We start from the raw sequence: 121,896 nt of genomic DNA on the forward strand, positions 1-121,896 counted from the left end.
CGAGTTGTAAAGCATGATCCAATATTTGACTGCCTGGCTCATCAACAAGAAACAAGATAGAAGTTACCGCTTCATTATTCATATTTCAAATGTGTGTTTTCACTTTTAATGAATGTTTTATGAATGAAATGCTAATAAGAGTAAATTTTGCACACATTTGAACATTTAACTTTAACATGACAGAACACAGTACCTTGATCCTCATGGAAAATCCTCAGGAAATGCACTTTAAACTTTAAACTCTGTTACAGTGGAGTCAAGGGACATTAAATCTTCTGCACAACTCCAGCAGGTGAAAACAGTTTTTCTAACCAGCCGCGGCCTGCGATGGTTTATTTCAGCCGGTGGCTAAAGGTGGAGACGTCTTAACACAGTATTGATTCCTGCTGAAATGAGGCAGTCGGTCCACGCAGTCATGAAAACCACTCGTTACTAATGAACAGCTCAACGGCTGCTGAACTTAAAGAGCTGCGACACCGGCTTTAGATTCCAAACGCATCACGTGAATGAAAGTCTTAATTAAATTAGTGTGTGTGGTGTTGGGATCATATTCTCTTTATTCAATGTGAAGGAAAGGAAGATACACAAAAGTGAGTAGAAAGAAAGAAAGGAAAGGAGCACTGGAAAAAAGGTAGAAGAGTTAAAGGAAAATTCAATAACAGAAAAAGTGGAAGAGAGGGTCGTCCACTAACCAGAAGCTCGGTGGTTCAATCCCAGGCTCCTTCATTCTGGGTGCCTAAGTGTCCTTTAGCAAGACGCTGAATCCGACATGTCACCCGACGTCTGTGCTGTAATTCAGATTATTTGACTCACTCGTATTTATAAGTTCTGCAAAGGAAGTCAATATATTTCTACTCATGGTGTCGTGCAGGGTTTGTTCGAGCAATTTATGGTTTTAAAATAGTCTTTTAAAAAATATGTTTTCTAATAACACTTTCACTTAATGTATTTTCTTGCCGTATGAATGACTCCTCATCGTCGGAGCCTAGACATTTAAATTCTGCAGAATAAACTCGCAGCGCTCCTTGTTCCCTGTGTATTTAAACCTCGTCTGATCCAGAGCTGCTCGTCTGTGATGCTCAGTTCCACTTCCTGCTTCTGAAGTCAGCACGAGCAGCCGAACTCGTTTCTCCACCGATTCCCAGCGAGTGAAGCACATGATCCATAATGGATCTCGAGGCCCAATGAGCCCGAGAGATCCAATATATCCTTAAACTCTGAGATGTTTTATTGATCGGGGGCGAGTCAATGTTCACCTTGGCTACGCTAATGGGATCACAATTACACTTTATGGCGACACAATTTGTGGCACGGCAATAACAGCGAATTTCTCCACATAAACTTTTATGGGCACACGACTATTCTTTAGTTTTTTTTAAAAGGAGGAGAAGAAGATGTCAGAGGGAGAGGAATCGTAAAAAAGCACATGTGGAGTGAATCTTTGCCGTCGCTCTAATCGACCTTTCAACGTGGCGGGGGGGGGGGGGGGGGGGGGGGGTATTGAGAGGGGGATGAAACGTGTCAAGTGAGGGAGAGAGAATATGCAAGATGGGACAGAATGCTTTTATCAGGAGGTTTGGGTATCCTAACACCTCAGAGGAAGGAGCGGCTGTGCCCGTTTCATAATTGCATTGTTTCGGCTCATTACGTGTTTTATGGTGATTCCGTGAAGAGAGATTAGAGGAGAGAAAACGAGTGGAACAAAACCCCACGAAGCTTTTGTCTGTGATTGGGCGGCCGAGCGTGCGGCTCCATTACGCCCTTTGGAAGACATTTGCAACGTGGTCGCTCTGGAAATCGCTCTGCAACAGCTTTGGCAGAATTGTGATCCCCCTTCTCATTTCAAGGGATCACTATGTAGCCACTGAGCCATTTCCCAAAAAGCCATTATCGCTTTAATCAGCGTGCAGGTTTTTTTTCTATATGGACTTAAACCATCTGTTGAAGTGATCGTGAATTCATAAGAGGAGATTATCGAGATCATTTTAATGTACAGTCGACATTTTACAGTAATTAAATCCCCTGGGTCTTAATGTCCCACATGTTTTACATGAGAGAAAGTTTTGTCTGTCACAGTGAGAGAAGTTATTCATTGACAATATTAGAGAGAAAGTCACCAGGTCCCTGAACATGTTGGCAATTGTGGAGAGAAACTGGGAGGGGGCGGGGGGGGGGGGGTGTAGAGAATGAAGAGTATATATACATCGTGGTCTGTATTTATTCCCATAGCTTCAAATGAGCATTTAAACTCTCTATATAGCAGCTAGAAGGCAGCATGGAGGGATTTCCTGTATCAAAATGTGTAATTTCATTAATGTTTTTATGGACTTTAATAATGTTTAATCAGAAAAGGGAACAAAGACGAAGTTGGGCTCTCAAATGTGATGCAGCTCCTTCTCATCTCATAACAGTGGACGTGTTAAACCCAAATGTCAAAGGAGATTTGTCACAGATCCATGTGCTGGATCGACCCGATGCTCCTCGGATCAATTCTGGCCTCGATGACTCTGTTGGTTTGTGTCACACACGACAGAGTTCTGGGAAAACTCTACTCAAGTAAAAGTACTGTTACTTAAAGGAAATTTCACTCAACTTTGATAATAATGTGAGATTTTAAAGAGAGAGAGAGACGTTTTCGTGGACTTACTCCGAGTTGTTTTCCGACAACACATGAGTTCTCTGTGAATCCCAGTGCTCTGCTGGTTCGATCTCACTGTAAAATACAACCAGTCCACTCGCTGACGGCGTAGGGGTCACAGTGGAGGGACCAGTTTTTCAGCCTTGCTCACATGGCTGACTCTTGTAACCTCCGGTGTGTTTGATTTTGGGCTCCTGCCGTGGTGAAGCCTTGAATCAGTGGATATTTAAGGTGGATGCAACCTTTTTGTTGACCTCTGCTGAGGTAACGCTACAACTTAAACCACGGCTGCATAATGACACCGTCCTGTTGACCTCTGACCCTGCTTCCTCCTGACCCCCGGCACATTTTACAAGATACTCCGACCTCAAAGCAACATCCTGCAACTACCTCACCCCAAAATAAAAGCTTCAAATGAATCCTGCTCTCACAATGAAACCTAATCCTGAAGTAAATGTAACTCTTAAAAGCCGAAAGCAGCTTCTGCAGCGTGTGGTGCTCACTTCCTGTTCCCACAGGTGGTGTCGCTCCGATTTACGTCCCCACCAGGACATAGAGACGAGCGCACACACGCTTTTAATCTTTTAATCTCTGAAGGCGAAAATGATATTTGCATGATATCATTAATCCCTTCAACTCAGCTGGAGACATCTGACACATCTCACATGCAGTGTAAACACATGTACGCACACACACAGACACACACAGACACACACACACACGGCCGTTCATCAGGGGCTCCACTGAGAATGGCAGCTCCAACCTTTCTCCCGGCTTAGTGCTGCCACTTTACAGTAATTGCTCGTGCGATTCATGACAGGAGCCACGAGGTATCGCTAGAGAACATCCACTTTGGACGCCCCCCTCCCACAATCCTCCTTCTACCTCCACTATTCCGCTAATTAATTTCCTCCCTCGGCTCCTGAGTGTGTGTGTGTGTGTGTGTGTGTGTATAAATTACCAAGCATTTCAGTGTGTGCTAATCCCCGTTCTCTGGTGCGTCTGCCCCGTAAACCTCGCTTGTGATTTTTGAATTCAAAAGAGGATATTTCTCAGGCAGCCTCGGCTTCCTCAAGGTCACAGGGACCTTCAGGACAGACAGTCCCCCGTGACATGTCTTCTTTACGGGGCAAGAGAGGAGGCTGAGACAGAAACAAGAGAGACATGGTCCATGTGGCTGCTAGAGAGAGATGTGCAGCTGCAGAGGGGACGTTAAACATCTGTTAAAAGAGATTTGAAACATCCCACTGTGTCTGTGATTCCTCAGAGAATTAGCAACTCATCGATTCAAAGGGATTTCACCTACAGACCCACGAGTGTTTGGAAGACTCAGGATCATTCAAGCTGCAGTAATGTGCCATCATCATCTTTAACTTCTGTAAAATCGCAGATAAAACCTAATGAACGTTGACGTAACTCTTCCTGCAGCCGATTTACAGTAGAAGACATAATCTGCCATTTTCCCAGAAACACTTTCACACTAAATTAGTTTCTAAGAACAGTTGTTTGTCCTCGTTGAACCTTTGAAGAAACTCCGATAGATTAAAGAGGAAAATGCTTTGCCTCTGATTTACAAAGGCTCAGTAAGCTGCTGGTTGATGGAGGTCTGGCCCGTTCAAGGTTCTCAACGTTATGTATTTCAAGAGAAGCTGTTTATGTAGATAATTAAACAATATGTGTTTTGATGGGGACTTTTCATGTGGAAGGATTTTTTTTAAATCCTATTTGAGATGTCTCCTTGTTCGGCTGTGAGGAGGCAGCGAGGTCGTGGTTTGGAGGAGTCCCCTCACTGGCTCAGCAGGTTAAATGTCATTTGATAGCAGCTCTGAATGTTTATCTGTTTACCTTCATATTCTGAATACGTTCCTGCATATTATCAATAAAGCAGCTCTATCACCCATTTTCAGCTTTTTTCCGAGCAAACCACTTCCTCCTTTTATCCAATTTCTCTCTTGATCTTCTTCTTATTTTCAATTTGCCTCCTCTTCCTTCTCTCCCCCTCCCTACGCCTCCAGGTGGATTTTGCCTTTATCGTGTGGCAAAGTTTCCCGGAGCGCATCGTGGGTTATCCGGCGAGGAGCCACTACTGGGACGGCTCCCGGTCCCGCTGGGGCTACACCTCCAAGTGGACCAACGACTACTCCATGGTGCTCACAGGAGCTGCTTTCTTCCACCGGTTAGTTTACTTTTAATATTTAATATTTAACTTTAATTTAGCAATCGGTTAATTTATTAAAAACCCTGTCACCTCTCCATGTGCCCTTGTTAACTATATCTTTATCTGCCTTCTAGGAAACTAACCTCTTAAGAAATCCTTATTCCTCCTCTTACAGACCCCATTAAAACTCTGTAGAACAGGAAATGAGATATGATCGTACTCCACATCTCTACTAGCTCATACAATGATTGTCGAGAACACACAAAGCCAGACCTGAAAGAGAGAGGGGAAGAAACAGAGAGAGTATGAAGCAGAGCGGTAAATTGAAGGAAGAGAAGTGGGATCTGAACCATCCTGTCACGCAGATAAACAGCTCCCTCATTGTTCTATTGTGAGGATGCTCAGTGCATCTCCTTAGGCCTTTTGTTATTGAGAAACTCAAATGGCAGCCCAGTGTGTGTGTGTTTTTGTGTGTGTGTGTGTCTGTGTGTGTGTGTGTGTGTGTGGGGGGGGGAGAGGGACGGCAGGCGTTGGCAGGGAGGTAACAGAGTTGACGGTAATCTGGTGCTGCCATGTTGCTGAGAGTGCATCTTCCAATCAGAACACTGGGGAATAGAAGTGAAGCTTTTTAAAAAACTGAATACACACAAATATCCTTGTGTGTATATATATATATATATATATATATCTCTGTGTATCCGTCAGGTATTACCAGTACCTGTTCACCCCACCACGTCCCTGCCAGCCTGCTGACCATGGTGGACCGCATGGCGAACTGCGAGGACATCCTGATGAACTTCCTGGTGTCGGCCGTCACCAAGCAGCCGCCAATCAAAGTCACACAGAAGAAGCAGTACAAGGAAACCATGATGTCACAGGTGAGGCTTGTGATTCGCTGTCTTCACACCTCACACATGAACACGGGGGTTTAAATTCTGCTTTTTGCAACGATGCAGCTGTTTACATGAGCAGGAGACGACGCCTGGTGTCACGTGACCTCTGTTCTCAGGTGTGTTGGCTCTGAGAAGTATGCACAGGGATTAAAACTGACACAGGTTCAAACAGTCATGTGGATTGAGGTGGTTTTAGTTTGAAAAGACCGATTGTTTCACGAATTAAATCCTGTCCCCTGTGATCAGATCTAACTGTCATTTCTCTCTCACTGTAGAAAGATGGTTTTTACCTGGTTTACAGACGTGTCCGTTGTCACTTTGTGTGTCTGTGTGTGTGTGTGTGTGTGTTTGTGAGTGTGTGTGTGTGTGTTTGTCTGTGGTGTAGTGGCACATTGTTATCTTCCGGTTCATCACCTCCTCTGCTGATTCCTGACGTACATATACGATGATGAAAATCCGGCTCCTTCACGTTTATTTCACTCTTGAGAGAGTTTGGCGATAGAGAGTGAAAAGGTTTCATGTTCTGGAGAAACCAGATGAAGCGTCTGATTTATTTTCTTATTAATATAAAGGAAGTGTCTCTTTTTGTTCGATACGCGACCGTGGAGGAAGCTTCAGGCTGCAGCCTCGACCTTCTCTTTGGGATATTTAGTGTGAGTGTGTGTGTGTGTGTTTGTGTGCGTGTGTGTGTGTGTGTGCTTCTTGTGGCCTGCCCTATGTCAGGCTCTGATTGATGACCTGACCACAGGCAGTACGATGACGCTGCAGTATGGACTCAATGATTAATGTCTTAATTGTGAAGGCAGCATGGCAAACCAAGATTTACACGCTGCTTCCCTCGCTCTTTCTCTCTCTTTTCTCTTTTTGTGTGTGTGTGTGTGTGTGTGTGTGTGTGTCTTTTTCCTGCTCCCTCCCTCCCTCACTCTCACCTCTGATTTGTTGCTTTGCTGCAAGCTACAGCAGATACGAGGCTTTCAACACGGGAGCTGACAGGAAACTTTGACGAGTGAAGTAAAGCTTCACAAAGCAGCAGAAGTCTGTCACGGCTCCGAAACTGAGACGGAAATCGTGAAACAAATGTCCACGAACGTTAAAACACATGTAAATCCCAATTTATTCATTTCTATTCCTGTGTAACTGAAGGAAAACTTCTTATTTTGTAAATATCGAGGGGCACAGAGCTTCTGATTTACGAGCTCAGGCTCCGAGGGAGAAGAAATACGACCGGCTGAGTCAGTGGCTTCCAATGAATCAAAGCTTGAAACGTGCTTATATCATATCGCCGTCACAGATTTTACCTAAATCTCACTTTTACTGCTGCAGTAAGTGAAACCGCTTCAATTTGAGTGGTTTTATTATTTTATTTATTATTTTTACGACTGTTTTTTATTTGTTTTATGTTCTTTTGGGGTTTTTTACTCGTGTGTCTTATTTGTGAAGCTCGTTGTTATTGTGTCTAGAGAAGTGCTTTATAAACAAAAGTAACTGAATAATAATAAAAACAGATATTTAGTTTCACGAAATCAGAATCATTATCCTAAATCCTGAAAACACACAAACACACAAGAAACCAAACTGTGTCTCAAACCGAAGAGCGGATTCGAGGAACAACCCTTTCTCTCGACTTCTATCTTACACAGGTTTCCTTATTTAAGCCTTCATTTCCCATCTAAGAGCTTCTGGTTTCATTCAGTGTGTCGGAACCGTTTCTTTGTAGTTTCATTATATTCTGGCCTGACCCCCCCCCCCCCCCCCCCCCGTGCCCCCCCCCGCTGCCACCCTCCTGCAGCACACAGGATGAATCTGCTCCGACTCCACTCCTCATGCTACATTTAACAAAGAGGTCTCCAGCCCTCCACCCTGCCCTCGCATGCCCCCCTCCACCAATTCATCTCCCAGCAGCCGCCCAGGGGCCCAACCCTCATCTCCCCTCCCCCCCTCCCCCCCACCTGTCGTGCATCTCAGGGAACCTGACGTGGACGCCAAGCAGCAGGAGATTCTAGTTTCCCAGCAGCTCTGAGAGGAGCTCAGACCCGTAGTTCTGTTCAAAACTTCACATTTATCTTCTATTCATATGAAACCGCTTTTCTGAGGTTTGTTTATTTGTGTTTGCCGCGTGTTACCTCCCCCCCCCCCCCCCCCCCCCCCCCCCCCCCCGCCACTCGCTTGCTGTGAAACATGTGGAGGATTTGGAGGTTGTGTTCTGGCATTGGCTCCTTCACTGGGATCTTACTGGGGAGCTGGCTGAAGGAAAAGGTCCGCCTCTCATTCAGGCAGAGCGCTGCAGCTGGTCAGGTTCGCCCCGGCTCCATCACTACTATAGATTCTCTGAAGGATCAGCCTGTGAAAACAAACAGTGACAAATGGTTTCACTGTGAGCAGCACTTCCTGTGTGAGTCCTGACGAGCTGTCCCCCATCGGGAGGGGCTTCAACCGGCTCGGACCGTTAAACTGATCTCAGCTCAGCTTCGCCATCTGGGATAATGAGAATTACCGGACGTGTCAGTGGCTGATTCGTGTGCGTGTGTCGGTAAATGAGTCGATCGATCATAATTCATTATTTCAGAGGGATGAGCAGAGATGATTCAGTCGTTTGTAATCAATACATCATTTATCAGGACTCATGTGGAGGAACTGATCACACAGTGGGTTCAGGTGCTTCTGCCCTGACCTCCTGTTTCTGTGCCATAGGATCGAGATCCTTGTTTTACCTTAAACTAGCAGCTGCAGTGAGTTTGAAGGTTGAAAGAAGTTTCAGTTCTTAAAAACACTTAGAAGTTATTAAAATCCAGAGTTTATCTCCACATATTAAAAGTTTCCTGCTGAAGGATGAAGAGCTCTAAACAGAGTTCGGTGGATTGTTGACTGTTTCCTCACTCGCTCTGAAACCTTCTCCCTCTCCCTGTGTGTTTTTCTCTGCTCCTCCAAACGAAGGGCTCCAAGGCGTCTCGCTGGGCCGACCCCGACCACTTCGCCCAGCGGCAGACCTGCATGAACGCCTACAGCCAGTGGCTGGGCTTCATGCCCCTGGTGCACTCCCAGATGAGGCTGGACCCCGTGCTGTTCAGGGACCAGGTTTCCATCCTGAGGAAGAAATACAGAGACATCGAGAGGCTGTGAACTCACGAGGACACAAATCACTGACACTTGGTAACGTGTGTGTGTGTCTGAACAAACTCACACGTGCACTGGACATAAACGTGATGAAGCACCGACGCAAGCAGAACCCATCTAACATGTGCGTTTCTATGTGGACGTGTGGTTTCCAGCCACCTGTGAACAATACACAACATTCTGACTGCATGGAAACACATGCAGCAAAGACCTTGAAGGCAGTCGTGACCACAGACGAGTACGTGTTGCATGGTTTGAAAAAGACAGGACCTGAAAATATCATGTCATGTTTTAATATTTTTTTAAGAGAGATGTTTATTGTGGATATTCACCTGAACAGATGAGGGTTCAAGAGAGTGAGACGTTATAGGTTTTATTCATGAAGTCAAAAGAAGCACTGTCTGGGTTGTGTGTGTACATTGAGGACATTGAGGACATTTTATGGACCAACGGGACAAACTGTTGCTTCTGGGTCTGGGTCTGTCCCCCCCCCCCCCCCCTCCCAAAAAAAACACCCGGAGACATCGTCCCGCTTGTATTCTACTGTAGATTCTCAGCAGAGGTTCCTGTCTGTATGAAGCAAATACAAAATAAAATAATGTTATGTAATAAGAGACGAGGACCAGAGCTCGCCGGCTCCTTTCTTACTTCTCAACATCCACCATTTAATCAAATTACTCATAGAATAAAACTAACCCTCTGCATACCTTGATGAGCCATCCCATAATATCCAGGCTGTTAATTAGCTGCTGTTGATAACTGCTCAGCAATGTTTTTACCAGTATGCACCAGTGTGAGTTGCTAATGCAGGTTTTAGGTCCTTGGATGATGGGTGAGTGCTATTACTTCTGAGTTTTTAATTTGATTTTTGTGTAGTTTTTCTCACTCTCAGGATCAGACAGAGGATTTTGCACCTTTTTAAAACCCTGTGAGGCAAATTCAGATTTGTTGATATTGTCCGTACAGATCAATTTTGAGCAGCAGAGGTGCAACCAAACCAGTTCAATCCCAAAATTAGACTGGTGCTACTCTGCAGTCACACGGCAGCTGGAGAAGTTTGTGTGTTTCAGTCAATCATGATGCGTAGAAACCATTAATATACTGTATATTACACACACACACACATACACACACACACACACACACACACACACACAGATGCGTAGAAACCATAAACACACACACACACGTTTAACCCTTTCTCCCTCGGGGCTCCCTCATCACATCTGTCTCTCCTCATTCATCTTTCCCTTCATCTGCCTTTCATTGATTCCCCCCCTCTCACCTTTCCTCTCCTCCCTCCTCTCAACGACAATTATTCTAATAACCTGATCCCACGTTCTGGTTTTCCCCGGACGCCGTTATTCCATCTCACCTCCTCTCTTTCCTCCGCAGGTTTTCTCCCCTGCGTTTCCCTCTCGTCTCTCACAACCAATAACCCGGATCTCTTCATCCCGGGTGTGAGTGTCTTCAAAGCAGGATCCACACTCTCATAAGAATAAACACACATACAGAGATGTTGGACATTTTACACTCTGCCTGTTGAATCTCAGCACATGAGCTGTCGTCTGTCCAGATTTAAGAGCGACCTGTCAAAATAAAGTGATGCCTTTTAAAGTGAGAGAGCAGAATGGTCCTTTCTCTCCTCCCCTGGTCACTTTCTTTTTCTACAATCTGGCAACTAGCAGAGCCAACAGATGATTCAGTGTGAGGTACAATGGGTTTCATTTCAGTTTGCTTTAGGGAACACACCTTTTGCTCCTGTGATGCATTATTATTATTGTGTGTGTGTGTGTGTGTGTGTGTGTCTTCCTGTGTGTGTCTGTGTGTGTCTGTGTCTGTGTGTGTGTGTCTTCCTGTGGTTGTGTGAACAGATTTTGGTTTGAAACTGTCGCCGATTTTTTCCCTCTTCAGGTGATTTAGTATATTTCAGGGTTTCTTGTCACTTTATTGAATATTGTGACATAGGATGTGTTTATTTTTTTTTTGTGAATCAGGGGTCAGATTCAGGATTCATTAATTTTGTAAAGGTTTTCAAAATCTACTTTAATATCTCGGAGAAATAAGTCCTGGATCTTGATGAAAAACTCAAACGTATTAAGAGGAAGATCCATTAAATGTACTTTCGTGAGGGGACTGTTGGACTTTGGTGGAGCTGTGAGTCTCTCTCTCTCTCTCTCTCTCTCTCTCTCTCTCTCTCTCTCTCTCTCTCTCTCTCTCTCGTTTGCATATGCTTCCATTCTCTCATTTTGATTTGCATTGAAATGGATAAAGGCCTAATGCCGGTCTCTGTCTCATCTGCAGTGATTCTCAAAGTTTTGTGTGGGTTTCTCTCCAGGACAGAATCTCACTGCAGGTAAGTCACCGCAATATAAAATCTGCACAAGCTCCCGTTCCTCTGACTTCTAACAGAAAACCTTCTTAAAAACCCACAATAGTAGATTTAACAAATATAGTGGGATGATGTGATATTTAGTTAATCTAGCACCCATCGAAAAATGGGTAATGAGCCATTAAATGAGCACAAATCAGGCACAAGTAACTCCTGCACGTTCAAACCTCCTATTAACCCCCTGTTGTGTGTTTTTGTTCCATGTGAATAAAACAGAGTCAGTGAAGCGCTGTCGATAGAGAGTCCATACCATAACCATATCTCACAGAGTCTCTCTCTCTCTGCAGAGGTTTTATCTTTGCACACACAGAGCCGTCCTCTCTGCGAGAGCCCGTTTAAGGGCCTTGTCTCCTCTGTGATCAATTACAGGTCAGTGTTAGTCATTGGATGTGATCATCCATGGGTTCCCTCAGGAGGAAACTGAACCGCTCCACTTCTCCTCCTCCGCTCGTTCTCACTGGACAGCGAGCGTATGGATCCCTGTCCCTGCTGATGTCAGTGGAGGCGGCGTAAAGAAATGTACAAAAATAAATCTGACAAGAGGGAGAGAGGGAAAAAGGAGCTTTAAGGCTTTTTTAAGTGACGTAGAATCCAGATACCCCCCCACCCCCCCCCCCCCCTCCACCCCAACCCACCCCCCAGGGATCCATGAAGACGTAGGAATGATCGGTGGTTTTGTTTCACTATTGGTTGAAAGTGAATTTACAGGGCAATGAATTCACATCATTTAAAAAAATAAACTGCAAAAAAGCAGATTTTATTCAGCCATTCATTACACATAACCAGCCACTAGGGGGCGATCAAGAGGTTTGGGTTTCACTTTTGGGAGCTGTCATGTCGTCCACCCTTGTCATTAACTTTCGAAATAAAAGAAGGTTGAAAAGAGGTATATGTTATGGTTTATGGTTTCAAATATCGAAATCAGTCCCTAAATATGCTTGATTTTTATGTATTTATATTTGTGTCATTAAGATCGAATGGGGATCTTCAACTGTTGACATGTCACCCCCTCCCAAGTGACTCTATCAGGTCCAGTTGTTTTACTTTCTTTTCATTTCTCTCCAGTCACTTTCTTTCTTCCTGACTATTCAGAAATAAACAAACATCAGAAAGTCGATAAACGATAAACGAGTTTCCAGAGCGACTCCATCATGTGTCTGTCGTGCGGAGAACAGAACATCCATCCGTCCCCATCAGCCCATCGGACTCCATCAGTGCTGACAGGCGGCCTCTCCTCCTCCTTTCATCTCTCCCTCACTCTCCTTTATTTATTTTTAAGCCGTCAGCATCCATCTCATTCGTTACGGCTCTATTATGCAGCGCTGCCTCAATAAAATAACAAACGCATGAATAAATCAGACCCGGGCCTCCGTCTCTCTGATTCATAGGGTTTGGATAATTATTCAGTTTTTCATGAGAGAGCACTCATTGATTCGCCGTGACCCTAAACAGTTTCCAAGGTTATGGATTGGGAAATTGATTGGCGGCGGCGGCGGCGGCGGCGAGCGGAGATGGAGAATATCCAAATATTCAGATCTCCTCCACTCTCTCTTCCACTCCTCCACTCCTCCTCTCTTCCTCTCTTCCTCTCTCCCTCTCGCTCCACAAATATCCATGACCAAATGGACTTATAATTGGAAGTCAGGGGGCCCAGAAATACTCCTCACCTTCTCCGGGAGTCGTGGAGATATTAGTTCTGGTGAGTTAGAGGGTTGATATGAGCACATGGGGAGAAGATGATGAAAAGAGAAAGTGATTAGGAGGAAGCTTGTCGCTGGTAAATTTGAGGGACTCTCAGTCCCTCCGGTAATTTTTTTCATTTTTTCATTTCTTCTGTTTTTCTCACTTGTACTTTTCCCCTTCTTTTTTTTCCACACAAACACATTCTGTCGTTTCCTCTTCTCCGACAGTGTTTCTCATTATAGCCTGTCTCCACACATTTGTCACATTGGCCAGTCACCCATGATGATATCATAGGGTACTGGGGCATTGTGTGTGTGTGTGTGTGTGTGTAGTGTGTAGTCCGCAGCATTGACTTGGCTTTTCAGAACCCCCCTGTGAGATTCCACACACACACACACACACACACACACACACACACACACACACACACACACACACACTGACAGGGAGTCACAAAGACCTATTTGCTCCTGAGTCCTTATGTCTTCCTGGTGGGAGTCGAGAGTCCCCCATTGTCTGAGTTGAATAGGACATGTCTCTGGATCTATGAATCCCATTATGACGGAAGAGGGGAGACGGGCAGATGGATTTTAAATGGAGCTGTGCAGCGATGACACATGTTCAGACTCGCACCAGACAAACGACAGCTCCGCTCATTTGTTCTAATGATAAAGAATCTCTCAGGTCTGAAATCCCTGACAACTGGTGACTGGTTGAAGGATTATTGTCTCCGCTCATTGGTTAAATAACATCATGTTATAATGCCACATAAAAATAAAGGAGGACGTTGGGGTTGGATACACAACATGTTTATTATTTTCTATTATTATTGGGATAAACAAGAGGTTAGACGCGATTGGTCGACCACGTGTATCGGCCGGACGTCAATATCACGTCTCCATCTCCCGACTGATTGTTTCCTTGTTGGATTTGCAGATATTTATTTTTCCAAAAGCCAAAAAGTCCACTCTCTTAGGTTTTGTGTCTCTGCTGAGCTCAGATAAACATCCCATCCGTCTGTCTGTCAGGAGCGAGACCTCTGTGCATTGTGTTGCTATGGTCTCTCACACACACACACACACACACACAGACACACAAACAGACATGTGTGCACAGGGATCCTGGGGGGTTAAGAGTCAGGAAATGAGATCTGGATCAGGAGGAGAGGAAGTTGAATTCTAAAATAAGAAGAACAAATCAACACCACTGAAACAATCTGGCCTCTGTGTGTCTGTGTGTGTGTATGTGTGTGTGTGTGTGTGTGTGTGTGTGTGTGTGTGTGTGTGTGTGTGTGTGTGTGTTTGTGTGTGTGTGTTTGTGTGTTAAACTAGTGTAAATTAAATGATCCGCACACTTTGTAATTGCTTTCTGCCGATGCTCATGATTGAGGGAGAGGATGAGACACAGACAAAAAGACATAGAGACAAACGAGGAAACTTAATAATTACATTTTATTATCTTATATAGATATTAATATCTAAAATAAGATACTTCCTAAAATACTAGAAGCTCAAATATACGGATGTTTCATAAAAAACAAACTTATCAGAAACGTGAAGAAGCTTCAGAATGATGAACTCTACCTCATTCAACAGAAAACATCTTTGGAATTATTTTGATGTGTACTCAGAATTATTAGTCTGACCCGTGTCCCATCCGCCAACATGGAGGAGGCAGGGTGTATGGATCGAGGGGAGCTGTCATGTCGTCCATCTTTATAAACTGTTTGTGTTAAAGTTGTTATTTTGAAGTTTGATCTCATCCTTTACGTGTTGACGACGATCAGATGATTTTCTCTTCTCTCTGTGTTGGAAGCTGCTCGGTTGTTTTCCTCACTGCCCTCATGACCAGGCCCTGTTTGCCCTCATGCTTGTAAACATTTAAACCTCTAAAGCTGAGTTTAACAGTTTTTAGAGGAAGCAAATCTCTTCCAAAAAAAAAAAAAAACACGCTTTAAAGATGTTGTGAAATTGCCGACCAAGGTCAGAGAGAGTGATGAGGAGGAGGGAATCAGAGGTGAAGAGATAAAGAGAGTCAAAGAGAACGGACTTAGCTTTTCAACCTTTCACTTTCTCCTCAGAGGAGAATCTGTGAACAGGTGACATTTACCTTGTTTCTTGTCCAACAAAGAACCCTCCACTCCCTCGTAGGCACTGACCCACACACAGACTCACACTCGCACACAAAGAGACACACACTGACGCACATTACAGCAGGGGGCTTCGAACTTTTCAGCCCCATTCCTACAAAATAAAGGAGCCAGATCTTCTGATATTCCCCCCTCCCCTGAAATCACATGTAGCCTGAAATTATGACTTCATTCTTTCTTTTTCCCTTTAACAGGCTCAAAAGGTCAATCGCACTAAAATACACCTTTTCTAATTCCTCCTGCCAGCTTCGCCCTTGTGTCTGGTGACCACTGTTCCCACTAAGCCCGGAGCTGGTGCTGTGTTGATCAGATGAAATCTTGTGATGAAAACTTGCTTGAATGAGTTTTCCTGACCCGAGCTTCAGCGCTGGTTAAAACATGAAGAGCTGCTACTTCAGATTTCTTTAATCCAGACTTTACCTCGTGTTCCTCCTCCAGGATATTGAGTCTTTTTCCCCGAGGACAGTTTGACACGTCGCAGCAGGAGACACACACTCTGCCGTGTCTCTACTAGGAACTCTAATTAGAACAGATCTGCTGTTAAAAAGACCTTTTCATGGCCACACTCTGTTTCATCACATGATATTACCAGTCTGGATATTCTTTCACTTAGTCTGACTGGTGGCTCTCCAGTGACAGTCGCTGTCCAAATTAACTGGATTTTTATTTTTACTTTAAATACCCTCAGACATTTTGTTCCTTCATATTGTGAATGTGAAGTTTGGCCTCTAAAATAATGAAGTTAAAAGTTGTCTCAGGGTAGAAGAAGCTTTTATAGTATAATACTAGGGAATGAGTCAACATGGATATATACAAAGATCTGCTTTTGTTATTATATTATATTCGGTTTCATTTGATAAATGAACAAACAACAAACAAACTATTTCATTTTCAATTATTAATTTATGATAACAACACAGATCTAAGAACAAAGAGGATTTACAGCTCACACCAAAAAGCTTGAAGAAGAATAGAAACATCTGTATTTAGATAAGATAAGATAAGATAAGATGAGATAAGATAAGATAAGATAAGATAATCCTTTTACACAATGGGTAAATTTGGAATGTTACAGCAGCACGAGTCAAAAATAGGCCTCAGTTAGTAATAATTACTAATATTTATTAGGTCTGGATGAACATATTTCTATTTTTATTTATGTTTCTAGAAAATATTGATGTTATGATGAGCTTCCAGGTGAATAATTTACATCAAGGAACTTTGTCAGGTTATGTTTCTGCCTTCCTTCCTCGTGTCCTCCCTCCCTCCATCCCTCCCTCCCTCACATCCCTCGTTCATTTATTTCCATTTGTGTTCTACCTCCGTTTAATTTTTCATCCGCGGTCCCTGGGCAGCCGAACAGGAAACAATCTCAGATTTACAGCAGGATAGCAGGGAGCGATTACTCCAGTGGCTTCTGTGTAGTTCAGTCAAATCGAAGCTGCAAACGATGACTCATTAACATCAGTGAGGCTGAAGGGCATTTTCAAAGCACATGAAATACTGCGATTTAAAACAGGGCAGGTACAGTAATTAAATAGTCTTATCTGTGCTGTAAACGCACACAAACACACACAGGTACACAAGATATGCGTTGGGCGACCACAAAAAGCAACAGGGGAATTTAATCAGTATTTAAATTGAAAGGAATTGGACTGTCATCACAGGATGATGTGGATTGTAAACTGTGCCTCAGCGTGTGAGTTTTCTCTGTCTGTCGTCCCGCTGTCTTCAATCTGAGGGTCATTTGTTTGCATTATCCAGTCTATGACAGGCGGGGGGGAGGGAAGGGGGGGGGGGGGGCCACCGTTCTATCTGATTCTAATTATTTAGCAGCTGTAAAAACACTTGTCGCCTCCTCTCCTGTTCGCCTCCAACTCATTTGTCTCCCATTGTCTTGTCTTCTCCTTCTTCTGTGACTCACAACTTGTTTTCTCACCAGCGGCTCATAGTATCAGTGCCAAGTCTTTTTAATATGTTCTTACATTTAGATGAAGGGATCGATATTGATATTGATGTGTTTAGTTCACCTGAATATTAGTCTTCTATGGTTTAACTTCTCATTTTGCTGCAGTGAGGTGTATCTACAGCACTGTTTTAGTAAGGTGAAGCTAAATGAAGATTAACGACTCGCCAGGTTATGAAAAGTGAGGCCATAACATCTGGAGCGACCCCTGGTGGCAGCTGCTGTTAAGGCCACGAACGCACCTCCTCCATGTTAGCAGATGGGACTTATCTTTTCCAAAGATGGTTTCTATTTGCACATGTTTTCTAAAGTTGCGGTGCATTGAGCTCTCTCTCGGCCACCATGGATTTTGAATTGGAGCTGCATAGCCTTTGTTTTGCGAGGAACCAGTTCAGGTAGATCTCCAGGGGAAGTTTCCCAGACACATCCAACTGGGAGAAGACCCCTCCGACAGACGGAGGATTTACTACAGGAAGCATCGTGTCGCTCATTTGGCCGGGGACGACTCTGGGATTCCCCCAGAGGGAGCAGGAGGATGTCAGGGTAGAAGCTTGTCCTGATTACCGTGCTCACCCTGGTGGCTCCTCTGGGGGTTACAGCTCTGCAGTCGGCCCAGGGTCCGGTTCTGCCGCCTCGCTCCTTCTAGAAGACACCCACAGTCGCTTAATGCCACAGAAACACCTCCGAGGACAGATGCCACCTCTCTCCATCTCCCGTCTCTCTGCTCCCCCCCCCCCCCCCCCCCCCTTTTCAGAAATTAATCAGGCGACGTGTACTTGGGAAATGAGGTGACATTTTCCTATAATGAGAGCGATGGGTGGAAGGGAAGGAATCACCGTGTTTCCAGGGGCCTGCCATCGACGGAGATTGACACTTTCCATTACAGAGTCAAAATGTACATGTGTTCCCCCAGCCGAGTGTGTGTGGGTTAAGGTTCGATTTGGCAGCAGACGGCGAGGAGGTCATCCATCTTGTTACAGCCGTATCCCAAAGTCCATGTGGGTACACGTTTGTGCGTGTGTGTGTGGGTGTGTGTGCACGTGTGTGACACCTGTGTGTGTGTGTGTGTGTAGTGGTGGTACGGTGGAAAAGCATGATTTATGGACGGGAGTGGTGCTGGAAAGCTCTGGGTACAGCAACTCCTGTAAATCCTGATAAAAAAAAGCTGGATAGGAGCAATTTAATGCCATCAATCTTCCTACCTAGGGGCTGTGATATATTGGCAGGTAGAAGGGAGTGTGTGTGTGTGTGTTTCCACGTGTGTGTTCTCTTGTGTGTGTGTGTGTGTGTCGAGGAGCTAAACTCATTCCTCAGGTAGACAAACAGGCTTTTAATCAGTTCAGATGTGGCTGTTTTGTGGATTCCACACGGAGCCGGGCCATTTGAATACACACCTTCAAATCCAGTTTCATGGATTTGCCTCGATTGGACAAGGACAAGTTCCCCTGAAAGAAACAGGTCTGATCCCTCCTGTTGGATTACACACGTGCAATAGATGATCACAATAGAGCGACAAAGTAGATCTGCAGCACGGACAATCAGGATGACAACATTTATAGGTTGTAAACATTTATGAAGATGTATGAATTTAATTACTAATCTGTGTATTTTGGAGATAAACACTCGTCTTAATTCATTAATATTGATTTAAATATAATACAATTTGATCTCAAAGTTCCGATATGAGGCTGAATATTGAGCCTGAGACAAATTAACACCTTAGAGATTAAAATAATAAAGTGTAAAATTCAATAAACCTCTAAAGTGTGTGGGCTTATGAATCAACAATCAAGGACACAACTAAATTATTTATTTCAGCCATTTAAACAAGAACCATTGTCCTCCAGATTGTTTTCACATTGTTATTGTTTTGAAAATTTGGCAGATAACATAAACAGCCTAGATTAAAATAGAAAAGGTTCATATTTATAAACAAAAACATTCATTTATACACAAACTCACTGTAGGTCTGCTCACTGACTCTGTCCACGGTGGCAGACTGAAGGCTGAAGGAAAACACCCAGAGCGTAAACAGCCTCGTGCTGCAGGCTCCCCTGAGGCCGATGGGACTTTACATTAACTCGCCCGCGGGTTAATAAGAGGAAGATTTATAGCAGGACAGGGTTCCATCCATCTCACCACAGCCGGTGTCAGCGCTTTGCTGCCGACGCCTCAGCAGCAGCTTCTCAAATGAAAAGCCTTATGTTAGTGTCGGAGAGCAACAGCACACATTCACTCTTATTACTCATTTCTTTTAATTCTTGATACCTCGAAGAAAAAGAAACATAAATCATGGGAAGATTTTCAATGTTTAACGTCCATGGTGAATTCATTTCCTCTCTTTTACATGCCAGAAACAGGCTTTTTCTTTTGTGCTGAAGATTCACTTATTTTGCATTTAATTCACATTTCCATAAATCGTAATGTTTTAATTTTGAGTTGATAGATTCCTCATGAGAAGAATCTTGTTTTCCAATAAAGCAGTTATAAATAAATATGAATTTCTTTGGAAACGAAGCTTAAAATGCTTAAAAAATATTTACGAATAAAATGTACTTTTGTCATTTCTTTCTCAAACTTTAGAGCCAGTCTGCGATTAATATAATTCTATTGATCGACCATAACTTCAACAGGAGATTGTTGATTCATCCCGTGGAAATCTGAGGCGTTTCTAAAAACTACATGTAATCAGAGTCTATATATCTATTTATATCATATTTGTGCTCATTATTATTTGATGCTCCATCGGCCCAATTACCATATTAGAAATATTAAAAGTTTAAACGCGTCATATCTATATTCAGAGGTCCCTCCAGCACATTAACAGACACATCATCAGCCTCCTGAGAGAAGCTGAGGAGGACAAACTGTCGGCTGAAAGTGTCTCGTGATGGACAGCGGCTGTCGAGACGCCACCGGTCCAACAACCAGACAACTCTAAACCCAGCGTCCACACACCTCAGGACAGACAGATTAAGATTCTGACAGCTCTAAACCCTCACAGCTCAAACCTGGACACCTTCTTCTTTCAACTTTTACTTTGCTGATCTCTCTCTCTCACTCTCTCTCTCTCACTCTCTCTCTCTCTCTCTCTCTCTTGCTCTCTCTCTCTCTCCCAATGACACGACACATGTCTCAGTCTTTAAACACACAATCACGCACATGTCAAATAAGTAAAAATGATTCAAATTACAGACATTATAGTTTCATAATTGAATTTCCTGCTGACATTTAAATCGTTTTTTTTTATTCCATGTTTGATTAGTTGCTTTTTTTAATTGACCAGTTGACAGTTTCAAGATGATAATCTGTGGGTATTTATGTTTTAATAAAATTCATGTCAATCTTCTGATCACAAACAAATCCCAAACGTCATATGAATTCATGTGTAAATGTGGTAAATGGAGTTTATTTCCAATTCCAATTTAAAGTTGGATCACATTTCATCTATTTATTTGCACTTTTACTTAAATTAAAGATTTCAGAACTTCCTCCACCGATGTCAACATCAAGTGTGTCCACCACTCAAATACTCAAAATATTCAAAATACTTTAAATACTTTCAAGTATTTCCTTTATACTGAAATACACATTGCAGGGAATTCCTTTATTTGCCTTTTGTCAACTCAGATACTTCAGTCAGTTCACTTACTGACACACAGAACTTCAATTCAACTGAGGATTATTGTCCATATTCAAACAGCCTGTGGATGACGTGTTGGTTCTCCTCCACCTTCTGCTCCGTGTCAAAGATGGCCGCCTCCGAGTGAACCTCCCTGCAGGTTACATTACAGTCAGCGTGAGAAAGTTAATAAACTGAGACGCATGAGTTGTTTTTAAATCTCAGGTCCCTTCTTCCTGCTTTAGAGGAGAAAGAGCTCTTCACCGCCTCCACCTCACTTCAACAGACAGCTCTGACACTTATCTGCAGCACTACACACACACACACACACACACACACACACACACACACACACACACACACACACACACACACACACCTCATTGCATCACCTCTCACCCATCATCAGCTTGTCTTGACTCCAGACGCAGTCACACACACACACACACACACCCTAACTACATGTACACAATTATAGCTGAGCTTAAATTAACTTCACATATTGCTGATCACACTCATGTTAAACCAGATGTTCACATATTCACTCGTGTTTCATGAAGAGTTTACTTGAAGATTAATTCTACATGTTTCTGATCTCACCAGCATGAAGTTCTCCTGTCATCTTCTACTTGTCTCATAGGGTCGATGTTACCTCCTCCTCTGGTCTCCTCATCCTCTTTTCCTGATTTTCCTCTTCCTCCTCTCCTCTCATCTCTTTTCCTCATCTCCCTCTCTTCGTCTTCCTCTCCTCTCCTCCTCTTTCTCCCCTTCCTTTTCCCCTTTTATCTCCTCTTCTCATAATCTTGCTTTCCTCTCTTCCTACTCTCCTCCTCTCCTCCATCCCTCCTCTCCTCCTCCTCCTCCTCCTCCTCCTTCTCCTCTCCTCCTCTCCTCCTCCTCCTCCTCCTTCTCCTCCCCTCCCCTCCTCTCCTCCCCTCCTCCCCTCCTCTCCTCCTCTCCTCCTCCTCCTCTCCTCCTCCTCCTCCTCTCCTCTCCTCTTTTCCTGATTTTCCTCTTCCTCCTCTCCTCTCATCTCTTTTCCTCATCTCCCTCTCTTCGTCTTCCTCTCCTCTCCTCCTCTTTCTCCCCTTCCTTTTACCCTTTTATCTCCTCTTCTCATAATCTTGCTTTCCTCTCTTCCTACTCTCCTCCTCTCCTCCCCCCCCTCCTCTCCTCCTCCTCCTCCTCCTCCCCTCCTCTCCTCCTCTCCTCCTCCTCCTCTCCTCCTCTCCTCCTCCTCCTCCTTCTCCTCCCCTCCTCCCCTCCCCTCCTCCTCCTCCTCCCCTCCTCTCCTCCTCCCCTCCTCCTCCTCCTCTCCTCCTCTGCAGTAGGGAGGCCAGGCAGCTTTGTGATAACCTTGCCCTGTCATTGCGCTCTTAGAACAAATCTGCTCTTATCAGGATCTTGTAGCAGGCAGCAAATGCAATTTCCCGGCTGCCCTGGCGGGCGCCTGCCTGGAATCCTCCGCGGGCAATCTGCCTGTGTGATCTGACGTCTTTAAGAGGGACTTGAACTGAGGTAGCATTAGCCCGTCTGACAACCAGCTCTGCCTCTGACAAAGTGTCAGCCTCGCCCCACGCGCTCCCTCACTCTTCCTCCTCCGTTGTCACGCTGATTGCTTTCCATCTCTTTCATCCTTCCTGAGTATCAGCGTCGCCTCCTCTCTCTCTCTCTCTCTCTCTCTCTTGTGCCGTCTCTTATTTGTTCTGAGATCTCATGAACTCCTCGTGTTCTTCTTCCTCTCCACTCTCCTGAGGTCGTGGGTCACTTCTCAATCCTCCATCCGTCCACGTTACAGCTCATCTGTTCAGACTCGCTGCTGAGGTGAGAGAGGGTTTCACTGTGTGAGCGTCACACCTCAAATAAACTGTACAAGCTCTAATTCATAAACTGTACATGACGATGGGCGACATGACAGGCTGACTGCAGTATAGCTACAAAATCCTGCTTCCTCCATGTCAGTGGATGGGACATGGGCCAAAGTAGAAGGTCAACGTAATTGTCAAATATGTTTTTCTCCAAGGTTTGTTACATTAATGGTGTAAATCAGTTATCCTATGAAAACATTATCTGTAACTTAGTTTCTAATGTCTCTGAATTTGGAAAATAAGAAGAAGGTAAGAAAAAGGTGGAGAGAAAGTCTCAAAAGAGGCTGAATCACTTTACAAAGAAAATATTTTTCTTTCTTTTATAACATTGCAATGGTTTTAGCAAATGATTTTCTACCACTGGAGGTAGAAAACTGCCGACAGCCGAGCAACAAGATCCCCATTGTGTTATTTCCTCCATAGCCTGAACAAAGATTATTCACTCCCTACATTGTTTGAATACCAGGTTCTGATTCTGGTGGAGAAAAACTAAATCAGGTATATCTGTGTTTAAGAATGGGATCATCCTAGTTAGAAATTCAAAGACAGCTCTGCATTACTATTTTAGATCAGATATGTATGTGCAAAGCTCTGAGCGTTGATGGAAAACACACGTGATTAAGTCCATAGGAACAAAAGGCAAACTAATCATCTGTCAGCTCTGTGGCTCCGGCACTGGAATCACTGCAGGAGTCTGACAGCCGCCAGATAAAAGCGTGTGTGACTGAGAGTCGCACAAACCTCAGAGAGATCACGCCGCGCTATTGATGAGGCTCCACTACGTCACTCTACTCCCTCGGTGGAGGCGTGTTATACCCTGATATGGATCCGAGGAAGAAAACTGGAAAATATAAGTATATCTATAGAAGTGTTTTTCTGCTTTTCCTCCAAACAACCTACTTTTTTTAATTTCAAATAATGAATTAAGACCTGCACAACAGACAATTAAAGGACTGGTTCCATATTTGTCTTTAATAGCTGTTAGATGATATTATATCTATATCTCTCTCACATCTGTGCAACAGCTGGCACATGATTAGCCTAGCTTAGCACAAAGACTGGAAGCAGGGGTGGACAATTAGCACAGAATGAATGGCCCGACAGTCCCTTTAAATCCAATCAACTACACACACTCGTAGATATCGGCTCAGTAAATGTGCCTGATTGTTATTTTTCATCTTGATCTGTGAATTATTCCCTATAAATCCATTAAAATGTGAATAAAACCTCCTGCATCTGGCCCCTGATCCAAATCTATCTCATCTTTCTACGTTTGTATATTTCTTTAATCGTATATATTGTGTTTCTATGTAGTGTTTTGTTATTTTTGTATCATTTTCTTAAATCTGAGTGAGCACCATTTCAATTCTCTTGTTGTTTCCTGCAGCAGAACGACAACATGAGCGAAACTTGAATCCTCTGCATCACGTTTTTTCCTCGTTTTTTTAATCTGAACACCGAGTTATTTGTTTCCATCATCAGCGATTTCTTTCTGAACTTTGGAGAGAAGTTCATTGAGCTGCTGAGGGCCATGAAGCAGCCAATCAAACCCAACTGATTAATTGTTTAATTGATTAATTGTCGCTGATTTAAATTGACTTCTACTGTTCTGCTGTGGCCGCAGCTTCGGAGGAGAGCGTGTCTCTGCACAGAGCTAATTGGTACAAATATCTGCTGATTGGCTGAAGTGATGAAGTGTCGGGTCGCTCGTCACATTTCAGCTGCAGTCGTGACCTCCTGCTGTGAAACAAGCTCATTATGAGGAGGAGAGCGAATTATTACAATTTGTGCAAAATCCAATCCGAGGTTCTGACACATGTGGACAGCTCCCGTCGACAGGTGCACAGCGCTGGCAGACACGAGAGCTCCGGCTCCGCTAAGTGCCGTCTCCAACCTTCAAGTGAGATTTCAGGAGAAATGTGGAAAATCCAAACGCCTCCTCCTCAAGTCGCTGTGTGTGGTGAAGTGGAACAGTAAACGCTGTTGGTGCAGCCAGCGGATACGTTTCTGTCAACATTACAACGGATCCCTTCTGTGCTGCTATTTACACAAAGATCTTTAATTGGGTTTTTGGATTGTGAGACACGCAACTCTTTTCTAAGATATTTCTAAGACCAAGAACCAGTTTTATATCGACAAGATGTCCTGAGACCTAAACTTTTGTGGACCAACATTATCATATATTTGTATAAGTTGCGTTACTGTCAACAAGATGAAAAGTCTTTAGCTGCTAAATATGAGTTCCCTAGTCTCTGTCTGTAGTTGTTTGGTGGTATTAATTATTAGGGCCCGATCACTGACAGGCACTGACAGACAGTGAGGCCCAATTTAAATTGTAAGGATTATATATTTTGTTTTTTTTCCTGGGGAATGAATTAGCTTTTTGAGGGCTTTAACATGCTCAAATTGATGTTAATGTACGCATTCTGGAGTTATTTTAAATTGACGAGGCAAAACAGCTCAACTGTCCCCCCGGAACTTCACAAAAATCGATACACAGGTGTATCATGACCAGACAAACAAAAAAGTCTTCGGTGCAATTGGAAAAACGCATCAGGAAGCCCGCCATTTTGGCCATATTCCACATTTTTACTTTTAGGTACTTGTTCCAGGGCTTACATCAGATCAACTTCAAATTGAGATGAGTGTCGTGGATACATTTTTCTGGTTTTATTATTGTAATGTGTTGTCTTGCTTCAATTTCTGTCATATTTAAGATCTTTGTCCACTCTGCAGTCTGACTTTTAAACCAGCTGTAGCACTGGTGTATGGCACACACACATTTTAATTAGAGCTGTGAAAAATAACGCGTTAACGCGTTATGATTAAATTACAGGATTAATTCGTTTTTTTTTAACGCATTTAACGCATGCGCAGAAGGACCTTCCAATTCCGCCGCCTCTGCACTAGTCGCGCTCTAATGCAGTCAGACGGCAGCTGCCATTCAAACAAACAAACAACATCAGAGCTGCCAACTCTCACGCTTCCGCCGTGTGACACACGCTTTTGCATGTTTTCACACGCACTCACGCCACACATCCAATTTCTCACGCCAAAAAAAACCTGGATCTTTGAAGTGAAGCGCATGACTAAATCTATTTTAACTTGTTGACGAGACGAGACGAAAATGTTGGTGGTTGACTAAGTCACGATCATTTTTTAAAACATCATCGTATCAGGCCGTCATGAAGTACCAGGAGCGGGCGAGTGTGTGTGTGTGTGTGTGTGTGCCCCAGATAGCGCACCGGTCCCGAGGCTCCGCCCCCCGCCCCGCGCACTCGCTCAGAGACACAAGACCAGAGCTCGTTCACGTGAAGGAGCTGGTCACTGACTCACCGGCTGCTCAGTGGAAACAGTGAAAACACGGAGTTTCTCTGGTCTCAGCTGATCAGAGCTCAGCGTCTTGATCAGAGCAGAAGCTGCAGTTGGTTTCTACCGAGCTGCAGTTTCTGTGTCCGCCTCCAGCCTGACCTGCTCTCACTTTTCGTTTAAATATTTCGCCAACTAAAATATATATTTTTAAGCTATTAGGCTGCAGCTATATGTTTTTATTTATTTAAAAATAGGGTACTTCTTATTTCATACATTTTCCACAAATACGGGGAGGACTCAAATAACCCTACAAAGGTCTGTGTTTAATTTATTTCAAAGTAGGCCGACACTTGCCTGTGTATTTTCTTCTCTTCATAAGCGTTTGGTTTTTCCTTTGTTGTAACAGGTAAAAATATCAATCAAATGTCAACAGTTTTCTTTATTGTTGTTCGATAATTTCATAAATGCAACAAACCATAGTTTAGTATAATATAACTTTATATAAAACTTTATTAGCTTTGTTATCAAATATGTTTTGCGGCTCCAGACAAATTTTATTTTGGGGAAGAGGGTCCATTGTGTTGCTTAAAAAGGCTACTGTTTAAGCACTTTATTTGTTGCACTTTTTTGTCTGATGGAAAGTGTGGTGGGAGGCGAACATAAATCATTAACTGCTCTTAAGAATACAATTATTTAAAATATAGGTTAGGTTTCAGTTCAGAATTAGTTGAAAACCATTGTAATCAAAGTGTCAATCAACCTACCTTGGTCAAATCTTAAACAAAGGTCTATTAATTAGGCTATATTGTGGTCATTGAGGCACAACAATAGTTTTCTGGTTGAATGTTCAGCTCAAGGCTAGAAGGCCCTACAAGTCATGATCAGAGGAACATGAATCAGAAGAAGTTCAGGTATTGCACATCTTTAGCATACCACCCAAAAATCCACTAGAATGCAGGAAACAACATCTACTTAAACCAACATTTCCTGGGGGTGGACCTTCAGCTATGTCTTTGCGTCACAGAATGTAACCAATGTTGTCCATCTCCAGTCGGCCGCTCCTATCAACGACTTCGGGCCCCAAAGGCCACCAGAATGCAGCGAACAACATGGATACAACGCCAAATTCCAACAATTCCCTGATATTTGAGCCACCAACGTGTGTGGCTGTGTGCGCGGCAAAATGTTGGTCACCCCCGACAAAATCTCACTCCAAGGTTTTTTGAAAAGTTGGCAGCTCTGCAACATGGATAATTCTGATGAACCTGAGGACCTTCTGGACGGGAAGATCGTGTTCCAAAAAAACAAAGATCGAACATTCAGTAAAACCAAGGTGATATGCACACTCTGCGAGAAGACGTTATCGTTTCACCGTAGCAATACCCGCCTAACCACCGCAACGCGAAGCATGTGTTGGTCGGCGAGGGGCGTTCAAGTGGAATGCGCCAAACCAGACTCACTCGCCGGACACATTGTGCAAAAGAAGCGGTCAGCTTTACTGTCAGAGAATTTGAACAAGTTAGTTTGCCTCACCAACTGGCTAAAGACCGAGTAGCTAAGATGGCCTTTAGAGGCATTAGATTGTATCATGGTGTGGTTAATGGTTGTGTGACAAAAAATATAAAAAATGTCAACCATCCTATGGCTAAGAAGCTCAAATAATTTCTGTTTAATTAAAAAAAAAAAGTTTTATTCAACCACACAATGGCTAAGGAACCCGAATTCTGTTTAGGATGAAGATTATATTAATGTTCCATATGGAAAAGCAATGATAACTGCTGAAGAACTGCTGAGTTGCAGCACAAAAGAAAAGTTAAATGTCATAAATCTTGTTTTCACAAAAATATTCCGAAAAAATCGGTAATGTGATTAATCATGATTAATCCATAGAAACCTGTGATTAATTTGATTAAAAATTTTAATCATTTCACAGCCCTAATTTTAATATATTTTAGTATTTTAACAAAGGACTAATGGATGTTTAACGCTCTTTTTATGTATTGTTATGATGTGTATGGATTGTGTGTGACTACTGTTTACAAAACAAATCGCCACTCGGGGGCAATAAAGACGACCTTAACCTTAACTAAACCTTTATTCTACTTTTTTCTATGAGTAAGTTTGAATTTGTTACGAGTTATTCTTTATTTGTTCTGAGATGTGCTTGATAGATAAAGATGTGATTTATTATTATTAAAAGCATCTATTTCAATTGACTTTAATTGTTACTGTATGTTGTGAATGAAAGAAACACATACTCTGTCTCTCACTGAATCTGCTCTTAACACCAGGTGAGATCAGGCCGCTGTGAAATGCAGTAAATCCTGAAACACCAACAACTTCTTCCTCAAACACAACCAGCTCCTCCCAGTCAGGATATGTCTGTGTCTCCTCCCTTCACAGGTGTGTCAGTGTGAGAACCAGTGAACAACAAGCTGTGAACTGTGGGAGATGAGTCACTGCAGGGAGTGAACGAGAGAGGGAGGAGCAGAGATCTGTTCTGTTCAGAGGAAGTGAACCTGTTCTTCAGTCTCTGGCAGCAGCTGAAATGGCGCAGAAAGAAATTCAACTAGACATGGAAAGATTCTGCTGTCCGATCTGTCTGGATCTACTGAAGGATCCGGTGACTACTGGCTGTGGACACAGCTTCTGTAAGAGCTGTATTAACACCCACTGGGACAAAGGGGAGGAGAGAGGAAGCTACAGCTGTCCTCAGTGTAGACAGACCTTCACACCGAGGCCTGTCCTGGTGAGAAACACCATGTTAGCTGATTTAGTGGAGGAGCTGAAGAAGACTGGACTCCAAGCTGCTCCTGCTGATCACTGCTATACTGGACCTGAAGATGTGGCCTGTGATGTCTGCACTGGGAGAAAACTGAAAGCTCTGAAGTCCTGTTCGAATTGTAAGGCCTCTTATTGTGAAAAACACCTCCAGCCTCATCTTCAGTCAGCTGCATTTAAGAAGCACAAGCTGGTGGAGCCCTCGGAGAAGCTCCAGGAGAACATCTGCTCTCGTCACGACGAGGTGATGAAGATGTTCTGCCGCACTGATCAGCAGTGTATCTGTTATCTCTGCTCTGTGGATGAACATAAAGACCACGACACAGTGTCAGCTGCAGCAGAAAGGACTGAGAGGCAGAGAGAGCTCGGGCTGAGGAGACAAACCATCCAGCAGAGAGTCCAGGACACAGAGAAAGACCTGAAGCTGCTTCAACAGGAGGAGGAGGCCATCAATGGCTCTGCAGATAAAGCAGTGAAGGACAGTGAGAAGATCTTCACTGAGATGATCCGTCTGCTGCAGAAAAGAAGCTCTGATGTGAAGCAGCAGATCAGATCCCAGCAGCAAACTGAAGTGAGTCGAGTCAGAGAGCTTCAGGAGAGACTGGAGCAGGAAATCACTGAGCTGAAGAGGAAAGACCATGAACTGAAGCAGCTCTCAGACACAGAGGATCACAACCAGTTTCTACACAACTACCCCTCACTGTCACCACTCAGTGGATCTACACACTCATCCAGCATCAGGATCCGTCCTCTGAGGAACTTTGAGGACGTGACAGCAGCTGTGTCAAAGGTCAGAGGTCGACTACAGGACATTCTGAGTGAGACAGAGACAAAGATTTTACAGATTGTGTCTCAAGTGGATGTTTTACTGCCACAACCAGAGCCAGAGACCAGAGCTGACTTCTTAAGTTATTCACAGGAAATCACACTGGATCCAAACACAGCACACAGACGTCTGTTATTATCTGAAGGAAACAGAAAAGTAACATGTATGAGAGAAGATCAGTCTTATTCTAATCATCCAGACGGATTCACTCATTGGGAACAGGTCCTGAGTAGAGAGAGTCTGACTGGACGTTGTTACTGGGAGGTGGAGGTGGAGGTGAGAGGAGGAGTTGGTGTAGCAGTCACATACAAGAATATCCGCAGAGCAGGAGACTTAACTGAATGTGGATTTGGATTCAATGATAAATCTTGGTCATTATATTGTTATGGAAACAGATATATCTTTTTTTACAACAGCATCCAGACTCCAGTGTCAGGTCCTGTGTCCTCCAGAGTAGGAGTGTACCTGGATCACAGTGCAGGTGTTCTGTCCTTCTACAGCGTCTCTGACACCATGACTCTCCTCCACAGAGTCCAGACCACATTCACTCAGCCTCTCTATGGTGGAGTTAGGGTTTGTTATGAGAGAGACACAGCTGAGTTCTGTCAACTCAAATAGACTCGAGTCATTAAAAGCAGTGATTTAGATTCTGTGTGTAAATCTTTAACTTCTTTTGTCTCCATGTTTGTTGATCAAAGTTCATCATAGTGACGTTTCTGCTCCGCACAGAGATCAGCTGTCAATCAAACACTGACCTTCCTTTATCACACATATTCAGTTCTCACTTTGTAAAGACAGAAATCTATAATTACACTGACATGAATGTGTTAAGAACTATTGTTGCTGTTGTTTTCTAAATCAAAGTAGAAATCAAGTTGTGTAATGTTTTTTAGAACCTGTGTTGATCCTGATCCTCATCAATGAGCTGATTATTTGTTCTTTTCTTTTCCACATGTGAGATGGAGGTGAAACAAACTGATTGTGTGTCCATGAAATCACTGCATAGGTTTCTGTTCTTTTTGATTTTCCTGATCTGAACCAACAATTCCACTGGAGAGTGTCCTGATCGAGTCCCTCTGAGGGTTTGATCTGCAGCTCTCATCACATGTGTTTCTTATACATACATTTAAATCTCTTATATATGTATAAAGCCATAAAAATGAAATGTGTAAAGACGCTGAAAGTTGAAATAAAGAATAAATCCAGTCGGTTCTTTTGTCTTCATTCAAAGCTGATGGAGACAAAGTGAAACTCCTGTGAGAGAAGAACTGAGGCAGTTTCCTCCTGAAACTCCACAAACCTCAGTGTTCATGTTCAGTCTCTGTCTTTTCAGGGCAGATCATGAAAATACTCAAGTTTTAATAAAAGTGCTCTGTGAAACAAATTTCTAATTTTCAGTTAAATTGGCATTTAAATTGTGTTAAAACTGAAATGTGAACGTCTACAATTTCAGGACAGCTGACCAAACATCTGCAAAGAGATATTATCATGAAAATAAATAAAATACAAGTTTTAAATGCTGACATCTGTAAAGTCATTCCATGAACTAAACCAAGACACATTTTACTTTTACAAACTTACATACATTTACATTTTAAAGCTATTGAGCGTTATAGATAAAGATGTGATTTATTATTATTGAATGCATCTATTTGATTTGACTTTAATTGTTACTGTATGTTGTGAATGAAAGAAACACACACTCTGCCTCTCACTGAATCTGCTCTTATCACCAGGTGAGAACAGGCCGCTGTGAAATGCAGTAAATCCTGAAACACAAACAACTTCTTCCTCAAACACAACCAGCTCCTCCCAGTCAGGATATGTCTGTGTCTCCTCCCTTCACAGGTGTGTCAGTGTGAGAACCAGTGAACAACAATCTGGGAACTGTGGGAGATGAGTCACTGCAGGGAGTGAACGAGAGAGGGAGGAGCAGAGATCTGATTGTGTTCAGAGGAAGTGAACCTGTTCTTCAGTCTCTGGCAGCAGCTGAAATGGCGCAGAAAGAAAATCAACTGGAGAGAGAAAGATTCTGCTGTTCGATCTGTCTGGATCTACTGAAGGATCCGGTGGCTACTGTCTGTGGACACAGCTTCTGTAAGAGCTGTATTAACACCCACTGGGACAAAGGGGAGGAGAGAGGAAGCTACAGCTGTCCTCAGTGTAGACAGACCTTCACACCGAGGCCTGTTCTGGTGAGAAACACCATGTTAGCTAATTTAGTGGAGGAGCTGAAGAAGACTGGACTCCAAGCTGCTCCTGCTGATCACTGCTATGCTGGACCTGAAGATGTGGCCTGTGATGTCTGCACTGGGAGAAAACTGAAAGCTCTGAAGTCCTGTTTGAATTGTTTGGCCTCTTATTGTGAAAAACACCTCCAGCCTCATCTTCTGTCAGCTGCATTGAAGAAGCACAAGCTGGTGGAGCCCTCGGAGAAGCTCCAGGAGAACATCTGCTCTCGTCACGACGAGGTGATGAAGATGTTCTGCCGCACTGATCAGCAGTGTATCTGTTATCTCTGCTCTGTGGATGAACATAAAGACCACGACACAGTGTCAGCTGCAGCAGAAAGGACTGAGAGGCAGAGAGAGCTCGGGCTGAGGAGACAAACCATCCAGCAGAGAGTCCAGGACACAGAGAAAGACGTGAAGCTGCTTCAACAGGAGGAGGAGGCCCTCAATGGCTCTGCTGATAAAGCAGTGGAGGACAGTGAGGAGATCTTCACTGGGATGATCCGTCTGCTGGAGAAAAGAAGCTCTGATGTGAAGCAGCAGATCAGATCCCAGCAGGAAACTGAAGTGAGTCGAGTCAGAGAGCTTCAGGAGAGACTGGAGCAGGAGATCACTGAGCTGAAGAGGAAAGACCATGAACTGAAGCAGCTCTCAGACACAGAGGACCACAACCAGTTTCTACACAACTACCCCTCACTGTCACCACTCAGTGGATCTACACACTCATCCAGCATCAGGATCCGTCCTCTGAGGAACTTTGAAGACGTGACAGCAGCTGTGTCCCAGGTCAGAGGTCGACTACAGGACATACTGAGTGAGACAGAGACAGAGATTTTACAGATTGTGTCTCAAGTGGATGTTTTACTGCCACAACCAGAGCCAGAGACCAGAGCTGACTTCTTAAGATATTCACAGGAAATCACACTGGATCCAAACACAGCAAACAAACTTCTGTTATTATCTGAAGGAAACAGAAAAGTAACATATATGAGAGAAGATCAGTCTTATTCTAATCACCCAGACAGATTCACTCATAGGCCTCAGGTCCTGAGTAGAGAGAGTCTGACTGGACGTGGTTACTGGGAGGTGGAGTTGGAGGTGGGGGTGAGAGGAGGAGTTGTTGTAGCAGTCACATACAAGAATATCCGCAGAGCAGGAAACTCACGTGAATGTATATTTGGATTAAATGATAAATCTTGGTCATTATATTGTTATGGAACCAGTTATAGCTTTTATCACAACAGCATCCAGACTCCAGTGTCAGGTCCTGTGTCCTCCAGAGTAGGAGTGTACCTGGATCACAGTGCAGGTGTTCTGTCCTTCTACAGAGTCTCTGACACCATGACTCTCCTCCACAGAGTCCAGACCACATTCACTCAGCCTCTCTATTCTGGAGTTAAGGTTCATAATGATGGAGACACAGCTGAGTTGTGTAAACTCAAATAGACTCGAGTCATTAAAGCAGTGATTTAGATTCTGTGTGTAAATCTTTAACTTCTTTTGTCTCCATGTTTGTTGATCAAAGTTCTTCGTGGTGACGTTTCTGCTCCGCACAGATCAGCTGTCACTCAAACACTGACCTTCCTTTATCACACATATTCAGTTCTCACTGTGTAAAGACAGAAATCTATAATTACACTGACATGAATGTGTTAAGAACTATTGTTGCTGTTGTTTTCTAAATCAAAGTAGAAATCAGGTTGTGTAATTTTTTTTAGAACCTGTGTTGATCCTGATCCTCATCAATGAGCTGATTATTTGTTCTTTTCTTTTCCACATGTGAGATGGAGCTGAAACAAACTGATTGTGCGTCCATGAAATCACTGCATAGGTTTCTGTTCTTTTTGATTTTCCTGATCTGAACCAGCAGTTCCACTGGAGAGTGTCCTGATCGAGTCCCTCTGAGGGTTTGTTCTGCAGCTCTCATCACATGGGTTTCTTATTCATTTAAATCTCTTATATATGTATAAAGCCATAAAAATGTAATGTGTGAAACGATGAAAGTTGAAATAAAGTATAAATCCAGTCGGTTCTTTTGTCTTGATTCAAAGCTGATGGAGACAGAGTGAAACTCCTGTGAGAGAAGAACTGAGGCAGTTTCCTCCTGAAACTCCACAAACCTCAGTGTTCATGTTCAGTCTCTGTCTTTTCAGGAAAGATCACGAAAATACTCAATTTCTAATAAAAGTGCTCTGTTAAATTGACACACTTCTCATTTTCAGTTAAATTTGTATTTAAATTGTGTTAAAACTGAAATTTGAACGTCTACAATTTCTGGACAGCTGACCAAACATCTGCAAAGAGATATTATCATGAAAATAAGTCAAATATAAGTTTTAAAATGCTGACATCTGTAAAGTCATTCCATGAATTTAACCAAGACACATTTTACTTTTACAAACTTACATATACTTACATTTCAAAGCTATTGAGCTTTATAGATAAAGATGTGATTTATTATTATTGAATGCATCTATTTGATTTGACTTTAATTGTTACAGTATGTTGTGAATGAAAGAAACAAACACTCTGCCTCTCACTGAATCTGCTCTTATCACCAGGTGAGAACAGGCCGCTGTGAAATGCAGTAAATCCTGAAACACCAACAACTTCTTCCTCAAACACAACCAGCTCCTCCCAGTCAGGATATGTCTGTGTCTCCTCCCTTCACAGGTGTGTCAGTGTGAGAACCAGTGAGCAACAAGCTGTGAACTGTGGGAGATGAGTCACTGCTGGGAGTGAACGAGAGAGGGAGGAGCAGAGATCTGATTGTGTTCAAAGGAAGTGAATCTGTTCTTCAGTCTCTGGCAGCAGCTGAAATGGCGCAGAAAGAAATTCAACTAGACATGGAAAGATTCTGCTGTTCGATCTGTTTGGATCTACTGAAGGATCCGGTGACGACTGGCTGTGGACACAGCTACTGTAAGAGCTGTATTAACACCCACTGGGACAAAGGGGAGGAGAGAGGAAGCTACAGCTGTCCTCAGTGTAGACAGACCTTCACACCGAGGCCTGTCCTGGTGAGAAACACCATGTTAGCTGATTTAGTGGAGGAGCTGAAGAAGACTGGACTCCAAGCTGCTCCTGCTGATCACTGCTATGCTGGACCTGGAGATGTGGCCTGTGATGTCTGCACTGGGAGAAAACTGAAAGCTCTGAAGTCCTGTTTGAATTGTTTGGCCTCTTATTGTGAAAAACATCTCCAGCTTCATCTTCAGTCAGCTGCATTGAAGAAGCACAAGCTGGTGGAGCCCTCGGAGAAGCTCCAGGAGAACATCTGCTCTCGTCACGACGAGGTGATGAAGATGTTCTGCCGCACTGATCAGCAGTGTATCTGTTATCTCTGCTCTGTGGATGAACATAAAGACCACGACACAGTGTCAGCTGCAGCAGAAAGGACTGAGAGGCAGAGAGAGCTCGGGCTGAGGAGACAAACCATCCAGCAGAGAGTCCAGGACACAGAGAAAGACGTGAAGCTGCTTCAACAGGAGGAGGAGGCCCTCAATGGCTCTGCTGATAAAGCAGTGGAGGACAGTGAGGAGATCTTCACTGGGATGATCCGTCTGCTGGAGAAAAGAAGCTCTGATGTGAAGCAGCAGATCAGATCCCAGCAGGAAACTGAAGTGAGTCGAGTCAGAGAGCTTCAGGAGAGACTGGAGCAGGAGATCACTGAGCTGAAGAGGAAAGACCAGGAACTGAAGCAGCTCTCAGACACAGAGGACCACAACCAGTTTCTACACAACTACCCCTCACTGTCACCACTCAGTGGATCTACACACTCATCCAGCTTCAGGATCCGTCCTCTGAGGAACTTTGAGGACGTGACAGCAGCTGTGTCCCAGGTCAGAGGTCGGCTACAGGACATTCTGAGTGAGACAGAGACAGAGATTTTACAGATTGTGTCTCAAGTGGATGTTTTACTGCCACAACCAGAGCCAGAGACCAGAGCTGACTTCTTAAGATATTCACAGGAAATCACACTGGATCCAAACACAGTAAACAAACGTCTGTTATTATCTGAGGGAAACAGAAAAGTAACATGGATGAGTTTAGAACAGTGTTATTCTGATCACCCAGACAGATTCACTGTTTGGGAACAGGTCCTGAGTAGAGAGAGACTGACTGGACGTTGTTACTGGGAGGTGGAGGTGAAGGTGGGGGTGGGAGGAGGAGTTGGTGTAGCAGTCGCATACAAGAATATCAGCAGAGCAGGAAACTCACGTGAATGTGGATTTGGATTAAATGATAAATCTTGGTCATTATATTGTTATGGAACCAGTTATAGCTTTTATCACAACAGCATCCAGACTCCAGTGTCAGGTCCTGTGTCCTCCAGAGTAGGAGTGTACCTGGATCACAGTGCAGGTGTTCTGTCCTTCTACAGAGTCTCTGACACCATGACTCTCCTCCACAGAGTCCAGACCACATTCACTCAGCCTCTCTGTGCTGGAGTTAGGATTATTTATGCTGGAGACACAGCTGAGTTCTGTAAACTCAAATAGACTCCAGTCATTAAAAGCAGTGATTTAGATTCTGTGTGTAAATCTTTAACTTCTTTTGTCTCCATGTTTGTTGATCAAAGTTCGTCGTGGTGACGTTTCTGCTCCGCACAGAGATCAGCTGTCAATCAAACACTGACCTTCCTTTATCACACATATTCAGTTCTCACTTTGTAAAAACAGAAATCTATAATTACACTGACATGAATGTATTAAGAACTATTGTTGCTGTTGTTTTATTAATCAAAGTAGAAATCAGGTGTTGTGATGTTTTAGAACCTGTGTTGATCCTGATCCTCATCAATGAGCTGATTATTTGTTCTTTTCTTTTCCACATGTGAGATGGAGGTGAAACAAACTGATTGTGTGTCCATGAAATCACTGCGTAGGTTTCTGTTCTTTCTGATTTTCCTGATCTGAACCTGAAGTTCCACTGGAGAGTGTCCTGATCGAGTCCCTCTGAGGGTTTGTTCTGCAGCTCTCATCACATGGGTTTCTTATTCATTTAAATCTCTTATATATGTATAAAGCCATAAAAATGTAATGTGTGAAGACACTGAAAGTTGAAATAAAGTATAAATCCAGTCGGTTCTTTTGTCTTGATTCAAAGCTGATGGAGACCAAGTGAAACTCCTGTGAGAGAAGAACTGAGGCAGTTTCCTCCTGAAACTCCACAAACCTCAGTGTTCATGTTCAGTCTCTGTCTTTTCAGGAAAGATCACGAAAATACTCAAGTTTTAATAAAAGTGATCTGTTAAAATGACACACTTCTCATTTTCAGTTAAATTTGCATTTAAATTGTGTTAAAACTGAAATTTAAAGGTCTATAATTTCAGGACAGCAGGCCAAACATCTGCAAAGAGATATTATCATGACAATAAATCAAATACAAGTTTTAAAATGCTGACATCTGGGAAGTTATTTCATGAACTTAACCAAGACAGATTTTACTTTTACAAACTTACATTTACTTACATTTTAAAGCTTTTGAGCTTTATAGATAAAGATGTGATTTATTAATATTGAATGCATCTATTTGATTTGACTTTAATTGTTACTGTATGTTGTGAATGAAAGAAACACACACTCTGCCTCTCACTGAATCTCCTCTTATCACCAAGTGAGAACAGGCCGCTGTGAAATACAGTAAATCCTGAAACACCAACAACTTCTTCCTCAAACACAACCAGCTCCTCCCAGTCAGGATATGTCTGTGTCTCCTCCCTTCACAGGTGTGTCAGTGTGAGAACCAGTGAACAACAAGCTGGGAACTGTGGGAGCTGGGTCACTACTGGGAGTGAACGAGAGAGGGAGGAGCAGAGATCTGTTTCTGTTCAGAGGAAGTGAATCTGTTCTTCAGTCTCTGGTAGCAGCTGAAATGGCGCAGAAAGAAATTCAACTGACTATGGAAAGATTCTACTGTTCGATCTGTCTGGATCTACTGAAGGATCCGGTGGTTACTGGCTGTGGACACAGCTTCTGTAAGAGCTGTATTAACACCCACTGGGACAAAGGGGAGGAGAGAGGAAGCTACAGCTGTCCTCAGTGTAGACAGACCTTCACACCGAGGCCTGTCCTGGTGAGAAACACCATGTTAGCTGATTTAGTGGAGGAGCTGAAGAAGACTGGACTCCAAGCTGCTCCTGCTGATCACTGCTATGCTGGACCTGAAGATGTGGCCTGTGATGTCTGCACTGGGAGAAAACTGAAAGCTCTGAAGTCCTGTTTGAATTGTTTGGCCTCTTATTGTGAAAAACATCTCCAGCGTCATCTTGAATCAGCTGCATTGAAGAAGCACAAGCTGGTGGAGCCCTCGGAGAAGCTCCAGGAGAACATCTGCTCTCGTCACGACGAGGTGATGAAGATGTTCTGCCGCACTGATCAGCAGTGTATCTGTTATCTCTGCTCTGTGGATGAACATAAAGACCACGACACAGTGTCAGCTGCAGCAGAAAGGACTGAGAGGCAGAGAGAGCTCGGGCTGAGGAGACAAACCATCCAGCAGAGAGTCCAGGACACAGAGAAAGATGTGAAGCTGCTTCAACAGGAGGAGAAGGCCCTCAATGGCTCTGCTGATAAAGCAGTGGAGGAGAGTGAGGAGATCTTCACTGAGATGATCCGTCTGCTGGAGAAAAGAAGCTCTGATGTGAAGCAGCAGATCAGATCCCAGCAGGAAACTGAAGTGAGTCGAGTCAGAGAGCTTCAGGAGAGACTGGAGCAGGAGATCACTGAGCTGAAGAGGAAAGACCAGGAACTGAAGCAGCTCTCAGACACAGAGGACCACAACCAGTTTCTACACAACTACCCCTCACTGTCACCACTCAGTGGATCTACACACTCATCCAGCATCAGGATCCGTCCTCTGAGGAACTTTGAGGACGTGACAGCAGCTGTGTCCCAGGTCAGAGGTCGACTACAGGACATTCTGAGTGAGACAGAGACAGAGATTTTACAGATTGTGTCTCAAGTGGATGTTTTACTGCCACAACCAGAACCAGAGACCAGAGCTGACTTCTTAAGATATTCACAGGAAATCACACTGGATCAAAACACAACAAACAAACATCTGTTATTATCTGAAGGAAACAGAAAAGTAAAATGGATGAGTAAAGATCAGTCTTATTCTAATCACCCAGACAGATTCACTGATTATCTTCAGGTCCTGAGTAGAGAGAGTCTGACTGGACGTTGTTACTGGGAGGTGGAGGTGAAGGTGAGAGGAGCAGTTGCTGTAGCAGTCACATACAAGAATATCCGCAGAGCAGGAAACTCAGATGAATGTAGATTTGGATTCAATGATAAATCTTGGTCATTATATTGTTATAGAAACAGTTATGACTTTTATTACAACAGCATCATGACTCCAGTGTCAGGTCCTGTGTCCTCCAGAGTAGGAGTGTACCTGGATCACAGTGCAGGTGTTCTGTCCTTCTACAGAGTCTCTGACACCATGACTCTCCTCCACAGAGTCCAGACCACATTCACTCAGCCTCTCTATGCTGGAGTTAGGGTTGATTGGTCTGGACACACAGCTGAGTTCTGTAAACTCAAATAGACTCGAGTCATTAAAAGCAGTGATTTAGATTCTGTGTGTTAATCTTTAACTTCTTTTGTCTCCATGTTTGTTGATCAAAGTTCGTCGTGGTGACGTTTCTGCTCCGCACAGAGATCAGCTGTCAATCAAACACTGACCTTCCTTTATCACACATATTCAGTTCTCACTTTGTAAAGACAGAAATCTATAATAACACTGACATGAATGTGTTAAAAACTATTGTTGCTGTTGTTTTCTAAATCAAAGTAGAAATCAGGTTGTGTAATTTTGAGATGATTATTTGTTCTTTTCTTTTTCACATGTGAGATGGAGGTGAAACAAACTGATTGTGTGTCCATGAAATCACTGCGTAGGTTTCTGTTCTTTCTGATTTTCCTGATCTGAACCAGCAGTTCCACTGGAGAGTGTCCTGATCGAGTCCCTCTGAGGGTTTGTCCTGCAGCTCTCATCACATGTGTTTCTTATCCATTTAAATCTCTTATATATGTATAAAGCCATAAAAATGTAATGTGTGAAGACGCTGAAAGTTGAAATAAAGAATAAATCCAGTCGGTTCTTTTGTCTTCATTCAAAGCTGATGGAGACAAAGTGAAACTCCTGTGAGAGAAGAACTGAGGCAGTTTCCTCCTGAAACTCCACAAACCTCAGTGTTCATGTTCAGTCTCTGTCTTTTCAGGGCAGATCATGAAAATACTCAAGTTCTAATAAAAGTGCTCTGTTAAACAAACTTCTAATTTTCAGTTAAATTTGCATTTAAATTGTGTTCAATCTACAATTTCAGGACAGCTGACCCTAACCCTAACCCTAACCCTAACCCAACATCTGCAAAGAGATATTATCATGAAAATAAATCAAATACAAGTTTTAAAATGCTGATGTCTGGGAAGTCATTCCATGAACTTAACCAAGACACATTTTAGTTTTACATACTTACATATACTTAGATTTGAAAGCTATTGAGCAGATGCAAATATCCCCAAATTAACCAATATCCCACAAATATCCAGTTCCACTTGTGTCTTTTTAAAGGTCACCAGTGGAACTAATGTCGACTTCAAGTAAATTTTCCTTCACTTCTCTGTCATGTGTGCTTTTGCATTTCTAGACAAAAGGCTCAATACGTTCACAAGTGGCTCTGCTCTGTCGTCCTAATTATGAAAGTTGCTTCGGCCCCGGGGAGCCCTCGGACTGAGAGGAGAGCGAGGACATTTACCCGTCCTGTCATTTTAATTAGATCCAGATTTACCTTGCACCATCTTCAAGGGCCCCACGGAGGACGGCAGAAGTTCAACTGGCTTCGGTTTCTGTGTCTGAGCCTCAGTTTGCTCAGAGAGCGGATGTTCAACAAGCTGCACGAGAGGGTTTCTACTCACTTTACCCCCCCATGCCTGGAAGCTGCCAGGCTCAATGAATTATCAACTGCACTCCTCCTGTTAAATCTGAATTTCTTCATTGTTATTACACCAGGCAGAGGTTGTTTTTATATCTGACTTAGCTCATCTTGGCCTTTAGTTTTCAACCAAGCAGAATTATGAATGAGTCCACGTGTCAGCAAAGGTCTTCCCTGATGTATGGAGTTTAATAGAAGCAGCGTCCTCCTCGATGATTCACATGTCTGAGGATATTGTTGAAATTGAAACAAAACCCATTTCATATATCAATTAACTCTGGGCTACGAGTTAGGCCTGATTGTGAAAACTAGTTATTTACAATAATTTACACAAGTTAGCTTAGCACCGAAATGCAGGCACACAAACAAACAGAAACAAGTTATTTTTTACTTTTCTGCCTTCATATGAAATAAATAAAACTAAATATAAGGTATTTTAAGGTAAATCTAAGGTGTAAGTGTATAGTGTTTCCTAAAAGGTCAAACTCTTTGTTAAATTCTTAAAATGAACAGTAACAAAGATGTGTGTGTGTATAAAGAGCTTTAGTGAACACACGGGTCTTCCATTGAACGTCAAATGATTTGAAGAGTATTTTGTATAACAGACACAGACAGAGGAGACAACAGACGTCTGTCAGTTGTGTTCACTGAACCTGCTCCTCTCTGTGAAGGGAAATCTCCTGTTCCCAGATCTTGATCCAAATAATCTTTGATCTACAAAGGAAGTTCCACTGCAAACAACCCCCCCCCCCCCCCCCCCACACACACACATCACTTAGATTCTATTGGATTTGATTAAATCTTCCTTGAGCTTTCACTTCACAGCAGCATCCATCAGAGGTTTATTATTTATCTTGTTGTCAAGAACTGGCAGCTCGTGGAATCCCGCAAGACTGAGAGTAATCGTTGTGTGTATACATATATGTGTGTGTGTGTGTGTGTGTGTGTGTATGATTATTTGTACTGCATATAGACATACTCCTGTGTATAGATGTATGCAAACTGTGTGTGTGTCTCTCTTGTGTTAAATTTAAAGCAAATGCTTTGCTCACAATGGGAAATCACATTCTGTCTAATTGCAGACATTAACTCACTTTATTAGATCCATGCATTTCTGCATTATGCTAATATAGTTAAAAATGCAAATGTGCTCAGCCGGCACTAATCACTGATCTCAGCAGAGCGACTCTTTGATGCATGATAGAAGCAGAAAGAAGAATACATTAACAATAATTGCTGTAAACCAATATTGTGATTATGTGTGTTAATGTTTGCTCTCCCTGTCTCATGTGTGACCGGAGCTTCACTCAGACAAAAGGCTGAGCACATCACGGAGGCACATGACCACGCTGCAGCACAGATGTTGTCATCAGATGTGTTTTAATGTGACTAATCATTTTAAGGTGTAAAATCAAAGCAGTAAAAAGTTTTGGAACGTTTTTTTCTGAACCCACTGAATAAAATATCCTCCTGTTCTAAAGCACAGCATGAAGATACAGCAGCGTGTGTGTGTGTGTGTGTTTGTGTGTGTGTGTGTGTGTGTGTGTGTGTGTGTGTGTATGTGTGTGTGTGTGTGTAGATGAACCGACTCTTAACAACCACTCAAAGTGTTTAGCAGTAGAAGTTGTGTTCACTGCAGCACTTTTTCTATCACACATCATTTACAGGCTTAGAGGCAACTCTGGTGTCAGTGTCTTGCCCATGGACACTTCGGCAAGGAGAGGTGAAGAAGTACTGATATTCATAAACAAAATTAATTCAAAAGCAACTAAATATGGGAATCAGCAGGTTTGAATAAAACATGAACATTTGCATTTTTAACACAATGAGAACCTTGTACAGATTGTTTTCAATGTGAGGCCATTTGTGATTGATTGATTGATTGAAAGCAGAAGGAAATTACTCAATGACAGCAAAACTAAAAATGTGAATAAAATTACATATTAAAAGGATGTAAACTACTTGATATATTCACACAATCATTACTGTTGGAACTTGTGTGTATGAAATGTCTGTGTCTGTCCTGAATTGTATATTTGTACACAGGGTCTCTTGATTTCCAATGAGAAAACACCTCTACAGGAGCAGTAGATTGAAGTATTAGTAGCAGGTGGAGTTTAAAGTACAAGTTGTTATTCCATCCAAAGCAATGCTGAAAATATCAAGATTCATTTAGAGTCAGAAGATAAATCATCAAATCATTGATTGAATAAAGAACTTTTATCTAATCTCAGATCTCAAACAGTGAATCTGTTTAACTTTGAACTAAGCACTGGATTTTAAAAGTTTAGGATATTTTTACTGTCAGAAGTTAATGTAAAAAACTACTGACAGCTTTTAAAGAAAAAAATATGTGCATTTCCCCCTTGAAACTCGTAGGAGCAAGCAAAACCCTCGGAGTACAAGTACTTCAAAAACTGTCCTTAGGTGCAGTACTTGAGTATCTGCACCACTTTCCTGCCTTTCACAACATAAAGTCCCTCTCTGCAGACGCACTGAGATGATAACCGCTGCACTCTCCCTACAAAAATATCCATTACATATAATAACAGTCATCTTATAAAACATTTTGCATTTTGCCCGGCCATTACTCGGCGTGAGACGTGGAGTGGTTACACGGGGGATTAACGATACGAGGACTTCAGTGACCGGTGGGGAAACGAGCAGAGGAGAAGAAAAAAACAAACGCTGAGTGGTTCGAGTCCATTTCTCTTTCCAACGCGCTCCTCCGGGACTTTCTTAAAAAGGCCTTTCAGTCAGGAGAGTGTAATTTGCCTCAAACCGCTGGAAATCGCTGCTGAATTGTTTGTGTGCCTTGTGGATCATATTGGATTCCTGAGGCTTGGGAAAGTCCCTTTTTCCTTTTTTAACACTGTGCGAGCTCCTTTTCTTCTGTGGCTCGTCAGGGAGGAATGAAAAGATCCGGAGCCGAGATGTGCTTCACCACGAGAATCCTCAAAACACTGCAGCTCAGCCTGTAGCCTGCTCGCCGGGGATCTCGTGGAGGAGGACGCTCCTCAGGGAAACCCCCCGACTGTCCCCACATTTCTTTTTCCTCTTACAAAATGTAAAAGTCCCAGCTTCCATTGCAAAGCCCTGATAAAACAGGATCTGCTGGAGGAAAAGCGATGAATCCATCAGGGCCACCATTACCGAGGGTTAGCTGCTGACACATTATACACCAGGGTCCCTCTTTCTTTCAATCAATCCCCTGCACATAGACCAGCACGAGCCCCTGAGGGCACAACACCCGGCCTGTGGTGCACACATGCACGTGCACATTAATGCCTTGATAAGAAATAACCAAATAACAGAGTAGAGAGCAAACGCACCTAAAGACACTGGTTTGGTTTCCCGGCGGCTGCCACAGGTCAGAGACCAGTTTATAAAGGTGTTGCCTTCCTATGGGTGTGTGTATGTACGTGCATATACCCCCCCCCCCCCCCCCCCCCCGCCCTCAAACCAGCTCGTCATAATGTAGCAGATAAAGTGCTGATACGGCTGCAGCTGACACTATTATACACCCCCCACCAGGGAGACGGGTATGGATGGAGAGAGAGAGAGGAGAGAACAAGTGGGTGGAGGGATGGATGGGAGGATGGACTTGTGTGTGTGTGTATGTGTGTGTGTGTTTGTGTGTGTGTGTATAAGCAATTTGGTGTGGCAACTTTAGATGAACCTATTATTTGTCAGCGGCTGAGTGAGAGTGAGAGAAAGGGCAATATGGAGGGAAAGTGGCGGATTTGCTGGCAGCAGTCTCTTACTCAGCAGAGGAGCCACAAAGCATGATGAAAAATGCCTCTGAGTGTGTGTGTCTGTGTGTGTGAACAACTTGCCATGAACTGAGAGCTCAGAGAGGCAAGTCTGACACCTAGAGGATGTTTTTTAAAGTGAGGAGGTTGAAAATGTATATTTAAGCATCTTAGCAGCTTCAGACCGACCTGGGACTAAAACTTTAATGACCATAGAATTAGTTATTTTAAAGAAAGACTTGTAAATGGTCTTTATTTAGCACTTTTCTAGCCTTGATGACGTGTGCAGGTTAAATTTAAAGTTTCGATCTTGCCAGTTGTCTCTGTTGGTGTAAACAAGATGATTAAACACCATCACTTCATGTTTTAAACTAATTAACATCAGACAGTTTCTCCCGGTTTTCTCCCAAGAACCTCGACCATCACACAAAGAGGACGATGGAGGGAATCTGAATCAGTCTGATCATCGTGTCGTCAACACAAAACAACAAACAATTCGTATTTCAAAACCTTTTATTAATTTGCTCTTTAACTCATCAGCCTGTACTGAAAGGCTTCACCCAACACACACACACACACACACAGTAACATGGTTACATGCATCAAAGCACACACACACACACACACACAAAGACACAAAGGAGAGAATTATTGACACGTCATATAAAAGTTGTTTGAAAACCTTTTTGAACCACAAACACAGTTAAAGTGTCGACTCACACTCTGGGTGACGTGTTAACAAGCAGATTAATGTTGTTCAAGATTCTTTTTAATGCTGAGTTGTTTTTTCTTTTTGACTCTTTGAACGTAAACAAACGAGCTTCGTGCAAATTTGTCAAACGAAGAAGCCGGAGGTAGCGCTTTATAAAAGAAGTGGTGATTTATGATTTGACACTCGAGTCCTTACAGGAGAATTTGGCTCGTTGGGATAATTTCCTCCACGACCAAGAGCTTATACTCCTCTGCATTGCTGCTTATAGCCACAAAAAATAAATAGCTTTAATATAAGGATTTTTAAACTCCTCTAGTTTTAATTTAGATGTGTTACTAACAAGAAACTACACACTTAAAATAAGAAGCACCCACCGGCCCACTTGTACTTGTTTAACTCCGTCTACACAAAGTCCTGACGTGTTGTTCTTCTGCTTTTATGAGCTTTGTTCCTCTGAGTTCCGGTGTCACAGCTCCTGCTCCTGCTCTCATTTATTCTGTCTCATCTTCTCTCCCTCGTAACAAGCTTATACGAGGCCTGTAGAGTTTCTGTGAGTATAAATAAAGGTTCAGCGTCGAGCAACTTCTAAACTTATTGTGAAAAACAACTCAGTACGCGAGTTCAGTAACAAGAACGTGAGAAAACGGATAAAGAAAACCCAGAATTCATATTCAACACAAAAACATATTCCTTTGGTGGAGCTGGTAGTGCTGCAGTATAAATTAACGCTCTGTCCTCTGGAGTTTGGCGACAATACACGACATTAGACTCACAGCATCGTCTCTGCAGAGTAAACAGAGACGGACGAGCTGCTGCTGGCAAAACGCCTGCAACAAGCAAAAGGCCTCGAGTTTGAAGTTCAACTCAAAGATATGAATTAAAATGTTGGTATTCATCCATTTTAGCACCTTTTGTTTCACACACACACACACCAAAAAAAAAATGAGTGCAAAAAGAAGAAAACAATAGCAAAAGACATTTAGGATCGAAAGCTCCACACCACAATTCATTAAAGTGCTCAAAATAAAGACAGACGGTGATTAACAGACAAACTGGAGCTGAGGGAGAAGAGGGAGAACACCACCGAGGGAAAAGCCACGCTGATTATTACGAGGATACATAATCAAATGCATTAATGGAAACCGTCCACGATCCTGAGAGGAGCCCGTCACACGATCAGAAGCTTATCACGAGGCTCCAAAGGCTGGTTAGTTATTCAGAATGAGCCGAAAGCAAAGAACCCTCACAGGCCTGGCTCATCCTCTGGTTTAACGTACACGTTTAAAAAGACTTTCAATAGAAGAGTCTAAGGAAGAGAAGGAGAGGTGAGGAGAAGAGAGAGAAAATAAAGATTAAAAGCGGTTGTGCCGTCTCCACATGGCTTTTGTTCGAAGCCGAGGCGTCGGGGGGGGGGGGGGAGAAGACCTTTGACCTTCTGAATCTCCTTTGGCTGACGAGGTCGCTGGACTACAGGCGAGCGACGGCGGCTTTCTGAGTCGGAAGTTTCCCTCCTGGACAAACAGATGAGTTTGAGATGTTGTGTTTAAAAGACCTTGAGGGAGGATCCTGAACTCTTTGTGTTCCTGTCGGTTTGTTCAGGCGCCATCACACAGCGGGTTCCTTACCTAGAGTGTCTTCCAGTGAGTTCACCATCACCTTGTTGACCTTGAGAGTTCCCGGCTCCGCCCTGGAGGAGAAACATTGAAGTCACTTTGAGAACCAAACACTCTCTGCAGATCCAAAGCTTAAGACTTTAAAAAAAAATCACTCATTTAGCTTCTTAATATCTCAACATCATTACTCAACATATGAAGGATTATCCTGCATCAAACCGACCGGGGACAGAAGGATGATTAAAACCAACGCACCCTTTGATTTTCCGTACGGCTCCGAGTCTCATCAAAGCTGCCAGAGAGTTCTTCTGGAGGTCGGAGGACAACACCTCAGTGTATCTTAGTCTACCTGGAGAACACACACACACACACAAACACACACACAGACACACAAAACTGTTTTCATCTAGTCGACAGCTGAGGTGAAAACACAGACCAGAGGCGATAAAACGTGAGAAACCTGCGAGGAGAAGTTTGAGGATGAACGTCCGGACGGCAGGAACAAACTGTTTCTCTGTCAGAGCCTCTGTGGCCTCTTCACACAGGAACCTGCACACCACCTGAGACACACACACACACACACACACACAGACACACACACACAAATAGAAACAGCTGTACAGTTAATGCTGAGTTAACAGCACCCTCTAGAGGACATCAGCAGTCAGCACACACACACAAACCTTCACTAACGAGAGTTCTTATGCGATTACGTGATGCACAAAACAAACTGATGGATTTACATTTAAGGGTTTTTGGTTCACAAATAATATGTAGACTCCAGCAAGTTAAATTCCAACTCCACTGGAGAGTCATCAACCCTGATAAACTTTTAAATAGAAGAAATAGTTTGCTCTTGTCAAGCTTTAGGATCGTATCACTGTGTAAAACCACTGTGTGTGTCTCCCTCACCTGGTATCCCTGTAGGAAGGGGTCCAGCATACTGGTGAGGAAGGCCAGTGTTCTGTGTCCTGTTTCCGTCACCACCACCTCCTGCTGGGAAACCTGCAGAGCTCCAGTCTTCACCAGAAGGAAACAGGCGTCCTCGAAGTCCTGCAGGACAAACAGCAACTTATTGCACCGGCCGCGATAAAAGGGCCAAAGATTAATTCAGTGTATAGATGGAGTTCATCACCTGCACGGTGGCTCCAGGACAGAGGATGAACTCGTTGGAAAACATGTTTCTGAGGAAGCTGAAGCTGTTGAAAACCTCCTCTGAAAAACACACAAAGGTTCACATGCAGCAGAAGAAACCAACATGTTCTGTGTCTTAAATATTTAACAACCTGCTGCCGGCACATGTGAGCAGGTAGTCAGTCAGTCTTACGCTTGTTGTTGGATGAGGCGGTGTGGAGAGCCGAGGCGAGCAGCGCCGGTCGGAGGAAGATGTGCAGAGCCTGGTTCCTGTAGGAGGCGCAGGAGAGGACGGTGACTGCCTGGCTCAAGAGCTCCTCTTCTGGGGTAACGGCTCTGGGAGGCTCCCCCGGGTCTGATTGTTCTGCTGCAGGCAGGAGGTGGAAAACAGTTTTTATCTGTTCCTGCATTTTTGTAGAGTGGCAGCAATGTAGGATTGTGCAGATGCGACAAGGAACATTAACAAACATAAGTAAACACAAACCTTGATCCAACGCCAGCTGAACTCTTCCCTCAGAGATTTTCACCAGACCCCGATGCAAGGAGAGACTTGAGGAGACGACTTCTGAAGGAAGCACGTGGTCTGAACGGGAGAAGTGGATGAAGAAGAGATGAAGAAAAGGAAACAGAAGCTTTAACTGGATCCAACACCACAGAATAACGTCTTCTGTAAATCAGAACAGAGTCTCAGTGTCGCTGAGAACACAAAGAATCTGTCTAATGGGGGGAGGGGGGGACGGGGGGGTCGGACTCATACTGTACCAGGCCAGTGCAGGAAGGCTCCATACTGTCGTGAAAGATCCCTGAGCCACACGGCTTGTTCAGTCAGCTCGTCCAGTGCGGTCACCTGGTTCTGATGGTGGCTCTGGAGCAGCAGGGAGGCCAGAAGGACCCAGGGCATCAGGACCATGTTCTCCTCCTGAGCCCGAACCAGCCTGTAGGCCGAGTCGTTCACCAGGTTGGAGATCTCCTCACTGGGCCTCCTGGGGATGTGTCTGAAAGTGAACAGGTCACGGTCAAGAGCATGTTTCTTCATTTACATCTGCGTCAGATTCTTGTTGTTTAGTGTCTGACTGTCGGACCTTGGCAGGAGGTTGAACTGGCTGCGGTCGATTTTGCCCTGGGACAAACTCCTGACCGACACGGGTTCACCGAAGTACACGTGGATACTGCCGTAGTCTTCACTGAGGACCTTCCTGGCTTTAATCAGACCCTACAGAGCACAGAGAGGGGAATCGGTATGAAATATAACTTCTGATGACTGCAGGGTTACTGTAAACAAACACAAATGTGTAAGGGACTCACTGAAGTGGACTCTTTCGGTTTGGGAACACCCAGCAGTTCTCTGGCATAGAGCGACTCCTCTAGGATCCTCTCATAGCTGATGCTGACTGGGACCAAGTTCAGGTCAAACACTTCCCCCTTAAAGAACGGATCCATCACTATATTCAACAGACCTGGAGGAAGACGAGGATTCAAATCACTGTCAAAAAACACAACTGAATTTGACTCTACTAACAACAAATTTACCTCAAAGGGTTTTACAATCTTAAGAATACAAGCTTTAATATATGTACAACTCTCCAACTTTATATCCTTGATATAAACTGTATGTTTTAATAAGAACCTATGAGAAATTGTATATAATAACAAAACAAAGAGTAAATAGGTGAGAGATAACTGTTGCTTGTTTGTTCCTTACCTAACTTTGGAGTCAAAGATTTGCTCGTTCGACTTCTGGTTCCTTCCAGGAAAAACTCAACGGGTGCAAATCCATTCTGGAGACAAGAACCTCGTTAAGACCATAATGAATGAAATTAAAGACGTTTACTTAAACTTCTCCATAATCAGAGATAAGGTGAAATGGCAGAGAACAGAAAAACTGTGTGTAGCTGTGTAATAATTACAGAAGAGTGCTTTGAAAAACCCTACACACTCCATCTGAACCACAGCTAAATGTTTTCAAACGGTTTCCTCACCTTAACTATCGTCTTGACATATTCTGAGAAGATGGCCCAGTACAGCTTGTCAGCACCGAAGGATCGTCGGATGAAGAAGGCTCCAGACATCCGCAGCATCTCCCCGACAAACTTCATTCCCATGAAATCTGCAGGGGAAAAATCCTGTTTATTCCATGTGCAAATAGTTGTGGTGTTGGATTGAATCAACTTATAATCTTTGTGTTTACCCATTCCAGCAGCGATGACAGGTAGAGCCACGTCATAGGTGTACATGATGTATGACATCAGCAGGAAGTCCATGTAGCTCCGGTGACTGGGCAGCAGGACGACCGGGTGCTCCTGAATCGCCTGTTGGAGCTGAAGACAATTCAAACACAGGTTGTGTGTCAGTCAACCTTAACGATGTGTGTGACCTCTCTCTGACACGTTGTCGTTGTGTGTCTCGGTTGTGTGTGTCTGTGTGTGTGTGCGCTCACCCTCTGGATCCCCTCCTCGTTGACACAGATGCTCCTGAACAGGGTTTTGAAGACTTTGCAGAGTGTGAAGGCGAAGAAGCGAACGGTGCTGAGCTGCAGGTTGTGAGCCATCTCCTCCAAGATGGCCGACGCCTCCTCCTGGATGTCGACGACAGCTCGGCCCGTCTCCTGGCAAACCTTTACAAAACAAAACATAAATATAACACTATAATAATAGAATAATATAGTTTTAAAGCTTTTTTTACTTTACATTTGACAAAGGCCTATTTCTCCAACCCTCTCGTTCATAATATAACACTATGAAACCTAGAGAGGAAAACTTTAAAGATTGTCAAGTGTGTATTTCAATTTATTTGTGTACTTTTAAAGAAATTAATGTATATTTATCTCCACCAAGGAGGTTGTGTTTTCTTTGCCGCAGCTTGTTAATTGTGTGTCTATTTGTGTAAGTCCACTGAGCGCCAGTACACCGGAGTCCAAGTATGTGTACTTAATAAACCTGATTCTGTGCTAACCTGCCATGTTTACAGTGTAAAATCACAACCAAGCGTCAGTCGGGTCACAACCAGAAACACAAACTTGTGTCTCACCCCCTCTGTGTGTTACCTGGCTCATGACAAAGCGCAGCTGATCGGACCGCAGCACCATGATCTTCAGCGAGGAGGCCGTGCAGGGAGAGAGAGCTTTGTACAGAACCGGGCTGTAGCACCTGAAGGCGTATCTCAGGTCACTGGAGTTCCTCCTCTCCTCCAGAAGGTCCTCGAACTCGTCCCTCTTCTTCAGCATGGGGTCTCTGTGCTGCAGAGCAGGACACACAACCCAGAGTCAGACACATGCATGAACCCACTACAACCACAACACACTTTAATACACCTTTACCTGCAGAGAATAAACATGCAAAGCAGATCTAACAGTAACTGGAGGTGTTTACATGTCCTTCACTTTAGTTTGTCACTTTACATCTGATCAAATAACGTGTTTCTGATGAATCATTGAATCACAGATATATAAATATGTGACCTGTGAGTTTGTCAACGTGTTGTTACACCAGTGTCCACCTGTCAATCAGCTGTTTGAAGGAAATGTCAAATGCAACGTGTGGAACCAGCCACAGCCCCAGTTAGCTTGGAGTTAGCTTAGCCGCCTGCAGCAAAGGCAAACATACCGAATAACCAGATGTGGACGCCATGTTTTATCCCACTTTATCAGCACATTGACGTCGTGTCCGGTGAAGTGGTCCGGACTCGAACGTGTGAACAGTTCCGACTTCTTTAAAACAAAACACTTCAGGCGTGTTCCTTAGCATTTCCGCACGTACGGTGGGCGGGGAGGTCCAACCCGGAAGTCGAGCCGCATGTGCCTGCCCCGGTTTGTTGTCACGTTGAGCTGTGAACGTCTGAACTGGTCCTGTCGTCCTGTCGTCGTGAAACTGGGATTTACACGTAGTTTAAAATGAACTCCAAGTCAAATGGGGAAAAGGACGAAGATCAATTGTTTCTCGAACAGTTGTTGGACAAGTTTTACGAGTTTGGTGAGTGGGACGTGAGTTAGCGACGTGGCTAACGGGGGCTAACCGAGCTTATGATCTATGAATGATGTGTTAGCTTATTTAAAACAGCTGGATTTAACAATACCTCAAGTTAGCACGTTACAAATATTAGCTGGTTCTATTTCCCTCAATGTGAAACACCTGTTACGTACACATGTGCAATAACTATATCAACACATGTGCAATAAACATTGGTAGACGTGTGGAATAACTATACACACACATGTGTTGATTGCTTAGATTTGTGTATATTCGATTATGTCTAAATGCAGAGATCAATACTGACATCTGACACCGCTGCTTGCAGATAATGGACCTGCATCAAAAAAGAAGCTCAAGAAGAAGAAGAAGAGAAACCGGCCTGAGGAAGAAGAGGAGGAGGAGGAAGATCAGGTCACTGCAGTGAAGGATGTTTGCGTTGACACTAAAGATGAGCAAGCAACAAATACTGTCACTGAACAGCAGCAACAACAACAACAACCACAGACAGGTGAGAAGCCTGGGAAATTCATTTTAATATTCTCCTCTTTTGATTTCAAGGATCATACCACGAGTTCTCAGATGATTTAATAACTCATTCCTCCACTTCCCCTGTTGTGTTTCTAATTGTTTTATCGTGTCACGCAGGTGCAGCCGTCCGGCAGGTGAGTCAGGTCGAGGTCGTGACTTATCAAGATTACAGAAAGAAACTGAAGACCAATCAGACGCCGGCTTCAAACAAAACACCTGTGAGTCAAAGAGTCTTTTCTCTGTGTTCTTCATAATAAAAGTACAGATGAGGCTTAAAAACGTAGAATTAATCAGAGGATGTGATGAACTTTTGTTTTTTTCCAGTTGATATCTTTAAAACCTTCTTGTCGTCACTCACCCACTGTTCCCACTTCAAGGCTCCTCAGATCCCAGAGAAGACACAAAGCGACCCGATGGACGAAATCAATTTAGAAAAGGTACAATTTTACTCTTTAGTTGAAATATTAAGTGTGAGATTTATTTCGACAAACGAGCAGGAGCTAATTTATGATAACAGGTTTATTAATAAACAGTGTTTGTGACTGTGCACATCAGGCTCGGCTGGAGGTCCATCGGTTCGGAATCACCGGATATAAGAAGGAGCAGCAGCGTGTCTTTGAGAAGGACAGAGCCATCATGCTCGGAGCCCGGGTAAGGACCCTTCATTACTCTTACTCTGAAGTTCTGTCCTCGGTATCAGAACTGTCTGAGTGACAGTTTGATTTATTGTTTCATCTTCAGCCTCCGAAGAAAGACTACGTCAACTACAAGCTGATGCAGCGACAGATTCAAGAGAAGAAGCAGAAAGCCAAAGAGGACGTTCAGCCGGTAAGACGTGAAAGTGTGTGAATCAAACAGATGCATCACTGTTATTAACCCCTTGTAGACGAATGTCGCAAATTTGCCTCAAAAACCCATTCCAATGCCTCCGAGGTGATGATTGTGCCTGATGGTGCAAATACTACACATACCAAGGAAGGTATTGGAAGCACTCTGCCTCCATCTAGTGGTCGGAGTGGAAAATACATACTAGCCCCTTGGGACTGTGCAGCAAAATTGTTTGAGGTATTAAGCTGTATTTGAAATACTGTGATTTTGGAACAGCAATGATTGTACAGAAAACATATGTTGTTATTCAATTTTAAGCAAAAGCAGCATCAATATAATAATCTACATGCCAAAATTAGTTAAATTAAGGTTATGCCCCATTATGCCTAATGTCGCTAATTTGCCTCATGCCTAAATTGATATCTATTGTATATGCTATATTGAAATAAAAAATCTCCAATTAATTTAGCATCTGTATGACAGGCCAAAAACACCAAAAATATTTTTTTTTATATAATTGGAAATTAATTCAGTCAATAAGGGGTTAATAGTCTGGACCAAATAACAGAAACAACAGGTTCAAGTAATATTATGATCATGTAAATTCTGACTGTGTTTCTCTGCCTTGTAGTCTGACTTGAAGAAAAAGAAGAAGATAAATAATCAGAGGTGAGTGAATGAAGTGAATCTGTTCTTTATGATATAATAACATAACCGTTATGATCCAAGTTGGCCTGAACAGTGATTCTTCAGGATCTGAATCTGTGTGTCGCTGCTCTCTCGTCCCCAGGGACAGGAAGAAGGCGTCGTCCGGCTCTGGCGCCGGCCCCTCGGGTCAGGTGGGGCGCTTTAAGGACGGGCTGCTGGTCCTGAGCTCCAAGGAGATCCAGACAATTAAAGGCAACAAGAGACGCAAATAGGTTTGTTCATGTGCTTCTGCTGAGGAACTGAAGCACAAGGATGAAGAGGAAGTGGACGAGAGCTGCTCCTGATGTGACCCGGGAGGTTGATTCCCTGACGTGTCGCTGGTCGCGGTGGGAACATGGCGACGGCCCGACTGGCGACCGACCGCTGAGTCAGAAATCCAATCTATCGACTCCCCCTGAAACGGAGCCGGAGCGTTCCTGGGTGGGGCGGCACGTTAATGCACGAGACCAGAGACTCTGTTGAATCATATTCCATCACAATTTATTTATTTTTTGTTTTTATAAATGACCACAAAAAGATAAAGAAAGACATTTGCGTCTCGCTGTTTTTTTTAAACGATGCATTTCTCATATACAAACCATTTCAGTCTTACAAAACATTTATATTGGCAGCAGGGGAGGGACACGGTGGAGGGGAAATAGTCAAATTAGAAATGTACACACATGTTGTTCCATGAAGAAAGACACACATAAACACTTTGCCCATGAGAAAGAGGAGGGCTCATGCCAGTGCAGCAGATTCTCCGTTGTTCTAGATGTAAACATTGAAGTCTTCACAGACTCAATAAAGACTTGTGGCGACAAACGGAACCTGCGATCTGACCGTGTGCGTCTGGGTGAGGTCACAACTTCTCACACCGTTTCTCTAAAAGCAGCTTTTTGCATGTGGACATTTCACCGGAGAGGAGCAGGAGGAAATCTGAAGTTTATCTGCAGCACGTTTGATTTTCCAGGAGGTTCTGCAGCCAGCGAGCATCATACAAACAGAAAAATAAATATGTAATTCAGTATATTTACATAGTCAAGCGTAGATATATTTTTTCTTCTGATGTGTTAACAGTAAATAAATAATCGTGACATGCTGTATTGTCCCTGCACCACATGTAGAGGTCAAATATGTCACATTCATGAGGGGGGGGGGGGGTAAAGGGACATGCCGTACAATAGTGAATCATTTTAAATATGTGATATTGTTTTAATATAAATTTCACATAAGAAACTCTGACTTCCTGAAGCTGCAGCATTATGGCTCAGTTTAAAGTTTGATTTCCACCAGTGAAGACACGTCACCTCAAAACACCCGGACGTGCAGAATCTAAGGAGAGAGAGAGAGAGAGAGAGAGAGAGAGATCACCCAGATTTCATGATTGATGTCTCACTTTGCTCGTGGGCTCTAGAATCTATTCCTGGTCACAGAGAAGTGAACCTCAGGGCAGGTTTCTCCTCTGATGGGGGGGGGGGGCACTGACTGTTGTGGAGCAGAACAACCAGGAAGCCTCACATGATGCAAATGCAGCCCTTAGGTGGTAACTGGCAGTCTGTCACATGTCAGGAAGAAATAGAATCCCCTTTGGCAGAAAGTTGGATTTGATTTCTGCGTCGGGAGAAAACTGGTTCAAATCCTCGTTAAAAACTAAGTCGGCATTGGTTCTACTGGGAAAAGGAAAGTTTGTTTGTGATGTTGCATCAGTTTCTGCCAAATATACACAAAGTCAAGCAGTGTCATACTTAGAGTATTGATTATGGACACTTGATTATATTTCAGATTAATTTGACTGTAGCATCTGGTGCAAAAACACTTGCTGCATATTTAAAATGATGTAAATGTCACAGATGTAACATTCTACATAACTAAATTTATAGGATCCCATCTCCTAAAAAGGCTCACTCATTATTTTTAAATAGAGTAAACCTAAAATGATAAGAAAAGCACAGAATGTACAGATATTCCCAGTTTGATACTCCATAAATTTACTAATCCCTAAATTACTTTAAAATAGGTGTCGTATTGAAAAGAAAAACCTTCAGTATTTTACGGTTGCACTGTTTCTCTTTTCAGTCATATAGTTTATTGGAGTCCCACATAATAAAAAGATCTTTAAAGATTAATAACAATAATTTGACGACATCAACTGTTACAATGCAAATGATATGTAATGTCCCTGATTGCATGTTTGAATATTATGAAAGTTATGGTACAAAATGGAGCAGATATTCTGACTAACTCGAAAGTTAAAATAAATCATAGTTGGTTTAAATGGACCAAGATAATGAAAGATGAGAGAAACACATGAATACTGTTGTTGGCGCGGTTTGAACAGCAGGGGGCGCGCTGTCGCAGCAGTTGGCTTGAACGTCACTCGTTGCAAAGACAATAATAATGTTCAGTATTTACAGTACAGCTTCAGATATTCTTGTAAACTTGTTCGATGCTTAATCCATGCTTCATATTACACGTCGTTATCATAACTCAGTATTTACAGTTTGTGGATTCTCACACACACACACACATTATATAAATATTTAAATATCATAAAATTCCGGGTTAAATATTTTTTAAATTTAAAAATGAACCTTTCCTCTGCTGCATCCGGATAAATGATCACATCCAGGGGTACACGTGTCAAAGTGATGTAATAGCGTTAGTCACAGTGGTGTGGTTGGATTTCAAAGCTCCTCACGTTCTCAGCTTCACTTCCACAGATGTGAAATGAGACTGAAGCTCGACAGAGAGACTCACAGATGAGCACAGAATTAAATCACAATGAGACAACCACGGTTTTCTCTTTCTCCACTTTCTGATCTGCATCGTTTTATGTGTTGGCCTCGAACGACTGAAAAAGGAATAAAAACAGTGTCGGGCTCATTTCCATCTCATTTCAGCAGATTCTGATATGAATGTGTCAAAGTGAAAAACAACACATCATCAGGTTCTGGGTGTGAAGAGCCTGGGAGGAGCTGCAGGGAGTCTTCAGGCCAATAATAATAATAATAACAATAAGAGATTCAATAATAAGATTTTGAATGGATTTTGAAACCAGAACATCTAAGGATCACAAATTGAAATGTTAGAATGGTTTAATCTCTATATTTCAAGTATCTGCAGCGTTACTTGTAATCAGACACAAGAAAGATATTTATCTCATTTAACTCTCAGCAGGAAAAGAAAATTGTATTAATTCTCTAAATATTAAAGTATATTTGGCCACTTTCAATAACTAAACTAAGTCTGAGATCTCAGCTGGTAAATCGGTCCACAAGAAACTCTGACACAACCAAATTAAAACCTAATCGTCTGCAAAAGTTTGACCCCAAAAAATGCATCAAAATTAATTTAAGATAAAAGATTTTGACATTTCCTTATGGCGCCTCCCTGACTCCATTGATCTGTTATACAGCTACCGAGGAAATGAAATGAATTAAAGCTCAACTCTTCCCAGCTTCACCTCACTGAGTTCTTAATGGCTGTCGTGTTCCTGCCCACAGGTAACAAATCACCTCTCTATTAAACTCCAACCAATTATGAGAAGCAGAACCCAGGAGCAGAACCCAGGAGCCGAACAATGAGCGTGAACGACCCACAATGCAACTGTAACTCAGGGAGAGGGCCTGGTTTGAACTCGCAGGCTGTAAACACACCTGAGAGAGAATCACCGCTCCATCACTTCTCCCTCGTTCATCATCTCCTGAAAGCCGCTCTGGAATCTCCTGAAGAATTATGGTTCCACGTTTTATCGGTGATTTGGTGCGTTGTGTTTTTCTTTTAATGTCTTTTTCAGTAGAAAACGATTTGACTGCACAGTGTAGACGTCGGTGGGAGCGAGAGAGAGTCGATGTGTTTGGTCTCCGGCCTCCAGGAGAAGCTTCAGGCTCCTTCAGGTGGAGATCAGTGGAACGATAGCAGCTGGAATATGAACACACGTGAGTCCTGGAGGTCACAGGGGAAAACCACGGGACATGAAAAGAGTGGGACGATCCACAGTAAATCCGTCCGTCCACAAGCGTCAATCACTGTCTTTATAACCAATAGATTTGTCCCTTTGTCCCATGATCGGACGCTGAAGTGTATCCGAGACAAAGGACACCTTGATGGGAGAGGAGTTGAAGTCCCAGCTGATGTTACTGGAAAACGTTCACGTGGGGATCGAACCGAGGCTGCGTACGACTTTGTGTGTTTGTATCCAGAGCACGTGCAGAGACACAAAGGGGTGGGGTGGGGGGGGGGGGCTCCTACTGTTTGATAGTCTTTGGAATGTCCAGGCCCGTCAGCAAGGTCACCTGAAACAGACAAACCAGCCAATGAGAGCCCTGCATCGCTGAGTGGGGCCGAGGACGCGGCGTGGAGACAGACAGACAGGAGGGTTTAAAGGGACTTAATGTAGTTTAATGAAGAGACAACACACTTTCTGAGACACACAACATGGACGACACACCTCTACCTTCTCCAGTCGTACAAAAACAAGGAGGTTAAAAGGAGCGGCCATCTTTTTAGAGTAAATCCGCGGTGTCGAGCGGTAAAGTGACTTTTTACTTTGGCCTGTGTCCCATCCACTCACACGGAGGAGGTGGGTTTCAGGGGGGGGGATCAAACCCCCGATGCGGCTCCACACTGACCTGCACGTTCCGGTTGATGCTGACCGCCGGCACGAAGACGCCCTCCAGGTTGGCGAAGGCGGTCGGCCCGTGCTGCTCCTTGTTCACGAAGAAGGTCAGAGTGTGGTTGTTCAGATCCAGCAGGATGCCCACGGTCGAGCCCTTAGCGATGCCGCCCTCCGCCCTACACACACACACACACACACACACACACACACAAACACAGACAGTGTGAATATAAAGGCAAACTTATACTGTACATAAGTTCCATCACTATTCATGCATTATTCTCTTGGAAGCTGGACTACGTGTCCTGGATCCCTGTGTGTGTCAGATGTGTTTTTGCTTAGAAAGCTATAGTGTGAAGTACTCTACACAATGAGATGTCTGCCTAGAGAGAGAGAGAGAGAGAGAGAGAGAGAGAGAGAGAGAGAGAGAGAGAGAGACACATAGGAATCGATCTGAGTTCACCACCGTGTGACACAGGAGATGATGAACGACCAGAGAAAGGAAAGAAACATTAGTTCTCATTTCTCTTGCGTGGAGTCGACTTTTTCCTCTCATAAAGAAAAAAGACATTTCCTTGTAGCTGAATGTTTGATGAGAGCTTGACGGCGTCCCTGTGACACGGGAGGGACGGTGCAGGGAGACGGTTTGATGTCTCCAGCAGCCGGCAGTCTTCTCCTTCTTCCACTGCGGCTGCTCCCCGGTGGGTTTGTTAGTTGGTATTGTACGAGCCTCATGGGGGCCGCCTGTCACCGAGCGCAAGCTTCATTATACTGTGTGTGTGTGTGTGTGTGTGAGGGAGGGTGTGCACGTGTGTTAGAGCGTGCACGTGCCTCTTAGATGTGTGAGGTTTTGATGCAGAGGACAGGGAGGAGGGGGGGGGGGGGGGGGGGGGCAAAGTCTCCTGTGGTTTTTATTGACACACAAGTGCAGTTTTGTGGATGAGTTCAAAAGATGAATAGTTTTCTAATGAGGCTCAAGTTTACAAGTTGGAACCAACCGGTTTGTTTTGTTGGTTAAAGTGCAAACACATCTGTAAATACAACTTTTGAATTCTAAGAATGATTTTGGTTTCATTCAGCTGCAAACTTCTTTTAATATTTTTCTCACTTTTGAATATCGCAACGGTTCAGAGGAGATTCGGTTTGTTGGTTTAGTTTTTAACTTGTTTTTATTGTTTGAAGATGGTGAACTGCTTTCCACCCAACTTGGTAGAGATGATGGATGAACCAAAAAATTTTTTTTAACTTTAACAACTTGAGATCTCAGGGAATAATTCCAGCATCTTGATGAAGAACGTCAGAAATATTGAGGAGATGGATTTGCTATGAGCATGTGGGATTTGTCCCAGTTCACACTTACCTGTTGGTGTGGGAGTTGTTGTGCATGAACCAGGAGCGGTTGTTGTCCACGTACATGGCCCACGCCTTGTCGTCCTTCCCCAGCATCATGTCCTTCATGGTGTTGATCCTCGCCACGCCGAACGCCGGGTCCGGGTGGTTGTCATATCGGTCGACGCAGATCTCCCAGTAGTGGATGCCCTGGAATTCAAGGAGAAACAGAACAAATGTGATTAATACATCAGAAATCAGGTTCCATTACTGGTGATGGAACCGTTATGTGTGTGTGGACGTTTACCTTGGAGAACGCGGCGGTCCCCAGCACCACGCGGTCATCGTAGCTGTTACAGGAGACGGTCAGGTTCTCGTTGGTCAGAACTATGTCCCGGTGAGCCGAGGACGGGTCAAAGGTGAACCAGGCCACTGCAGTAAGACAAAACAACAGGCTTGAGACAGCAGGTTTCTTATTTTCATGTTTTTAGGACAAAATAAGACAGACACACACATGTACATTTTCTAAAAAGGTTGTAGGGCTAAGTTTGTTTTCCAGCCTTTGATGCTCTTTGTCAGTTTTGACAGAACGAGGGAGGACAGAGGAGGAAAGGAAGGAAGGAGAGGAGGCAGGAAGAGAGCAGACAGAAAAACAAACAGAGGGCGGAGGGATGAGCGGTTATCAGTCCGAAAGCAGACTGTGATGCCCATTGTTGTGTTTGTGTGTTTGTGTGTGTGTGATTTTCTTTCCTTTCCTTTCCTTCCTCTGCTCTGCCTCCTTTATTTCTCACATCTGTTTCTCAGCTTTCCTCTTCTCCATCCCTTCCCTTTCCCTCCTCTCCTTTCCTTGCTCTTCTCCGCCTGTCCCTTCCTTTCCCCTTCATCTTCTCCTCATCTCTCTTCCTCGCCTCCCCCCCCCTGAATATGAAGCACCGTGCTCCTCCTCTCCTGAGAAGCTTGTCATTGTTTCTCAGAACAAAAGGAATAATATGATGAAACCTGTTCAGCAAAGACCATCGCAAGCACAAGAGAAACACAACAGACACACACACAGAGACACTGTGTTTGTGTTGGAGCCACTCGGTGCCAATTTGGCAAACCCTGAGCACACACACACACACACACACACACACACACACACACACACACACACACACAAACAAAGGTAGTACCTACCATCAGAGGTCCTCAGCACCACGGTCTTGCTGTACGGCCCCACACCGACTGCATTGTAGGCCTTCACCCTGGCGTTGTAGGAGCTGTTGAAATGGAGGCCGTCCACCGTGCACACTGTCTCCTTCCCCACATAAACCTCCTGGGACACACACACATACACACACACAGACACACACACAGCATCATTACACATGCAGGTTAAGTGCAGGGTCCTATACGTTTGTTTGCCGCTTAAAGTCACGAGCTATACACACACGGAAGTGACAGTAATTACAAATGTAGGTCAAGCACTTGCACACTTAAAATGCATGACGACACATATGTTTAACTGCACACACACACACACACACACACACACAGCATACACACTCTCACACAAACAACCAAACACACAAACATCTGGGCATCAGGAGAGTTGAGCAGCATATGGATTATTGATGGAACCCGACTGAAATCAACAAAGTCTGAGTATCAGCTTTTACATTCGCTGATATGCGTCAATATGAAAACTATTATTTTAACTTTACAGAAAAATATGTGCATTTATATTTATATTTTTACAGAAATGCTGATTGGACAAATACAATCCAGAACTTCTCCCTCTAATGTAGTTAATATGTGCATTTATATTTCCTTAATTCAAGCCCTATATACATACAGCTCAGTTTTCATTGTATATATTTACTCAGTTTTATGGTTAAACTGTAAATATCAAGCTTTAATTAGATAAAACCTCTTAAATCCATATCGTTCAGGCTCTATGATAAAATTCCAAAGCTACAGAAAAGCTGAATGGACAAAGTATTCTTCATATAAGTTTGTATTCAGAATGTGTTTTTCTACCGACCCTGTACTGTCCTCCGTTGCCGTCGTCCAGCTCCAGGATGTAGCCCTCGATGGGGCTTCCAGGGGGCGCTGTCACCCTCCAGGCCAGCGTGGCGCTGTTGTTCCTGGTGCAGCACTTCTCCAGCTGCAGGAGCGGCGCCACCGGCACAGACGTCCCAGACTCAGCTGTGGAGGAGGAGAGATGAATGGATGGATGAGACGTGGAGATTGAGATCATTGGTAGGGGGGGGTTGTGGAAGATGGAGGGATGAGGAGGAGGAGGAAACAGGGGGATGTGGTGTGGTTGTGTTTTAAACAGAAACAGGAGCTTTACTGTGGATCTAACGAGGCGTAAAGGGAGAGAGAGCTGCAGGTTCATCTACAGGGCAGCAGCTGGGAACCAGTGGAGGCTCTAACTGGGCCACGTCAGGACGCCACGCCCCCTGGTGTGAGGTGCTGGTGCTGCTGGTAGAAGGTGTGAGAACCAAAGCTTCCAGCAGGAATGGTTTGAACACAGCTTGGCTTCTGGTTTGTGCCCTTTATGTTCTCGTCATCTCTGAACTAGGAGGGATTCAGTCTGTCCTGAGGTAAACTCCACACAGAGGGACAAGCTGCTGCATCTGTTCATAGTGATTTATTAATTTAGGACGGTTTCTCGTCTGCTGGGGAAGTGAAGACAGGAAGGAACCAGCGCTGTGTGACAGACTTTTAGATTAAAAGCAATAAATCTGTCAAACCTCCAAACAAACGAGACAAAACTGAATTCCAAAAGGAGCTGGAACACAAACATAACACAAATAAAACCAGTGACAAACATTTTGTCTTTATAGACACTTGTTGAATCTTTGAAGACACACACATAACAAAATATAAACCACACAACGGCAGTGAGGACACAAGGGTGAGGCAGCAGTCAGGACAAGAACAGTGTCGTAGGATCTTTGCAGTCCACGTGTCGATCGATGTTAATATCTTACATATTCAATACGCTTTACAGCATCTGTGGCCAAAGGAGATCTTTGATTCATGCAAGAAAATATGTTTAATAAATTATTGTTAAATACAATACTTCAAATGTCTTTTTATCCAACTCAATTGCATTACTTTAAAATATTTCTCAAATATCATAAAATACAGTATTTTCAATATTTTCTTAACTATTATAAAATGTGGAATTATTTATATATTTTAAAATAGAACCAAATCTAGTGTTGATTTTTTTTTAATGTATTTAGCTTAATTTGATCAAATGCATTGTCTTGACATAATAAAACATTTGATTTAGGATTAATTATGTTTAATTTGTTGCTTTATAATTAATTATTATTTTAATTATGTTTATGAAAAGCCAACAATGAAAACAATGACTACTTTAGGCCACAAATTTCTATAACGGTATTTTTTGGGGGGAAACTTAGTGCTGCAGTGACGGCAGCACGACTCTGCAGAGGTACCATTCACTGGAGACGAGCTGGAGGACAAGAACCATGCGGAGGAAGGAGACCAGAAAGAAGCTGAGGGACCAAAAGGCCGATGAGCCTCAAACCAGAGAGTCAGTGAGGGCCAGTGGGACTGAGGGGGGGGGGGGGTCGGGGGGTCGGGGGGGCAGGAGGGAGTGACAGAATCCATTCAGGGGAGGAAGACAGAGGTTCACTTTAAAAAATGTAGATTCTCCCAAATACCTCCGGGGCTCTCGGCCTCCATCTCAGCCTCACCACTGTCTTCAGCCTGCATTTGTTTCAATAATGGATTCTCCTGCACATCTGGAAGTACGACGTTGGTTTGAGTGTTTTGATACAAGAGCACACGGACAGAAGGCCACATCAAAAACATCTGGAGTGAGACCGGGGAGAGTCTGAAAGATCCTTCTCCTTATACGGTGGTTAAAAGGAAGTAAAAGTTGCACAATTTTCACTATTGACTTGTGAATATGATGCACAACACTTCACAGGTGTCGTGCTAAGTTCATCATTGTAAAACACAGTGTTATCTGCATATTGGCACAGTTTTTTGATGGAAACCCTGTTAGTGAAGTGTTTTATTTGAGAATAGATGAGAAAATGCTGCAACTAGAGAGACTTCAAAGTCTAAACTTGAAGGTTTGGTCATAAAACAATATCTCATCTGAGTAAATACACAAAGATATGTTATTAAAACACTTGTGTATGGAGACTGAAGGTGGAGAAGATGGAGTTTCTCTGAGGGACGATGTCATCTTGTATTTGAGAAATATCTTAAAAGCTCAACACCGAACTTGAAGTCTCTCCCATGAGGAACCAGAAGGTGTAAAGAACCATCATCAATGGACACAACTGCACCATGTTACACCATCATTAACTACACGGCACTAAACTAGATTAATTTCCTCATATAAATCCTCTGCTGCTTGTGTCTCTATTGAATTTGTAATAACTGCATTGGATTACCAAGCCTTTTAATGACATGCCGTGTATAAAACAATATATTCATGATGTGTCCATGAAGAGAATAATGAGGTTCTCTTTTTAGAGAAAGTGAACTGGAGGTTGATTCCACACCAGCTCATGCAAACGCCCACTCTCTGCCTCACTGGAGCCTTATGGGAATAAAACATGGAGCTGATTACATATTTAATGTACATTAACAATACATCTGGGTAATCTGTGGGACGGCAGCAGAAGGAATGTGAAGGACGCTGTGGTTTACTCATGCACGTTAACGAACAAGTCAAGTATGTATCGTCAAAGAGGGATTTTATTCTAATGAGCAGGATGTTTGCGTGTTGGAGCTCGTTAACTTATTTATGGATCATTACTCGTCATGGGTACTAATCATCATGGATGCTCAGCCTATGGAAAATTAAAAACTATCTATATCCTCATCTGGTTTTCATTTTCCTCCCCTCCTTCGTCTCCTCAGTTTCACACACAAAGAATTATATTTCTGTTCCTCCTCCATGAACACAACACATTTAGCAATAACTCCAACCGCCACCGCTCGATATACACAAACACAATCTAACCTCTAAAGGAGCATTCCACCAATTTGAACAATCGGCTGATACACACAACTCGAGCGAAGCCAAAGAACCACGATGCAGCAGATCTGAAACACGCTGGCTCTTCATGTGTGTCTCTTGTGCAGGAAGAACTTGACATTTATATTTATAGATCTGAATCATCAAATGACAGCACGTAGGAAAGAACACTGTATGTAAACTGCTTTGACATCGACTGTACTAATGTCTGTGGCTTAGCGACGCTATCAGGTTGCATGATGGGAAATGTTGGATCTGCGAAAGGTCAAGCATTGATTTTTACCTTTTCCTGCGTCTTGTGAGACACAAATCTTTCTGAGTCGAACACTGAACACTGCTTTATACATGTTAACTCCCAGTGCTCATACTGGGAGGTTTATGGAATTATAATTTAAAGGCATATTGTAATAAATGGATCCTGTGGGTCTGAGAGGTGCTGAGGGAACAGGACGTGTGAGATCTGGTTGGTTTACCGTTGCCCGGGCAGAAGTCCAGCTGCTGGATGGTCTGCATCAGCGAGTCGGTGTTGAGGGTGAGGTCATAGTCGGGGCCGACCTTTGGCTCCAGGGCCCCTTTCACCCACTGGTCCTGAGACGAGGTCACCCGCTTGATGAGTGGGTCTGAGATCTGCACACACACACACACAGAAAAGAAATACATGTAGAACAGCTTGAAAACAAACACACACACATAGTGATGGGGTAATTAGCAGAGGGAAAGAGGCGTTCACACACACACAGGAAATTAGAGCACATGCTTTCACTCTCCACATTTGAATACGCTCTCAGGGCTGCGATACGCTCGCTGCATACAGAGCAGATCCCAGAGCAGCTCCACTGCTCTGGGATCTGCTCCGTCCGCAGCTCCGTCACATCGTCCCTGACAAGTGGAATGAGGCTCGCATTAGTGCAGCTCAAATATTTAAGGGAAGGAATTAAGAGGCCTCATCTGCCGCTAAGAGCTTCACCGCCTCAGGAAAAAAGAAACTAAATGAAATCATTACATTAAACTTCATCTAACTGAGCAGAAACGGGAGATTAGTGTTTTATTAAAAAAACAGTGGCTGAAGGTTTGGAAATTCAGCCGCGAGCATTAAAAACACAGATCGTTTCATTTGGATTAATTATTTTAGATTTAAAAGATCCAACCTTTAACAGCCGGCTTTGATGTAGGCGTCGGTAATATAGAACCACAAAATCAATACTTTATGAAATATTCAGATGAAACAGAAGAGAGGGGAAGGTGTTTGTGTGTGTGTGTGTGTGTGTGTGTGTGTGTGTGTGTTGGTGTGTGTGTGTGTCTCGGGAGAATCTTTGATCTGCATTTTCTCTCCCCCCCCCCCCTTCACCTTACTTCCATCTCTCTTCTCTTCAGGAGTAGAAATCATTCATAACCAGAAGCAGAAACACAACATACTGTGCATGTACAGTAACTGAGGTGGAGCGGGTTGTCCCCTGACCAGAGGGTCGGTGGTTTGATCCCCCCTTTCTGCCGTCCAGAGTGTTCTTTGCTCTCAGTTTTTGTAGAAACATATTTCTTCTCTCTTGTATTGTGTAAATTCGAATTGCAAAATCAACAAGTCGTCCATCTTTATCAACAGCCTATGGGACAAATACACTTTTACAAACAGGTATAGAATGTGATCACGTAGTCATGATCCTTATGTTTAGGTCCTTAGATGTTTGAATCTCCATGATAAGAAGTGTTTTAATAAAAGTGCAGTAAATATGGATTTGAGATAAAGAGAGTTTAAGAAAAAACATGTTGAGAGGTTTTTCTTTTTCTGAAATCTGCCGTCATGTGTTCAAAATTATGTTTATAAGCATTTTTCATGACGTGTGAAGGTGAGAGAAAAGTCCCAACATCTCCAGGACCCTAAACACAACATCAGGGTCAAACCTTCTTTCCCTGCTTGTCCTCAACATGCACGGATCAGAACCCAGTGATCGACCATTGATCTCCTGAACCTGCTAATAACTGAACCTCTGGGATCAATGGAAGTTATGAAGCAGAATCTGTGACTTCACACTCGTGCTGCTCTGACTTGGTGCACGATGGGTTTCTATTGCTTCTCTCACTTTTCAGCTCTGTGAAGTTTTCCTCCTCTGACTCTGCAGTGAGTTTTGATTTTTCTTTTCCTGCGCTGGCTTCAGAAACATCACAAGCTCCCTGCAAAGTGTCTGTCTGCTCGTGAGCTCAAAGGAACTAAGCATCCCCCCCCCCCACCTCCCCTCCTCCCCCCATTTCTTTCCATCCTTTCAACTTCCACATTTAAATTTTTGGGTTGTAAATACTTCAGAAAAAGTTGTGCCCGCTCCTCAGCGTGAGACCCCATGCTGAGTTTTGCCTCGTCTATAATCCCAGAAACTTAAATTGAAACTGTTTTTAAAAGGGAGAGGGAAGCTTTTGTTTTATGGTGTTTAATAATTTCCCTAAAGAGGCTACAACAGAAAAAGTGAAATTCATTCAGCAGCAGTTTAGTATCGTTCATGCATCCGTGCCATAGAACGTGAATTATACGTCTTTTTAATTGTTGTTGTTTGAAAGTTACGTTATAAAGTCTTCAGAGATATTGAGATAAATATATAAAAGTGGGGTCGACCTTTTCCTTCCATACTTTATTCTTTGAAGTTGAATTTCTCAGATAAATGCAAAGATGAGACGTCTCTTGTTGATCCGAGAGAAATTCTCCAAATTCTTCTGTTAAAAACCAGGCTGATCAAACCTCTTATTTTCTAGGAAGTCATCTTCACAGATCCTGATTCAATAAGGTCTTCTTGTCCTTTATGAAGATGTTCTGCAGGTGGAACACACACGTACCTGCAGGAATCCACTGGGGTCGTTCTCTTTCAGGACCTCCAGACAGAACTCCATCATGCCAGTGGTCTGACGGAGCTTCATGGTGCAGTGGGTGATCTGGTCACGCACCACCTGGCAAAGACACGGATCACAGATATTTCTTATTGGATGTTTTTAATCGATTCAGGAGCCGCAGTGTTTTCTGAACTTTATACGGAAAAGAAAAAGTGAAACAGCTCAATAAATAGTGGTTTAAAAATCCACTAACAGCTGCTAGATTAGAGTCTTTATATTTATATGGTTTTTATTTGGTTTTTATTTGCTCCGGCTCCATTTGGATGAATGAGTTAAACTTAAGAACACGACACAAAACAGAGAAAGACAAACTTTTCTACTGGCAATGGTCACACTGGTTTATCCCTTGTTTTATAAAACTGCATATCTGCCCTTATGTTGATGTAAATGAAATATGACAAATCCGACCGCGAGAAGAACACAGGAGGAAGCGGCACCATCTCTGTATCACTCTGCTGTTTAACCTCATATATCTATAGAGGGAGCGTGTGCAGGCGTGCAGAGGTGGGTGAGGAGAACATGTGGATATAGAAACCAGGTGAGTTATATTCCTGACGCACCGGCAGAGACCCTGGTTCAACATGTGATGTGATGGACCGACATCGAAAAGGTAGAAGAACAGAGAACAATCGAGGGGAAGTGTGTGAAATACAGAAATGTTACGTTATCGGCTTTAACCGGACAAATCAAAGTTTTCATTCATCAAAGGTCTAAACTATATGTGAGTTTTTTAATTGATTAATAACTTACAACACAAATACTGGTGAACTTCAATGTGTACAAGTTTGTTTAGCAGGTTGTGTAAATATCATTATTGTTATTTATACTATTCATATTGTTTTGTTTCTTGTATTTATAAAAAGGTTTGTTTTAAAGAGTTGCAGGTCAGTGAAAGATCAATAAATATGAGATTATGTATTTTTCTTGCAGCTGGAATTCACTCAAACCCCCAAAACACACACACACACACACACACACACACACACACACGCACACACACACACACAGACACAGACACTCAAAATATTTACCAAGAGAAAAGTTGCTTTTCAATTGAGTTCGGCCAAAACCCGGCAGCGTTCATCTCCCGTGTAAACAGCACGACGCATGAAGAGCGAGTGAATCTCAGATTTATTTCAATTTCCCTCTGTCCCGCTGAGCCTGGCCGCCCCCCCCCCCCCCTCTCCTGGTTCCAGGGCTTTTCCATTACGTTCCACTTCCACCCGGGATGAAACGTCCAGGGTGCGAATACTGGAGCATGTTAATGGGAGCTCAGATCGGAGATACCACAGGCTCAGTCCCAGTGTGACTCACTGGCTCCACATCACACTCTGCAGCACATTTCACTTCACGTTACAGCCACAGTTTGGGGGGTTGATATTTCTTATCTCTGGCGGGTTGTGGAGCGTGACCACACACAGTCCTGAACACGGAATGGTGCAGCACATAAATCTTGATATACGGCATTAATTAAGCAGAATAGGAGATGAAGGAATTTAAAATATGTTTAAATCCTCCAGGAGCTTGTTCCTCTGCTTTTAGTTTGAATTCATGATGTCCCAGAATCTGTGTTTTCTACTAAATAAACTGTTTAAAAACATAAATCTTAATTACAGATTAACTCAGACACACATCTGCATCCGTACGAGTTAGAGAGAAGTTATAGACAAAGAAATATCATCTGGAATACTTTATTTAAAGCTGCACATGGAACTTTATGGAGGAGAAACCAGGATGAGATGGTGCAGCTGAGGGAAAACGAGGTGTGAGACGTTCAGGTTAAAGTCGACAGGTCACGACCCCGAGGGGCAAAGCACGTCACAGGAGATGAAAGTGTGTGAATCTAACCCAGTTTGGCCCAGAAGAGATTAAACTACACAACCCTGTAACCACACTGACTCACAATCTGCTCTACTGGCTGCAAAACATCTTAAATCGCAATATGTGGTCATTTACATCCAATATCCTCATTATTTATTCAGTTTGACTGTATTAACTGTTCAGAATAATGTTTGCATTGATTCTCACTAGCTGTGATGATTGTGTTGTGTTGAATCATAGACACAAACACCACAAGTATTTCTGCAAGTTCTTTGAAAGAGGAAACTGAAATACATGTTGCTTTTAAGGGATTACGCTTTGGCTTTGGTGAATTTGGTGAAAACAGCTGCTTCCTTGTTGTGTAAACAGTCTTTCATGTATTTATTGTGTGCGTGTGTTGGGTCTGGTCAGAGCTTTATCTCCAAACACACAATCCAAGCCTTGTGAGTGCTCTCAAAAACAAAGAGGCCAAAGGCTGAGTTCACTCACAGAACATATGAAGATTCTGCTGGGACTTTAAATGAAGCATTTAAATGATTAATTGAAAGTGCAATAACGTAAATTTCAAACATGAAGTCGTCCTGAAAGCAAACGCTATGAAACCTGTGAAAGTTTGTTTCTGAGTCGCAGGAAAATCTGCAAATGTGAGAATGAGAAAACTTTGAAAAATAGTTGTGTGATTAAATAACTAGAGATCTATTTGTGTGTGATGTCATTAATCGTGTGTAGATGTTGTGTGACTGATGCAACGTGCACATCTGGTTTTACACTCAACCGTGAAAACATCTGTCCACATGGATGAAACATTGTGTTGCAGCTGCTTTCATTTTTATTTCCCCCTCCTCTCCCTCTGAGTGGGATCCTGCAGTGAAATGGTTTCACCTGATGTTTCTGTCACTGACTGAATGAACAGTGATTGGTGGAAAGATGATGTTGAGCAGCCGTTACTCTCTCTCTCTCTCTCTCTCTCTCTCTCTCTCTCTCTCTCTCTCTCTCTCTTTCTCTCTATCTCTCTCTCCCTGAAGCTCTTCGCCCTCTGGCTCAGTCTCAATCCCCGACCGGCAGATAATGACAACAGCTGTCCTTGGGGCGTCCGTCCAAACACCCCCCCCCCCCCCCCCCCTCCTGCCGACATCCAGACGGTCAGTCGGTCGGTGGGCACGTGGAGGCCGGGCACGAGGCCATGTGACACACTGGGACTTAAGAACCCCCCCCCCCCCCCCTTCCCCCCCAGCGGTGGAATCACAAAGTACAGTATATATATATATATATATAAAAAGAAAACGCTGCTATAGAAATGATTTCAGGTAAAGAACAGAATTGATTTATTTCACTTATGTGTTTTAATGTTTCAATTAAAACATGTTTGAGAGCTATAAATATATATCTGAAACCATATCTGATGACGGCTGTTAGTTGTTGTGTAAGTTTCTATTTATTAATCTAAGACTAATGTTTATTTCTCACATGGTTCTTTCTTAATTTACTGTTGGACACATTAAATGATTAAGATAAATATTCATAGTGGGTGAAACAATGTTTTCAGAAGCTTATTTTCTAAAATCTACTGGAACACAATGTTAACTTTGTTTATGAGTTTATTTCACCCATTATTATTAGTAGTAATAGTAGTTGTAGCAGTAGTATTGGTATAAGTGCAGTATGGGGAAGACAGAGACTAATTGATGGGAGTGGAAGGACGGATACGTTTATTTTAAAAGTTTTTTTTAAATATCAATCACCAAGAAAGGTCACATGATGCTTAATAGAAAATCAACAAGTTTAATGTCGTTTTAGATTCAATGACTTTAATGAACTTGATGCTTCTTATCTGAATCCAGCTGATGGAACCAGAGCGATGCACATTTTGATGGAGACACACACACACACCCACACACACACACACACACACACACCCACGCACACACACACAAACACACAGACACACACACAGGGCCTCACCTTCAGCTTGTACTCCTTCTCCTTGGTGACCTTGGTGAGCAGTTTGGCTTTCTGTCTGGTCAGCGCCTCGATCAGCGAATCGCACTGAGCCACGAGACACGCCTCGAACTCCACCCCCCCCTCCTGCACACAGCACAAAGAAGAATCATAACTGAAACAGAAAAAATGATAACCATCCGTTTCCCCGCTGCCTCCAACACAACAGACAAATCACCAGCGTCCTGAAATAGATCTGCTGGAGCGGTTTGCTTCATTCAGCAGCACAGAGCTCATGTGTTCATGTATCTGTGAGATCTTCAGTCTATTTGTGTCTCGGCTGCACAAACGTGAGAATAAAATGTGAATAATTGTTGTTATGACAGACCTGGACAAAAACATAGTTAATAGCAACTTTACCATCTGTGCATCTGACACATTTCACCCCCCCCCCCCCCCCCCCCCACACACACAGTCAGAAATGTACTTTAATACTAGAATAACACAAAGACATCATTTCAAGGTGGGCTGCGGTTTGTCACGATACCAAAGTGCAGCACAGAGGAAATTATAATGTGGTTTTAACGTGTTTTTATTTTTATTGCCGTGGTTTTATGGCTGTAATCTGGTGAAAGTGTCTGAGCTGTGAGAGATAAAGCTGCAGGCCACAGGTTTGTGTTTGTGGTTTTACAATCTAATGTCTGCTCGCTGAAATAGCAGCACAATTAAATTAAGACATAAACTTAGCGGAGAAATAAAGGAAAACATTAAATAGATAATTGTATATAGACACAACACATACACACATGTATAAGTAGATACACACTTTGGTTTAAATATCCTTATTTTACTGTTTTAAAAAAGCTAAAACAGCTTGATGCCTTTTCTGCTGCATTGCTAATCAATTATTTAGGCCTATTTATGTTGGGTTTATGAGTATATATATAAAATCAAAAAGGGTGAAAAGAAATAGAAAGGCATTAATATTGAATTAAACATTAAATCAAATATTAAGAGTAAATGTTTGTAGCAGCTGTAAGTGTCCGTGCAGATGATTCACTGCGTCCCTGTTACCTGTGATGTGCTGAGGTTGAGTGATGGCGCTCTAGGTCATCTGTTATGATCCTGCACCCACAAGCTTAAGAGTTATGCTCTGACATATTTCATTTGCACAGAGACGTGCAGAGCAGACGGTTAATCCTGGACAAGTCGCTCTGTGTGATGGAGTCTGATTCCAGCTCCTGACTCCACTGTCTGCATTTCAACATGAATCCCCCCAAAAAAACTCATATTCCTTCCATCATCCGAGAGGTTGTCTGTTCTCTGGCTTTTGTCTTGGTCTCTCCTCGACCTCATGAGACTCTCAATCTGCTTGGGGACATTTAAGTCATTGTACAGACTAATATGTGCACTTTGTCCTCTGAGCTGACAGTTTGCTTTTAATGTGTTCTACAGGATGAAAAATAAAAGAGCTACGTAAAATGTACAGATAAAATATGTTAAAAAACACATTAAGTCTTTTTAGGTATGGTGCTTTGAGGATCTCCTTCCACAGAATGGTTTAATCCTATAGGCTACAACACATGAAAACATATACCATGTGATCATCAGCAGCAAATACTACAAACGAGAACCCACAGCTCTGAAGAGGAAGACGAGGGATTTCTTTAAGGAACTGAAACTCCAGAGTAGAGTGGACAGTAGATGTAAAAACCAGGATGATGTATTTTAAAAGTGAGCTGTAGTAGTGTGGTGAGTACTCTGAGCAGCCTCTCTGAAGGGAAACCCCAGTGCACTTTGTTTCTGTGCAGAATCTGGAAGTTGAGGATCCACTCGGGGACGTTTCATCCGCGTCCACATGATGAAGAGATGAAGAGAAGAGATGAAGAGTCTTAGATTGCAGCGATTTCCAATCAAGCCTCCTCCGCTGAGGGACGGACCTCTAAGAGGATGAGCGTTCTTCTTTTATTCCCCGACTCCCACACTTCTCTTTCTCTTCATCCTCCCATCTCTGGATGCTCTCTGAGCAAGTGAGCCTGATGGTCTTTCTCTATTTTGTAATGCAGCCCACTTCATTTACGATCAGACTCTGAATGTTGGCTCGAAAAAGCTCCTGCCTACACAATATGACGGAGCAGACAGTGTGGGTGTGTGCTTGTGTGTGTGTTTGTGTGTGTGTGTGTGTGTGTGTGTGTGTGTGTGTGCATGACTGGCAGATGCTGTGGGAGAGATCAGCTGCACAGTAATGCTGCCAGAGGGGAAACACACACACACACACACACACACACACACACACACACTGGTATAGCTTGTTTTAGCGATTCAGTGGATTTCCTGCTGCTGTGTGTGTCGGGTCCAAATCTTCCTCTGTGACTGATTCATTTAGCCTCATGTCCATTATCGGCCATTTCTCCCAAACAAGATTCCTCTAAGTTATGTAAAGACGTCTACGTGTCGAGGAACCCGATCAGTCACGGATCTCCGTCCTCTCATCCAGACCCGGTTCTCACCGTGCTCCTCCTGGACAACCAGAGAGAATCTGAGGGAACCGGTCCAGGAGCAGCAGAGTTCCTCTTTCTCTCCTCCTCCTCTTTGTGTCCTGCCTCTTGTCCTGATTCTGGCCTGAGTTCAACGCTTGTTGTGTGCTTTGGGTTTATTTGTGAAACTTTGTGTTGGAATTTAGAGACTTGGTGAACTTTTTCATGCTCTGTTAGGATTTGTAATCTCCTTGTTAGGACTCTGGTTTTCTGTATTTGGATGTTTGGATTCATATCTCCATTGTTTGTGCTTCCAGTTTATTATTTTCTTTTTAACTCTGGAGCTTCTTTCCCTACAAGTATCTCAAGTTAGGGGCCACATCCTTCAGAGGCTGCATTTGAATATATACTGTCTCCATCCACCTCCTCCCTGAACGGACCTTGTTGCTCTGTAACACCTGAATATCTGAATAATAACACCAGCTGCTTTATGAGGAAAAACAAAGAGAAGAACATAGACCATCAGATGTATGCAGGTGTGTGGCACTCGGGGCTGCTCAGGAGACGTGGGTGTCAGTAGAAGAACTGTACCTGGATCTGCTGGAGCATGTTCTTCAGCTGCATCAGGAACTCCTTTGCATCTTTAGCCTTGTCAGAGACTCCGTTCAGGGCCTGAGAGATCTGACACTGCAACAACAAAACAGGAAAAACACACATTAATATTAAGGTTTGTGCATTTAGAGCCACTGACGTCATCAAAATAAAACATTTCAGCAGGAAACAATAAATAACCAGGGAGCAGTAATCCATGGAAGGCTTTTCCTTATGCGCTGGTTATGTAACAGACTCTCACTGGATGCTCAGATTACTGATCCCCGGCCTGAAGCAAATTAACGGCCGCCTCCTCTCATTGGCTGAAACGCTGCATTGTCTTAATGACGGTGGATTAGGTTTCTTAATCTAGATTAGAAACTGATCTGGATGAGACGAAAGGCAAAAAGGGAGAATTTAACAAATGAGGAAATTAATGATGATAAAACGATTATTTTAAAGAACTTTTAGACTCTTGATGCGCTGGTGTCAGGGAAATTTATAAAAATATATTTCTGTGTTGAGCTTGTGCAGTGGAACTTTCACCAATTTGCACCAAAACCTGATTTATCAAAAGTAAAATACCTCAGAATCATTTAAAATTCAAGAATTGCAAGAAGATTTCCAGAAAAAAGTCACTTTAATATGAATTATATAAATTATCTTTTGTCAGCCTGTTCTTAAATCTGAGGATTAATGTGTTTGACTCTCTTTCACCCTCGTTAATCTGTCTCTGTTTACCCTCCACTCAGTTTTTCTAATTTCCATTTAACAGCTTTATAGAGAACATGAATTCATCATCGTCAAATATTCTAAATGTCAGCAGCTGTTTGCATCTTCTGCCCGATGTGATGTGATGGAAATAACCCATGAGATGAGACCAGCCTTTAATTTGATTGACCACATTATAATCTCATCCTGTGCGTTACTTTGTTTTCAGGAATTAAAATCGAGCGGTGGAAGATTTCATACAACGGTTTATTCTCCTTCTGAATTCACCGGTGAGGATGAGGAGCAGTTAGGACGATGAAGAGGAAGCTGATGTCGGGTTTATCTCCGTCCTGCAGCTGCGAGCGTGAATGAATTACTGATATTAAAGATGAGCAAACTATAAACACGGGTTAATTAACATGTTTAACCCCCGCAGCTCGTCTGCATGTTACAAAGGTCTCGTCTCAGCCAATGAAAATCACAGGAAGGATAAGAGTCCACTACACCTGCATGTTTGAGACTGTTTACTAATATTCATTCTAAAGGAAGTTTATATTAACATGTAAATCTATGTTAATCATAAATAACAGCTGTATTCAATAGAAGGGGCAAAGGTCAGAGTCATGATCTGGTTCTAAACTCAGCTGCTGGTTGTGAAATGTGATGCTGGAAAAGAACAAACACTCAGCCACTCAGACAAAAAAAAGAATATCAAGTTTATTTTTAACATCTTCTCAATGTTTGATATCGTGAAAGGAGAATCGCTCTCTCACTTCCTGAGGTTCCTGCTTTTATTTCCAGGTTTTCCTTATTTATATCAGAGAGCAAAGGATAGAAATGTTCACATTTGTGAGGAGTGATTTAAAAAAATAAAAAATAAAGCTAGTTTAACTGAACCAGCTCAACTGGAAGAAAACTAAAAGGTAAAAAGAAGAAATAAACATAATTTATTTAAATTGCAAGGAGAAGAATTGAAGATATTAGGATTTTGTGGTTTATTTGGCAATATGCATTTCAATTCAATAATGGAGGAAATGTACAGATCAGGTTAAAGTGTATTGCCAATGAAACATAAAACATTGAGTAATATTAAATTCACGATGCATAAGTGCATCTAAAAACCCTCCGTCTCCCAGTCCTGCAGTTATATGTGAAATCAAATGTCCATAGCACAACGTCAATGAACTGTAAGTATAATCTCCTTTCTACATCTCCACAATAACCACTCCACCCCCACACATCACACACACACACACAGACACACACTGATCTTATCCCGGACCATCCCCGCTGTCCGGAGTCAGGAGGAGGGACGCGTGGAGGTCATGGTTCACAAATCAAACCAACCCTTCTGTGGAGCTTCTCCCTGCTCCACACCAAGAGGCCATCTGGCCCAGCAAGCTTTGTGTGTGTGTGTGTCTGTGTGTGTGTGTGTGTGTGTATGTGTGTGTAAGTGTGTCTGTGTGTGGGTGTGTTTGCCAAAAATGCTAACGAGGGGATGACGGATGAGCCGTTCATGTGCTCTCCTGGCCCCGCCCCCTCGTCTCTAATGTGATTCCTCATTTCCATCTCCACATCCACCCATCTGCTTGTCTGACGCTTCCCTTACACACCTCTTTTACTCCTTCATTGATTTTCTCCGAGCACTCGCTCTTCTGTCAGTGTGGCGTGGAGCTGGAGCGTGTCCCAGCATGCATTGTGGAGCATGTCCCAGCATGCATTGTGTGGAAGGCATAAAAGCAGAAACAAGCTTGAGGGAGGAGTTTGACACAAAGAGGTGGTTGGAGCCAAGAATGCAGTTTTTCTCTCTGTCCCACATTTAACCAGCTAAAGGGTCACAACTCTTTTTCAAGGGAAACCTGGTCAATAAGGAAACAACAATAAATCTAATATAAATAACAAAACAAAACCAAGAACACTGTGTTTAAATGTATAAATATTAGTTTTATCTAATTTGTCTGGCTCACTCAAAATATCAGAAACAATTGCAAAGGTTCAACTCCCAACTGGGAACACTGGGTTTTACTCTCCACACCCAGCTCATCACAATCTGCAGTAATTAACCTATTTCTCATAATCACTAACAGCTCTCTCCACAGTGACTGATTCTCTCTCAGTCATTCATTTTGCAGTAAGATCGTCTTGTTGCCAAAATGTGTCTCCGGGCTGAATCTGCTCTCGCTGCAGATCAGAGAGTTTCAAATATGAACATATTGGAAAAAAAAATTATTTGTGTGTTTTCTGGTTATTGGAAAAAAAAGGGCCAGAAACCAATAAACTCTTATTGCTGTTCCAATCTCTTCCCATCCGTTTCACTGAAACCCATAAATAGCGTGTTGCTCTGCCAAGGAGGTTATGTTTTCACCCCGTCCATCTGGTCGGTTGTTTGCTGGTTTGATTGGTTGGTTGATGGGTTGATTGGTTGGTCGTTCAGCAGGATTATGCAAATAGGAAACTTGGCATAAAGAAGAGATGTGGGCCAAGAAGGAAGCCATTGAATCGTGGTGCAGATCTGAATTTGTTTATTTAACTTTAAATATGGATTTTTGACAATTTCCTGATGTTTGATGTGTGATATTTGGTGATGATCCAACTTAAAATGTAGATCTTGTGGAGATTTGCTCAACTCCCAAAATGAGCTGCACCAACAACGACAATGAAAAGTAACTTGTCCTTCAGACTCGTTGTCTCGAGGCCTGAAGACACCAGTTCAAAGAGTCCCACTCATCCACAGGCTGAATCACTTCCGTGTCTAAACTTGGCAGCGCTCCCGATGAGTCAACCCTCAGACTCCAGGGAAACTGTAGCACAGTGTTGAAGTGTGACTCGTCCGCCCTGCAGGAGCAGGACCAGTGGGCAGTGGGACGCTGACGAGATGTGGAGCGAGAGAGGAAAGTCACGGAGAGGAGACGGAAACTGAAAACTAACAGAATTCATCTGAAGCAGCATCCAAGCTCTTCTCCTTTGTGTCTCTTCTTCCTCTCTCCTTGACCTTTTTCTTTCTCCTTATTACTCCAGCAGACGGTGGAGTGCCATTTATATCCCCCCCCCCCCCCCCCCCCCCCATTGTCAGCGCCCTTCAGCACACCTCTCAGAGACAAGTGCTATTATCTCATTATCTTATTACAGGAGTTATTTGTTCGGTCTGTGACATTCACAGAGAGCGCTGACATTCATGGAGGTTCGGCTCAACAGATCTCAGGATGCTACAGGAAAACAGAGTCAGGAGGAGAGAGGAACCTGGAGGAAGTCTGGAGAGAAAGACTTTCCAACCTTGGATTCCTCCAGTGGAGATCCGCTCCATTAAGAAGACTCAGTGATAATATGGTTAATAGAGTCGCTAATCCTGCTGAGGGCGGTTTTAATCTTTAACATAAAGGATGATGGATGTTAAAGGGAAGATGACATTAGTTTTTCAGCTGCTCCAGACTGAGCACAGAAAAGAGGATGAGACTGATAAGGTGCAATGAGGGTAATGAATCAAATAGAGAGGAAGAGGAAGAGTTAGAAGAAGAGGAAGAGGGAAATGAGGTCTTTTAAAGTGACGCTCTAGTTTGAAGTCTGGCAGCGTATTGTTTTATAAAACAAGCATCACCATTAGTATAACAACTTCTCCATTTCCAGTTTCTAGCAACCGACTGTGCAGGAGTCCACTGGAACCAGGACATCGGCCGGGACATCAAACGAAAAAAACAAGAAACCAGCTTTTTGAATTTGTCGCCTACGTAGATTTGACCTAGTCAGTGAAAACACAGTGAATATATTAAAGTACTGCAACAAGAACAACAAAAAGTATCTTTCAAGTTGTAATCCCATCCTGCAGTAATCTTTTTATTTCCTTTCACATCAAAAAACTGTTTTCCTTTTCACTTAAAAGATCATTTCCACCAGACGTTATCACTGAATGTGTAATTCTCACATGGCTCCAGCAGCTCATCTATATTTAGGTCACAGCTGGAAACACCTCAGGTTGAAGATCCAGTGGTTTTCAATGAGCAGGCGGCTGATAACGGCCAGACGGAGAGAGATGAGGTCCAAAATACTTCAGAGACCTTTTAAAACAGTGTTGGTGAGTTTTTGTGGAGAGAGGGGGTGGGGGGGTGGTGGGGGATATGGTAAATGTGGACAAGAGCAGAACAATAGGCGGCTCTTCTGTGTTGGGCTGACACCCCGGTGATTGGCTGCTGGTGGCGTTGACCTTGTCAAAATTATTCCCATGGGACATTGAGAGGAGCGGGAGGAGGAGGGGCTGAACCCAATCCTTCACCTCCTCTTCCCCCCCCCCCCATCTCGTTTACATTCATAAGCCTTCACGTCCTCTGGTTTCCATTCACCACCAACACACAGCAGTTTTCAACGGGTTCTGATATCTTTAAACTTTAATGACATATAAAAACATGTAAGCAGGGTTCAGCACGAGTAACCGAGCTCTCCCCCGAGTTCCCCCTGACAGAGAGTGAACCTCCCTGTGCTGTTGAGTCCTCAGACGTAAACACAGAGCCAAGCACCGTAAATGAAAAATGCACGTTTGGTTCTCGTGCGGCTCAGTTCTTGAGAAACTCATCATCATCATCCAGTGAAAGAGAAGAAGCAGTGAAACCACCCGGAGCCGAACAGCAGGGCTGGCAGCCTGCAGGGTGAGAGTCACTTCCTGTTCCAGCCGCCTCCACAGGCTCCTCTCTGCTCGTCATCGTGCTCGCTCACTGTCTGTCAAACACTTACTCCACATTGATGTGTAAAAATATAATATTTTTTTGCCTCCTCCTCATCCTCCTCCTCCGTGTTTTCATATTTTAACGAGTCTGCTCCCGTATGAATGCTCCGGTGGAAACACAAAGGTCTAAACAGAAATAGCTCGCGCTGCTTTGTGGGAGAGAAGAACTGAAGAGGAATGGGAAACAATCACGTTCATTCATTCACCTGAAAATTAAAATCACCACGAGAGACACAGAAACAGACTTGACCACCGGAAAATCCCATCTAGTCACCAGACGTTTGTATAATTGTGTTTCCAAAAGCATCAATTCCCATTAAAACTGATCTAAACGTGTGTTCATCTTCAAACTGGAGCTTTGTGCACAATCCACACACAACATGGAAGGGCTGCAGCAGAACAATCAGCCAGTTGTGCTGAAGAATTAGTGTTTCACATCTGGTGGAGGTCAAAACCAATCTCCTCTCCCCTTCCTCCTCCTCCTCCTCCTCCTCCTCCACCTCCTCATCCTCTCGCCCACCATCTACCAATCCTCTGCTGCTCGGCTACACAGCGAAGTACTAACACACAGTGAAGTACTAACACACAGTGAAGTGCTACACAACAGCTTCAGTCCTACCTGGAGAGAAGTGAATAAAAAGGCAACAGCAGCTTTATGTGTGTTATTTATCGCAGAATGTTTAATACCACATATAAACCGGACTACACCATAAATAAATAGCACAATTATTTTATACGACTGAATTCACATGAGATTTCATCACAGTTCATCAACATTTCCTTCACTAATCAAACAATCACTCTTATTTTTACTAAAAAAGCTTTGTAATAAATGATCAAATCTATTTATTCCATGAATCTGTGTGTCTGTGTGTGGCTCGTGTATCTCCACAACCATCTCATCATCTTCACTCTTGGGAAGTCTATTGTTCAGGGTCCAAAGAAGTGCAAGTGTCAAATTTGATGCAATTTGAACGCACAATATATTCAATATTAACACAATATGAAACTCTGCAGATGCAATGTCAACGATGACTGATTCTCAGGTTCAGGTTTTGCATCGTGAAACAGCTTCACTGAACTCTAAAGCTTTAATAAATAAACAATCTGACCCAAAGTGTAAAATGACCAGAGAACAGAACCAGTGTGTGGAGCTGAGCTTCAACTCAGTGAAAACTGCTGCATGGAGCCTTTTCAGCATCAATATACAAACCATCAATATTTATGGTGCGAGGTTCAGCGCCCGAACGTGTCCGGTGCTGCCGTGCAGAGAGGAAGTGTTAATTTACTCTCCTGTCGGTGCAGATATTGATTTGCAAACGTATTTCACACCCGAGAGTCGACGCGTGTGACCGAGTCGTAAACTTTTCACCTGACTGTGGCTGCCCTCCATGTTGTGTGAGTGTGAAGTTTGACCTGTTCATCAGTAAATCAGCAGCAGGATCACAGTAAAGATCAAAGACACTTCTTCTCCTGTGGTGAGATGTTTCACAGTTTGCCGCCCAGCACAAAATAAATCCCTTGCCACTCGTCTTAGATAAACCGTGACTGGGATCAGTGGTCACAGCTAGAGAGGGTTGGGTGGGGGGGGGGGGGGGGGGGGGGGGGGTAGCTTCAGAGAAGAGGGAGGCAACAAAAGTGCAGCAGAGCAAAGGGGAGCAGTCCCTCTCCTCAATAATTGATCAGGGCATCTTCCACACTAATGAATGCAGAGCACAGGTAAACCGCCGAGGGCGCCATTGTCATGAAACAAGTGCAAATTAGCTTCGTGGAGGATGATGAATGTGTTACTGGTTATCATGGGAAACTGCGTAATCTACTGGGTGAAGATTCCTTTGCTCCCACGTGACAAGAAAACGTTTGTGGAGCTGAGAAATAGACGCTGGCACGTGCACAGGACAATCACACACTCACAAGACAACACACACTCACAAGACAACACACACTCACAGGACATCACACACTCACTGGGCCTATACTGGTGAATGAGTGGCCGCTTGCAACCATGGTAACAATGCTCATTGTTCCACTATAGGATGCCCAAACTCTCCGCAGAGGTCTGGCATCAGCTCTGACTTGTTACCAAAAATAGATCACAAATTCTCACACACACACACAGACACACACACAGACACACTGCACTATAGTGGTACAGCTACACACACACACACACACACACACACACAGTCACACTCAGCCTGAATCCCTCTCTGCAGAGGATGTCTGCCGCAGCCCGAGGAGACAAAGTGAAGTAAAGTGCATTAACCTACATCCAGAGCTTCCAGTCCAGCAGCACTGCCTTGAGTTAAAACATGTCACGCTGTGTGTGTTTGTGTAGTCGTGACGCTGTGAGGATGGAAATCTGCAAACACACTTTTCACTCTGGGGGCTCGTCTCCCGTGTGGGGACCAGAACCTGGAGGGTGGACATTTTGTTTGAGGCTTAAATCTTTGGTTTTAGGGCGACAGTCAGAATTCCCCCTTCCTAACCCGTACCCAACCAATTTCAGAATCGTGGCCGTGCTCGTTCCACACATCTTCTACAGCGTCAGAACCCGACAATACCCCACAGGGCAGCTCCCAGGCTGACGTTGTGACCAGTGGTTCAGGAGCAGGTAGCAGCTGATGCAGCCTCGAGCTGTTACAGCCTCGAGCGACGCTGAGGACGAGTCCGTTGAGCCTTCGAGGATTTTGTTCCATTTTCAGACTCGTCATCTTCAAACACAGCCGAGCACGAGTGAAGGTTCATCACTGGTTCAGCTTAAAGGGATTTTAAATGGAGGGTGTCGCAACAAGGTAAAGAGAAAGTGGGCAGCTGCCTGGAGCCCTCAGCTGAGGGGGGGGGGGGGCCCTGAGGATGGATGATTACGTCAGTCCACAGCTACGACAATCTTGTGAGACCCCCCCCCCCCCCACTCCACTAGCTTTCCACTAAGTACTAGAGATTTGGTTGAAGGCTTGATCGTCTGCTACAGTTTGCCTGGGGGCCTCCAAAGAACCTTGAGTTACTCTCCCATGGAGCAGAGCCCCTTTGAGTGGACCTGCATGTTCTAGTAGATGCAGCAGCTTCATGCATGTTGCTGCTGGACTTCAGAGAGAAGCATCTGCCAGATGAATGAATATATGTAAAAGATATGTAACTGATGAATTCCTTTTTATATGAGTGAGATTTGACCTTTTTCCTCCTTCTTCTAAGCCATATTTTTACATTGAGTAAATACTTTATATAGAAAGGCGGCTGGAACCTGAATAAAGACAACGTGCTGCCATGAATAAGACGCTGAGACGGAAATAAATAGAATATCAGTTTTAATAGGAGAAAAATCTGGGACATAATTAAGGTTAATAGGTTTTTAATTTATAATCAGACTTCAAACATGGCATCAGAGTAACGATGTAAGGCAAGAGTGTCCTTACAAGCATTGTGCATCTTGTTTTATGTGTATGTGTGTGTGTGTGTGTGTGTGTGTGTGTGTGTGTGTGTGTGTGTGTGCGTGTGTGTGTGTGTGTGTGTGCACGCTGGGCCTGAGGACAGAGCAGAGCGAGGACGACTTGTCATGGTCGGCGAGCTTCCATCTGGGATGACGACAGCCGCGCTCGGCTCCGCCTCCGAATCGCTCCAGTGACAGAGATGAAAGCTCCGTCTTCTGCTGATAAGCGTGTTGTGTACTTTCTGGTAATGTGACCCGAGGCTCCGAGTTCCCTTTCAGAGGATCTATCCATTAGTAGATAGAGAGACACTAACAAAGTCGGTGCAGGGTTTGGTCCTCACATCACACGAGGTGACTTGGTAACGACATTAAAACGTGGATGTTCCCGGCTGATGTTCTTATTGTCATCATAATATCAGTTATTGATCATAAATAAGCTATTTAGGGCGAGCACCGAATGGTAAGAGGCCCTATTGAAATTGTAAGGATTCATCTTATCATTGTGACGAAACTGAATTTGCTTTTGAGGCTTTAACCTGCTGAACCTCTTATGAAACTTTGCCAACCAGCAGTAATTGTGGATTCACAGTTTTATTTCATTGTCTTAAACAATGTGAGTCAAAATATTTATTTTACATTTTCACTGATTTCACAGAGAATAATTTATGGATCTTGATGAGAATAATAATAAATTTAGGGGAGTGCCGAGATCCACGATTATTAATCTAGATTTTTGCATTTTGTGATGAAATATGACTATTGAAAGGAAACATGTAAAAATAAAGAAATCAAGGAATACATGGAATGTTCCGGAAGAAGAGAATTGGCGGCCATTTATGCATGTGCTCCCCCACTCTCTGTGTTCCCCTTTCACAACAAAGCCTATGTCCTATAAAAAACAACATAAAGGTTATAAAACGACCCAAAAATACATGTAAAGGAATAGGACTCATTAAGATCACAGACACGTTTAATGTTAAAGATTAAAGACACGTTCAATGTTCTATATATCGAAGGCTCATGCTCCTTTATCTTAGAGGTTCCTTTGATAGGTCCTTTATAGCAAAATAAGACTAAGGGAATACATTTTAACTTATTCAGAAATCTCTCCATAATAATTCTAACTTTCTATTTAAAACTAATAGATTAAACTAGTGATGGAAGGTTTTTTTCAACAAAACGTGGGGACTGTTCAAGGCCCAGCAACGATTCTGCAGAATTCTATTTGTATTTCTGAACAAATAAGGCACCTCATAGACCTGCTGGCCAAGAAGGACACCGAGTTCCAGGAGGAGAAGACTAAAAATAACCTTCTCCAAGAAGAGCTGGAGAAGCTAAAATCTTCTCATCAGGAGGTCTACCAAAGTCATGCAACCAATCAGGAGAAGTTGAAAACCGAGCTCCAGGAGGAGAAGAGTATGAAGAACCTTCTCCAAGAAGAGCTGGATAAGCTAAAATCTTCTCATCAGGAGGTCTACCAAAGTCATGCAACCAATCAGGAGAAGTTGAAAACCGAGCTCCAGGAGGAGAAGAGTATGAAGAACCTTCTCCAAGAAGAGCTGGAGAAGCTCAAATCTTCTTATCAAAAGGTCTGGCAAAGTCATACAACCAACCAGGAGAAGTTGAAAACCGAGCTCCAGGAGGAGAAGACTAAAAAGAACCTTCTCCAAGAAGAGCTGGAGAAGCTCAAAGCTTCTTATCAAAAGGTCTGGCAAAGTCATACAACCAACCAGGAGAAGTTGAAAACCGAGCTCCAGGAGGAGAAGAGTATGAAGAACCTTCTCCAAGAAGAGCTGGAGAAGCTAAAATCTTCTCATCAGGAGGTCTACCAAAGTCATGCAACCAATCAGGAGAAGTTGAAAACCGAGCTCCAGGAGGAGAAGAGTATGAAGAACCTTCTCCAAGAAGAGCTGGAGAAGCTCAAATCTTCTCATCAGGAGGTCTACCAAAGTCATGCAACCAATCAGGAGAAGTTGAAAACCGAGCTCCAGGAGGAGAAGAGGATGAAGAACATTCTCCAAGAAGAGCTTGAGAATCTCAAAGCTTCTTGTCAAGAGGCCTGGCAAAGAGTTGAGAACAACCAGGAGAAGTTCAACATCGAGCTCCAGGAGGAGAAGAAGAAGAACAACAATCTCCAAGAAGAGCTGGAGAAGCTCAAAGCTTCTTATCACGAGGTCTGCCAAAGTCATGCAACCAACCAGGAGAAGTTTAACAGCGAGCTCCAGGAGGAGAAGAAGAAGAACAATGTTCTCTTAAAAAATCTGGAGAAGTTCAGGATTACTTCTGATGAGGTCTTTCAAAGATATAAACCTTATGTTTCCAGACCTGAGCTCACTGAGGAAGAGGTTCTCTCCAATGTTCTCCCTGATCCCAAACCCAAGGAGACAGGGCGGCCTGAGAAACCAAAGAAGGCTTCATTGTGTAAGAGAGTCCGTCACCTTTTGGGGTTGTGCAGGAAGCAGAAGAAGTCAGCGGCGCCAACATCCCCCAGCAACTGAGCTGACTTCACCTTCTTCACCTGCTGTGAGGACTGTCAAGGTTAATGGAGGGATTTACAATTTGATTAAAAAAAATCCTAAAAACAAATAATGTCCTCACAATGATTGTATCGCACCAAATAAAACGATAAAAAAACATTTAATAATCTACTGAAAACACAAGCTGTTTATTTCTATAATAGAAGACACTTAAATGAGATTCTGCTCATATCCAGGCTCATAGTTCTAACCTGTGTTATAACAATAAAAAAGGTTTAATGCTCTGATGTTCCTGAGACTCTAGCTTGGCTTTGTTAGGGGTCGTAAATGAGACAGAAGTGTGAGAATAGATTTCAACTCTCATAATAACTCAGGCTGCAGCTGTTCTTCTCATGGTCGATCGATCCACCAGGGATTCCAACAAATAACTGATTTATCATTTCCTCTGAGAAATTAAAGCTGACGTTCTGACCAAGTATCCAAAATCCAAAGACATTCATTTTCACCAATGTGAATTCTGTAAAGCTAATTCAAATAGATAAATAGATCAAATAAATTAAAATATGTGAAAATAATCATAATATAAAATAGTAATACAGTTTTAAAAGGATGGCACATAGATATATAAACTGATTCAGATATTCTAAACATCCTATGACCGTGTTTTGGATTAAACATAAAAGCTCCATGGGCAGAAATAGACGGCAGCTCAGTTCACAACAACAACAACAACAACACACCGACAGCAACATGCTTGTCAAATCGTTTTGTCAGAGTCCCGGCGGACGAGAGACAAGCGAGACAAAGTGTTAACTGTCAATATCAGATGAAGGAACAAGAGGCAAACCCACGATTCTGGCAAAGCCGACGCTGCCGGTGAATGTAAATGATTCATAACGAGAGATTTAACGAAACCACGACACAGCAGGTAAACGCCACAGCAGAGAGGAGACTGATCAAATCCTGGTTATTCAGTTTCTTTCAGTGGATCAAAGTCCAACACGAGCTGTGGTAAATGAAAAGAAGGAAGAAGATCCACAGGGTCTTCATCACGTGACCAACATCCACTGGTGTCATGTGACGTCCTGCACATGTTGCAGAGGAACACGTGTGTACAGCCTTCTTATTACCCTGGTAACAGCCGTGAGTCAAGTTACTACACCGGAAATAATCTTCATCAGGCTCCGAGTTCCCTTTCAGAGGATCTATCCATTAGTAGATAGAGAGACACTAACAAAGTCAGTGCAGGGTTTGGTCCTCACATCACACGAGGTGACTCGGTAACGACATTAAAACGTGGATGTTCCCGGCTGCACAGCATAAAGGGACCATAACACATAACTCAAATACACAACTTAAACTGGGACCAGTTACTGGTTAACTCGGTCACACCAGTGCTTTTTACATGAAGAGATGTGAATACAGTGAAAATAAAAAAATGTGACTGCAAATCCCCCTCCACCACGTCACATCCAACATCTCACAATAATAAATGAATATCTCTGTCATCTTTAATAATGTTCTTATTGTCATCATTATATCAGTTATTGATCATAAATAAGCTATTTAGGGCGAGCACCGAATGGTAAGAGGCCCTATTGAAATTGTAAGGATTCATCTTATCATTGTGACGAAACTGAATTTGCTTTTGAGGCTTTAACCTGCTGAACCTCTTATGAAACTTTGCCAACCAGCAGTAATTGTGGATTCACAGTTTTATTTCATTGTCTTAAACAATGTGAGTCAAAATATTTATTTTACATTTTCACTGATTTCACAGAGAATAATTTATGGATCTTGATGAGAATAATAATAAATTGAGGGGAGTGCCGAAATCCACGATTATTAATCTAGATTTTTGCATTTTGTGATGAAATATGACTATTGAAAGGAAACATGTAAAAATAAAGAAATCAAGGAATAAATGGAATGTTCCGGAAGAAGAGAATTGGCGGCCATTTATGCATGTGCTCCCCCACTCTCTGTGTTCCCCTTTAGGCGGCTGCATATATGAAAAAAAAACACCTAACCTCAAAAAAATTCTAACAAAAGGTTTCTCAGCTATTTCTTGTAGTATTAGGTGTCCTTAGTAACATACTAAGAGTTTACCAAAGTTTGACCACTAGAAAGTTGTAAATTTCAAGATGGCGTCCAAGATGGGCAGGAAGTCCTTGAAATATCCTAACTGCTTCATTTTTTTACCTAGCAAAGTAATCTTGGTGTCTAATCCCATGTTTTTTGGGTCTAGGAATTCATTGGACTTGTTTAAATTGCCCTGGCATAATTATATACCTATGGAATACATGATTTTATGAGATTACTAGGGCTGTAACGGTACACCAATCTCACAATTTGGTTTGTATCACAATGTTTGACCCACAGTTCGATACATAGGCCTACCTTAATGGGTTTTTTTTTGGGGGGGGGGGGGGGGGGGCATGTGCAAGACTTTTAAGTCTGGGAAAACATTGATATTGAGATGATCAGTCAACTTGAACGCAAGAGTTTTAAACAAATGCTAATGATGCTAACCGGATTTAATAGCTTGATGATTGGAAAACCTGTTTTTGGAATATCCTTTAAACGGAAAGACCTGGCAAAAACCCTTGCAGATGACTCCAGTGTCAAAGTTGCCCAAGACCGAACCATTGATCCTGCTTTGCTGTTCCAACGGTTCCTGATCATGTCGAAAACTGGGCAGTTTTCACTGGAAGATGTAATGAGCTATGAGCTCTGCTCATTTCCTGCAGCCCTGTTTGAAGGCAGGGACATCTTCCGTAAAGCCAACAAGCCCCAACTAGCGCAGGCTATCATTGAGTTCTCAAGCAAGAAATCAAACAAAACGGTCCTGGATTCCATCCCAGCAACTGAGCATTATGTCCTTGATGGTGGTTCCCTGGTTCACCGCTTGGCATGGAAAAAGGGTGACAGTTACGGTGCCATTGCACAGTCATATGCAGACTTTACCATACGCCTTTACGGTAAAGCAACAGTTGTTTTTGATGGTTATAGAGAAGGTCCATCCATCAAAGACAATACGCATCAGAGACGTGGTGAAAACACTCACCCCATTGTTAACTTCAATGCAGAGACTGACTTTGTGGGAAGAAAGGATGATTTCCTTTCCAGATCTTGCAACAAACAAGGACTTATCCATCTTATGACCGAGGAGCTGGAGAAGAAGGGCTGCTCTGTTATCAATGCTCCAGGTGACGCAGACGTGGACATTGTCAAAGCTGCAGTCAAGGCCTCAGAACATCAGCCCACAACCTTGATAGGGGAGGATACAGATTTACTAATTCTTCTCCTCTTCTATGCTGGGACGAAAAATAGAGGCCTCTATTTTCGTTCAGACAAGTCCAAAGCTACTAAGGTGTACAACATCAGTGAGATGAAACAAGTCCTGGATAGTGACTTGTGTTCCCAGTTGCTGTTTGTTCACGCCTTCACAGGATGTGATACAACTTCACGCATTTTTAGTGTTGGCAAACAGACAGCATTCCAGAAACTCGTGAATGGCGAGTCAACCATCCAGTCCTGTGCAAATGTGTTTCTGCTCAAACATCAAGCAAGGAATGTCATAGAGGACCATGGGACCAAGGCAATGGCAGTGTTGTTTGGCGGAAAGAGTAGCGATTCACTTGCCTCTTTGCGTTACAATCTTTTTAGCAAGAAAATCGCCACTGCCAAATCATTTGTTGGCCCAGAACGTCTGCCTCCAACTGAGTCCGCAACCAAATACCACTGCCAAAGGGTTTATTTCCAGATCATGGTGTGGATTGGAAAGGAAGGTGACCTGAACCCAGTGGATTGGGGATGGAAACTGGTGGACAACCGATTCCTGCCAGTTATGACTAGTAAGACTGCTGCCCCAGAAAGCCTCCTGCAGATGATACACTGTAATTGCACAACTGCCTGCAAAACACAACGGTGCAGTTGCAGGGCATATGGACTACCATGCATGCCTGCTTGTGGACCATGTCAAATTGGGAATTGTGAGAATCACTATAATCAACCTCAATGGGAGGAAGAGTGTGACGACTAATGGTGAATTAAGGTAACACTGCAAGGTGTATAAATAAGAAAAGTATTTAAAAAATATATAAAAAACAAAAGACAAAAAAAAAGCATTATAAAAAAGGTAAAATAAAAAAATAAAACACACAAAATGAAAAGGGGTTAGCGGTACTGAGCCTTCACGTGGCAGCCCTGTTTTGACTAATTTTTACAGTACCACACAGTTCTTATTAGTTTAGTGTTTATTGGAATAAAAAAAATGGTTATGTACCACAGAAACCACCAACACAAGGCAAAACAATATGAAAAAAGAGAAATATGCAATTACTTAAGTGGAATTTGACTTATTTTTCGCATATATATGCTTGTAACCAATTACTTTAATATATAAATGTACTTGTTTTCACTCATCTATCATGCAAATATGCTAATTAGAATATTAAATGGCCAAAACATGTATCAGGCACCAGTATTCCTGGTCTAGGAGGTTAACAAAGGAGTAATGGTCATTTTAAAGGACCTGACGGCGGCCATCTTGAAAATGGGGCCTTTCTTGGAGTCAAACTTTGGTAAACTTTTAGTATGTTTTTAAGTACATCTGATACTACTGTAAACCACTGAGAAACCTTTTGTTAGAATTTTTTTGAGGTCAAGTCATATTTGCAGCTGACTACTTTCACAACAAAGCCTATGTCCTATAAAAAACAACATAAAGGTTATAAAACGACCCAAAAATACATGTAAAGGAATAGGACTCATTAAGATCACAGACACGTTTAATGTTAAAGATTAAAGACACGTTCAATGTTCTATATATCGAAGGCTCATGCTCCTTTATCTTAGAGGTTCCTTTGATAGGTCCTTTATAGCAAAATAAGACTAAGGGAATAAACTTTAACTTATTCAGAAATCTCTCCATAATAATTCTAACTTTCTATTTAAAACTAATAGATTAAACTAGTGATGGAAGGTTTTTTTCAACAAAACGTGGGGACTGTTCAAGGCCCAGCAACGATTCTGCAGAACTCTATTTGTATTTCTGAACAAATAAGGCACCTCATAGACCTGCTGGCCAAGAAGGACACCGAGTTCCAGGAGGAGAAGACTAAAAAGAACCTTCTCCAAGAAGAGCTGGATAAGCTAAAATCTTCTCATCAGGAGGTCTACCAAAGTCATGCATCCAATCAGGAGAAGTTGAAAACCGAGCTCCAGGAGGAGAAGAGTATGAAGAACCTTCTCCAAGAAGAGCTGGATAAGCTAAAATCTTCTCATCAGGAGGTCTACCAAAGTCATGCAACCAATCAGGAGAAGTTGAAAACCGAGCTCCAGGAGGAGAAGAGTATGAAGAACCTTCTCCAAGAAGAGCTGGAGAAGCTCAAAGCTTCTCATCAGGAGGTCTACCAAAGTCATGCAACCAAACAGGAGAAGTTCAACACAGTGCTCCAGGAGGAGAAGAGGATGAAGAACATTCTCCAAGAAGAGCTTGAGAATCTCAAAGCTTCTTGTCAAGAGGCCTGGCAAAGAGTTGAGAACAACCAGGAGAAGTTCAACATCGAGCTCCAGGAGGAGAAGAAGAAGAACAACAATCTCCAAGAAGAGCTGGATAAACTCAAAGCTTCTTATCACGAGGTCTGCGAAAGTCATACAACCAACCAGGAGAAGTTTAACACCGAGCTCCAGGAGGAGAAGAAGAAGAACAACAATCTCCAAGAAGAGCTGGAGAAGCTCAAAGCTTCTTGTCAAGAGGCCTGGCAAAGAGTTGAGAACAACCAGGAGAAGTTCAACATCGAGCTCCAGGAGGAGAAGAAGAAGAACAACAATCTCCAAGAAGAGCTGGAGAAGCTCAAAGCTTCTTATCACGAGGTCTGCCAAAGTCATGCAGCCAACCAGGAGAAGTTTAACAGCGAGCTCCAGGAGGAGAAGAAGAAGAAGAATGTTCTCCTAAAAAATCTGGAGAAGTTCAGGATTACTTCTGATGAGGTCTTTCAAATATATAAACCTTATGTTTCCAGACCTGAGCTCACTGAGGAAGAGGTTCTCTCCAATGTTCTCCCTGATCCCAAACCCAAGGAGACAGGGCGGCCTGAGAAACCAAAGAAGGCTTCATTGTGTAAGAGAGTCCGTCACCTTTTGGGGTTGTGCAGGAAGCAGAAGAACTCAGCGGCGCCAACATCCCCCAGCAACTGAGCTGACTTCACCTTCTTCACCTGCTGTGAGGACTGTCAAGGTTAATGGAGGGATTTACAATTTGATTAAAAAAAATCCTAAAAGCAAATAATGTCCTCACAATGATAGTATCGCACCAAATACAACGATAAAAAACATTTAATAATCTACTGAAAACAAAAGCTGTTTATTTCTATAATAGAAGACACTTAAATGAGATTCTGCTCATATCCAGGCTCATAGTTCTAACCTGTGTTATAACAATAAAAGGTTTAATGCTCTGATGTTCCTGAGACTCTCGCTTGACTTTGTTAGGGGTCGTAAATGAGACAGAAGTGTGAGAATAGATTTCAACTCTCATAATAACTCAGGCTGCAGCTGTTCTTCTCATGGTCGATCGATCCACCAGGGATTCCAATAAATAACTGATTTATCATTTCCTCTGAGAAATTAAAGCTGACGTTCTGACCAAGTATCCAAAATCCAAAGACATTCATTTTCACCAATGTGAATTCTGTAAAGCTAATTCAAATAGATAAATAGATCAAATAAATCAAAATATGTGAAAATAATCATGATATAAAATAGTAATACAGTTTTAAAAGGATGGCACATAGATATATAAACTGATTCAGATATTCTAAACATCGTACGACCGTGTTTTGGATTAAACATAAAAGCTTCATGGGCAGAAATAGACGGCAGCTCAGTTCACAACAACAACAACAACAACACACCGACAGCAACATGCTTGTCAAATCGTTTTGTCAGAGTCCCGGCGGACGAGAGACAAGCGAGACAAAGTGTTAACTGTCAATATCAGATGAAGGAACAAGAGGCAAACCCACGATTCTGGCAAAGCCGACGCTGCCAGTGAATGTAAATGATTCATATCCAGAGATTTAACAAAACCACGACACAGTAGGTAAACGCCACAGCAGAGAGGAGACTGATCAAAGCCAGGTTATTCAGTTTCTTTCAGTGGATCAAAGTCCAACTCGAGATGTGGTAAATTAAAAGAAGGAGGATGATCCACGGGGTCTTCATCATGTGACCAACATCCACTGGGGTCATGTGACGTCCTGCACATGTTGCAGGGGAACACGTGTGTACAGCCTTCTTATTACCCTGGTAACAGCCGTGAGTCAAGTTACTACACCGGAAATAATCTTCATCATCTGCAGTTTTATTGAGAGACCCCCCCACCCCCACCCACTGACCATCTGCCTTCCTCTGCTGCTCACACACACACACACACACACACACACACACACACACACACTGCGTTAACGTTTTAATTTGAGACTAACATCCCAAGTGATAATTTACCACTTACATATTATTGGTTGTGTCATTGCATCCTCTGAGAATCCACTTCTCCCTAATTCCCTGTTCTGCAGCACAACCTCAAACTAGACATTACACTGGAAATCGACTAATTACGCATGTTTCCCCAAATGGGTCCAGAACATCTGAGATCGCCCAGTTTCACAAATCACTTAAATCAAAGATGTTGTTTTTTCCTGCATCTCATCTCCTAAGAATTCATTAGTTTCCATTCAGCTAAAGTGCTGCAACAGATAGGTTTTGTAGGAAATGCCCTGAGTGGCTGGATTGTGAATGAAGAGCTCATAAACAGGTTGAGAATGTCTGGTGGCAATTTGTTCAAAACACAGTCAAATCGAATGTTTCAACCCAATCAGGAACAATTAGAAGTTTGATTTCAACAATAAACATCACAACTGGTTCATCTAATATCATTAAATATCAATTCCAAGTCCTTTTGATCAACGTGTGATGATTCATTTGGATTCAAATATTTCTTGGGACTGAAACAAAACAATGATTTCGAATATGAAGGAAAAATTACTACAACTAAACAAACCGATGACCTGTGAGACTTATTATAAATCAGACGCAGAAATATGAGCTGGGGACTAGAATAGGAAACAGTGGATGTGGACGTATGTAAAGCTGAACGTCAGAAAACTGACAACAGCAGCAACAGAAACAGCTGTTTCACTGTCTACACAACTAGATAACAATGTTAACATGTTTTAGAATAGTGAGAACAAGCCCCAGCAGAATATAAAGAACATAATCAGAAGGGAAAGGAAGCAGAGACTCAAAATCACTCAGATTTAAACATCCTACTCAGGAACATCCCTCCTCGTAGAAGACGTCCTGTAAAACTGCTCTGATGGATGAATTACTCTGATTCATCCTCTGATCTTAAGACTTTAAATGATGCTGCATATTTCTTATATCTTTATGGTTTAAATAAAAGTCATATCTGTCCCATTGCAAATCTAAAATATGAATATAATTACGATGACTCTGCAAACACTGATCCACTCACAGCAGCGGCAGCAGAAGCAGCAACTCTGCATTTGTGCATTTTAATATTTAACTAAGAGCAGAGCCAGAGCCAGGAGCGGTTCACTGCACGGAGCTGGGTCACACGTGCACACACATGCTTTAAATAGACAGTGTGTTTTCTGCTCCACTGATTAGAGGAAACTGGATCAGTGTGTCTTCCTGTAGTGAAAGTTCTTCCAGCTCAGCAGCTTCCCTGTAACCCTCTGTGGTGGGGAGCCATTTAGATGCTTTTAGATAAACCGGACAGGATTCAAACCACTGCAGTGGCCACCAAGTCCGCTTCCCTCCGGGGACCCTCAGTACGTCTCAGGGTTTGGGTTTTGGTCTTTCAAATAGAGTTGGTCTCTCAAGGATGAACTCACATCTTCCAGCTAGTCGTCTAACTTTGAGTGTTGAATCCTGAGCCTCAAACCCAAGTCCTTAAAACTCCAGATTTTGTCTTCGTCCCTTTGTCCATTTCTCAGCTATCTGGACTCTTCCTGTTGGACACTGCTCTTCTGAATTCAATCAGACCTAACCAACCATCCTCTGACTCCTGAGAGACCTCATCAGCAAAGCTTCTTGTTTTTGATCTTTCAGTTCGAGAGCAGGACTTATTGATCTCACGTTCAGATTCTGTTCAGCTTTCAGATCTGCTCCTCCAGCTCACGTCAGATCAACAATTCAAAATCCAAACATATTCCATTTACTATCATTAACAGCCAGGAAAAGCATCAAACCAACACATTCCAGGAGCTGGAAGCAGTGAGTGTTTGGTATGTTTTAAATTATCCAAATCATTGCTGATTAATTGACTGTCAGAATACGGTTGTTAGTTTTCTGTTCATATCTGGTCCTTCCCTGAGAAAAGAAGGTGCACACAGAAGGAGAGGCAACTTGTTTTCGATAAATGCAAGAAGACGTAGAGGACTGGGAGAAGGAGGAAGTGAGATAAGACATAAAAACACCTCAAACACCCGCCCTGCAGTACTGACCTCACCGAGCCACGTTTCAGAAACTCAACAGCTCGGCAACGTGACGTCTGTTGCCCGTGTCGAGTGCGAGCGCGAGCGAGAGGACGAAGACAGACGAGCATCGATCTCCCCTCAACAAGAAGGACACCATATTAACTAAGTGGCGGCCATCTCTTATTCATCCACTCGCTCATTACTTATCAACGCCCTCACGCTCCTGCACTCTGATGGGATTTTCACGGTCCATTTATGAGACAGGGGGATAGGGGGAAAGATGGAGGAAGGGCAGGAGAACACAGAGGGGGGGGGGGGGGGGGGAATGAAGGGGAGGAGGGAGCGTTGATAAGAGACGGAGGTATAGAAAGACACATGCACACAAAAGGTGAACGATAAGCAGGACAAGAAGAGAGAGAGTCTGTGTTGATGGATAAATGATGAATGGGATGGCTGGAGGCGTCGAGTCTCACAAAAACCAAGAGACAGAGACGTGGAGATTAGTCCCAATGACCCACTTAGCAGGACACGGACGGAAATGGCTTTTAATTTACATGTGTGAGGTGTGGGTGTGAGGACGGGCGAGATGACGACGGCCTTATGAAATGTTTTATTTAACACAGGAAGCAGACGAGGATTCTACAATATCAGACTCTGACTGGACCAGCAGCTGAGGAGAGTTTTCATTTAAACCCTTTTCCTTCCTGCCCCCAGGGAGTTCTCTTTTAACCACTATCATCAATATGTTAATAAAGGTAGTTTAATGTTAAAAATGTGTAAAGATTTAATGCATTGCAATGCTTTGCAATGAAATCTGGGTTTTCCTTCAGTTAAAATAATACAATACCAAAAAAACTAGTAAAATCTTCCATTTCATTCACTTAACAGATGATTTCTTTTTTACAAAAGACAGATAAATCAGGTCACACTGAGAAGAGTGAACCTGAATCGAACCCTGGAGCAGGATTAACCTTACTATTAATGAAAGAGTCATTAAAAAATTAATTAAATCATAAAATCACTTTGATCATCGTTTGGCAGGCGAGGGGAATCTAGGAGGAACAATATTTTGCTCCAGTCGACTGATTTCATGCTGTCGTTTCTTTATCATGATTCATATGTTTCATTTTCCAACTTCCTCTTGAAATATTTCAACTTTTCCTGCAGCTTTTGGGCTTCGATCGCCAACGACTCCTTCACAAGTCGACTGATTTCAAACATCTGAACATTCTGCTCGTTCATTGTATCATCGTGTATCTCATGTTTCGATAATTCCACCGTTAGGTTGTTTTTCAGTGGGATCAGTTGCTGGAATAGTGACCTTTGCCTGTGGCATCTTCTGCCATTGATTCAGGGCAGGCTTTCCACCACAGGGACTGGCACCGAGCAGCCAATAGGAGCAGCCTCTCTCTGATCTGCCCTGTGATTGGTCGAAGACTCCTATCCCGGGCCAGATTTCCCCGTGGCTAGAATCAGAGCCCGGAGGAAGTGCGGAAGTCTAGTTTCCTCTCAGATCCTTTGATTTACATGATGCTGAAAGGTTATCATGGACCCTGAGATGAAGGAGTTTTAGTATCTCAGTGTCTTCTTCTTGAAAGATGGAGCGTGAGATGGACAATGTGGCTTCAGCAGTGATGCAGGTTGTGTTGTGGTGAAGAAGGAGATGAGCTGCAAGGCAGATCTTTTGATTCACTAGTCAATCTACGTTCCAACCTTCACATATGGTCACAAGCTTTTTGTAGGGAAAGAACAGGATCAAGAATATAAGCTCAGCCTTAGAGACAGGGTGAGGAGTCTGGACTCTGGGGGGAGATCAGAGTAGAACCGCTGGGTCTTCGTGTCCAAAGGGGACAGATGAGGTAGTTCAGGTATGTCTCCTGGGGGCCGTCTGTTAAAGGCTGACTGGGTATGCCCCGACCGGGAGGGAGATCCAGGGCTCACTGACATGTTTACACGTCCCATCTGGCGGGGGAATGTCTCAGGAGGGACCGGACTCCTGGAATACCCTACTTCCTGTATGATCCGAGCCCGGTTAAGCGGAAGTCCATCAATCAGATGAATGGATGGATGAATGGATGGATGGATGAATGGATGGATGGATGGATGGATGGACAGAGTTACTGCTCAATAGTGGCAAAAACAAACCTACACCAGCTTTAAATACACAAATCACTCAATCAATAACAATTGAAATCATCCACTTCGCCTCCTTTTCCACGATCTGAACCAAAGTTAGGAAACTTACACAACTATACGAGATCCCTTTTATGACTTCTTCTCTCATGTTGAGCCATTTCATTTTAAATCAACTCCCTGTAGTCGTTACGGACAATAACATAAATCTGTTTTCCCCCCAGAATAGTTTTAATCTACAAACCTCAGCAGCAGCTCTCGACCGTGCATGAAACAAGTATTTGGCAGGAGTATAAACAAATTGTAGATTATGAAATGCAGCGCCATGCTTTTGTTCAACTAAAGTACTGAGATGTTTTACTTAAGTATGAACACAACACAACGACATTAAGGAGGAAAAGCCTTTTCACAGTCTCACATAATAGAAAGTACTCACAGCCTCACTTCACCTCAATTCTGCATGTAACATTTAAAATATATACTTTATATTACTGTAATATGATCAGTGATTCAAAAGATCTGCATGAGAGTAAATGCTGATGAAGTAGAACGTAGTTCAATCTGTAACAATTAATATTTCATCACGTCATTATCAATTTAACATAAAATCTTGATATGAAAAGTATAACCCAGCATAAAATGGAAAAACTCAGGTAAAGTACAAGTACCATGAAATAGGCATGAATACAGTATACTTCAGATAGTGATGTGCAGATATGATCTTTTAAATTAGGTATTTTTCCAACCTTACTTCTAAAAAACATTCATTTTAACCGTGTTGTTGTGAGGATTAAAGTAGCTGACTTAAACCAACATTATTATCTGTGTCCTGCTGCTGCCTGAGGAAGAGCACTGACCTCTTCCTCCTCCACTGTTCACACACACACACACACACACACACACACACACAGATGTGCGCTGCTAAAATGTGAAATAGCCAGACGGGGGTTTGTGTGACCTACTCAAGCGATGACTCACATTGTATCCACACAAGCACTGACACAAACACACACACACACACATGGGATTTTGCGCCTTCAGTAATTATCTTGTAATGCGTGAATTCTGATTATTCGCACAGAGTTCTCTAATTTTACGATTTGCCCCACATACACTGAAACACAACCGCACACACATCCCTGCTTTCTGTGATCAACGTTTCCAGCTCAGGCTCCAGCTTCCTGTGCCGTTAAGAATTCAACACAAACAGCCGCAGACGCTTCGACGTTCACGATCAGACGTGTGAACACAGGGAAACCACGGAGGTGCTGGGGGGGGGGGGTTTGTGGCGAGATGGCTGAGCACACATTTACATAACCATAAGAAACAAGCAGGTTAGAATGAGAAACGTGATTGATTCAAGGTTTTCAATTCCACAGAGGCCACATCAGGCTACACACACACACACACACACACACACACACACACACAGACACACAGATGCCTAAATGGCTTCGAGCCTCATGTGTATGTGTGTTGTATCTTTGTGAGGACCATTCTGAGCATAGACCCGATGGAGAGAGGGACAGTGGGGACATGTTGGTATACGGGGACGGCTTACGTATTTAGTTGTGATGGTTAAGGTCGGTGATAAGGTTGTGGTTAGGCTGTCCAGGATGAATGGAAGTCAATAGCAGCCCGAACCCGTCACGTTGGGTTGACTTGTCTTCCTCATGGGGTCAAAGGTCAGTCCTCTTATCGTAAATCATTCAAGTTTAAGGTGAACTCATGTTTTAAGGTTGGGTTCAGGTTAAGGGGTTAAGGGAGGACAAGTGGTAACTGTGGTTAATGTTGGAAATCAATGTGGTAATAATGTCCCCGGAAGTCATGGAGACACTGGGACTGTGTGTGTGTTAAACCTTGTTTAGATGTATTTCTGAGGACCATCTGAAGACCTTATGAGGACATTTTAGCTCTTTTCTCACTTTCTGATGTTTTAGTATGAGCTTTATGTTTGGGTTAGTTATATAGTTGGCTGGTTAGGGTTAGGGTGAGGGATAGGGGCTGGGGAATGTGTGTGTGTGTGTGTGTGTGAGTGTGTGTGTGTGTGTGTGTGTGTGTGTGTGTGTGTGTGTGTGTGTGTGTGTGTGTGTGTGTGTGTGTGTGTGTGTGTGTGTGTGTGTGTGTGTGTGTGTGTGTGTGTGTGTGTGTGTGTGTGTGACCTCACCTTGTGTTGCTTCCACATCACCGCCAGTGGTTTGACATCGTGCTTGTTGTGTTTCCCTTCCTCCAGACACTTGACGCACACCGGAGCTTTGCAGCTGCAGCAGAACATGCTGAAGTTCTCCGCTTCGTGGTCCACGCAGGTCGCCGGTTTCCGCGCGGTGGCGGGCGGCTGCTGTCCCCCGGTTCCTCCTCCTCCGCCTGCCGCACCGCCACCTGCCGCTGGGTTCCGCGGCGGCACCAGGCGGTGCTTGGCCAGCGGACCCCGGGATGGGTGGCACCGCTGCTGGCAGGAGTGACAGTAGAAGACGTCGCACTGCTCGCACATCACCGCCGCGTCCGCCGGGTTGCGGTCGCACAGCTGACACTTCACCGCCGTGGAGGAGGAGGCTGCGGCGGCGGCGGCAGCGGCGTTGGCGCGGTTCTGCTGGTACCGCGCCACGATGGCCTCCAGCAGCCGGTTCCGAGGGAAGCCCCGGAGCCCCCGCTCGTCCAGGGACACGCTCCGGTGGCACAGCGGGCAGGTGAGCGAGCAGTGCCGGTGCGCGGCGGACGGAGGAAACACCCGCACCCCGTTGGGGGACTTGAGCTGACACGGGGTGTAGGATCCGTACCCGCTGTCCGTCTCACTGTACAGACTCATCTTGTCCATGTCCAGGTAGTCGTAGTCCGAGCTGCCCGAGGCTCGGCTCTGCACCGGGGTCTCCCCCTCCGGGGTCTGCACCGTGATGTTGCGGGCGCAGGCCAGGCACACGTTGTGGGAGCACGGCAGCAGGACGGGCTCCCGGAACAGGGAACCGCACACGGGACATTTTAACTCTTCCTCCATCGTGCGTGTGTCGGCGAAGAGGAGGGAGACGCTCCGGAGAAAACACTTCAGCACCGACTGAGGCGGACAGCTCCCCAAAGCCGCTGTGCGCATGCGCTGCAGGGGGGGCGGGGACTGTGTGCTGTGAGTGACGGGTTCATTGAAAGGCTCTGACACACCCACACTGTCATGATTTGTTCACAGGGTCGAATCCGAGCTGGGTGTTTTTTATTTATTAGGCTTTGGGTTGTTTATATTTTCTTCATTCACTTAACTGTTTATTTCTACTCATTTAAAATCATACACCACTGCCAGGATTAAAACTAAGTGTGTATATTAATTTAATCATCAATTAAAATATTTTTTAGATAATATTCTTCATCCTTTAACATATGACAGGGATTTAATATTGTACGTGTTTGCGGTTGCATTAATCATTTACTGTTTTGTGGTTTAATCTGTAAAATAATCAGAACCTATTAGAATGATTCAGTAGAATAAAATGGAAATCAGAAAATATGTCATTTCCAAATTGAATTATATTTTCAAGGGGAATCTAATGAAGGAGAATAAATCCTTTGATGTTGGTCCATGATCATCCATCATCAAGTCGAGAGTAACGGTGGTCAGGACGATTATAACGACCATCATTTATCTGACTTCCTAATTATCTGCATTTGTTCTGCCTGTCAGCTTGAGACGGATCAGACGCAGCACACAAACCAAACAGAGATGGATCGAGAAACATTTTGAAACACGACAGCGTTAAAAAATTGAAAAGAGAAAGTTGTTGAGGTGACTTGAGGAGTTTGCTGATGCTCGGGTCACGTGGGAGAAGAGTTTTTTGATCCATTAAACGTTGTTAAGCCCTCTGTGTTAGCTCAGCATCTAATTGACCAGACAGCCGCCGTGACTGAGGCCCCTCAGGGTGGAGCATTAATCCCCCCCCCACCCCACCCCCCACTGGGACAGCTTCCCATTTATCAGCCCCGTTAGTTTCATTACCTGTCAATTAGATGATGTGTTCTGTGGTGAGATGAGAGCGAGTCTTGTAAACATACTGTACAATATTGTGCATCTACACACAAACACACTCAAATCTGCAGTATTTCCTTTGCTTTCACTGCACGACTTCACCTTGAGGCTCTTGTTTCGCTCATTGTGAGGACACGTCCTTTTAAAACATTTAATATCATCACTGTAGGACATGAAAGCTCGAGTTACACGGCTGGAGTGGAAATGGCTTTTTTGAAAGTGAAGCTCTCTTCTTGCATCCGGAAGAAAATCCAAACACCCAGCAGCACCGTCCGCACAACATCACAGCCAGAGTTAGTTTTACAAACATTGTGCTGAAAAATCCACTACACACATTGTGTACTTCCTCCCATTTCATGTTCTCTTTCCTGCAGTCGGCTCTGCAGACGAGACAAACACAATGAAGAGGCTCAACATTTAGATTTCACTGAATCCAAGACTCGGCTGCTTATCTGTTAATTAAAAAGTTAAGGTTATCGTGCATAGAATGATGATTCTCAAAGGACAGTGTGGGCAAGTTTTTCTGCAGCAAAATGAGACACTTCTGCCGGAAAATGCATAGAGCTTCCATATATCAAATGATGATGGATACATTAATTATCCAGAGATTTTGTTTGTATTTTTGAAATTGGGGTTATTACCAAGTACCAAGTGGTTGTGCTGCATTAAAAACATTTAAAATCCTACACGTTGAGGTTTTAACAAATGAAAACAGGAGTTTAAAGAGATACTCAGATCTTAATATAGTCTACAGATACTCAGCTGCAAGTGAAAATGTTAAGGTATTAGTATCAGCATTTATTTTAAGTACAAATGGTAAAAGTACCAATTCATCAGAATCCATTCACCTATAGGCTATGTTTTATTGGATTATAATTATTGACACATGAGTGCATCGCTTCAGTTGGAACAAAGGGGTTGATGGTAAATGCTTTGCTGAGTCATTTCCCTCCACGGATCAATAAAGTCAAATTATATCTCATGTTAACATAAAACAAACAATGAAATCCTCTGAGTTGAATCCATTTTGTATCATAATCAGTTATTAGTATTTGCAGTTATCAGGTAAATAAAGGGGAATAAAGGGTCAAATATTTATGTCCAAAATGTGGTTGATGGGAAGAACAAAGATAAACTGGTAAATAACAGTAAATGTTTTGGATTTTGATCCATTGATCTTGAAAATTATGCAAAGGTAATTAATCTTCATCTGTTAACCCTGGAGAATTTCACACGTTGGTAAACACTGATGAGTTCAAGCTATTCTCAATGTTTGCTGACCAAGACCTAAACCCATGACCGTTACTATCTATATTTCCTATGTGTTGACTGAGTGAATTCCTCTTGAAGAATCCCCCCCGCCTCGCCCACTGTCCTCTCTCTCTCTCTAAGCTGATAGCTTCACCCGAGGCTTTTCCCCGAGCCCTCGATCACATCAGTGATTATAACGAGATGAGCTGTGAAGCAGAGAGAACAATCGTGCGTCTATAAATATCTGCGTCGTCAGTTCCTGTTGCTGTTTTACAGCAGGAGAGGAGCATCTGTTTGTTCCAGTCACGGGATCCAGACTGGTTTTACTGGGTTTTAATAATGGTTGTTGCTGGTCAGACGATTGAAGTCAGAATTGTATCTTCAATAGAACTCATAAGAAGTATTTATAAATACAGCCACTGCGATGAATAGTCAAAAAAACAGGTTTTACTTTGATTATAAGTAGAATAATTAGGTTTCACAAAAATATTAAAGAAAATTGACATCATCTTATCAATACTTCCTGATTGAAAGCTGCCACAAGAGGGCAATGGAGTCATGAAATAAGGATCAAGAACTAAATCTGATCCTGAAACAGTCTCAGGTTGAACACACACATCACACAGGTGGAATAACTTCACTCTCTGCATCACACTGAAATAACTACTTCCTCCTGGGACTCAGTCAAAATGGCTGCTGGGAAAAAAAATGAAAAGAGAAGACGTCTTTAATGTGACTCATCTGGAAATGATAAAGAATAATAAATGATAGAGAATAAATAAAGCGCTCTGACGCACGTTTGAAAAATACATTGAGATAAAGTAGATGGAGAGACAGGGAGGAAAAAAGACAGTGATGTGCATCTGCATTGATTTTAAAATTCTACTTTTAAAGCAATGAGAGGCCTCAGCCCACGCTCCATTAGGAACTTATTATTCCCTCCATGTGCCGGAGTGTTTGATCTGGTGACTAAAGGTGACCAGGTCTTTGCTGAACAGCCTCAACTGAGGAGCAGTCGACATATTGACTTTGTGAGATGGGACAAATTATGGGAATAATTCCTGGATCTTGAAAAAGACAAATCTGCCACATTTAGGGAACTAACACCGATGAGTTTGTGAAATTAAAATCTGGTTCACTTGAATCTGACAGTGATGATACAGGGAACTGTTGGGCCATGGTGGAGGAATGTGCTCTGCTGAGAGCCATTCTCGTTTTATTGTCTCTCTTAATTAAATTGCCGTTTTAATTTCCATTTGTCATTACTGTTACGCACTTGGCAACTCTCAAAAGGTTTTTATTATTATATGATTTAAATGTGGAAATGTAATAAGCCCGTTTTACAGCAGAGAACAACGGAGCTACTCCCACTCAGGGACTCAGTCTCTGGGTCTTTGTTTTGTGAAGGCAGGCTCACTGGAGCAGCTTCCTGACAACTGAGCCCTTGTTAGTGTTATTAATTACACATGTGCTTTTTGTGGCTGCTGTGATAAATGTCTATATAGCAGGAGAGTTGTGTGTCTTCAGTGTGTAATGATACAAAGCTCAGATCTGGATGAACACAGACACAACAGCTGATAATCCAGTGGAAGTTATTAAACCAATAAAGAGATAAAAGGTTGTATTTGTGCATTATGGGTTTTAATACATTTCTTATGTTGCTGTCAAACAAACAATTTTTGAAATTTTACAGTAAAACAGTGCATTTTCTTTTCAGTCATCCCTTTTCAATCAGTCCTGGTATGTTAGGACACTATTTCATTCCTGTAATGATCCAGTGGATCAAACATCACAACATTTTGTGAGTACACAGATACTCCACAAAGTAAATGTTGTGTTACTAAATTTCAGAGAACACAACGTGCCCAAAACCTGCTCAGCATATAGATCATTTTACTTTTCAGTATTAGCCAATATCATAAGTGTTTTAATGGGACTCCAAAGTATCTTTTCTCACATACTTACGTGTCCTCTGATTCATCTGTTTGATCCTTGTCCTGATGTCCAGCTGAAATTACCAGGACATTCTGTGACGGCTTTATTTCAGTTTCTTACTTTGTTCAAATGTCTTGAAGAAGCTGGAATCAGACCATCGACGTGGTGCTCTCCGGGTTGACCCGAACCGGCCTCGTGCTCTTCCTCAGGTCCTGCAGCTGTTTGGCCGGCTTGCCCACGCCCTCCTCGAACCTGCGCTCCACCACGGGCAGCACCGTGTCGTGGAGGAAGCTGGCGTTCTGCAGGATGAAGGCCTTCTTCTCGGGGTCCTGCTCGCAGCGGAGGCTGTAGTCCACGTGCTGCACGGCCACCAGGATGATCTCCCTCAGGCTCTCCAGCAGCACCATGTGCAGCTCGGGGAAGTAGAGCTTCAGTCCTTCCTCCAGGAAGCTCATCATCTGCTTGGTGAAGGCCACGATGGTGTAGCTCAGGTTCACCCAGCAGTCGTCACCGGTGTACTGCTCGAAGCTGCCGATGCCGCAGCTGCACATCTCGTCCTGCAGAGAAACAGACAAACATGATCATGTGTCTGTGACCTCATTGTCCAGGTCTCTACCCAAAGGTCATGACCCCAGGTGAGGGGTCAAACGTGTTTCTTTGCTTTGCAGCGCTGGAAACACAGATGACCTGAGAAGGAGGAACAGAAAAGTTTACAAAACGCACCTTGAGTTTAGCCAGAGCCTCGGGGGTCATGAGGTTCATCCTCCTCCACATCTCCTCCGAGTTGCGGTGCTTGGTGGCTTCCATGATGATGTCGTTGTAGTTCTGCAGCGCCGCCTTGATGTCTTTGACCAGCAGCGACTGCAAGGTGAAGGTCAGGTCCAGGCCGATCTCCGTCAGCTGCTGACAGTGCTCTTTAGCCACTTTGACACACTCGGCTGCCGTGGACAGACTCTCCTTACTGTCAAACACCTGGGGAAGACAGTGAAAAGTCATTTTCAGGATAAGTGTCACATTATTGGAGCCTGTGGATTTCCTTTTTGACTTTGCAGCTCGTCTCCTCTTCCTCTACCTGTTTGGTGAAGGCGTCCACGAACATCCTCATGGCCGACTTGGACCAGACCACGAAGGCCGAGTAGCAGCCCGTGTTTCCTGCAAAATCCATTTCGAACTCCTTGGCCGTCTCCAGCAGGCTGGTGAAGAAGATGTTGCAGAGCTTGTGGATGTAGAGCAGCGTGGCTCCCTCGATGCGGAGCTGCCGGATGGCCGTCTGCACCGCGGCAGCTCGGTTCTTCAGGAACAGCTCGCAGGCTTTGGTGGACTGGCCTGAAACACAGCGCGGGGGGGGGAACAATTCAACAAGAGTGGAAAAGGCTGATAGAGACAGGAGATAAAACCAAGTGTGTGAGACAGAGGCTGAAAAGAGGAGCTGCAGCAATGGAGAGTCTGAGGAAAGTGATGTGTTCTTAACATGTAAAACTTTTAATGTTGTTCTATGATTCAGAACATGTCTCCTTTAATATTATTTAATGACTGGATGCAAAATGTCTGTAGCTTATATGAGGGAAGTGAATGAGTAACTTGAAAGACAAAGGACCTAGTCTGATCAGCTGGGACACAGCCCGCCTGGTGGCTTTAGGTCCTCCACGAAGGGACCGATCCGGAGACAACTCGAACACCAGGACCTCCGTCAGCTGCCGCACGCGCTCCTCCACCGTCAGCCGGAGCTCCTTGACCTTCTGGGTGACCGGCTGGTCCTTCAGATACCCGTTGAGTTTGTCCAGCAGGTCCACGGCGCCCTCGAAGTCTCTCTGGGCGATGCAGACGTCCAGATCCTCGGGCAGCTCCTGGATCCACTCCAGGCTGAGGTCCACGCCTTCCTGGGCGTCCACCGGCTCGTCCTCGTCGAAGGGGTTGGTGGACACCTCTGCTCTCACCGGGGAGGTGGGGACCTCCTCCTCTTTCTTGTGCCGCTCCTTGGTGACCTTGCTCTTCTTGGTTTCGTCCAGGATCTCCAGCCACTCCTTCTTGACCTTGCTGTTCTCCGCCTGGAAGATGCGGCTGTCGGGGAACATGAGGATCTTGAACATGTCCTTCATGGGGGGGTTGTCCTTCACGTTGACCACGGCGAAGCTCTCCAGGTCGTACAGGGCGTTGTACTTGTACTTCACGGTGCCCCTGCGGTTCGGCAGCCAGGTGGCGATCAGCAGACAGTCGTTCATGAGGAAAGCGTGCACCTTCTGGATGGGGGACATGTTGTCCACGTCAAACTCCACCAGGTCTCCGTTGTAGACGAGGTGCCTCCCCGGGGTGTCCATGATGGTCTTCGCCCCCTCCACCTTCTCCAGCAGGGAGGTGAGCGTCCTCTGCTTCAGCTCCTCGGTCTCCTTGGGGAAAGCAGCCTGCATCTCCTTGGAGGTCTCGTCCTTGTCCGTGGACAGCAGCGCCTGGGTGATGCTCTCCATGATGCTCTTCTGCTCGGTGAGGATGTGGCTCAGCTGGTACATCTCGCTCTCCAGGTACGAGATCTCCTTGGCCGTCTCGATGAACTGGCGGTAGTTCTTGTAGACGTTCTTCTTCAGGTTCTGCGCCGTCTCGTCCGCCAGGTTCTGGATCTTCTGGCGATGCTCCTGCAGGTCCCGGTCGCCATCGGACTGCTGCGACAGATGCTTCACGTAGTTCTGCGGCTCGAAGTTCGGCGACTCCAGCAGCTTCCGGAGCCGGTTTCCGGTTTCCGACATCTCCTGTCGCGTGTGTGATTGTTTGTTAAAGTCAAATTGACGCTAAATGTTTCACAGAGGACGAGTTTGTCAAAGCTCCTCGGTTCAGTTCCGCCTGGAACCTAAACAGGAAGTAGTCAGCTGGTCGACTCCCTGAAACGTCACGTGACTCAGGGGCAACAAATCCTTTACCAAGTGGTGATTTTCTTTTAATAATTTTTGTTCTAATTCCAATGAATTGTTATGTCTCCATCAAAAACAAGTAAATATCAATCTATTATTTAAAATTTGTCAACATATTCAATTATTTTGATCATTAAGCGACGACAAAAAAACCTCGGGTGCGTTTTGTATCGACCAACGACATAAAATACTGAAATACTACATATCCCAGCATGCATTGCTTTGGTTTTGACCCATGTGTTACTTTCCTCAATTTTAAGTTTCACAATAAGAGCACCACATTGGAGGAGGTAAAAAAGCTGAGTTCGTTTGACGCATTTAAGTTGTACAACGAGGCTTTCTTCCTGTTAGCAGTAGGTGGCGCTATACCTATCAATACACCCACACTAACAGATCTGTTCAGGTCAACAACACTCAATAAGAATAAGGAATCTACGAGTCGAGTTTTATTTTGAAATTCAATGGAAGTGGGTCGTGTTCTGAGCAGCGGGACACCGGAAGTGGTTGGCGGCTGTGCTCAAACATCAACAAGAAGAAACGATGCATTCATATTTGAATTTCTGACAGTTTAGTGACACTTTTTGAAAAGAACGTGTATACGACAGATGCCCCCCGGGGTTAGCTGACTTCCGCCAGCTGGTTCCTGACTTCCTGTGGTCATGGAGGATGATTTCCTGCTCGCCCTGCGGCTCCAGGAGCAGTTTGACACCGAGTACCAGACCGCGTCCTCCTCCTCCTCGTCAAACCGGCTCGATGATGCCGGACAGAGCAGCAGCAAGAAGCGACGGCTGGACGTGTACCCCGCGGGCGGCAGCGGAGCTTTCCCCCGCTGGGAGAAGCCCGAGAGGCCGCTGTCCATCGTGGATGCGTCGTGGGAGACGCTGGACCCCAGCCCCGACGTCCGGGCCATGTTCCTGGACTTCAACCACACGTTCTTTTGGGGGAAGCTCAGCGGGGTGGAGGTGAAGTGGAGCCCCAGAATGACCCTGTAAGTCCCCGGTGAACAGTTGGTGTTGACGTGGCTGTGAGGTTAAAAGCTCTGTTACACCCACGTGCTGTTAAAGTGCCTGATGTGTGCATTGGGTGTTGTTTGGTTCATCTCTATGTTCATCGGAATTGGTTAAAGGATCAGTGTTTGGAATTTAGTGACATCTAGTGGTGGAGTTGCATGTTGCAGCTGAACGACTCTAATCTCACCCTCCCCTTCCAAACATGACCGAGAACCTGTTGTAGCTTCAGTTGTCATTAAAACTCAAAATGTGTTTAGTTTGTCCAGTTTGAATTACTGTAAAAAAAATCATGGCAGCCTCCGTAGAGAGGACCAGATGTAGATATGAAATCTTTAAATATCAAGGGCCCACTCTAGGGTAAAGAAAATATCAATTTGTACAATTTAGATGATTAAACAAAAGTGAAAACATCATTGCCAATAAATCCATTTCACCTAAATCTTACACCCTGAATTAAAGTTCTGTGTTTGCACTATTTAATGCCTCCTCTCTTGTTCCTAGCTGTGCTGGTGTGTGTTCGTACGAGGGTCGGGGGGGACTGTGCTCCATCAGACTCAGTGAGCCGCTGCTGAAACTGAGACCCAGAAAAGACCTGGTGGAGGTAACGAGGAAAATCACTCACATACATTCATAATACATGTGCTCAGAGAGATATTTTAAAAGAGAAATATAATTTTTTTGTTTCCCCAGACTCTCCTCCATGAAATGATTCACGCCCTCCTGTTTGTGACGGCGAACAACAGAGACCGAGACGGTCACGGTCCTGAGTTCTGCAAACATATGGACCGTATCAACGATGCCACTGGAACCAGTATCTCTGTACGTACCTCTTCTTATATACATTCAGTATCAGTTAATACTGTAATCTAAAGAAGGAAACCACGTCCTCAGGTCTACCACAGCTTCCACGATGAGGTTGATGTGTACCGGCAGCACTGGTGGCGGTGCGACGGGCCCTGCCAGAACCGCAAGCCCTACTTTGGCTACGTGAAGAGGGCCATGAACCGGGTTCCGTCGGCTCAGGACCCCTGGTGGGCGGACCACCAGAGGACGTGTGGCGGGACGTACACCAAGATCAAGGAGCCTGAAGGATACGGCCAGAAAGGAAAGAAGGCCGGGAAGACGGACGGGAAGAAGGACATGAAGAAGGACGTGAAGAAGGACGGGAAGACATTACCTAAGGAGGCCTCGGGAAGTGGGAAACCTTCCAGTACAGCTACAGGTAATGGACCTCCTGTGTGGATTCAGGTGTAATAGATGTGTAACTTCAACATTTTAGTTAGTCATTTACCTACTGTTAAGTGCTGAAGAATAACTTATTTGCACATTTTATAAAGACAGACCACCTGCTGTTCTGCTACTTGCTGCAGATGAGGCCATAAAGTCTCAATTCTTTCAGTAAATTTGGCTTTAATAAGTTATTTGATGCCGTAAATACTGGGTGAGTCATATTCTTGTACAGCAGCAGGAAGTGGAGATGCCTCATCCATCTTTATCTCCAGTCTATGGCTCTGGTCTCTTGCATCTCTCTAATTTTCACTTCTTCTCCTCTCAGGTTCTGGATTACAGGATATAAGGAACATGATCCCGTTTACTGGCAAAGGCTTCCTGCTCGGAGGGAGGTCACAGACCTCCACGTCTTCCTCCCCATCCCACAAACCACCAGTCGCTCTTGTGAAAACACCATCGTCCAACCCAGTGTTCTCTCCTCCTAAGAAACTCTTCCCCCCGTCGTCCCCGGCTAAAGCCCTCACCTCTCCCTTTCACTCTGGAATCTCCGGGGCCTTTTCCTCCAGCGGGCAAACAACCTCCACGGGCAAAAAGCCTCCTAAAAAAAGGTCCGTGGGAAACACCAGGGTGTTTGTCAGCATCAACGGGTCGCCGGTTCGAATCCCTAAACCACACAGTAGCAGCAGAAGCCAAGTAGCAGAGAAAACAAAGCAGAGTTCCATCGAGGACCTTTTCGAAAGCATGGGTGTCAGAAGCTCATCGGGTGCTGAGACTAGAAGAGACTCACTGACGTCACCGGAGACTTCCAGGAGCACTGCCTTAGTCTCTTCCCTGTTTCCTAAACAGCAGAGTTCCTCCTCTGCCAGAACGCCTAAGCGAGGTCCAGCTGTGGTTTTAAACAGAGACAGCCCTGATGGACCAACACAGTCCAAATACTTCAACAGTGACAGTTTGTCAGGAGCTGCTGCTGCTGGGAGTCAGACCTCGAGGAAGAGGCCGTGGGACGACCGCAGCGGCTCGGCCAGCATCTTCGACTATTTCCAGAAAACATTAGGTACTGAGTCAGCAGCGTCGAGGGAGTCGGTGAAGATGAGATCACCTGCAGTGCAGCAAAGAACTGTGACTGCTACAGCCACCGCTTCCTCTTCATCCTCTAACACGTCTTCTCTCAGCGCTACTTCATCCTCCTCCTCCTCCTCTTCCTCCTCGCTGACAGTCAGCTGTCCTGTGTGCCAGGTGAAGGTGCAGCAGTCGAAGATCAACGAGCATCTGGACTCCTGTCTCTCCTGAGGGAGGAACCACAGAGGGTTCAGGGAATTAGCTGTTTGTGATATTATATCACTTTTTGGTTTTAATAGATGGTTTTACTTCCCGGTTAGATTGTTTTATTATTCTCTAATAATCAGAATTCCTCTCTTATCACTTGTGCCTGCTGACAGCCCAGTGCCTTAGTGTTTTAAGAAGCATCAGGGTTTAACAGATAATGTAAGTTTACCTTCAAATGTTCTAGTTTCATCAGGAAAACATAACAAAGGAGTTCCAGTAAGTTCTCAGTTTGTGTGTTTATCAGGATTTTGAAGCACTGTGGTTTTAACTGCACAGAACATGTCATTCTTACACTATTTTCTATCATAGTGATCAGTGATCAGCAATCAGTGAGAGCTCCTTCAGAATTTACCAGAATAATGTGAAAACTGACCAGTTGTGGTTTGAATTCAGAAGCTGTTGCCGTCAGTGTGGAGATAAGAGGAGTTATTTTTGTCTCGTCTGTGGGTGGAAGGGCTGACTTCAGTCTGACGTGTCCTTCAGACGTCAGGAGACACAGACTGACCCCTGCTGATCTGCAGGAATCAAATTTCACAGCCGCTAGCTGTTTATTTCTACTTCACACTGACACTGACACGGCATCGATCCACAGGGTCGGGCCCTGTGAGGGTTTCTGATTGTTCATGCACCGATTCTAATGTGCTCCAGTCGTCAGATTTACACTAAAACACATGAGGATGGTTGAAACTTTTATTATTTGTTGGTGAAATGTGAAGATTTCTGCAAAAACATCCGGATTTTATACGTTTATACGTTGTTTTGTATTTGTTGTGTTTGTTTTAAAGTAAATTGTTAAACATGTTCAGGTTTTGTTCATAATAAAAATGTTTTACTTTCCATTTACCTGTTTGTAGTAATTATAAATTACAAACATTAAATATTCACAACTGGATTCTCTCACCTCTTCAGACCTTTTGAAAAAAGTGATTAATTCAATAAGGAAATGATAGATTATGTATTTTTCTAATGAAATAACATTAACATAATTTTCACTGCATTGAAAAGAACTAAATCACTGCAGCCCCTAGAGTGTCCAATGTCCATAGTGAAAGTGGGGGGTGCTGGGTGAGGAAGGCAGACAGATAGTGGGCGTACCAGAGCTGGTGGGAGAGGGGGAGGAGAGGGGGAGGTCAGAGGTCAGACAGCGTGAGGCCAGCTGCTGATCGGGACTACGCCCTCCTGTCGCTGCAGCCCCGACTGGAGCGAGGCCGGGGGCAGTGACCGAGCGTGTCAGAATACACACATCCCAGTTCCATCAACACAGCCTGGTGCTGCGGAAACCATCTGGCTGCACAGGCTTCGACCCATCAAGAGATAAACGTGTCCGGGACAGGAAGCGTGGATTCTCTCTGATGTGTGAGGTTGTGACTTGAGTTCAGTACTCCGCCAAGGCCCAACAGTCCCTTTAAAGTCAATTAAGCTGAAATCCAAAACCATCAGTGTGAACCCACTATCCCATCACAACTCAACTCTGGGAGGAAGCCGTCCTCCTCGTCTTCCTGGTCTTCCTCTTCCTCCTCTTCCTCCTGGTCCTCCTGCAGAGGCCCCGCGAGCAGCTGTTCCCACCAGCCACTCCTCTTTCCTGACCTGCAGCACACTGACGCACTACAGGAAGCTGACCTCCTCCAAACGCACACATGTACGCACAACCTCCCTCTTTCCTTTCACACCCATTGTCGCTCTCTGACAGAGTCACATCCCAGACAAGCTGCAAGTTCAATGCCTGGACGTTGTGTCGGTTGTTCCAGTTGTTAGTCGGGACTGAAGCACAAAAAAAACTCAAATATTCATATATATTTAAATAAGGGAAAATCAAGGTAAATGTTGAAATTGATATTGTGTGCACTGTATTAACTTCAAAGTTGTTGTCAGTACATTTCTTTGTTGATCTACTGTAATATAAAATATTGTTTAAATACAATTACTGTCGTAAGTGCTTAGTGAACTTTTAAATAATATAATAAAATGAACAAAATAAAAGTTTGCATTATGTGATGCTAGAAGTGAAAAGTGTATATTAACTGTACTGTGACTTCTGCCTTTAGGTAAGATATCACATTCCCAGCAGGGACTCTAAGCGGATATCTTTGGAGCATTATTAGCCGGTCTACGCTAAGTGATGCTTACTCATTGTGCTTTTTAGCAACGCAGATTAACACCACCCGGCTACGGTTACATGCCTCCCCAGGGGGGGGTCCATCATACGACTAATCCTTTGATCGCAGGCGGCAGCGACCATAATGATAATGGTGCTGGTGGAGATGGAAGCTTACAGAGTCCTGCTGCTCATCAAACCCCCTGAAACCAACAGATTGTCCCTGAACAGGCTGGGTGAACTGGGCAGATGTGGATCGTTAGCTGATGGCTAATTGCTGGAGGGGGCAGAGGGGATTCTGGGTATTTTCATGGGCAAATACAACATGTGATACCATATGGTATTAAAACAATAACAATTTGAGACACTTTAAAATGTCTTGAAGTTTATATCTGTTTAAAATAATGTCCCTCTGTATTTATTAGTTCTAGTCAATTTATATTTACATATTTACTTGCAGGTAGGTTTCCTCATTATTACTTTAATAATGTTTATTTTTTTACTGTGCTCTTTGATGCTGTAACAAGGAAATGTTCCCCGTTGTAGGACTAATAAAGATTTATCAAATCATATTGTATCGTATTGTATTGTATTGTATTTTTTGTATTTTATCGTATAAGTGTATCTTATATATCTTAATGTTTTAACTGTAGAAGTTAAATATAATTTATTTAAACAGACAGATAAGGAATCCCTGCCTTCAGGCTTTCATTCATCTGTCTGACTCTGTGTGTGTGTGTGTGTGTGTGTGTGTGTGTGTGTGTGTGTGTGTGTGTTTGTGTGTGGTACGCACCACATGCTCCTCTCTTTCTGAAGAGCGTGTGTGATGCTTTTGTGTGCTGGTTTCATGGTTATTGTTGTGTTATTGTTGTGTCGGGGCTGCAGACTGGGGGGGCGGGAAGTGAAGCCCACCATCTGTCCTTTATATTCAAACTATTGTCTCCTACACACAGACACACACACACACACACACACAGACACACACAGACACACGCACACACTCCTGTCATGACCTCAAACCCTCTGTGTACAATGTGATTTCATTGTTTTATTTGAGGGAATCAAACGAACACACTCCTTTATTAAATGTTATTAAAAGGTAAAGTCAAATAATAGAAAGTATAGATTTCTTATTAAACAGGGACTAATCAACACAAGTATAACTTTGGTTTTATTCTCAGAGATGTAACAGACGATCACAGGAACAAAGATTAACCTCGTTTAAAAGATCAGATATTGAAATTCTATTTTCCTTCCATATTTGTACAGTTTGAGTTCATAAACAAATTATTTGGACTTAAATATGTATTTTTATTCTATAATCCAATTCAATACTGAGTGTGTTTTATAGGAATTTGATGTATTTCTCTTCTTATCAAATGTTTTCAGTCTCATTATCTCTTGAAGTCGTTCAAAGTGATGATGCAACTCAGGATGATGACACATGAACAAACAGTAATTAGAGTTTTGTGTCGCTGGCAGGGAGACGCCCAGCAGTCACCGTGTTAAATGGACAGGAAGCAGATTTCACTGCCACGCGCCACAAGCGTCAACTTTACAACAATTCATCTGAACAGCAGCAGAAGTGGAGCTCCAAAATAAAGGCACAGTGAAAACACGTTGAACTAGTGGAGGCTGCACTGCACACACACCCCTTCCAAAGCAACTCAATAAGAAATACAGTATATTCAAGATACACAAAATAATCACATATAGGCTCCATGTAAAAATATGTTGATGCCATTTATTCAAGAAACAAGAGGTAGTATTATTCACTCCAGTAGGTTTACACACACAAGGGGCTTTATGTGGTTGGTGAAACAACAAATATAAAAACAGGAAATAACATAAAAACATTACAATACTTACAAAGTCAACCCTATAATCCATTCTGCTAAGTACAGGACATAGATGGGATTGTATCTCTCATCCCAAACATATAAGTAAACAGAACATAAAAGTATGCAACATACTAAGTACGTATACAAGTATGTATTACAACATAGTTTGCAGTCAAAATGCACACAGTGACAGGATGAGAGTAGAGAGTAATATGAAATACTGCACAGGTAGTATTTTTATTCACTGGTCTCCTCCATTCTGACCTGCTGCCACATCTAAATCACCCGGATGTGTGGATACATTTTTTGTCTATTGTTGTTTCTTTAGTTTTGTGTTTGAGGAATGATGTAAAAACGTTTTCTTGTCTTTCTGGGGATGTCTCTTATTCTATTTGTTGTCCTCTCCTCTTCTTTAGATGCTTTTATTTTGTCGAGCCAAGCGGAAGTCCCGGCGCCCTGTGTGCGTGTTGCCTTCACGGACCCTCGGTGTCTGGACACTTCCTCGGGCTCGGTCGCAGCCGGATCCTCGAGCTCCGCTTCTTCTTCTTCTTCTTCTTTGTGTTTCTCGGAACCGAACATTTGCACCGAAAGTGTCAAAACCAAACTTCCTCGCTCCTCTTCCAGCCTCGACCGCCATGAACGGGAAGTCTTCTCACGGGGCCGCGGGGGGGATGGCCTGCATCGACGGGCTGCCGCCGCTGCCCAAGAGCCTGAGCGGCTTGCTGAACTCGAGCGGCGGCTCCTGGAGGGACATGGAGCGCATGTACGTGAAGAAGACGATGATCCAGGACGACCTGAGCCGGGGCCGGAACCACGGGGGGGAGAGCCTGCTGGCCCACAAGCCGCAGAACCTGGACGCGGCGCTGGCGCTGCTGCGGAAGGAGATGGTGAGAAACCAAAACCAGACTCTCGTAGGAAAATAGCGGTTTTCTGAAGTTGAATTGCACTGAGGCAAACTTAACCGTTACTTGTTGTTAAACTTTTGGGTTTTTACACGTGCCCACACCTTTCTGGTAAATTCGGCGTATATATAATTACACGTAAAGGTTATTTTATGAGAAAAATTCCCTTTTTCAAAGTGGGATCTCGCTTTTCTTTCTAACAGCCCCCGTTGGTTTTCTCACTCGGGACATTCCAGTCAAACCAGCCTCAGAATTCATCTGTGCATCATTTGTCACTTCATGGTTTCTAATGAGCAGTCAACACACAGAACCAGACTTTATAAGTTTGCACGCTGTCCATTGGAGAAAGACACTTGCAAGCGTGGTGAGTTAAAAAACGATGTTTTCCAAATGGAGTCTGGCAGGAAGAAAACCACCCCCCCACCACCACCACCACCCAAGAGAAAACAGGATCAGGGATCAGGCTAAAATAAATGAAAGCCCTTTTTAAAGCTCAATTAAAAACCTTTCACTGTCTACTTCGAGTTTTATTTTATTGTTGTATGACACACAAGCCAAAAATAATAAAACTCTATAAATGTAAATGTTTAATTAACTTTAATGGGGAGCTGAATGGAAAACCCTTTTTATTTGAGGTTGTTCAATCCCTTTCTCACCTTGTTGAGATCAGTGCTATACAAATACAGTTACTATAATTAATAAATGTAACCAGAGTCATAAGACACCTTGCCAGTAGCAGGAATTCTCATATCGGGACCAGACCTCAGTATCAAGCTCGACTCCTTTTTCAAAACGCCTCCTGGACGAACTCGTCTCCAGCTACCGGATCAGAAAAGGTTTCAGATTGTTGTGGCAGCTCAAACCTCTTAGTGGCCGGCCCTGCAGGACGTTGGCTCCAGGCTCATTCCTCCCTCCCTGTTAATGTGTGACTGAGAGTGCGTCCGATAAGTTGTCTGCTGTGTGTTTTTTTTAGAAACTAAAAGCTCAGTCTCAGCTGTTTGAACTCGGCCTGACTCCCATGTCCGCCGCCCTGTGTGAGTTTGTGTGGAAGACAATGCCGTGACCCCCCCCCCCCCCCCCCCCCCCGCTCATGCTGCATTGTCAGCACAGAGGTATGCAGCTGAAAAGCCCCTTTTTGAACCCTGCAGACACTCATGAGTTTGTATTGTTGTGCTCCGGTGCCATAACATCTGGTTTAATTACAACGACAGGGTCTAAAGTGCAATCATGTGGATTTGTAGAAGATCTGAGCTGATCTTCTACAAAACAGTCGGGTCAGAATTGATCTCGGGTCACGTGTCTGTGGTGAGAGACGATGGAGACGTTGTGTCTCTGTTTGCACTTTGAGAGATAACGTGTCCAGGGTTATTCTCCACTCGTCTACTTCTCCTTATCTTCTGTTAAGAGGAAGAGTAGTAATTCTGGGACTCTGGTATCCCTCTGGTCTGTCGCACTTGAGGTCACTTTTCAACCAGAAACTAAAGCTTCTAAAATGTGAGGATTTCCCTCATGTGTTTGTCTTATGTGACGCTAATGGAGCAGCTGTTTAAACCCAGTAAACACTTATTATTTTTAAATGAAATACTTATAAATGCAGATTGTGATGTGTGTTAACGAGGACCCTGCTGTCCCCCTCCCTCCAGGTGGGTCTGCGGCAGCAGGACATGTCCCTGCTGTGCCAGCTGTGGTCGCTCCACGAGTCCATCCAGGAGTACAAGGGCAGCTGCCAGGACCTGAGCGCCGCCTCCAGCCTCAGCCTGATGGAGAACGGCTACTTCGACGAGGACGACGAGTATTACCCGGAGACCGGCGCCACCCCCACCGGGGAGCAGCCGGACGGGGAGGTCGGAGACGCCACAGCGGCTAAGAACGGGAGCGGCATCGGCAAAGACGACAGCTGGGACTCTTTTCACGTCACCATCTGAGGCCTGGTTCTCAGCATCTCTCTGCAGATGGAAAGACACTTCGGGGGGACTGAGTAAAGCTGGAGGATAAGTGGAGCGGCTTTAAGAAAAGCTTTTGGCCTTGGAGAAGGGAGCGGCTGGTCAGAGATGTGGTGTCTCTTCACCGTAGCAGACTGTAAATACAAAGCACCAGCTCCAGTGTGATGGTTCTGCTCCTCCGGGGAAACGTTCACCTGCGGCCCGGGTCCTGACCTCTGAACAACCCTCAGGAGTTGAGATGGATGTTTTCAAAGATTCTGCATACTCAAAATTAGGCAAAAAATATATATACGACGTATTCCATTTTATAATCGGCTCTGCTGCTGCTTCTGTATCCACTAGCCAGGCTCCTTTTTGGCAGAACATTTTTTTTTTACATAACCAAGATATATGAACAAAGTTTTATTATTTATTATATAATATAAATAGCTCGCAACAGAAAGTTTGTACTTCAGCTCTACCCGGGATCAAGGGAACAGCATCTACCTGTTGGACTTGGGGTGAATAAAGAGGATTGGATATCTGAGCTCTAGCGATCGACTTGTTGACCTGTTGATGGAGACTGTGGAGGAGGGGGGGGCGTTGAATCCATCAGGGCAGAAGTGGAGAATGATATGGAGATCTGCAGGGGGGGGTCCTCACTTTCTTTGCCTTTCAGTTGGAGCAGACGTTTGCTCTGAAAATGTGAAACGTTCAAAATGCTGGAAACCGTTTTAAACTCTTTGCATCGGTGGATACACGCGGCCGCCCAGTGGACCAGGCAATGAGTCATGGATATTACAAACTGCCTTGTTTACTTTCATAGTTATGACCTTTTGTTTCTGTCAATAATAACATTGTACTCATCAAGATCTGGGAAGTTGGCAACTATTTTGAGTGCAATATTATCAATAATCGGTAGAAATAGCAGCCAAAACTATGAAAATAAAACCCAATTGTGAAAAACTGTAATTATTCTTCAACACAGCCAGTTAGGAAGTGATAACCAGTAACAATCAGGAAAAAAACAACACAAAAGGAGCAATTTTCTACACAACTTTGAGGCTTTTATTAATATAGTCTATCTAAATGACTGGCTGTGATCCACTCTCTCGTAGCTTGCACTTGATCGTTGGAACAGACTCACTGAGGAGATTCACAAGTGCATCAGTGACTTTGAAAAGTTGTGTTTCGGTCGGATTGTGAGGACGCTGCTGTCGTCCATGTCACAGAGTGAACACAAAGCTGTAGCTCTAAACCTGGTCGCAGATATCAGATCAATACAGGGTGCTTTTATAAAACTGTGTTTCCTACAAGATCCTGAACATTCTCACCGTAGCATCACATGCAGGCTGAACGTCATTTAAAATTCATCAGGGCGATTTTCTTACATCTACTTTTTCCATTTCTACTCATTTCTTTTCTCTAACAAGATTGTAGCAGGGAGAGTTTGTTGTGTTTAGTGGAAACCAGTGAACATCTGGACAGTTCCAGTGTCGTCCTCACGGATCTCCTCGTACAGTCTGAGGAGTGTTTCCATTACAAACACAGCCTTACTTTAAACTCTATCTTCTGTGTTTCTGCTGTCGTCCTGAGTCATGTATCTCACGACAGGATGTGTGTGTGTGTGCATATATTCTTCACTTCTAATCGTCACGTGATTGCTCTGTCCGGTCGTCCTTCACGTCTAAACTCTCGGTCTCGATCTGTAGCACGTTACCGTCACAGCTCCGGTGAGCAGCAGCCTGATTTCATTCACGTGTTGATGTTGTGTCTGTAAAGATCAGAGACTTTAGAAAGATGGACGACACGTCTCCACTTCTTCCTGTTGTACAAAAGTGAAGCCAAAACATCCAGGATACGAGTGACGCCATCTTGCTCTGTGATGTGAAGCTGCACAGTCGTGTTTATAACCTCAAATAACTAAATAAAACCAAACTTATCAGAAATATAAACACTTGGACAAACATCAATGTGATGAAATGACAGAAACCTTCTTATTAAATGTTTATTTCGACCCTTTTAATTTAGTTCCAAGCCCCTTAGCTAACATGGAGGAGGCAGGGTTTATAACCCATACTGCATCCAGCCAGCAGGGGGCGATCAAGATGATTTGGCTCCACTTTCAGGGAGCTGTCATGTCGTCCATCTTTATACACAGTCTACGATATTGATCACATGACCTCACGTTTCACAAACCAAAGAAGTTGCAGAACTCAAAATGAAATGTATTCGGTTCAAGTTGCTGAAGAGGAAAACGTTAGATTTTACTTTGAAGATTCAGTTCAACATGATCCCTGACGTGTTGAATGTCTCCACGCGTCATGTGACAGCTGATGAATGGAGCTCGACACACGGTGTCATGGACACACTAATGTTTTGATTTGTAGCGACGTGGTTTATTGTGACGTTGATTTCACCGACTGACGTATGAAAGTCTCGAAGATTCATTTGAACACAGTCGCAGCTTAAAGAGCTCAAAGCTTCATGTGTGGAAACGTTTGTTGATAAAGGAAAAGTTTGACGTTTGTGGGAAATGCACATATTTGTATGTGATCATTAATACCCGGTCATGTTTGTACTGTGGCTCGTTAGCTTAGCTTAGCATAATGAGCGTTTACAAGGGGAAGCAGCTCACCTCTGATCGGAAGAAAGAAAATCCACCCGCACGACTAAAGCTCCTCAATTAACAGCTCAGTGTTTAAATCTGTACACAAACCGAAGTTCTAACACAACTCGTGTGAAGCACAAGTACACAAGTGAGCATGTTTCACAAACTGACAAATTGTTCCTTTACCAAGTTGAATCATTTCCATCGATTTGTCTCAATGAGGCTTTTTCTGCTTCTCACTTATTTACTCACTTTTAATCTGAAACCTTCCCCGTTCATAAGAATCTTAATGGCTGCAAATGTCTTAATGCAAAAACATAGAGAACAATGGTTTCATTATATAATCATCTCAATTGAATGTTTGTGTTACTTCTAATGGAGATTTTCTTTCCACTGTTTATCACATGTTACTTTTTGTCTGGATCTGAGTGATGCTGATATTTTACAGTCACATTTGGGTCGTTTCATAAAACGTTGTTCTGTTGTTAAAGCTCACAAACGATTTGACTGATGGGAAATCCAGACCCAGGCCTGTGATTGGATGTCTACACATTTAGTGCCTTTTAGAAATCTTCAGGTCTCAGACTGATTAAAAAGTGAAGAGCAAGGCTGGGAGGGAAAATGTTCTGTCATTTTCTAAAGTAGCAATAAGACGAAAGTTCAGTATAAATAAAAAAAAGGGTTATTTGTGCATCGTGCAAAGAAATTGTAAACGTTTTGAAAGAGTCAGTTTGTGTGTTTTTCCTTAAAAGAATCTGCCTTTAAATTTGAATTAAACATTGATTAATCTACATTTATCCTGATAATAATCAATATTGACTGATATAAATAAGGAAATTAGCAGGAGAGACGTTTCCATCAACACAAACAGATTTGGAAAAATGTTCAGTAATATCAGCTTCATACTTCATACAAGATTTATTCTGATCTTTTTAGTCTCCTCTGTTATTTGTCGTCTTTAATTAATATATATATATATATATAAACAACAGCCTTAAAATCCGTAATGTCAATTGCAAAATAAGCTCCGTGTTGAGATCCTCACTCGTTCGGCTTTGCACTTGTTTCGTTTGTGGCTGTTTCGTGTTCAATCCCCTAAAACCGACAGCATCCTGCTCCTCCTCCTCCTCCTCTTCGTCCCACCGGCACACTGTGCCTCTTGTACAGGAACAAGACTGTAACCGAATCCAGCACAGACCAGTTTGAACGGTGCTTTTCACCAACACCAGCAAACTGCACCCAGTGTCGTAAAACGTTAACAGTTGAATATTGTGTATTTTCTACTTTTGAAACAAACCCCCCTCTCTTCATGAAGTTGTTGGATGTGTTGTTGGGACAAAACTCTTTAAATGTGACTTTATCTTATTCGGTCGTGTCGTATTATTTAACATCGATAACTGTACAGATGTATATGATGTCATGT

At 43.5% G+C, this 121,896-nt stretch overlaps 10 protein-coding genes across 10 annotated transcripts in view; 7 read left to right on the top strand and 3 right to left on the bottom strand.

Annotated features, from left to right (window-relative positions):
* Positions 1–8,809, top strand: part of LOC128459920 (exostosin-1) — a 180,328-nt gene extending 171,519 nt beyond the window's left edge. The window contains 4 exon segments of the mRNA XM_053444880.1: positions 4,654–4,814; positions 5,502–5,523; positions 5,525–5,674; positions 8,624–8,809. Coding sequence (XP_053300855.1) covers positions 4,654–4,814; positions 5,502–5,523; positions 5,525–5,674; positions 8,624–8,809 — 519 coding nt within the window.
* A 19,384-nt stretch (positions 8,810–28,193) lies between these two features.
* LOC128459780 (tripartite motif-containing protein 16-like) lies at positions 28,194–30,608 on the top strand. Its single transcript, XM_053444643.1, has one exon. It carries the CDS (start codon positions 28,344–28,346, stop codon positions 30,018–30,020), a length of 1,677 nt encoding a protein of 558 aa, XP_053300618.1. The 5' UTR covers positions 28,194–28,343; the 3' UTR covers positions 30,021–30,608.
* A 504-nt stretch (positions 30,609–31,112) lies between these two features.
* On the top strand, positions 31,113–36,717 carry LOC128459853 (uncharacterized). Its single transcript, XM_053444780.1, has 2 exons — positions 31,113–33,077; positions 34,355–36,717. The coding sequence occupies exons 1-2, from the start codon at positions 31,397–31,399 to the stop codon at positions 36,133–36,135; spliced, it is 3,462 nt and encodes a 1,153-aa protein (XP_053300755.1). The 5' UTR covers positions 31,113–31,396; the 3' UTR covers positions 36,136–36,717.
* Positions 36,718–37,241: 524 nt separating this feature from the next.
* On the top strand, positions 37,242–39,450 carry LOC128459781 (tripartite motif-containing protein 16-like). Its single transcript, XM_053444645.1, has one exon. The coding sequence runs from the start codon at positions 37,511–37,513 to the stop codon at positions 39,185–39,187; it is 1,677 nt and encodes a 558-aa protein (XP_053300620.1). The 5' UTR covers positions 37,242–37,510; the 3' UTR covers positions 39,188–39,450.
* Positions 39,451–44,824: 5,374 nt separating this feature from the next.
* gnpat (glyceronephosphate O-acyltransferase) lies at positions 44,825–51,582 on the bottom strand. The gene is made up of 17 exons (XM_053445523.1): positions 51,391–51,582; positions 50,832–51,023; positions 50,226–50,402; positions 49,977–50,106; positions 49,768–49,895; positions 49,491–49,566; positions 49,094–49,245; positions 48,871–49,001; positions 48,551–48,783; positions 48,273–48,371; positions 47,982–48,155; positions 47,790–47,869; positions 47,567–47,707; positions 47,115–47,214; positions 46,910–47,003; positions 46,667–46,728; positions 44,825–46,552 (listed from the first exon to the last, which is right to left on the bottom strand). The coding sequence occupies exons 1-17, from the start codon at positions 51,412–51,414 to the stop codon at positions 46,509–46,511; spliced, it is 2,037 nt and encodes a 678-aa protein (XP_053301498.1). The 5' UTR covers positions 51,415–51,582; the 3' UTR covers positions 44,825–46,508.
* Positions 51,509–54,903, top strand: c17h1orf131 (chromosome 17 C1orf131 homolog). The gene is made up of 8 exons (XM_053445524.1): positions 51,509–51,756; positions 52,082–52,264; positions 52,402–52,502; positions 52,662–52,721; positions 52,840–52,935; positions 53,026–53,112; positions 53,744–53,781; positions 53,903–54,903. The coding sequence occupies exons 1-8, from the start codon at positions 51,678–51,680 to the stop codon at positions 54,030–54,032; spliced, it is 774 nt and encodes a 257-aa protein (XP_053301499.1). The 5' UTR covers positions 51,509–51,677; the 3' UTR covers positions 54,033–54,903.
* Positions 54,904–58,049: 3,146 nt separating this feature from the next.
* On the bottom strand, positions 58,050–100,433 carry LOC128460193 (E3 ubiquitin-protein ligase TRIM9). The gene is made up of 12 exons (XM_053445266.1): positions 99,609–100,433; positions 74,468–74,563; positions 71,424–71,546; positions 67,587–67,697; positions 65,240–65,393; positions 63,433–63,513; positions 61,773–61,936; positions 60,926–61,064; positions 60,057–60,181; positions 59,781–59,959; positions 58,434–58,596; positions 58,050–58,097 (listed from the first exon to the last, which is right to left on the bottom strand). The coding sequence occupies exons 1-12, from the start codon at positions 100,431–100,433 to the stop codon at positions 58,050–58,052; spliced, it is 2,208 nt and encodes a 735-aa protein (XP_053301241.1).
* Positions 100,434–104,317: 3,884 nt separating this feature from the next.
* Positions 104,318–107,483, bottom strand: exoc8 (exocyst complex component 8). Its single transcript, XM_053445139.1, has 4 exons — positions 106,231–107,483; positions 105,706–105,959; positions 105,357–105,605; positions 104,318–105,190 (listed from the first exon to the last, which is right to left on the bottom strand). The coding sequence occupies exons 1-4, from the start codon at positions 107,372–107,374 to the stop codon at positions 104,783–104,785; spliced, it is 2,055 nt and encodes a 684-aa protein (XP_053301114.1). The 5' UTR covers positions 107,375–107,483; the 3' UTR covers positions 104,318–104,782.
* Positions 107,484–108,031: 548 nt separating this feature from the next.
* Positions 108,032–111,945, top strand: sprtn (SprT-like N-terminal domain). The gene is made up of 5 exons (XM_053445105.1): positions 108,032–108,524; positions 109,048–109,147; positions 109,237–109,365; positions 109,438–109,768; positions 110,102–111,945. Exons 1-5 carry the CDS (start codon positions 108,196–108,198, stop codon positions 111,064–111,066), a joined length of 1,854 nt encoding a protein of 617 aa, XP_053301080.1. The 5' UTR covers positions 108,032–108,195; the 3' UTR covers positions 111,067–111,945.
* A 3,569-nt stretch (positions 111,946–115,514) lies between these two features.
* fam89a (family with sequence similarity 89 member A) lies at positions 115,515–121,186 on the top strand. The gene is made up of 2 exons (XM_053445118.1): positions 115,515–115,925; positions 117,584–121,186. Exons 1-2 carry the CDS (start codon positions 115,674–115,676, stop codon positions 117,863–117,865), a joined length of 534 nt encoding a protein of 177 aa, XP_053301093.1. The 5' UTR covers positions 115,515–115,673; the 3' UTR covers positions 117,866–121,186.
* Positions 121,187–121,896: the final 710 nt, after the last annotated feature.

This window comes from Pleuronectes platessa, chromosome 17 (genome assembly GCF_947347685.1).
Source record: "Pleuronectes platessa chromosome 17, fPlePla1.1, whole genome shotgun sequence".
Lineage (NCBI taxonomy): Eukaryota > Metazoa > Chordata > Actinopteri > Pleuronectiformes > Pleuronectidae > Pleuronectes > Pleuronectes platessa.

Coding starts and splice junctions, on each gene's coding strand:
- LOC128460193 (XM_053445266.1), bottom strand. CDS start 100,433: ATGGAGGAAGAGTTAAAATGTCCCGTGTGCGGTTCCCTGTTCCGGGAG. Junction 71,547..74,467: donor ACATGCTCCAGCAGATCCAG/GTACAGTTCTTC, acceptor TGCTGTGTGCAG/GAGGGGGGGGTGGAGTTCGA. Junction 67,698..71,423: donor AGAAGGAGTACAAGCTGAAG/GTGAGGCCCTGT, acceptor TGTCTTTGCCAG/GTGGTGCGTGACCAGATCAC.
- fam89a (XM_053445118.1), top strand. CDS start 115,674: ATGAACGGGAAGTCTTCTCACGGGGCCGCGGGGGGGATGGCCTGCATC. Junction 115,926..117,583: donor CGCTGCTGCGGAAGGAGATG/GTGAGAAACCAA, acceptor CCCTCCCTCCAG/GTGGGTCTGCGGCAGCAGGA.
- LOC128459853 (XM_053444780.1), top strand. CDS start 31,397: ATGGCGCAGAAAGAAAATCAACTGGAGAGAGAAAGATTCTGCTGTTCG. Junction 33,078..34,354: donor TGAGTTGTGTAAACTCAAAT/AGACTCGAGTCA, acceptor GAACTGTGGGAG/ATGAGTCACTGCTGGGAGTG.
- exoc8 (XM_053445139.1), bottom strand. CDS start 107,374: ATGTCGGAAACCGGAAACCGGCTCCGGAAGCTGCTGGAGTCGCCGAAC. Junction 105,606..105,705: donor TGGACGCCTTCACCAAACAG/GTAGAGGAAGAG, acceptor TGTCTTCCCCAG/GTGTTTGACAGTAAGGAGAG. Junction 105,191..105,356: donor AGGCTCTGGCTAAACTCAAG/GTGCGTTTTGTA, acceptor GTTTCTCTGCAG/GACGAGATGTGCAGCTGCGG.
- gnpat (XM_053445523.1), bottom strand. CDS start 51,414: ATGGCGTCCACATCTGGTTATTCG. Junction 48,784..48,870: donor CAGTTCAACCTCCTGCCAAG/GTCCGACAGTCA, acceptor GTTCACTTTCAG/ACACATCCCCAGGAGGCCCA. Junction 46,553..46,666: donor CTCACTGGAAGACACTCTAG/GTAAGGAACCCG, acceptor CTGTTTGTCCAG/GAGGGAAACTTCCGACTCAG.
- c17h1orf131 (XM_053445524.1), top strand. CDS start 51,678: ATGAACTCCAAGTCAAATGGGGAAAAGGACGAAGATCAATTGTTTCTC. Junction 52,503..52,661: donor CGGCTTCAAACAAAACACCT/GTGAGTCAAAGA, acceptor TCCCACTTCAAG/GCTCCTCAGATCCCAGAGAA. Junction 52,722..52,839: donor ACGAAATCAATTTAGAAAAG/GTACAATTTTAC, acceptor TGTGCACATCAG/GCTCGGCTGGAGGTCCATCG.
- LOC128459781 (XM_053444645.1), top strand. CDS start 37,511: ATGGCGCAGAAAGAAATTCAACTGACTATGGAAAGATTCTACTGTTCG.
- LOC128459780 (XM_053444643.1), top strand. CDS start 28,344: ATGGCGCAGAAAGAAATTCAACTAGACATGGAAAGATTCTGCTGTCCG.
- sprtn (XM_053445105.1), top strand. CDS start 108,196: ATGGAGGATGATTTCCTGCTCGCCCTGCGGCTCCAGGAGCAGTTTGAC. Junction 108,525..109,047: donor TGGAGCCCCAGAATGACCCT/GTAAGTCCCCGG, acceptor TCTTGTTCCTAG/CTGTGCTGGTGTGTGTTCGT. Junction 109,148..109,236: donor CCAGAAAAGACCTGGTGGAG/GTAACGAGGAAA, acceptor TTGTTTCCCCAG/ACTCTCCTCCATGAAATGAT.